General features: G+C 42.1%; 4 protein-coding genes across 26 annotated transcripts; 3 read left to right on the forward strand and 1 right to left on the reverse strand.

Moving 5' to 3' along the window:
* The first annotated feature begins 2158 nt into the window (after positions 1-2158).
* Positions 2159-48422, forward strand: Miga1 (mitoguardin 1). The gene is made up of 17 exons (XM_050149485.1): positions 2159-2223; positions 3662-3777; positions 3863-3972; positions 6796-6973; positions 9484-9620; positions 11346-11472; positions 13436-13569; positions 14484-14607; positions 30117-30217; positions 34799-34917; positions 35311-35383; positions 36504-36590; positions 38327-38425; positions 40216-40350; positions 40795-40848; positions 43377-43493; positions 44995-48422. The coding sequence occupies exons 3-17, from the start codon at positions 3874-3876 to the stop codon at positions 45211-45213; spliced, it is 1803 nt and encodes a 600-aa protein (XP_050005442.1). The 5' UTR covers positions 2159-2223; positions 3662-3777; positions 3863-3873; the 3' UTR covers positions 45214-48422.
* A 6586-nt stretch (positions 48423-55008) lies between these two features.
* On the forward strand, positions 55009-85169 carry Nexn (nexilin F-actin binding protein). Of its 4 annotated transcripts, XM_050149524.1 has the most exons (13): positions 55009-55254; positions 66026-66098; positions 68428-68506; positions 68596-68744; positions 71865-71906; positions 73250-73441; positions 73522-73692; positions 75433-75627; positions 77989-78186; positions 79350-79571; positions 82019-82204; positions 82438-82795; positions 82887-85169. In XM_050149524.1, exons 1-13 carry the CDS (start codon positions 55097-55099, stop codon positions 82898-82900), a joined length of 2037 nt encoding a protein of 678 aa, XP_050005481.1. In that variant the 5' UTR covers positions 55009-55096; the 3' UTR covers positions 82901-85169. The 4 variants fall into 4 exon arrangements, with proteins under 4 accessions (XP_050005481.1, XP_050005482.1, XP_050005483.1 ...); XM_050149525.1 differs by lacking the exon at positions 71865-71906 and having other exon boundaries at positions 55019-55254; XM_050149526.1 differs by lacking the exon at positions 68428-68506 and having other exon boundaries at positions 55198-55254.
* Positions 83978-115815, reverse strand: Fubp1 (far upstream element binding protein 1). Of its 20 annotated transcripts, XR_007593141.1 has the most exons (23): positions 115582-115815; positions 111506-111596; positions 110819-110881; positions 109709-109747; positions 108967-109006; positions 108503-108555; positions 108348-108419; positions 108114-108171; positions 106821-106983; positions 106621-106719; positions 106412-106513; positions 105902-106004; positions 105697-105797; positions 102134-102275; positions 101467-101627; positions 98329-98480; positions 97960-98039; positions 95199-95336; positions 93445-93519; positions 88926-89071; positions 87251-87350; positions 86376-86422; positions 83978-85495 (listed from the first exon to the last, which is right to left on the reverse strand). XR_007593141.1 is itself a non-coding variant. In XM_050149542.1 (22 exons), the coding sequence occupies exons 1-22, from the start codon at positions 115687-115689 to the stop codon at positions 85465-85467; spliced, it is 2052 nt and encodes a 683-aa protein (XP_050005499.1). In that variant the 5' UTR covers positions 115690-115815; the 3' UTR covers positions 83978-85464. The 20 variants fall into 20 exon arrangements, 14 of the variants coding, with proteins under 14 accessions (XP_050005499.1, XP_050005489.1, XP_050005488.1 ...); XR_007593140.1 differs by having other exon boundaries at positions 83978-86422; XR_007593138.1 differs by having other exon boundaries at positions 83978-86422; positions 87251-88685.
* Positions 115816-131815: 16000 nt separating this feature from the next.
* On the forward strand, positions 131816-142736 carry Dnajb4 (DnaJ heat shock protein family (Hsp40) member B4). Its single transcript, XM_050149544.1, has 3 exons — positions 131816-133033; positions 139393-139961; positions 141443-142736. Exons 1-3 carry the CDS (start codon positions 132823-132825, stop codon positions 141674-141676), a joined length of 1014 nt encoding a protein of 337 aa, XP_050005501.1. The 5' UTR covers positions 131816-132822; the 3' UTR covers positions 141677-142736.
* The last annotated feature ends 482 nt before the right edge of the window (positions 142737-143218 follow it).

Below are 143218 nucleotides of genomic sequence, written 5' to 3' on the forward strand. Positions count from 1 at the left end.
CAGTCCCATAAAAGCCTTGAAATGCTTTAAAGCCAGAGTTCACGCTGGCAGCATAGCACCAGGAAGCCGCGCTTTAAAATGACGCAGCTTTTTTTCTCTGCTGCTGTTGCTGAATCAGGAATCTCTCTACAGCATGTCACCAACAAAACAGCAAAAATCTGTGTTAAACTCTGTTTCCCTTATTTTTAAGCCTTCTCAGGTTTTTAAGTGGATTTAGCCCCACGTTGGGCGCCATCTGTTGAAATAGGAGCGGCAGGGCTGCGTCCCCGGCACCCGGCCGCCCGCATGGCTAGTTTATACCCAGAAATAATTACACGGAAACTGTATTCTTTCAAACACTGCCTGGCCCGGCTAGGTCCAGTTTCTTATTGGCTAGCTCTTACATATTGTTCTAACCCATTTCTAATATTCTGTGTAGCCCATGAGCTGGCTTACCAGAGAGGATCTTAACCTGCGTCTGTCTGGAGTGGGAGCATCATGGCGACTCCTCCTAAGCTTCTTTCTCCCAGAATTCTCTTCTGTCTACTCCGCCTACCTAATTTTCTGTCCTATGAGGGCTGAGGCAGTTTCTTTATTATTAACCAATGAAATCAACAGATAAGATACAAGACCCACCTCCATCAAATGGAGCAGCAGAAAAAAAAAATAACGACATCTTGAAATTTGTGGGCAAATGGATGGACCTAGAAAACATATATTGAGTGAGGTAACCCAGACCCAGAAAAACAAATATCATATGTACTCACTCATAAATGGCTTTTAGACATAAATCAAAGAAAACCCAGCTTACAATTCACAATCCCAGAGAACCTAGACAACAATGAGGACCCTAAAAGAGACATACATGAATCTAATCTACATGGGAAGTAAAAAAAGACAAGTTCTCTTGAGTAAATTGGGAGCATGGGGACCATGAGAGAGGGTAGAAAGGGCAGAGGAGAAGAAGGGAGAGGAGTGGAAAAATATATATTAATAAAAACAATAAAAAGCCATGCAGACATGTACTTACATAAATAATATGTAGTTTTAAAAACCAATAAGAAGAGATGTGCCCCCAGCAAAATCTCATCTACAGAAATTCTTGCTTTGAATTGTTTCAGCATTTTAGTACATTCCATCAAGCTCCAGGTTAACCATCACCTTGCTCAGTAGCCAAGGCCCTCTTTGGGGTTATGTGGGGGGGGGGGGTTCGGAGTGCTGTGGGAACAGGCCAGCCACTCATCAGCTGTTCAGACAGGTGTGACTGCTGCTCTGAAGAGAGACAATTTATTTTACATGTTTGTATGTGTATGACCTGTGTGCAGGCGCCCACCGAAGCCGGAAGAGAGTATCCTATCCCCGTGGAACTGGAGTTACGGACAGTTTCACAACTGCACAAAAGAGACAAGAGCTTCAGCAGCCCTAATGTTTGATTTTTAATCCTCAATCTAATTAATTCTTAAGTTCATTGCTATTCTTAGGTTACCTAATTTGGTGGAGATTTTAAAAAATATTTTTTTTTCCAACAGGTTATCTCTGTGTAGCCCTGGCTGTCCTGGAACTCGCTTTGTAGAAGACCAGACCGGCCTCGAACCCAGAGATCCGCTTGCCCCTGCCTCCCGAGTGCTGGGATTAAAGGTGCGCGCCACCACTGGCCAGCAGCCGTAGAGGATTTAAGCTAATAATAAATGCATCATTTATATAGGTCCATTTGTCATGCCTGTAACCTCACTCACTCGAGGCCTCAGGGTCTGTGACAGAGGTGCGTGGTTGATTTGGGGAGGGTTTATATCCATTGAATAGCCTCGTTTATGCTCAGCACAAACTACCACGGACCTACAGTCCCAGCCCAGAAATTCTTAATTTGGAATCTACGATGGGCTTCTGGGGCTCAAAAAGGTGTGCATGTGTGCCTAGTATATTTTCTTTAATCCTGAGAGGCCATGACCGTTTTTACAGAGAAAAGCTTCATAGTTTCGACCAGACTGGCCAAATGGTCCTATGCTCCTAAAAGGTTCCCAGCCTCCATGCTCCCTATTGACAGGTGTCCAAAGGTTTGCAATTCCGCGGAGAGCCCACTGCCCTGAACAAATATGGCGGGAGCGGCCTCGCACGTAGCCCCTCACGCAGCCCGCCCGTGCCCTCCACTTTCCTTACCTTAGCGGCCTGACCCCGGAAGGACTCCGCCTCCCACAGCCCGAGGCTGCTCCGTGCGGGCTGCGGCTTGGGGCTGACGAGACGCAGGTGCGGGCGAGCGGGGGACTGGCGGGGGGCGAGCGCACTCGTTGGAGAAGCGGGGTGAAGGTCTGGGTGCGGAGATGATGGGGTGGGGAGTTCGGGGTGCGGAGAGAGCTGGGCAAGTGCGGGGCGTGGAGATCGGGATGGAGAGATCCGGGTGCGGAGAAAGCAGGGCAAGTGCGGGGCGCGGAAGTCCGGGGTAGGGAGAGAGCAAGGCAAGTGCGGGGTGAGGAGATCCGGGGTGCAGAGAGCGCTGGTCTCTGGACCTTGAGCTGCCTGGGTGATAGATGACGCCTTTCTTGGGGGGGGGGCTCCTGCAGAGAAGCCATGGCCCACTGACTAAAATCGCCGATCGCCTACTCTACCTGGAACGCCCCCAGATATTTTGTTTTATTATGTTTATTATTATTCAGACCGCGCCCCACCCTGTTGCCCACCAGACTGGTCTGGAACTCACTGTAAAAAAAAAAAAAAAAAAAAAAAAAAAAAAACCACCAGGCTCCATCTGGTGGAAATCCTCTTGCCTCAGCCTCCGAAGTGTTGGGATTACAGGTGTGACCACTAGCCGTCTGTGTTAAACAGACCTCACAGGCTGCTCTTGTTATTAGGTTATTGTCAGTAACGATTTTTACCGCATTGAAAACATCTCCTCAGATGACCTGGGAAGTGGGGTGCACACGTGTAAGTAATCTCAGCACTTGGGAGGTGGAGGCTGGAAGATCAGAGATCCAAGGTCCATTTTCCCTACTTACTGAATTCCTGGCCTTTAGGGGACCCTGCCCCCCACTCCCGGGGGTGGTGGTGGAGAGAGAGACAGAGATAGACACAGACTATTCCTCCTCAGACTTAAGTTGTGTAGATTTCATGCTTCACGTCAACCTGTGGGTCATGACCACACTGTAGTGTGGCGTTGGCCTAAGGCCATCAGGAAATACAGTGTTTACATTACCATTCATATCAGTAGAAAAATTACAGTTTTGGAGTAGCAATGAAAACAGTTTTATGGTTGGAGGTCTCCACAGTGTGAGGAGCTGTGCTAACGGGGTCACAGCACTGGGAAGGGTGAGGACGCCTGCTCTATCTAGAACATGCAAATCTCCCCACGCCCTCTCCTCTCCCTGTAACTGTTTTAGGTTAATATACAGAGCAAAGGCTTTTTGGCTCAGGGACTCTCCATACGTATATATGTAGCGTGTTCTCATTCATTCTGCTCACTGGTAGAAACGGTGGTTTTCTAAGGAAAAGGTTTGTCTTGAATGTGAGGATTAAATCTACTGCGTTTTCATCAACTGTTAGCCTTTTGCTCAAGGCTAAGTATAAACACAGCATGTGCTCTCCTTTGCTGTTTTGGTAACTGATAAAGGCAGTTTTAGCTCCATTGCAATATCATGCATGCATAATTGCAAAACTGACAGAGTTTAAATGTTTTTATTATATTTATTAGGTGCTCTGTGGGCACCAAAGAACAACCTGCAGGAGTCGGCTCTCTAATTTTACCATGTAGACCACTCAAACTCAAGATCTGCCTGCCTGCCTCTCCCTCCCAAGAACTGGACAAAGGTATGAACAACGCCACACCTGGAAAGAATTTAACTTTGCAAAGCCCCTGTGGCTGACTAATGTCTGTTTCGTTGACCCTGATCAGGCAGAGGAGTCATGTCCGAAGAAACAGTCAGAGAATCACAGTTCTCCTTGAAGACAGCCGCACTGAGAGTGTTCGACCTCCCTGCGTCTTGGTACTATTCTCTCTCCCAGGTAAACACTGAAGTGGGCTGCATTTGAACAGCACGTTTATATTGCTTCGTGGAATTTGTTTGAGGCATTTGTTTCCCTTGAGGCTGTTCGGTGGTACTGAGGACTTGAACCCAGAGTTTGCTGAGCAGGCAGACCACCACTGAGCGACCCTCCTAGCCCCGGAGGATGTCACACAGCATAGTAAAATGCTAAAGCAGTTAATGCTGACTTTAAACATTTTTTTGTGTATATGTATATGTGCTTATACATATTTCACAATATATATTGTATGTATAAATATTTTATATTTTATGCAAATATAAATATTTCATTAAAGTAGATTATATATGCTGTATTAGTTTAAAAAGTTTTCCTTTCTTAGCCGGGCCGTGGTGATGCACGCCTTTAATCCCACTTGGGAGGCAGAGGCAAGCAGATCTCTGAGTTTGAGTCCAGCCTGGTCTACAAGAGCTAGTTCCAGGACAGTCAGGACTGTTACACAGAGGAAACCCTATCTCAAACAAACAAACAAACAAAAAAAAACAAAAAAAAAATTCCTTTCTTATCCAGGTGTGGTGACATACCTTTAACCCCATTATTCTTTTTTTAAAAATGACTCGTGTGTTTTACTGAGCATATCTTCAAGATTTATCCACTTTGAGACAGATAATGGAATTTCCTCTTAATATGGAATCACTGTTCCATTGTATGGATACACAAATCTTTGCTTGTCTTTTCCTCTATCTGTGAACCAGTTGGGTTAGCCATCTTGAATAATGCTTCTATGATCCTGGATGTCTAAGTAGTCTCTGAAAGTCTGCTTTTAACCATCACGGTGCCACACACCTGTGGTCTCAGTGCTCCAGAGGTAAAGGCAGGAATTTAAGGACAGCCTGGACTATAAAGGGATTCCTGTTTTTTAAAAAAATAAGCTAGAGAAATGGGGCTGGGGAGATGTCTCTTTGATCCCCAGAATTCACATTAAAAATCAGGCAAACAGAAAAGCCAGGCAATGTAGGGACCCACTGTTGTCTAGTTTTGGGGAGGCCCTGGTGCTGAGTGCCAGCCCATCGTCCAGATGAGTGAGCGCCAGGGTCAGCATGGACAGTGGTTTGTGAAGACCCTGACGGCACCATACTGCCCCCTTTGTTCCCATGGGCACCCAAACACAAGGGAGGGAAGACGGGCCAGACCCCGATTTCAGTTCTTTTCAGAAGTAGAACTTCTGAATCAGGTTTTTATTCTTTTCATTTTGTGAGGAGCTGCCGTGCTGGTTTACATCCCTGCAGCCCTGCTAATGATGTGAGCTTGTTTCCCTGTGGTCGCCATCCTGCAGGTCTTTCCCTTGTTCTGGGGTAGTATTCTGTTCTTTAGGATCTTTCATTCTAATTTTAAAATATTTTTATTTTATGTGTACGGGTGTTTTGCCTGTGTATATGTCTGGGCATTGTGTATATGCCATGGTCCATAAAGACCAGGGCATTGGCGCCAAGTTGTGTAGAACCCAGACAGTAGGATTCTAAAAATATTTTTTATTTAACTTATGAGCAAAATCACTTATTCCTGTGGTGTTTAGAAATAAGTTAACTTGCCGGGTGGTGGTGGCGCATGCCTTTAATCCCAGCACTCGGGAGGCAGAGGCAGGCGGATCTCTGTGAGTTCGAGACTAGCCTGGTCTACAAGAGCTAGTTCCAGGACAGGCTCCAAAACCACAGAGAAACCCTGTCTCGGAAAAAAAAAAAAAAAAAGAAATAAGTTAACTTCTGTTTGCTTAAAATTCCAGATATGTTTTTTAAAAATGAGCTCTGCTTTAAAGTCTGATGTAATCATTTCTATACTTAAAAATCTTGCTAATTGTTCATATAGAAGATTAAGGCAGTGATGGTGCACGCCTTTGATCCCAGTACTTGAGAGACAGAGACAGGCTGATCTCTGAGTTCGAGGCCAGCCTGGTCTACAGATTGAGTTCCAGGACAGCCAGAGCTACACAGAAAAGCCCTCTCCCCCACAAAAAGAAGACTCAGTTGCATAGATTAATCATCACTTTGTCAAGAAATGTTCACAGGGTTGAATTATTCTACATATCTGCTGACTTTGACATGATAATGTGCATTTCAAACTTAGTAACTTCAGAGCAGTGAGTAACAGTATTAAAACAGACAGGCTGTCCCTGAAAGAGAGATAAATGGACTCTTCATAATGTTTATAGACAATCTAATTTTAGGGTTTTTGTGTTTTTGGGGTGGGGGTTCAAGCCATGGTTTCACTGTGCAGCCCTGACTGTTTTGGAACTAGCTCTGTCAACCAGGCTGGCCTCGAACTCAGAGATCCGCCTGTCTCTGCCTCCCTAGTGCTGGGATTAAAGGCTAGTTGTTTTTTTTTTTTTTTAACAAAATCTCAAACATTCTATTTTGCCAATAAAAACTCGGGAGCCAGATGCTGGGGTGAAAGCCTGCTGGCTCAGCGAGGCAGAGAAAAGCACCCCCTGACCTTCCTCCTATGCCATCTCAAGTCTCCAACTGAAAGTTCCTCTCTTCTACTTCCTGTGCCTCTCTATCCATCCTTCTGACTCCCTCTCTCTATGGTTTTTCTTAGTAATCTTATGTTCACTTCCTGTCAACTGGTTGCTTGCTTTTCCTCTTGACCTATGGTTGACTTTATTTAATCCTGTTTACGAAATTCAAGCAGAAAGCTCTTGGATTAAAGGTGTGTGCTAGGGCTGAGTCACACCACAACTAGAAACAGGTTTTTCCAGTAAATAACGCAATCTAAGGGCTCACAGATATCCTGCAAAAGCTAATTTTAGTGAAAAACTATGAGTTTTTTTTTTCCAATCTTTTCCAGATCAAATTTTCACCAGTAGCTAAAAAGTTGTTTGTGGTGACTGCTGTGAGCGCTATATCTGTAATCTTTTTTGCCCATCACTTTAAAAGAAGACGTGGAAAAAAGAAAGGAAAGGTACTGCCATGGGAGCCAGAGCACCTCATACTTGAACAGACTAAACGAGCAGCTTCAGACAAAGGTTTGTGGAAATTTCCAGATTAAATCTGTGGAGCAGGAGGCACTGTGTATCACAGTGGTCTGTAGGATAAGAAGGCACAAAGGAGCAAAGAGAGATGTGGTAAAGCCACATAGGGTCGTGCTTCGCCAAAGTCGTGACTGGCAATTCTTTGTTACACATCTGTACATTTACATATAAGAATACTGACTTAAAATTTGATATGGTCACAGGGTGATGGAGGCGCCTTGCCTTTAATCCTAGCTTTTGGGAGGCAGAGGCAAGCGGATCTCTGAGTTCAAGGCCAGCCTGGTCTACAGAGTGAGTTCTAGGACAGCAAGAGGTGGTGCCACACAAAGAATCCCTGTCTTGAAAAACAAAACTGAATAAAACAAAAACTACATGTCAATAAATCATATAGTAAAATAAAGTTTGAGAGGCAGGAGAGGTGGTGGCTCATCTGTAGGGCTTGGGAGCCCGTCTCGCAGAGGAACTGAGTTCCGTCCTCACCATCCACATCTGGCAGCCTCGGAAGTTTGACAGCACTGGCCTCTGAGCGCCTCGCTCGCGTGCACACATCCACATGCAGATACATGCACACTAACTTAAAATGATAAACAGTTTTTAAAAACTGTAAAACTATGATACTACTTTCATAACCTGCCTTCAAAGTATTTGATAACGTGTGAGACTATCATTTTAAGTCAGTAATGTATGCTGTCATTTGTAAAACAGTAATTATTGCATTTGTATAAATATACTACTATAATTGATCTCTGTTACCTTTATGGTATTTGTGATTTAATTTATAGGTTTTGCTTAACAGAGTCTTATGTAGCCTCAGCTGGCCTTGACTTCACTATGTTGTAGTCAGACTTTACTGTCCCACCAGCCATTCCCCAAATAACCACAAAGAGACTTGATAATTGTAAATGCTCCCATAGCTTAGGCTGTTTTTAGCTAGCTTTATAACTTAAATTAACCCATTTCCGTTAATTTGTGTGCTGCCCCGGGCTTGTTTACCTCCTCTGTGTCCTTCCCATCCGGCTTGCTCTGGGTCTCATGGTGCCTCCTCTTGACTCCTCAGACCCCGCCCTTCTTCCCAGCATTCTCTCTGCCCAGAAAATCCTGCCTAGCTATTCGCCTGTCAGCTGTTTGTTAACCAATCAGAGTAATGCATATTCACAGTGAGCAAAAGGATTGTTCCACAGCACTGTGTACTGAGGCTGGCTTTGAACTTCAGATCCTCATGGCTGTAAGTCCTCGGTGCTGGGATTCTCTAGGTGTGCAGCACCTTGCCCAGCTTGTTCTGCATGCTTTTCTCTATTTCCTTATTATCAGAAGTTGTAGAAGAGTTGCAGACCTTTAAAGGATTTGTATTTTTGGGTTTTTTTTTTTTTTGGTTTTTTTGTTTGTTTGTTTTTTTCAAGACAGGGTTTCTCTGTGGTTTTGGAGCCTGTCCTGGAACTAGCTCTTGTAGACCAGGCTGGTCTCGAACTCACAGAGATCCTCCTGCCTCTGCCTCCCAAGTGCTGGGATTAAAGGCATGCGCCACCACCACCTGGCTTTGTATTGTTTTTTATAAGAGATATGGTACACACTGCTGAATTGTAGCAATGAGAATAGTTCCCTGGGGCAGACAAGATGGCTCAGCGGGTAAGGGCGCTGCTGTGGGCCCGGCAGCCTGCGATTGATCCTCAGGACCCGCGCGGTGGAAAGAAGACAGTTCTCAAAAGTTGTCCTCTAACCCCCACGTGCTCATGTAGCACACGGGCCCACATACACACAACATGAACAAGAACGTAATGATAATAATCCCTTGACCAGGAGAGATTTCTCAGCATGTTACTGTTTCATGTAATTTATGGCTTCTTGCTTTATTCTTTAGCACATATGATGGGTCACCATTTTTTATTTACTGAGATTTTATTAGGCAAGCACTGTATTCAGCATTTTATTGAATTTTTATAAGCAGTCCTATGAATGACAACTACAGTTGCATGTTGTTCTCATTTATGTACTTAAAACACTTACATACGAAGAGGGTGCCAAGGTCACATAACATATGTGTACTGGGATTTGAAATCAGAATAGTCTGAGCTGTCATGCCGAGAGAAACTAGACCGGTATGTCCTCCGCAGACGAGTGTGCAAGCATGTGGCGGGTGTCAGGCATGCACAAAACCTAACACGTTTAAAGAGAAGCTGGAATTCAGGGCAAGAGTGCTTACATTTTATACTGACAGTTTGTGAGGCTGTTGCCAATATTTCTACACCAATTACATAATGCTATTCAAAACTGTCCTGAACAGTTGAATGTTTTACTCTGTTATTAAATCTGGCATAGTATGTATAATACATAAACATTAGAAATGTATGTTTTAAAAACATTGAATATTTAGTAATTTATGTGCTTGAGTAAAATGTGTTTTTAAAAAAATCAGGTGCTTTCTGAACAGATATAACTTAAAATTTTTCTTGAAAGTTATTGTTGGAATTGCTGATGCTTTTGGTCTTGGTGTGTTTGTTTACCAGGTTCAAGTTGTTCCAGCAGTAGACAGAATTTGACCTTGTCACTAAGTTCTACCAAGGACAAAGGATCTCAGTCCTGTAACTACGCTAATGGAGGACTTTTCAGCAAATACTCAGATTCTGCCCAGAGCTTAGCCTCTGTAAGAAAAACATACTTTCTTCTTCTTATGTTTGTTTACATGTTTCTTATCAGCCTAAGTATCACGTATCTGCTGCTCTCAGGAGACAATCTGGTCAAGTCTGTTTCCTTTGCTGCTGGCGTCCAGCTTCACTGAATGAGTGATACGGTCCACTTGGTCCTTTGAGAATAGATTGGATGTGCAGGCATCCTTTGTGCTGGACAAGATGTGATGGCTCATGCCTGTAACTCCAGCGCTTGAGTAAGAGGGTCTTCTTGTGTTTCTGAGTGCTCCCTGTACTTTTGGGCTAAGTCATTCTGCTGCCTCAGCCTCCTGAGTAGCTGGACTGCTGCATCAGAGAGTGTCACTATGCCTAGGAAAAAATGCTAAAGTTTGAAGACCTGTGACAGAGCAGGAACACCTACACCTAGACTAGAGACCTGCAGACTTGCATTCTGAGAGCTGGACAGCAGGGCACAGATGACACTCCTGGCTGTGTCTTCCTCAGCCGTGGGCGTTTCTCAAGTGAGTGTTAAAGCGGCCTCTCTTAGCAGAAGTAGCTCCAGGGACTTCACTCATCTCTGCACTTGCTCAGCCGGCCAATCGTTCTGCCACAAGGGCTGTGAGCCAGGGCTCTGCCTTCAGACCTTCAGACAGCAGGCAACGAAAACTTAGATCAGGGCCATGACCCTGACACAGAAGACAGGAGGGATTTAGGTCTACAAAACCTGAGAAGTGGCGTCAGGAGAGCTGAGAAGAGGGGCTCAGAAGTGAAGAGGGTGTCCTGCTTCTGCAGAGGACCCCTGAGAAACTCACAACCACCTGTAACTCCAGCTCTAGAGGACCTGACACACCCTCCTGACTTCCTTGGGCATATAACCCCACACAGGCACACGTGCATATACATAATATTAAAATAAAAAATGTTAAAAAATGAAGTGTAAAGGTGTGGCAAGAGATGCTTTAGAAATAATGGAGCAGAAGGCTCGGTGGACTTGGAGGAGGAACTGTCACTGTGGGCAGGATGCTGAACTCATCCTGTGAGCTTGTGATGTCAGCAGAGAAGCAGGCGGAGTCACCAAAGGCACATAGAGATTTGCGATTTGCATTTCGATTTCTTTGCGGAGAACAGAGCTAAAATTAGGGAGTGGTCATTTGCATGCAGTGAGTGGCCTGGTTGGCACAGTAGGTTTTCCTAGAGAAGGAAGGGGCGTGAGCAGTAACCATGCCCATTTACATATGACTCAGCAATGTCTGAGCTCCCAAAAGAGTCTGTAAGTGCTAACACAGTAAAGGGATGTCAGTACTGATTTATGTTCAAGATATTAAATATTGTTCTGTTTGTATATTTTTAACAGCAGGGTCAGAGTAGTTAAGAGTCACATGAGTACTAAATTTGAATATAATCAGAATTATTTCTTCAGGTGGAACTTACCTAAACCATAATTATAAAACATATGTAAATAATTTGTAAATACTATAGCAGGCTTGGCATGTACCTCAGGGTAATGTTTACCTAGCATGCCTGTCATTCTGGGTTCCTCCTTAGCCCTGTATAAAAACCAGGTGTAATGGCTCACACTTGTAATTCCAGCATTTGGGAGGTATAGGCAGAAGGATGAAACGTTCAAAGTCATTGTTGGCTATATAGGAGACCATGTGTGTGTGTGTGTGTGTGTGTGTGCGCGCGCGCTTGCTCACATGCAGGTGTGCATGATGATCCACTTCCCTTGGCCTTCATTTCAGGTCCAGAGTGTCAACTCCTGCCATAGCTGTGCTTGTGGGAACTCTAACTCCTGGGACAAAGCAGATGAGGATGACATCAAGCTTGTCAATATTCCGGTGACCACCCCAGAGAACTTGTATTTGATGGGTGGGTACAGAACTCCAGAGCTCTGGGTACTGACTTCAGCTTCCATTTGAAGGTGGGGGCTGGAGAGGCTCTTGGTGGCAAAGAACAAGCATGGCCCTTTAGTGTCCTGGGTGTTATCCCCAGGATTGATGGGGGAAACAAAACCAAAGACAGCGATTTCCTCTAAGAGAATCAACTGTAATTTTATGACCCATGTCTGTTGAATTCATGCTATATAATACCACCAGCTGTAATAGTTTATTGAGAGTAATATAATAAATTACCATAAACACAGAGACTTAAAAAAAAAACAATTCACAGGGTTTTGAAGCCAGAAGTCCAAAATCATTACTGAGGTGAAATCAAGGTGTCAATTCAGCCACATTTCCTTTTTCCTTTTAGTTGAAATTTTATCTACCAATTCCAGTTCCCACTCTCTCCCCTCCTTCTGCTCCCCACCCCAATCCATTCCTCAGAGAGGGTAAGGCTTCCCATAGGGAGACAACATAGTCCAGCGCATCGCTACGAGGCAGGACCAAGGCCCTCCCCACTATATCTAGGCTAAGCAAGGTATCCCTCTTCCAAAAACCCAGTTTAAGCAGTAGGGATAAATCCTGGTCTCACTGCCAGTGACCCCACAGACTGTCCCAGCCATACAACTGTCACCCACATTCAGAGGGCCTGGTTTGGTCCTGTGCTGGTTACCCCTGTCACCTTTCTCTAGGAGACCTGTGAGAGAATCTCGTGGCTCCCAGCATTCCTTGGGGTTGTGATGACATCGCTCTTCTGTATTACTCCCCACCTCACGCTCTCGTTGGTGTGTCCCATCTGCCCAAACCTCTCCGTTACACTTGTGATTTGATGTACCAGGTATTCTAAAGCAGCCTCTTGAGGACACCCTGATCTTAGCCACATCTCCAAAGACCCTTCTTTATGAGAGAACCCAGGTCCCAGAAGCGAAGACCTAATGTGTTGGGGTGCCTTTATTCAGCCTCATTTGCTAACCTATTCTAATCTTTGGACTCTTGGCTAGTGGTGGCATCAGAACCTGATTAAGTCTCTTTTGTCTACATATCATTGTGTCCTGTATCCAGAAAAACCATCAAGTAGGAGGAAAATCTATTTAATCTATTCACAAGCATGAATGACTTGGAAGCTGACTGAGTGTTGGGGACCAGCTGCTCCTGATGTGGACCGGGTCCTTCAGAATGCTTCTCTTCTCATACCAAACTGTGTTCCCTTCCATAGAGGTTCATGCTAGATAGCAGATGTGCCCAAAAATCCTCACATGGTTTGGCCTTCAAGCAGGGAAGAGAATGACTGGGCAGAAAAGGGTTCAGTTCTGAATGTTTTCCCACTCTTGGGACAGCCAGGCTGCATCTGCTCCCCTGTTATTATCATAGCTACTTCTGGCAAGAAGTGAACCCAGGCCATGGGGCCATTACTTGAATCTCCTGTTTGTTACATCTTGTTACTGTCTGATACAGGGTCTCAATATGTACCTATGGCTGTCCTGGAACTCAGTCTGTTGATCACGCTGGCCTAGAACTCAGATCCACCAGCCTCTACCTCCCAAGTCCTGGGCTTAAAGGCATGTCCCACTACAGCATCCTAGTTCATTATGAATTAATTCTGGCTCACAAAAGTTCTCACGACATGGCCAGGGTAACTGGATTCTTCTATCAGCGTGTAAGGTCAATAGCCCTTTGTACAGTTCCCAGCCGAGTCCTTTCTCTCTGGAACCTCATGAGACTGCGTCCACTGGCTGCATATCTGTCTGCATTCTGGTCTTCCACACTTCCTCCAGAATGGACCAGTAAGCTCCGCCTACAGCATTTGAGGGCATCTGTAGCCTGCAGCTGTACACAAATTCCTCCCGCGATAGCTCCTGTAGGTGGCTTTCCTCCCAGTTTCTGGTTTTGATGTTACACGTTAAGGAAACATGGTTTTCCCCATTTACAATCACTCCGCTCTTAATTCTTAGGTATGGAATTGTTTGAAGAGGCGTTGCGACGATGGGAACAAGCGCTGACCTTCCGCAGTAGGCAGGCCGAGGAGGAGGCCTGCGGCTCTGTTAAGCTGGGAGCCGGAGATGCCATCGCTGAAGAAAGCGTGGACGTAAGGACGTTCTGCTTCCGGTTATGGAAGGAAGGGCTTCTTTCCCGGCAGTTAATACTAGTTGTTTGCTTTCCCACATTGGGACTATATGGGAGACTTTGGGGGTTGTTTTGTTTTGATTTGAAAGAGGGGCTCCCTATGTAGTTCCTGCCGGCTTAGGACTCTTAGTAGACCAGGCTGATCAGAAACACCCAGCTTGTCTGCCACTGCTTCCCCAGGCCTGGGGTCATGCCCGGCTCGAGGGGCTTCTCGCTGGGCATTTTCTATCCAAGCTTTTAAGCACTTTTGGTTTTTTAAAAATTGTTTTATTATTTTATATGGATAAGTTTTTTCCTGCATGTATGAATGTGTACCATGAGTGTGGCAGCTGCCTGCAGAGGTCAGAGGAGGGTGTTGCAGTCTTCTGGGACTAGAGTAGCAAACAGTGGTGAGCTGCCATGCAGGTGCTGGAAGCAAAGCCAGGCAGGGCGGGTCCTGTGCAGGAGCACCATGTGCTCTTCATGCTGAGCCCACTCTCCAGCTCAGGATGGGCAGAAGCAGCAGACGCAATTCATTTCTATTGTTTTGTAATACAGAGGTTGAACTGAGTCCTTATTGATCATTTCAAAATTGAAATGGATTGTAGAATTAGAAGCCTGGGACAAGGGGCCCTAAATCTAACTGAGCAAATCCTATAGGCAATTCTTCTATATGCTCAAGCCTGAAAACACTTAGTCTATTTAAATGATCAGTCAGGACCCAGTTCTTCCTCTCTATTACAAAAGCAATGGGCCTGTCTGAAATTTTATGATTAGGTACCAGCACAAGTGATCCCTGCGCCAACTCTGTCTACACGCAAGTTTCTCGTTAGAAGGCAGGTTTCTGTGTCCAAATTGTTCACATTGAGTGTTTCTGTTATTCTTCTGTCTTCATAGGATATAATTAGTACGGAATTCATCCACAAACTTGAAGCTCTGCTGCAAAGGGCCTATCGTCTCCAGGAGGAGTTTGAAGCTACCCTTGGAGGGTCTGATCCTAACTCCCTTGCAAACGATACAGGTAAGGTAGAGATTTTTGTGGTTTTCTGAAGCCTGTGGGTTTTTTCTTTTATATATTGAAATCATTTGCTGAAGTGTCTTTTGTATTGAGCATTAAGAGAGAAATACCTTGTGAAATATCCAAGAAGAAAAAATGTCCGCTGTAGCCCTAGCTGGCCAGAACTCATATACCAGGCTGGTCTGGAGCTCAGAAGTGCTGAGAGTAAGAGGTTTTGTGAATGGAATTTAGAAGAAAGGAATGATTTAACATTGTTTCTTTCTGTAAATTCCTCTTAAGCTTGAAATAAGGGAATGAAGAGGGGGTTGGAGCAGCAGAGATGGCCTAGTAATTGGGCTTTGTTGTTGTTGTTTATGCTTTTGTGCGGGACATAGCTCTGGCCGTCCTAGAACTCACTTTGTAGACCAGGCTGGCCAGGCATTCAGAGAGATCAGCCTGCCTCTGTTCTGGGGGGAAATTTTTTGAATAATTTAGGTTATGGTCTGATTGTATCTTATCTGTAATCCTAACTACTTTGGTACGCTGAGGCAGGGGGATTGTTTGAGCGTATGGTAACCACCTTGATGCTGATTATCTTGTGCTGTGGTCTTTGCTGAGCACTTCATATTGAGCACACTTTCTTCTCGGAGTCAACCATTCGCAGGGAAAATCGTGTTATTACTCATAACAAGGATCCTCCGCACCCAGGAGGCTAAGGCAGGACCATGACATCAAGGCCAGCTGGCCACTGCTGGTTTCCAGCAAGGCACTGGGATACATAGTAGTAAGAGCCCATCTTTTCTTTTTCTGTTTTTGTTTTTTGTTTTTTTTTGAGACAGAATTTCTCTGTGTAATAACCTTGACTGTCCTGACTTTGTAGACCAGGCTAGCCTCAAACTCACAGAGATTTACCTGCCCCTGCCTCTCTAATGCTGAGATTAAAAGCGTGTGCTACCACTGCCCGGCTGACTATAAGAGCCTGTCTTATAATGAACTGAAATAGAAGGACACTAATAAATCCCAGTGTAGAATCATCCTTGTTTTCAGGTGAGAAAAGGAGGGCATGAAGTGCAAGAGTTCATAGGTCAATATTCCACATCGCCTGATCGCTGATGAGGCCAAGCAACACCTCTACAGCCTTATAATGGCTCTGAACTATGTGGGCAGAGAGTCTGCAAAGGTCCACCAGAGTGTGAAGCTTGCAGACCACGTACTGCAGAGGCAAGAAGACTCAGTTTTGTAGGTGATAGTATTTTGTGGGTGTCTTACTTTCTTTTTTCTCTTTTCCAATGCTGGGGATGCAACACAGCACTTGTACACCCTCAATGCTCACCACTGGCTTAGATGCCTGCGGGCAGGGAATCAGTACACTCAATGCTCAACCACTGGCCTATGTGCCTGCGGGCAGGAGGTCAGTTCTGGGTGTCTCCCTTCATTACTTTCCACTGGATTTTTTTAAGACAGTCTCTTGTGAACTTGGCACTCACCAGTTGGCTATGTGGATTTGCCTGAGAGCTCTAAGGGGTCTGCTGAGCCTTCTTTCCAGCCCCCCATATGTCTGACTCTTACGCACTAACATCTTACGCTTGATGGGAACAGCAGGTGTTTGTTCTGCCCTTCTTGTTACAAGCTGTTAGTTACAAACATGAAATGAAGGTTTGAATTAGTTCTCTACTTGCAATGCAGAGACTTGCTGTTGAAGGTGCCCTTGAAATCGCTAGAGGGCAGCATATCTTGTCTCCAGTTTAGAGACCAATGACTCATAAATGCCATTCTGTGCTGCTTCCTGAACTGTGGGTTCATTTTAAGCCAACACTTCTGGCACCTTTTGCATGCATCTGCCACTGTAACTCAGAGTGAAAAAGACCTTGACAGTTATTTTCAGAACACTTGAAATAATAGTGAAAATCTACACGAGTGTGAAAGTTCTTCTACCTAAGCATCTAGATCTTTAGGATGTGTTTATTCAGTTTCTGTCTGTCAGATTATTAACAATGGTGACTTTGTAATTGTAAAATTTTTTTCAGATAGGGTTTCCCTATGTATCCAGTGATGGCTTTGAACTCATTGTTTCGCTCAGGCTGGCTTCCAATTCAAAATCCTCCTGTCTTTCAAATGCTTCAGTTACAGGTGTGTGCCACAATGACTGGCTAGCTGTTATAGTTTTCTGTCCTAGAGGTGGAGGACTAGCTTCTATTCTTCGTAAGCAGCCCTGGACCACACCCCATTTCCCTATCAACACACTAATTTTAAGAAATGGAAAGTGGCCGGTTAGTAGCGGCACACGTCTTTAATCTTAGCACTTGGGAGGCAGTGCCGGATGGATCTCTTGTGAGTCTGAGGCCAGCGTGGTCACAGACGAAGTTCTAGGAGAGCCATGGCAATTACACAAAGAAAAAAAGGAAAGAAAAGAAGAGAGAGAGAGAGAGAGAGAGAGAGAGAGAGAGAGAGAGAGAAAGAAAATATTCCAGCCGCCTCCTTATAATTTGAAGCCCTCCTGTAGATCTGAAACAACATGTGAAATGGAAGCGGTTGGACATAGCATGATACACGTGAAGACCAGGCCTTGAGAGGAATAGCCCTTAATGGTGCGTATACCACAGAAACCCATGCCGCTATGCAGGTCTCTCTCACTGCCGAGACTGCCTGTTTCCTAGCTCAGAAACGCTCGCTCTTTCTTTTCCCCTTTCTGATGCTGGCTAAGGTCTTAAATCTTCTCTCTGTGTGGTGCTCTGGACCTCTCACCACCTCCCTCTCCCTCTCTGTTTCTGCCTCTCTCGAGATTCCTTCTCCTAATACAGCCACTCCCAGACTTCCATTGCAAAGCCTGCCTAGTTTTTCGACTTCCAGCCCAGAAATCGTGCCTGTTTCCCTTGTTCCATCTCCCCGCTGCTGGGCGTCGCCAAGCTCTCCAGCTTGCCTGCCTTGTTTTTCTGACAAAACTCCAGCAAAATTGTCCATCTTGTTCCTGTTTAAGAAAATGTATTGACTCCTGCTTTATTGACTGATTCCTCTCCCCTTGAATGTTAATTTTTTAAACCCCTTTTCTCATAAGCTGGGTTGCACAGTGTGGCTCCTATAACGTCAACGTCCTCCTGGGGAGGAGGTTGGAAGACAGAGAAGTTCCTACCAGCCTTACCCGTGCAGCTGTTGGACCCCTGGCTCACCATCTTGGTGACACCCATGTAGCCTTGCTATTAAGACCCCCACTTACAGTCTGGCCTAGGAGAGTGGGGTCAGGTTCTGCAGGGCAGTGATGAGCTTGCAGGTCCAGCTCTTGCTGCAAGGCCCAGACACAGCAAGAGCTGGGCAGTGACTCCTTTCATTACATTCTGTCGCTAGCTGCCTAGTGAGGACTCAGTGACTCATTTGTTACATTGTGTCCCTGGCTGCTTAGTGAGGATCCGGTCCTCAGTGTCCACCAGTGGACACTTTTCACAGGGAGAAGCAACTTAGAACACAAGCAGAGAGAGAGTGCTTTGTTTCGGTAGGGCGGACTTCAGTTTGTATCCCAGTGCTCACGTAGAAGGCAGCTGGATTGGTATGCGCTGTAATCTCGAGTGGGGGAGAGAAACAGAACCCTGAAACTCACTGGCTAGCTTTCCTCGCTGAATCTGTGAGCTTCCGGTTCAGTGAGAGACCCTGACTCGAAAATAAGAAGCTTCCCAACAGAGTATACTTAGACCCCGCCCTCTAAGGCTCAGGGATCTTTACAGCGAGAGAGCAGGGATGTAAGAGCTGTAAGAGGGGAGATAGGAAATGCTATTGTCGGGGCCTGACACAGCCATTGCAAATACGATCTTACAGCAGCTGTGGTTGCCTGTACAGGACCTACAAGAGACTGGGCCACTCAACTGCCAATTATAGATGGAAGGGACTCATGGTACCCTCTCCCTCCCAGATAAACTGTTGGCTTCCATTGTGTAACAAATGGTAAGTCCACACGGCTCCAACACATGCCCACTTAGACGATCCTGGTTAAAATCCATGGATCAAAAAAACGAAAAGGGAGGTAGGGCATGGAAAGGGACCTGTAGGGGGAGGGGGATAAGAGGAAGCAGAATGCACTATATATGTGCATGAAATTGTCAAAGAACAAATTTAATGGATAGTAATAAAAAAAGGTAGAGGGTGGTTTACAAAGATACCTGCCTTCAACTTCTGGCCTCCCTATCTAAGCTTCTACACATGTGTGCACACCTGCAAACACACATGCTTAGGGACACACAAGTGCTTGCCAAAGAAATACAGTAGGATTGTTAGATGTATTTCTACCCATCTTTAATCATGTGATAAGAAAATGGCTTGCCAAGGATAATGGCACTGGGTTTTGATCCTACTGCATGTACTGGCTTTGTGGGAGCCTAGCCTGTTTGGTAGCTCACCTTCCTAGACCTGGATGGAGGGGGGAAGACTTTGGACTTCCCACAGGGCAGGGAACCCTGACTGCTCTTCAGACTGGAGAGGGAGGAGGAGGGGAATGGGAAGAGGGGGAGGGAAAAGGGAGGAGGGGAGGAGGCGGAAATTTTTAATAAAAAGAAAAGAAAATGGCTTGCATTAGGAAGTAAGGGGAGGTGCTTTTCTCAGTGGCTGATGTCACATCCCTTAAGTGTAGGATAGACTCAGGTCTCTGAGTCTTATCAAAATGCATATCTCTATCTCCTTTGCATCCATGCATGGTAGCCCGGAAAGAGTAAAAGTTGGGGGCCAGTCTGGACCACTTAGGGAGACTGTGTCAAAAGAAACAACCAAATAAGCCCCGTGCTGTTTTCACACAACAGAGTCCTGAGATTGAGCTAGACCTGTGGTTGAGACTGTGACCCTGGCATTTCAGAGTGTGGCAGGTGATTCTTCACTAAGTAGATGGATTTCACATGCGCTTGGAGCAGTAGCTGAGATGGTGGCATTGGGATTTTCTGGTCTGTACTAGACATGGTGGCACAGTGATGCAGCGGCCAGGATGCAGGGGGAGGGTGGTCCCTCTGAGATTGAGACCAACCTGGTTGGGCTACATAGTGAACCTGTCTCCAAAAAAACAAGGCAATTGTTGATTGCCAGGATGGTTCGGAGAATTTGGGTGCCTACTGCTAAGCTGGACACGTGCTGACAATCCCTGGAACCCACACACGTTGTAGAGAACAGAACCCCCTCAAGTTGTCCTCTGACCCCACATGCACAGCCCATAAATAAATAGAAGAAAAGTAAAGGAATACATTTGCAAGTACTTATTGAACTGTTGACCATGCACCTTTTGTGTATTTTTTAATTCAAGTGAAATAAGACCAGGCCAGGCATCCAGTTGTGCTTAGCTGGATTGACCAGGGAAGTCTTCCTCATATGAGACAGTTGGAGCGCCGTGCAGTGTATTTTTAACATTGGAAGCTCCCTGCAGACCATGCCCTTAGCTTCCCGGCCCGCCTGTTCTTTCGTATCTTGTAACTGAAGCTTGCCTGTTTTAGAGCCTCAGATAAAGAACTTGAAAGTAAACAGATGTGCTTTGGGACGTGAGTTAATTCTTGGCTTCTCTGCTGCTATTCCCACACTCGCAGACCCCTTTCCAGACTCACATTCCACAGACAGCAGCGGTCCACTTAGCTATGCGTTTCGTAATAACTAAATAATCTTGTAAATTTTGAAACACATGGTATAAATGAATGGTAAATTCAGAAATACTATTTTATTCTCTCTATATGTATATATGATAAAAGTATATCTTAAAACAAGTAGAAATTTTTATTATCTTCACTATTGTGTTAACCTTTCTTATCATTTGATAGAAACTACTTTCTGGGTGGTCACAGGATGACCTCACTTTAGACAGGATCCTCCGTTAGTGCCGTGTGTCTGAGTTTGCACCACACATCTGTCACTCTGGTATGGGTCAGCTCGAGCTTGCACACTGGGTTCTGTGTGTTTTTAGGAGCAAGTTGTTTGTTTCAGGAGCCAGTTATATTTAGGGAGCAATATGAATCCTAGACTTCAGTTGTATCCTCATCTCTAAATGTTCAGGCAGGGAATCCCGTCCAGTATTCAGGAACTGGTACTGTTCTTCTGCCATTCCTGTGCTGCTGGGGATCCAGTGCAGTGCCTCGTGTGCTGGACAAGTACTAACCCTGAGACACCCCGGTGCGGCGTAGTCTTGGCTGGCTTTCTTGGTCCTCTGTGTAGGCCCAAATTGATGGATTAATACCAGTTTAAAAATAAACATGATTTACAACATACGGAGCTTGCTAATAGTTTGTGGACATAATTTGATTGATAGGGCATATATGAATTAAGTTCTAGCTTATTAATCTATAGTTTTAAAATTAATTAGTCTATATCTTATATGCTTTCTTTAAATAACAGTATTATTGCAGCATCAGTATTAGAAGCAACCCTAGAGCCAATGTTAGCTGTTTTTTTTTTTTTTTTTTCTTTTTTTTAGTTTTTTTGGCTGATGCAAAGGATTTTGAGATTCTTTTACATTGATGTGTAGGAACAAATTTAGACCTTAAAAACAAACCAGGAATTTTATACTGTTCAAAAGCGGTGCTGTAAAATATGCATACTTTTGCTATTAGGCCTCCACAGGATCTATTTTTAAAGCAGAATAAACTAAGGATCTTAAGTCTGGAATACGCATTTAGAAAAACATTTTTGCTTTGGTGCTTTTGTTGTTGTTTAGGCTTGTTTGTCTTGTTGGTTGGCTGGTTTTGGATGGATGCCTCGCTACATAGCATAGACTGGCCTTAAAGTCAGGATCTGAGCTGGCCCAGTGGCCCAGTGGGTAACGGCACAAAACCTGAGCACTTGGGACCCCTGGAGCTCACTTGGTGGAGAATGGAAACCGAATCCCATAAATTGTTCTCTGGCTTCTACACACATGCCATGTATGTCTCTACATATGCATACGAACATACATGCACAATAGATACATGTGAAAAACGTGTTTTCTGCATGCTGGCATTACAGAAATGTACCAGCACACATAGCCCAAACATGTCATTTCTTTGTGGATAGCAAGAATGGTGTAATGGAAAGGTTGTCAGAGGGGGAACCCGAAGCTTACTACAGTGTTAGTTGACTCATCTGGTGTTTAAGAAGCAGCACAGACAGCGCGGTGCTGGGGAATAGGCTTGGTCAAGGGCTGTGGAAACAGCGAAGAAAGAGCTTGGGAGTGTCTGCGGGGCACTGAAGAGAAGGCTGTGTGGAAGGAGTCGCTCCAGGACACACAGCAGGAAGACAGCCGAGAAAAGGGCTAGCAGAGAGTACCAGAGAGTTCAGCTGCAGAAGAGACCTTGTTTGAGGACGCAGTGTGCACACGAGGCTAGACCTAGGAGACAGGACCAGGGAAGTCATGTGGAACTTGTTTCTTAGGCAAAAATGAGCCACTGAAAATAACCGAGATGTCAAGTCCAATATATATGCTTGAAGGAGATTGTGGAAGGGCGGCTGGTGTGACTTCAGTATCTTTATCCTCTCTTGTAGCTCCTTTTTTGTTGAAGTGCGTGTGTCTCCTTGGGTTTTGTTGTTATTTTGAGTTGATGAGAGTTCTTCTAAGGGAAAATAAAAATGTCCTTTTTTCTAGTTTAGTGCTGAGTACACAAATTTCTCCGGCAGAGAGAAGAACAGCACTGTCCTATGGGGTCTCCTGTCCAGGAGAGAGGTATTACTATTTGGTAAGTTCCCAGATAGAACATCCAGAAACACTGAATGAGTTTGACTATAACCAGAAATACCTCTGACTCTCCTCTCACCAAATGTCCCAAATGTCGTCCTCTCTCCCTCCAGAATGCCCTGACAGGAGGAGAGCCTCTCTGAGGCTGTATTTTTAGGGTGTGATCCGAGCAGCAGCCTTAGTTATGCAGTCAGATCTCTAAATAAGCACAGTGCAAATGGCACAGCACTGGCGAAGTGTGGTTCGTCGTTTCCCTCCTGTGTGAAGCTCATAATTTCAATTTCAGAGGGCATAATAAAACCGCAAAAGGAAACTGACCTGGTGTCATTGCTACATGTCGGGACAACTAAAGAGAGAACCAGTGCAGTGGGGTTGTAGTTGCTGTAGGCTCCAGAAACGAAGGGGTGCCTGAGGCATGCTCTCTTTCCTAATCCGAATCATGTCTCCATAGCTTCGATTTGCCTGTCATACAGGGGTTTTGTAGAACTAGGAAAAGGCCAAAAGTCACCTTTCTCCAGGGAAAGTTGGCCTAGTACTTGGACTAGTTTTCTGTCCCTACTTGTCCCTTTGGCCAGGGCCTTCATGCAGCATACAGACCAGTTGTACCCTGTTGGCCTGTTCACGTCTATAGACAACTTGGAACTCAAACTCTTATTTTCTTTTTTTGGTTTTTGAAGACAGGGTTTCTCTGTGTCACCTGGCTGTCCTGGGACTCATTCTATAGACCAGGCTGGTCTCTGCCTCCCTAGTGCTGCCACTGCCCAGCCTTAATTAAAATGTGGGTGCCCCCCCTCTTCTCCCCGTGTCACCCAGGGTGTGTTGTCAGCTGTATTTCCCAGTTAGGATCACAGTTGTTCTGCTCTGCCATCGTCGTGTTTGAGTGTTTTAATAAACAGGGAAAGCCAGACACAACTGTTAGGGCAAGCAAGCTGTTCTTGCTCGGTGCCATAGAGGCAAGCTGCTTGTGTGCGCGTGCCACCATCTCACGTGGGAGTCAGAACTCTTGGGAACCCAGCAGTCTTCGGGGCCGGTGGATCAGAGTGCTGCCCACAGCAGAACAGAGGCCCACGGAAGTACCGTTCAGAAACTGTGTTTGACTTGTAAATTCAACTTTGTTCTTTCTTCCATGCTGTGTATTTCAGCATCTGAAAACCGGGGTGGAGGATGGTTTACAATATGGGCAGCAGATTTTCATATAAAAGAGGAGGTGTGTAGGGGCACATGCTTCTAATCCCAGGCACAGGCTATTCTAGGCTACATAGTGAGCTCTCTGCCAGCCAGGGCTGCATAGTGAGATCCTGTCTCAAAACAGCAACAAACTCTTGAACACACAAAAACCTTCCCACAGAAGAGCCACAGTAGTTTTCTGGATGGCTGGTAATTTGAACAACTTAAGACAACAAAATACTTGTTGGCAGCAGGAACGTGTCCATTTTCAATGAAACCGGAGAAAGGACAAGGTTCCAAGTTATAGTTAAGCTGGTCAAACGCCTCGGGAGACTAACCAGCAACAGTCAAGTGGGAATGAGTGAGCCACGGGTGCGCGCCCTCCTCTCTGTGGGGTCAGGAAAAAAGAGAGACATCTCTGGAATCTCCACAGTGTCTGCAGAGGCTAAAATAGACCCAGGGCCTTCTCAGTGACAGGAATAGAATGTGCCTAGAGACAGCGGAACCAAGACAGAGAAGCCCACTTGGCTTGATCTAAAGAAATAAAGCAAGGGCTGGGGCCAGGGTCAAGGCTGAGATGGCTTCTGGTTTTCTTCCCTCTCCCTCCTTTAAAACAAAAAACCAAAACTTTAAAAGCAAATCCTTCTTTGGAAAAAACTTAAGTAATATATCAATTATGAGGTTGTGAAAGAAGGAGGAAGGCTTGAATCCAGTCAGATTTTTGGCCTACGGCATAAGTGAGCTAAAATTAAACACCGCCGTGCCGTAGCTCTCCCAAAGAAGAGCATTGCTAATGTCTCAGCGTGAGTCTGTTTCACGTGCTAGGTGACAAAATCAGGCAGAAAACATTTTAAGATCTACTTATTTTCTTTTAAAGATTACCAATCAACTAACCAAAGAGTTGCTCCATTGAGAGCCGGTGTGGCCACTGCTAATTTGTTAACTGCCATTAGCTTGTCATTTATCCTGTGTGGGAAGCTTTAAGAATGTCTAAGAATTCATTTATTAAAGGGCATAAGCTGTATATTTCAGGTTTATAAATTAATTTCTCACACTTAATTTAGGTCTCGATACTAGAAACATTAGAAATTTAATAGGACTCTAAAAATATGTTAAAATCTTACTGCAGACAAAATGACCCAAATGAAATCAATGTTCGGCCCTTTAGCCATGGTTCTCATGTCTTGGGAAACTGCTAGTTTATAGCAAATAAGAAATGTTAGTTTGCATGAGCCTCACTTAAGTGGCTTTAATATCCTCGGGGCTCTCAAGAACTGCATCCCTTGCTAAAGCTGCTTCTTCCAGCCTGCAGATTGGTTTATTCTTCTGTGGTATATGTTTAAGCAGTGGTTGCTGAGAAGCAAAATTTACTAAATGGTACACATTTCTGAGTTGCTAATTTTGGATGTTTAGAGACCTGGCATTGAATTCCTGTGATAGCTAGCGGTAGATTTCGTTCCTATTTTTACAGAGCTCACTGAGAAACAGAGGTGAGGCTCTCAAGGGTACACAGCTGATAAGCAATAGGGTAGGGCCCTAACTTTAATGTTAGCTCTCTGCCTTTCAACTCGTGGTTTTAACTCTTTCAACACTGCCTGATATGTCAGACGATTTGGGAGGATGTCTATGCCTATAATCATGCATTTATATAAAACACCTGGTATAAAACTGCTAGGTCACACGGGATGCAGTTTTAAACTTTTGTAAGATTTTTTTTATTCTATGTACCTGAGTGTTTTCCCTGCATACATGTGTGTGTACCACATGTGTGCAGTGCCCTCAGACCAGAAAACAGTTTTGGATCCCATGCTTGAGTGTTTTATGTCAACTTGACAGAAGCTAGAGTCATCTGAGAGGGAACTTCCATTAGGAATAAGTCTCTTATAAGACTGGGTTGTGGCAGCTGTTGGGCATTTTCTTAATTAGTGATTGACGGGGGTGGGCCCAGCATATTGTGGGTGGAACCCTCCCTGGAGTATGGTCCTGGGTTCTATAAAAACAAAAAAAAAAAACAAAAAAAAACAAAAAACAGGCTGAACAAGCCATGAGGAGCAAGCAAACCAGTAAGCAGCACCCTCCATGGCCTCAGGTTCTTAACCTGCTGAGTTCCTGTCCTGACCTCCTTTAGTGATGAACTAAGATGTGGAAGTGTGAGCCACACAAACCCTTCCTCCCCAAGTTACTTTGGTGGTGGTGCACACCTTTAATCCCAGCACTTGAGAGGCAAAGGTAGGCAGATTTCTGTGAGTTCAAGACCAGCCTGGTCTACAGAGCAAGTCCCAGGCCAGCCAGGTCTACAGAGAGAAGCCCTGTCTCAGAAATCAAAAATAAGTAAATAAAGTTAATAAAAACCCTAACTAAGACATTCACTATAGGAAACCCAGTGAGCAGTTTCTGAAATGCTAAAGATGAAAGCTTCAGTCTTCACATTCTTGCACTCTCCCTGTGTTTGGTAGTACAGTCAAGGATTGAGATGCTTTCCAAAGAATGTTGTACATTTTAATTGGGTGTGTAAAAACAGTGAGTTTGGGGTGTTGCCCAGGCTTTCTTCTTTATACATTTTATTGGTTCATTCGAGAAACACATGTGTTGTTTCTCTTCAGCATCATTAAGCTGCCTTTCAGGAATTACAACAATCACTGAAATAAGAGACACAGTCTGTTGTTTTCTGGCACGTAGATATAACACATTAGCGATGTACTCAGAGTCACCAATAATTTGCTGGTATTGCATTAAGCAAAGAAATCAAAGCTCTTCCCCATGGTGTTATTGAACCAAGAGCAGCCCAGATTTGAATTCTCTACTTGACTGTCCATGTGCCTTCCATCCACTGCCTGCTGTATGAGTCTGAATCTGTTCCTGCCTGAAGGCTATGTGAATCAGTCTCCGTGTATGTGTGTCTGTCTCTGCAAAGAGCTTTGCTCTGCCTTTCTTGAGCAGCTCAGGGACACATTACAGAAATCTTGGAGTTTCACAAGGGGTTAAGTCACTGACTCCAGCTGACCCCATCTGGATATCATGGATAGCCATTTAAAAGGCTGCCCTCAGTCTGTTTGCTGCTCCCAGCGGATGCTTATTATCGTAGCACACGTACCCTGCTCTCAGTCGGGGCCCGGATGACACCTAACTAAGACGACAGCTGAGCATTATCTCAGGCTGTACAAGGGGAATTTACGGTAATCCAGGGCAGTGAGGTTGAATGTTACATTGTTTTGTAAAAGCGGATACATGGTAATCCAGGGCAGTGAGGTTGATCATTACATTGTTCTGTAAAAGCGGATACATGGTAATCCAGGGCAGTGAGGTTGATTGTTAGACTGTTCTCTTAAAAGCAGGCTAAACCAATGGGCTGGGTACACAATAGGACAACAGTCTTAAGTGACCTTAAGGTGCGTTGCAAACTCTGGCTGTGAGGTCCAGCAAGAGTTCCAGACTGTTAGGATATGAGATGTGTTCTCTGTGTTTTGAGACAGGGTTTCTCCATGTAGCTTTGGAGCCTGTCCTGGAACTCACCCTGTAGACCATCATCTACATGTGACATCGCACAGCAAGGTTGGACTCAGTGAGTCACTCTCGTCCCTCTGGAATTGAGTCAACTTTGTTAGATTTTCTTTCTTTATAAATAGAGTGCAACCATAATTGATCTCGATGACATTGATTGGCTAGTTACTGTCAGCTGAAGCTACACAGGCTGGACAGTTCCTGTGTAATGTGTGCAAAAGAAAGGGGCTCTAGATGGCTGCGGTGTACTGAGACAGTGACAACAGGCGCGCGGAGCCTAGTTAACAGGCTGTGAATGTAACCTGCTTTAACGCTGCTGGGGCATCGTGAAGTTGTGCTTCCTTACACCAGCAGCTTACACACTGACAATAGAAAGTAATTAAGAAAATAAAGCTTCAAAACTCGGACTCTTAAACATCTCATGTGTATGTGTGTGCATGCATATGTTTGTTTGCGTGCATGCATGTGTATATGTGTGTGTATGTACATTTGTACGTGTGTGCATTTTTAAGTGTCTTATATGTACTGAAATGAAAATATGGGAATTTCCCCCATAATTGAGTGTCCAAAGGTACCATTTGCCAGCTATGAAGCTGTTTATAAAATTGTGAAACTGGACTGGAGAGATGGCTCAGCAGTTAAACTGCTTCTGGCTCTCACAGAGGACTTAGGTGTGGTTCCTAGTGCACACTTCCTGGCTTACAGCACCAGTAGCTGCGGTTCCAGGACTGACACCATCTTCTAACCTGTGGGCATCTGCACATATGTAGTTCACATAAATCTACTCAGCACACATAGAGGTAGATAGTAGTAAGACACTTGGTTCATTTTCTGGTTTGGTAGAATACTATAAATTTCTCAGGTTTTGTTGTTCCCTTTGGTTTGGGTGGTTGGTTGGTTGGTTTGTTTGTTTTGTTTGTTGGCTATGCAAGGTAGAGAATCCAGGGCTCTAGTCCGTGTCAAAGCTACACAAGTATTTTACCACTGAGTTGTATTTCCAGACTATTATTATTTAAATAGAATAATTTAATCTTGGTTTTATTTATTTATTTTTGAGATGGGGTATGGCTATATTGCCCATATGAACTTTGAACTGCTAGGCAAAACTAGCCTCCTGGCTCCTAGGTATAACCAGGATTCTACCAGTGTGCTGGCATGGTAGAATTTTAAGACAAGAAGCTAAGTGTGTTCAGAGGATTAACACAATTGAAACAATTATACCTTAGACTTTAGAAGGTAAGTAGTTGAAATGTAAAAGCTGTCCCAGCAGACGATCGGTGTGCAGCGTGTGGGCGCCCCCACCCTACCGAGGCCTCAGCGCTGTGCGTCAACCCTCTTGTCCTCCACAGGACTGAAAATACCGTCAGTTGCACAACTTTTGAATTTAAACTAAATTAATAGGGGTTTGGATTTTTACTCCCCAATAGATAGAGTCACAAAAGGTTCTTCTGATACATAGGGGTTCTCAAGAAAATTTTAAAGATTTCTGGCAAAGTTAATGACATTTATTTAGGGAAGTTAGTAGAATGGAAATTTGAATAAATGAAAGCAAGGAAATTCCTGATTTCTTATTAACGGGGATAAAGCATTTGACAAGGTTAACAGATTGGGAATCTTTTTTCTTCTTTGCTCTTTATACCCATGACACATTTCCAAGTACGTTAGTTACTTGCTACCGTCTGATCACCTAGATAAGTGGGTTTTAACCTGAAAATGAATTGTCATCGAATGGATTCCCGTCAGCCGTGTGGCGGCTTCACACCCACCTCAGGGTGTTGTGCATTGCCAAGAGATGCCCGGCCTAGTGTGGCCAGATTTCCAATTATTTCCAAAAAGTTGAGCTTTACCACCATTGGAAGAGCCACTGAGGCTCCCGTCACTCAGGAGGCAAAGGCAGGTGGATCTCTGTGAGTTCAAGGCCAGCCTGGTCTAACAGAGTGGATTCCAGGACAGCCTGGACTACACAGAGAAACCCTGTCTCGAAAAACAAAACAAAGCAAAAGCCACTGAGGCAGTTGGTCACATTTGATTTTTAAATAAAAAGAAAAAGCACGAGAGACTGTTGCCTGAGCTTTGTTGGCTGCTCCGTTTGTAAAGTCAGCCTTGGAGTTTGAGGAGACACGGATAACGAGCAGCTTACTCTCAGTGGTTAGCCAGAAATGTTGTGTTAATAATTCAGTCACGCCTTAAGAATGCAAGTGTGGTGGCCTTTTCTGTGTTTTGAGCCAGTTTAGCTGTGTGGCTGCCTGCTCTGAACTTGTGAGTCTCCCGTCTCAGCTTCTTCAGCTGACCCTACTGCTGTGTGCCTGCATAGTGAACGCCTTTAATCCTGGCTCAAGAGGCAGCGGCAGGTGGATCTCTGCACATGGAGACTGCCTGTTCCTTTCCCGGCTGCTCAGACCCAACATAACCACACAGAAACCGTATTAATTAAAACGCTGCTTGGCCTATTAGCTTAGGCACGTTTCTAGCTCGCTCTTATATCTTAAATTAACCCATCTCTATTAATCTGTGCATCACCGTGTGGTTGTGGCCCACCGATAAGGTTCCGTCTGGCATCTGTCTCCTGTGGTGGCTACATGGTGTCTCCCTGACTCTGCCTTCTTTCTCCCTGCATTCAGTTTAGTTTTCCTGCCTAGCTCTATTCTGCCCTGCCATAGGCCTAAGCAGCTTCTTTATTCAATGGTAATAAAACATATTCAAGCATACAGAGGGCAATCCCACATTATATCTTTGTGAGTAGAAATCCAGCCTTGTCTACACAGTGAATTGTAGGACAGCCTAGGCTACATAGTGAGACCCTGTCTCAAAATTTTTTCAATTGATTTTAATGAACCTTAAATATTTCAAATTTAGACAAGACACTTGCAATTAAATTGTTTTAAACTAGTTTTGGTGTTTACATACTTTATCAAGTATAGTAAAATAATTTAACTGAGTTATTTTTTTAAGCTTAAAGCTCTTTTAATTGAAAAAAAGATAAGTTTAATCTCTTTAAATTAAATAAAAGTGCAACTTTTTATAGCACGTGTCCCATGGCACGGCAGTACATGAAGTGCCCTGCGGATTTTGTCAGGCTACAGCTTGCTGTAGTTTGTTCCTCTTTTCACTGGGCCCTAACTGTCTGAATAAAGACGGGAGGTAGAAAGTGAACACGGCAGAGACAGAGTAATGACCTCATACCTTCTACCTTTTCACTTTTAAGATAAAGATACAGACGTGAGCACCAAGGAGAATGTGGATGACTTTGGCCTGCAAGATGCCCTGAGCAGTGAATCCGCAGATCTCTTTGCTTCAGCAGCAGAGGTGAGAGAAGTCGTGTTTATGGTGAGGTAGTTGGCCATTGCATGACACAGTTGCCGTGTGTGTTGTGTGTGTGTGTGTGCGCGCGCGTGTGTGTGCACGTGTTGCTCTCAAATATGTCTCTGCATTACGTTTGTGCCTGATGCCCACAGGGCCAAGAGAGGCCTTTAGGTGCCCTGGAACTGAAGTCATAGATGGTTTTTGGCTACCATACGGGTGCTGGGAGTTGAACCAGGCCCGCAAGAGCAGCCAGTGCTCATACCCATCAAGTCATCTCTCTAGCCTGGTGTCGTGTTTTTCTTCACTTTTGTTTGAGACAGGGTTTTGCTCTATACCCCATTCTGGCCTCAAACTCACAGTTCTTCTTCACCCTTCTGAGACTGGAATTAAGTATGTAACCTAGCAACATTGTCTTTCTAGAGCCTGGAGAGATTACTCAGCAGTTAAAATCACTGACTGCTCTCCCTGAAGACTCAGATTCTATTCCGGCATTCACATGGGCCTAATTCAGGATCTGTACTGGCCTGCCCTTGGAGTCCTGACAGGATACATCCTCAGCTGCAGCCACTAGGAGCACCTCCTGTGCACATGCACTACGTTCCCTTTATAAAAGGGCCCTGCCCACCTCCCGTCTCTCCCTCTTTATCTCTCTGACTGACTCCCTCCCTCCCTCCCTCCCTCCCTCCCTCTCTCTCCTGCTACTCTGTCCCCAGAGGCTGGTCTCTCCTCTCCCCTCCCCCATCTTCCCATTCACTACTTCACCAGAGCTCTGTCGCATGGCGACTTTCTCCCACTGGTTTGTTTTTTTGTGTTTTTTTTTTTTTATTACAACACCCACGTCCTTGGAAAATTTGAGGCCAGCCTGGGATAGTAAAATATTTTAGCACTGCTTCTAAGGTATAACTCAGAATGAGTGTTACAAGATAAATTCTTTTGTAAGTAATATAGCTGAATGTGAACGTATGCACCTTTAATCCCAGGATTCTGGGAGGCAGGCGAATTTCTGAATTTGATGCCAGCCTGGTCTACAGATGGAATTCCAGGACAGCCACAGCTACATAGTGAGATCCTGCTTCAGGGGAAGAAAAGATGAAAGAAGGGAAGAAGGGATCAGAATCCACAGTGTGTGATAACTTGATAGCCCCGGACTTGTGTCATGAGACAAGTGCCTGGATTAGCACCTGCAAGCTCAGAATCTGGATATTAGATGCAGAAGAACTCCTGGGGCTTGCTGGGGAGCCAGTCTTGCTAAATCAGCAATTCTAGGTTTAGTGAAATATCCCATTTTTAAAAATAGAGGGAAATGGTCACGGTGTACACCAAACATTAACCTTAAGCCTGCACATGCACACACAGCGAAAAGCCTACGTTCTGGAATATTATGTCTGGGCTCAAATTTAAGGGTTTGCTTCTAGGACTTAAAGCACAGTTCCTGTTACTGTGAATCTCAGCTCTTTTGCCTGTATGTAACAATAGTAGTCTTACCCAAGTTACGATCTGATGGAAGGAATAGATAGGGTCATTTACTGTAGCACAATTAATAAAAACCCAGAGACAGATATTGGAGTTCAACCTGGCTCTTAACCTCTAAGTCTAAAATGGCGATTCTGCGTCCAGAAATCTCAGCATGAGACTGTGTAAGAGCTGTCTCCTCCCACCTTATTCCTCTCTAGGGCTGGGATTAAAGGTGTGTGTCACCTCTGCCTGGTCTAGAAGGCTGACCACTGGGGCTGTTTTACTCTCTGATCTTCAGGCAAGCTTTATTTATGAAAATACAAATGAATCTCACTGCAATTTAAAGCATGCAACACTGCTCAGTTGCATGTGAAATGCAGAAGCTTCGGCCTACACAGGAGCTTCTAGGGTTTGCGTGCAGCGTCCAGGGCTGGTGCTGTGGCTCCTGTTTCCCACTTGCACAAGGCCCAAGATTTGAGCCTAAGCAGGAGGAAGAAGACTGAAAAACTCCCCCAGAAAACAAGGAAACTATTTTGGCATAAATTGTCAAAAACAAAACTTCCAGAGCTCTGAGAAAACTTGGCAAGTCCAGATAGCAAACTCTGGAGAGGAGCAGTGAGCTGCGCTGTTCCTCACTGGTCAGTTCTCTCTGCAGAAGTCTGCAAAGCCAGGGCTTGTAGTTGCTGTGCCGTCCTCTTGGCCTCTACAAGAGAGAACTTAATGGGGCTGGGGCTGGCACTTCGCTCAAGGACAGTCAGAATCTGACCTATGTGGCAGCTTCCAAGAGCAGGATTCTCAGTATTTGTCTCTTTGTTTTTGTTTAGTTTCGTTTGGTTTTGGTGTTATGAGACAGGTCTTACTGTATAGTCCTGGCTATCCTGGAACTCCTTAAATAGACCAGGCTAGCCTTGAATTCACAGAGATCCTCAAAGACACCAAAATCTTATAAAGATGGTAAAGCAAGAAAAAAATGTTTACAGAGTGCATATCTAATAAAAAGACTTGCATGTCTACTATATAAAGAACTCTTACAATTAAATACGAAATGGGTAAGTAGCCTAATGGAAAAGTGGGCAAATTAAGTAGAAAACTGAGTAGACATTTCTCCAAAGAGAATATACAAATGGCCAATAAGGTGAAAACCTGCTTAATATTATTGGTCATTTTGTAATGCGATGGTTCTCGTCTGCTATAGTTGTTATGAAAGGGTGTGTGTACATTGCTGGCAGAGCTGGAACCTGGAGAGCCACTTTGCAAAACCGTCTGGCAGTTCCTCAAGCAGAAAAACACATAGGTACCATCTGACCCTTCTGTTTTTATGTGCCAGGAAGTTGAAAACATAGATGTGTTTGAACTTGTATACAAATATTCATAGCAGCCTGTTCATAATCCCCCAGAAGTGGGAAAACCCGTACATCACTGAGGAACGGATAAGCAAATGTAGTATGTCCGTTCACCAGAGTTTCATCTTCTTAAAGATTTGTCTACATGTTTTTATTTTATTTCATGTCCACGTGTGAGTAGCCTGCATGTGTGTATGTGTGTGTGTATGTATGCATGTATGTATACACATGTACCACATGCTGCTTTGTACACATGGCAGTCAGAAGAGAGCAGTGAACCCCTTGAACTCGAAGGTGGTTGTGAGTTGCCTGGCAGAGGAACTGCAAACCAAACCCAGGTCCTCTATGAGAACAGCAAGCACTCTTGACCACTGAGCCATCTCTCCAGCTCCCATGGTCTGTAAAAATGAGTGAGCTGCTGATGTATGATACCTCACAGGACAACCTTGAAAGCACACTAAATGAGTCAGCCAGACACACAAGGCCTCATACTGGCCAATTTCATTTATATTTCATTTTCTCAGTAGGACACCCTGGTTTCCAAGTAATGTCTTCCAGAAACAAGGAGAGGAGGACGGGGACACTGCTAATGGAGATGAGGCCACTTGGTAGAGAGACAAATATGTTCTTGGAAGTGCTGTGGCTGCATAACTCTGTGTTCCAAAACCGGCGAGTTGTATACCTTAACTGGCTGGATGCTATGGCACATGAGATTAATTAACCAGTAATACTGCTGTTAAAAGTTTAGAGCTGGGGCTATAACCGAGGAGGTAGAGTGTTTGCTTATTGTGCAGAGACCCTAGGTTCTCTCCCCATAGTGCCATAAAAAATACAGCGTCCCAGGAAGCAGATGACTTGGGATTTCTGTGTAGCTGGCTACCTGGTAGTATTTGCAGTTGATTTTTAATGAAGTGTCAACTGGAATTTTATTTATAGAGTTATTAGATTCTATTCAGAGTTGGAAAGCGTTATCTTTCAGTTACATAAAAGCTGACCAAAGTCACATAGAAGACAGAATTCCTTACAGCAAGTTACAGGTCACAGGTTAGATTCGTGTCTGTGTTTCCTTCGGTTCTGTCGCATGGATTTAAAGTGTTCTTTGGATGATAAAAACCCTCTTCCTTGACAGTTATTCTGCTTTTCTGCTCACCTTGTAGATTTAAGTAATTGCATTCGAAATGCTAAGCTTGTTAAGGTCTACTCATTTGAGTGGAGACAAGATTGTATCCTGTGACTCTGGCTAGTCTGGAGCTGGCTGCCTAGCAAGGCCAGCCTCCCGGGTGCTGGGATTAAAGGTGTGAACCACCAGGCCCTTTTTAACGACTGAAGTTTTGCAAAGGATTTTATTTGTGTGTGTGTAGATGGTGTATCTGTGAGTAGGGACGTGCGTGTGAGCGCAAGTGTCCGTGGAAGCCAGAGCTGCCAACTCTCCTGGAGCCGGAATTGCAGGAGGCTATGAGTGTCCAGCGTGGGTGCTGGGAACCGAGCATGCTGCAGGTAATGCCTCAGCCAGCTCTGCAGCCCAGCTCTGCAGCCCAGCGCCTGAGATGGTGCTGTTTGGTTTCTCTGCTGAGACAGGATCTCGCCCATATTAGTCATGTTAGTCCAGGCTCACCTTGAATTTTAACAACTGAAATTTGAAGTACAGTAATGTTTGGTTGTAGTTACATAAAATGTTAGTGATTTATGTGGCTTAGTCACATTTAGCTTATTTTGGCAATATGGAAATTCTAGGTTTTTAAGATAGTTCTTATTCCTTCGGTAACTCGTTTTTCTGCATCCTTAGCTGACGGAGCACAGAGAAGTGCGGCACACCTACAGCCTGGATTCCTTCTGCCGCTGCCCTTTCTACGAAGAAGCCATGCATTTAGTTGAAGAAGGAAAAATTTACTCCAGAGTACTGAGGTATTATTCCAGTTTAGCTTATGGTTAATAGTTTATTTTAGTGGCTATATTTTTAAAGTGCTCTTTTTTTTTTTCTTCAAGACAAGGTTTCATTGTGTAGCTTTGGAATCTGTAGACCAGGCTGGCTTTGAACTCACAGAGATCCACCTGCCTCTGCCTCCCAAATTCTGGGATTCAAGGCATGTGCCACCACTGCCCAGCACTGTTGCTCTTTTTTATGTGACAGTTATTAAATTATGCCTATGGATATGGGAAAAATGTATTTTTGGTCCACGGTGTGTTGGTATGTGGAGGACGTGTGCTTCACGTTACGGTCCTGTGGTGAAGCCCTGCACAAGCCCAGATTTATAGAAGATGAAACCTAACAGTTCCTCTCTCCTCATCATCCTGCAGAACTGAGATGCTGGAGTGCCTAGGCGATAGCGACTTCCTGGCAAAACTCCACTGTATCCGGCAGGCTTTCCAGGTATCTCTTACAGCAGTGAGTGATGTGTGTCCCCCTGTGTACAGGACAGCTCTCCTCGCTATTCCGACTGGCTGCTCGTGGCAGATAGCCCGCCAGCTGTTTCTTCCCCATCCTTACTGCTTGTCTCCAGGTCCACCACACTTTGTCTGGACGGAACACCATCATGGTCTAAGTGTATGAAAACAGCTGCTTAAAATGGCTCTGTGTTCTTATCGAGCAGTGTACAATTAGGTTTCTAAAATTTGAATCAATGATTAAAAGTACTGATTTCCTATAGAAAAGTGAGGTTGTTAATAATAAAACCTGAATTGCTGGCACACACCTTTAATTCCAACACTCTTTGTGAGTTCAAGGCCAGCCAGAGTGTCAATAAGCAAAAACAAAATTTACCTTAGTTTTGTTTTTAAATTTCAGGATTTGTTGGGCAGTGGTAACACACACCTTTAATTCCAGCACTTGGGAGGTAGAGGCAGGTGGATCTCTCTCTGTGAGTGCAATACCAGCCTGGTCTACAGAGTGAGTTCCAGGACAGCTATAGCTGTTACGTAGAGAAACCCTGCCTCAGAAAACAAACAAACAAAACCTATTTTTTTTCCTTAATGACTAATTTTTATTAGTTTGTGTGTGTAGGTACACATGAGTGCAGGTGTCCATGGAGGCCAGAAGAGGCTATCAGATGGCACGGGGCTGGAATTAGAGGTGGTTTTAAGCTGCCCAGCATGGGTGCTAGGAACCAAACTTCTATCCCCTGCAAGAACAATGTATGCTCTTAACCCCTAAGCCATCCGCCCAGCTCCTCACCCTAGATATTTAGTTGTCTAAAACAGAATTAAAATTCAAATTTACCCGCCTTTGACCTTTTCTTATTACTGGGTGTAAGAGCTCTCTTTGTCTTTGAACTTGGAATTCTTCCATTTCTGGTGCTGACCTAGCACTGTGCAGTCAAGAACTGTCTCAGGTCCCTTGTGTGTCCATGGACCGTCCCGGGTCTCTCGTGTGCCCACAGACTGTCTCAGGTCCCTCGTGTGTCCACGGACAGTCCCAGGTCAACTGTCTCGGGTCCCTCGTGCGTCCCTGGTCACTCGAATCCATCCTCACCATGGGGGCTGGTATTTTCCAGGTGATTCTCTCGGAAGCAGCCAACAGGATATTCCTGGCTGAGAGCGGAAGGAAGATTTTGTCAGCTTTAATTGTGAAAGCACGGAAGGTAAATTTATTCTCTACACAAGTTTTGTTTTTACCAGGTGTGTCTAAGACTGAATAATAAAATACAAGGGGCTAGTGAGCCCCAGAATCCACATGATCAAGGCCAGCTCTAGCAGTTAGTTCTCTCTCATGAAGGGTGGCATATGGCACCTGTCTACCAAATGAAGACATTTTTAAGATTAAAATACATTAAAATTTTGATAGTGGAAGAAATCTTTATAAGTAATTGGAAAGGTCCACCAAACACTATTGATTTCCCTTTTTTGAGACAGAGGTACTGTTTTCCTCTGGTTGGCCTGGAACTCACTTTGTGGATCAAGCTAGACTCAAATATGTGCTGATTCTCCTGCCTCTGCCTCCTCTCCTCGGTGCTGGAATTCTAGATTTGCGCTACCCCGCCTTGCTTAAAGAGTATAACTTCCACGTGAGTTATTTTTTGTGGGCAAAGCTCGTGTCCTCCGACCAGGGTGTTTCTAATAAGTTCCAGTTGCCGGTGGCATCTGGAGGCCTCTGGTGAGTGGAGCTGTCAGTGAAGCTGCTACCATTACAGCTGTTGCAGCCCCTCCTCCAGTCTCGTCAGTGCAGACCCAGCTGCCTGGCACTGATCTTCACGGGCTGAGTGGAGCAGAGCCATTGATAAGAGGCCAAAGGAACCACATTACTTTGTGCAGGCTTGTCCAGATTAAAACAAACAAAAACAAACAGGCCCTGCCTGCAGCCCTTTGCCTACCTGGGATTCGGCTCCAGTCCCCTTCACTCCCAGCTCCCTCGTCTGTATTGCAGAGCTGCATTCACTTTACCCAACTTGAGAAACTGTTGTGACTGAGTAAGTGCCATCTGGGAAAGGAACTTACAGTGCACAGTTCTAGTGACTCTCGGGGACTCTGTGTCCTTGCAGGTCACAGGGTAAATCCTGGGTTGCTTTCTTGGCCTTACTTTTTTTTTTTTTTAATTTTTTTTCATTTATCTTACATACCAACCACAGTTTTCTCTCCCTCCGCTCTTCCCTTCCCCTCCCCTACTTCCCCTCTGTGGCACCCCCCCCCCCATCCACTCCTCTATCTCCATTCAGAAAGGGGCAGGCCTCCCATGGGAGTCAACACAGCATGGCACACCAAGTTGAGGCAGGACCAAGCTCCTCCCCCTGCATCAAGGTTGGTTGGCCTTCCTAGTGTAGGCAAGCCCTGGGATTTGAACCAGCTCCTCCAGGAGGAGCCAGGCTACACAGGAAGAACCCCAGCCTTCTGCCGGAATCCTGTTTTCATCTTAAAGCCCGAGCAGCAGTTTGCTATGAGGCCTTACTAACATTCTCATTCTTGGCTTCTGTAAACTAGAGTAGCAGGTGGTAAGTGGAGGGCGGGAGTGTAGACTACGTGGTTAGCCTGCCATGTAATGGGGCTGAGTTCAAACCCTGCACTACAGAGACCAGGTATAGGGGACACATCTGCAATCCCAGCACCGTATAGACCAGGTATAGGGGACACATCTGTAATCCCAGCCCTTGGAAGGAAGGTGGATAAAAGGGTCAGGATTTCGAGGTCATCTTCCACTATACAGCTCATTTGAGACTAGCCTGGGATACTTGAAATACTTTTGTAAAAAAGGTAAATAATATTTGAAAATGTTTTTTAGAATAATTAAGATCCAACTAACTTTCTTTAAATGTAATTTATTTATTTTGTAGTCTTAAGTCTTGTTATAAAGCTAAGTTGAGCCTGCAATATATTTTCTTTGCAGAATCCAAAGAAATTTGAAGATGTTTTTGATGAGATGATCTATTTTTTAGAGCAGACTGACCACTGGGATAGTACTGAGATGGAACTTGCTGCCAGAGGGGTAAATTCAAATTTCATACAATCATTATTCCTGCTATCTACATATATTTACCTGATTAAGGAATTGTTTCTTTGTCTTTTTTAAGTGATGGGAAATCTAACTGTGTGGTGATAAAATACCATTGTACCTACTGTGTGGTGATAGGGCACTATTGTACCTACTGTGTGGTGGTAGGTCACTATTGTACCTACTGTGTGGTGGTAGGTCACTATTGTACGTACTGTGTGGTGGTGGGCATCATTGTACCTACTGTGTGGTGGTAGTTCACTATTGTATCTACTGTGTGGTGGTAGGGTGCCATTTTAGCCAATTGTGTGTGTGTGGTGGCAGACACTGGCCTACTTCTGACCTTCATAAACAGTAGAAACCATAGTCTTCATAAATCAGTTGGTTGGAAAGAATGACTCTTAAAAGCCTTTTTCTTCATTCACATTGTCCATCTAACAATCAAGTGGCAGACTTCATTCCTCATACAAGACACAGTGACAGTGTCCCATGCAAGAGCAGTTTAAGGTGAGCAAGAGACAGGGCAGCTCAGCAGAGCCAGGGACGTAGACACATGGGACTGGAGAGACAAATGTGGCGGAAAAGTCAGAGGCAGGTTCTTACTGTCAGAAGGTAGAAGCCTAGGACTTAAACCGCAGCTATACATGTGAATTCCTAGATTGTAGCCTATGCATGGTGGTAGAACTTGATGCAAATATAAAGTCTGAGTACACAAACACTTCCAGCTCTGGTTATGTCAGGGTCTAGGAGCAGCAACAGCACAAAAATATTATTCCAGCTCACAGTTCTTGGTTTCTAACCAGCACCGTGAAAGCACAGTAGGAAAATGGCCGTTCTAGCTCTGGGCAGGGCGAGTCCATACTGAACCTGGACCGGCTTGCTGTGGTCATTTAGAGGTGAATTTACAGGGAGCGGAGAGACACTGTAGCAGAGGGGACAGTAGGTGCAGACGGAGAGAGCTCCTTCTCCAGTGCTCCCTCATTCTATGAACTTAATCAGCAGAGCCCTGAGCCTCACCCTCCATCCTTCCTCCGCTGCCCACTTGTCATTGTCTCTGAACGCAGTAAAGTTTTTCTGTATTCCCGTGGCCTTTATTTGGCCTGACCTACTTGGTGTCTTGTACCCTGTGATCCCTGCCCACTGCATCCCTCCCTGGCATTACTCCGCTCCTCCTTGCTCCTCCTACACTTCTGCTAAAGTTATCGTCTTCTTGTTTTGAGACAAGGTCTCATTGTAACCCAGCACTGAACTCTGTGTGATGATCTTGAGTTTCTTATCCTCCTGCCTCTACCTCCCAGGCACCAAGATTCCAGTCCCAGGCCACTCATTCTAACTTGTCAAGATCAACCTTAAAATATGTGGTCTGATCATCTCCCATCCCCACCAGCTCCATCCTCCGGTGAGAATAAATTAAAAGTCCTGCACACAGGGATGAGTCCTCACAGGGTCTTTACTTAGGGGTAGACTCACAGATCAGAGCAGTCCCCTGTGTGAGCAAGGAACTGGAACCGAATCCACAGCCAAGGGGCCAGACACACTTTTACATCTGTGTGTGTGTGTGTGTGTGTGTGTGTGTGTGTGTATCACATGTGACCATGCCCAAAGTGGACCAGTATGGTATAGGCTATTGGCTGAAGGAGTCCCCACAGCAAAGGAGATGTGGCTTTGTACTTACCTTCTGCTTGAGGAGAAACAATCCAAACCACTGAAAATCCTGGCATCACAAAGCTCCGACTTCTCTCAGCTCTCTCTAACACCCATTTCTATCTTGCAATTTAATACAGGTGAAAAATATAAATTTTTATGATGTGGTTCTGGATTTTATTTTAATGGATTCCTTTGAAGATTTAGAAAACCCACCAACATCCATACAGAACGTAGTGAACAATCGCTGGCTCAACTCCTCCTTCAAAGAAACCGTAAGTGATGTTTACTTTCCTCGCCATTCAAGCTTGATGGGAAATGGCCAGGGACATTTTATTAAAGAGTTACCTGGAGGTCAGGAGAGGCGACTGCACTCAGGAAGCAGAAGTAGGTGGGTCTCTGTGAGTTCCAGACCAGTCAGAACTACACAGACAGACCCTGTCTCAGAGAGAGAGAGAAGTTGAGCTCATTTTTGTAATTGCTAAGCTCCTTGGTTCTAGAGTTCAGGCTTTGTATTTAATTTTTAAATTTCATGAAAATGAGGTATCTCCCCTGATGCTTGTAAACAATACAAGGAAGCCAGAGTATCCCTTACTTCTGCTCCTTGGAATTTTTAGATCAAGAAACTTTGAATTCCAATAAAAATCACTGTTTTTAAATGGAAACATTGGTAGCAGCTATAACTTTAAACCTTGCTTTTCTCCTCTGTACATACTTAGGCTGTGGCTTCAAGTTGCTGGTCGGTGCTGAAACAGAAAAGGCAGCAAATGAAGGTAAACTGGCCATGCCCTAGATTCCTGCCTGGTTCCCTTTCTGTTGCTGTGAAAATGGCTGAGACTGGGTGACTGATAGGGACCACACAGGGGCGGCACCTGCAGAGCAGGCAGGCCTGTGTGCCAAGAGGGCCGTCAAGGGCAGGCGTGCTTCATACCTCTGCGCTCACAGTGGCTTGTCCACCAGAGTGGTGCTTACTCGGTTGGAGCACTGGTAAACCTGGGGCACCATCTGTGGTGAACGTGTCTTCCCATGTATCTTTAGTCCATCCTACCCACAGAGCACTGCTCTCTGCACGGCTGTGGTGAGGTGGATGAAGTCTGAAGTGAGACTGCCTGGGTGAGACTAACTCTCTGTGACCTTGGTTAGTTGCTTAATCTCTCTGCCTTAATGTCTTCATCTTTGAGAAAGAAGATAATGCCAATATTTACTGAAGACGATGTTTAAAAGATCTGGTGCACAGTGCTAAGGGCTAACCTGTCCAGCTATTGCTCTGTCATTACCCAGTGGCCTGTGCTGTCTCTCCTCCACCCACATTCTCAGGCTAACAGTTTGTAACACTGAGCCTGGAGGGCCGACCTTAGCGGTTTCTGTAGTGTGCTCCTCCCGGTTTCCCCAGGAGGTGTTGCCAGAAGTCATTCTGGGAACTCCATGTGAGTAATTCTAGTTTAAAATCATTCCAGAAAACTATACTGTTTGTCTTTCTGTGGCAGTTGTATGAGCTTGTGTGGATGTTTGTGATGAGTGGATGGATAATAATGTATATGTGTGTGGGGGTGTGCTTCTTCACATGTGTGGGTGCAGGGGTGTACACAGGACACCTATAGATGCTAACGAACAGCATCTGGGGATCAGTCTACACCTTTCTCCTCTTCTGAGACAGTGTCTTTCTGCTGTTGTGTGAGCCAGGCTCGCTGAAGATTCTCCTATGCCTTCTTCCCTCTCCCAGCAGGGACATACTGGCATCACAGATCCTTGTGCCCTGTGTCTGACTTTTATGCAGGTTCTAAAGATCTGAAGTTAGGTTGTCAGTCTTGCATAACAAGATCTTTACACTGAGCCGAAACAAATAAAACCCACCTCAACGGAAAGCTTCACGATTGAAAAGATCAGGGAGAGAACATCAACACAAGAGAGAGGAACAGGACCAAAGTCAGCTTGGGGCGGAAAGGGTTTCTTTGGTGTACACTTCCAGGTCACAGTCCATCACTGAGGGAATTCAGGGCAGGAACTGAAGCCCATATTACAGTGCACCATCCAGGAAATGCAAGGCAGGAACCTGGAGGCAGGTGCCGAGGAAGAAGCTGTGAAGGAACGCTGTTCTCTGGCTCGTTCTTCGTGCCTCACTCAGGGTGCTTTCTTATATCATCCAGGACCTCTTGTCCAGAGCTGGCACCACCTGTAGTGACCCCCCCCCCAACCCACAACAGTCATTAACCAAGAAAGCGCCCTTCAGACTTGTCTACAGGCAGTCTGACAGAGGAGACCCTCAGACACCTAAGGACATAGCTTTAAAACCTACACTGCACTAAACTGGAAAATCTATTACCAGCGAGCATAGAGACCTTCCTCTGATGCAAACATATGTGCCAGGATTTCATAAGTCAGTCATATGACCAAGTTTAGTCGTATTGACCTTCTTAACTAAAGGTTGGAGTTCAGTAAGAACAGTTCAGTGCTTTGTGTGTGTGTTTATCTACTAAAGACCTGGTCTCCTAAGGCACAGGCTGGTCAGGATTCAGTTGCCAGCAATGACCTTGAATTCTTGGTCCTTTTGCTGCCACTTCCCTGGGCTGTGTTCCCCCACACCTGGTTTATAGGGTGCTGGGTTTCACAGCCACAGTTTTGTGCGGCCGGGCAAGCACTCTACCTCCTGAGCTACATCCCAGGCCCTAATGCTTAATCATTTGGTGCTCAATTGCTTAAAACCCATTTTAGAGGGAGTTTGTTTAGGTCACTACAGCTGAGTAAGACTTTCATATCATGAAAATAACAGTGAGCACAGTGCCCCTAAAAATTACATGGAAGAGCACGATACCACATGACACTTGCTTTAGGAAAGAGAAGTTAAATACAAACCCCAGGTGCTCCGTGGTGGTTTGACTGAGATTGGCCCCTAGAGGCTCATATTTTGCATGCTTAGTCCTTGTTGATGAACTGTTTGGGAAGGATAGGAGGCATGGCCTTGTTGGAAGAGGTGTTCCAGAATTTTAAAAAAATCTGAAATTTTTCTGGCCCGAACCCCTGGTAAGGAACACTCAAAATGTATTTTTATGAGGCGAATTTGCCTTTTAGAAAGTGTTTCTCATCTGAAACTGCAGGCTAGAGTATGAGCCCCATACAAAACCCTCTGACTCATAGGCACCATTAAGTGTATTAATTTTCCCAATAGGCTGGCTCGTTGTGGAACCTTGGTCTGCTCCCACAGACTGCTGCCCGCACAATGGCTACCGGTTTGTGTTTCATTAATAGAGAAAGTAAACTTAAGAATCTAAAAATAACTGGATTCCCTTTTGCTTCCCAACAGATCTCAGATGGATTTTTTGCCCATTTTTATGCCATTTGTGAGCATGTAAGCCCTGTGTTAGCCTGGGGTTTCTTGGGCCCTAGGAATTCTCTGTATGACTTGTGTTGCTTCTTTAAGGTATGTTCAGCCATTGAATCAAAGTTGTTTGCTTTTGTTTACCATATATGAAGTTATAAAAATCACCTAGCCTCAGTATTAAATTGCCAGTATTAAATTGGTTTCATTTTTAATACGAATGTTAATGTAATGGACCAGTGCCTTAGAGAGCGGACACCCCGCTCTGGATTCCATGTGTCCCCTGACTGTGTCCACCTTTCCTGTTAGGGTCTTGAACAGCGTTGCCATGTTACAGCGGTGCCTGTGTGATGTTGTGGTGCAGAACTAAGTTCTGCACAAGTGGTAGGAATGTTGAAATCCAAGTTATAAGAAATCACATGGGAATTTCAAGTGTGTCCTCATTTCAGAAGTTGGTATTTGCCAAAATATTTGTTAGAGCTCACTGCAAAATGTTCCAGCTGACAAAATGCCAGGGAAACCTCTGCTGGGCTGTGTTGCGGTGGCTGAGGCTCCAGAGACAAACAATTAGATAAGCATGAACTTGAGAGCTTGCACACCTCGTGGTGCTGGGAATTGTTTCTGAGTTTTTGTTTGCTTTAGTAATACAGTGTTTGTATAATGATTTAGGAAGTATTTATCTTACTGGTTTGGAAGTCATGACTTTGTTTCTAGTCTACTTAGCCTTCCAGCTGTGAAGGGTGTGTTGCAGTGGGAAGAGTGGAGTTGGTTAGATGGTCTTGAGTCCTCCAACTCCCGCCTCCTTCCTAGCTCTCGATGGGGCACTAGGATGCTGCTGGCCTGTGACCCACAGTGACTCTGTGATAGCCCCTAGTAGTCTTGGCACACGGTTCCTCTAGGAGTAATAGTTGATGTCGCTGGGTTTTCTCTTTGCAGTTCACTCTCCCATTAGGTTAGGATTTAGCAGTCTACAGCTCACGTTAAATGCGCTTCTGTGTGAGTTAATTCACTGAAATGAAACTCTCCAAGGCCTGCCACTGACTGTAGACATGAAACTATTATTTTTCATTTATGTCTTTTTTTAACAGAAAAATATACATTTAAAAGTATTGTGATTATTGAGAGTGGTTCCTTTTTCTATACCTGCGTGGCCCAGGCTTAGAGGTGGCCGAGAGGAAAGGCTGGAAAACAGCCCCTCACAGTTACCCAGTGCTTTGGGTGCATCTCATGGTCCCTCTTTTGCTCACTGTGCCAGCTCTGTGTAGTAAACAGGACGTGACGGTGCACGTTTTTAATCCCAGCACTTGGGAGGCAGAGGCAGGCGGATCTCTGAGTTTGGGGCCAGCCTGGTCTACAAACTTCCAGGATAGCCAGAGAAGCCGTGACTTTGGGGCGGGGGGGGGGGAGAAAAAGACAAACAAATGAAAAACAGGACAAGTAGTATTTGCCCAAATTTTGCAGACATAGAAAACAACAATCAAAAAGATCAAATAATTTGTTCAGTGTTCTTTGCCCATGAGGTGTCTGTTTCAGTATTAGCAATTCATGGATGTAACAAATTGTGGTTTAATAAATACCAATTTCTTGTATATTCATTTTTCAGAATCAAGTTCTTTTCTTTCTCAAAGACATCTTTGACTTTGAGAAGGTGCGCTATTCGAGCATAGACGCCTTGGCGGAGGACCTGATGCACTTGCTCATCCGCCGCACAGAACTGCTAGTTGCCTGTCTGGGCGCGGATGCGCTGAGGCATGCCACCGCTTGTACTAGTGGACACTGCCATGCTGTGCCCACCCCGCTGTTAGAAGCCAAAGTACAGTGAGTACAGAAGAGGTGTGAGCACGGTCCGGTTGTGAGGTGTGCCTCAGGATCCACAGTTGATGCTGCGGACTCAGGGAGGGAGAAAGAAAGTCTCAAAGACTGGGTGTTGCACTGGACTTCTGCAGAGATTCTGTCATCGAGCCCACGTGTGATATGTCCCGGGCGACTCATAATCTTTAGGTAATAATTTGAGTTGTGAAACATTGCATAAGTTGTGGCTGTTGCTTGAACTGCAGCCAATACATAGGGGTTCACTAATTGTCTCCACATTGTCGTTCTCAAAGTATGCCTCAATGCTTTGCACCCTGAAAATCCACTAGCCCAAGACCACTGTGGTTCACGTGTGCAGGAGTTTATGACTTCTAGTGTCAACATATCTAACTTTGCCTGAAGCGTGTTCTTAACTATCAAGTTACTTCTTAGTTTAGTCAAATGTAGGCAGTAGTGGTGTTTGGCTGTGCTGTTTGCCTTATTGCTTGTATATTTGCTTTGTATTTGAGTCAAGGGAATTGTAACCCCTGGGGATTGGTGTACAGAACTAAAATGGAGGAGGCCAGCAGTCCACAGAATGCAGCTTGTGGAGGACCGACCGCCTTCGTGTCCAGAGGACACACTGTTGTCCGCTGAGTTGTAATGCACCCAAGGACTTTTAGCTTTTTATAAATTGGAACAATTTCCCTTAGGTGAATATTAAATTTAAAATTATAACCTATTTACAAAGAAAAAAATGAATAATTATCCTCTTTTAAATGAAACTATGAACTTAAGGTGTTAAACCTGGTAGAATCAAATAACTTCTTTCTCTGTCCACAAAGCAAACTTAATTCCCCACAGAGAGCGGAGCACACTGGAAGAGTGCCAACTTATGCCCACGTTTTAAAAATACTAGTTCTCTGAGCTTGTGTTTTAAAGGCCTTTTCCTCTCAGAAATTGAACACAAATATTTTCAATGATATGGGAATATATTTTGTGTCCTTAAGAGAAACATATGAACAAGTGGCAAAGCAGATTATACATGTTCAGACCTCATGAGTTTTGCTGTAAGATCAGGTCCACTTGCTCATTGGATCAGTTTGTTGGCTTGAAGTCCTAGAGTGGGCTGCGTTCGTTTTCAGAGTGAGTTATACAGAAAGATCTGAAATGCGTTCTTTAAAAATGCATTTTTAGATTAAAGTGCCTAGATTAAGGTTAATGATAAGAAAAGATAAAAAATAAGTATAACTTTTTTAAGCCTTTATATATCCATCATAGTTATGTGCAGTAATCATAACTTGTAAAGTTTGACTTGTGCCATTTGCGTGTCTAGGCTTTCAGCGCCTTGCCACCTTCTGCATCACTTTTTACTCCCCTAATTCCCTGTTTGTGATGCTCACCAATGACGAGTACCAAATGCATTCTGCCCTGCTTCCCTTTGTACTTACTTTAGCTGTATCTACCTTCTGAGATGTCAGCAGATGTGAGTGACCCCGTGCACATGCCTACACATTCCGGTTGCCGCATAAGCAAGACAGTTATGGATTGTATTAGTTAACTCACTGGAGAGCTAGATGTTTTGTGCTGAGGTTTTATAAATAGAACTGTAAGGGACCTTTGTTTCGGGGGGAAATACTGTTGGAAGACTTGTCCTCTGTAGCAACAGCGCTGCTACAATGTGAGATCATTGTGGGCGGATGGCCTTTCCAAAAAGCGTTTGATTTCTTCCTGCTTTTAATTTCAATTAAAAACAATAAATGCCCATCTTCAAGAGGGGCTTGGTTTGGCTGGGAGGCGGCAGTGCATGCCTTTAACCCCAGCACTCAGGAGGTAGAGGCAGGTGGTCTTTGTGAGTTTGAGGCCAGCCAGGACTACACAGAGAAACCCTGACTCAAAAACTGAAAAGAAAGGGTTGGTTTGTCCAACTGCAGTACTTAAAGTTGATTAGTTTCTGGTGAGCTCATTACCAGGTACACTCACCAGACACTTCCTTTGTGGCCTTTGACAAAAGAGATGATAATGACCTCGCAAGATTTGCTGGTAATAAAAATAGGAGAAAACTCTTTGGGGGGATAATGGTGGGGGGGGGTTAACTTTTTAAAGGAAAATGTCTTTTTAAACAGAACATCTCTGACTTAACTATTGAAAATACTTGAGATATATACACACCAGTTTTCATTTGCCTTAAAATTAAACAGAGTAGTGATGCTTTACAAAATAAAAATAAAAGACCAGACTAAGCTAGAGCTGGGGGGGGCAGTTAATAGGACTCATGGCATTAACTGAAGGCCACCTGCCGTTCCTCCACATGCTACGTAAGAGGACGGAGTGAATCCCAAGAAAAACCTTCCAGAAAGAAAGAGGAAACATTCAGTTGATTTATTTTCCTTTGTTTCTCTCTGTTCTTGTTCAGCTAAAAGGGTCGTCATTCCTTGCTGGAGGTTAAAAATATGTTCAAGAAAGTTTTCTGTTCTGTTAAAGTCGGCTCCAAAGACCTGTATCTGTCTCCTGGAGGAATACTTATCGTTTGTATCTGTTCACTGTGATCATTGACTTGTGGAGTTAACTGGGTATAAAAATGTATTTACAATGTCTCCTTGCTTTAAGATGAGTGATTTCTACTTCAGTCCCTGCAGTTGGCCTAGGAACGAGAGAGCAAAGCAAGGCTGAGGAAGTGGCGGTGAGCCCCCTGTGGCCTGTCACCATCAGAACTGTAAGTTATGTCAGAACTCGTTTTTGCCTTCAGTGTGAACATGGACTCAGAAATTAACTGGACTATAATTTCAAACTGACTGTAAGGATTAGGCTAAGTTGAAATCTGTGAATTTTTTAACCAAATATGTATGTGAGACATAGAGTTTATATAACCTGTGGTAAATGGACATGTGATCCCTGGCTGATGTCAGCACATCTGATTCTTCAGTGTAGGAACTGGACTCATTCGTCTGTGTAAGAGTAAACCACCGCGGGAGAAGCCAGCAGCACTGGTCCCGTGCAGGCGCTAGGATGAACATGTCAGTTCTGGCCAAATAAAAACGTGACGGTGTCTTAGTGATGTACTAGCTGCCTTAGGTAACGTTTGATACAACTGTGAGGCCACGGTGGCCTCGGTAGGCTGCCCTTGGACATAGTCCACATCTGGAGGCTGAAACAGGACTCTGGGAGCACTGAAGTCAAGTATAACATATTACCAAATGTCTGTATGTGCTAACATGGAAATAAAGTAGTATTGCTATGGATAAAGTCCCAGCATCATGTTTTACTTAAAACATTTCAATGAACAAAGCCATCAAGAGTGTAAGCTCCCGGGCTGGTATGACTGCACCATCCCTCACCGTCAGTGAGTCTGTTTCCAGGGCAGGAGACCAAACCCAGGTCTCAGCATCTTAGGCAAGCGCTCCACCAGGAGCTCCTCACCCTGCTCCTGGATTGTTAAGGTTCTTCGGTGTGCCTAAGGGAGTCTTATGTAGCACAAGCTGGCTTTAAACCCCGGATTCTCTTGCCTCTACCTCCCAAGCACCGGGATTCCTGTTCTGTTTAACTTGTGAAGTATATGAACTGAAATATATTATTTGGTGACCAGGTCACACAAGAGTACACGGAGGTGCATGGTGAGGGCCAGTTCTGCGCTGGCTCTGAGGGCTCACTTGGTTCCTCGTGTGATCATCTGGCTTAGCCTTTGTCAGCTCGTGTGTCCTCTTGGTTCTCCTGGCTAAACTTAAGGTCTTGGCACTTGAAAAATCTTACAGAATTCTTTTTTGTTTTGTTGTGTTGTTTTCCTTTGTTATTGTTTTTGTTTTGAGACAGGGTTTCCCTGTGTAGCAGTGGCTGTCTTGGAACTCCCAGAGATCTGCCTGCCTCTGACTCCCGAGTGCTGGGATTAAAGGTGCACACATCTCGCAGACCTGTGACGTGTGTTGAAGCCCCTCCACGGGCCTCGCCATGTCTGTCATTACTCCAGGTTACATCTCTAGCTGTGATCTTGGTGGCTGCTCATTCGTCTGCCTCTGCCCAGCCCTTCCCTTTGTGGGCCTCCCCTTCACGAACTTTTGTCTCTGTGCTGTCTTCCCTGTGGCTCGGACTCAACTTTTGACATCTTTTTTTTTTTTTCTGCAGTGTTTTCTTCATAGTTCCTGTTGTCTTTAATATTTTTTAACTCCTTTATGGAATCTTTGGGGGTTTCACATCATGTGCCCCAATTCTGTTCACCTCCCTGCCCCCCCATAGCCCCTTTCATCCCTGTTGCATCCCCCCCATGAAAGAAAACAAAGTAAGCAAACAAAAGCAAGAATTAAAAAAAAAAACCCTCCCCAATAAACCAAACAGAATAAAAACCACACTAGAAACAGAAAAATCTCTGATGCTCCTCCCCTGCCTCTCTATCGCCTCTTCATCCCGGGGCCTTGGAGGCTTCCGTGGGTCATGCAGTATACCCCTTTGTCCCACCAGCTTGACTGGCAGCTGCCATTTCTTGCCCTTTGTTCCCTTGCTCTTCTCTGCGGTCTCTGATCCTGCTGTACACATTTTGGGGCTATTCAGGTTCTTTGGCTTTTCCGTACATCAAAACAGTAAAAAGCCTGCAGTAACCATCATTCGGGCAAAGAAGCGCTGGATTCCAGGACAGCAAAGAGAAAGAGCCCGCCTTCCTGATGGCGCTTTTCATCCTTTACTTAAAAGCCGCAGCAGAGTAACTGCGCCATCAAACATCACCTCAGCATCCCGCTTCTAACTGCCCTCATGTCACCGGAAGCCTCCACAGGCACATTTATATATAGGAAGTTTCAGAGCTTGGTAATTTGCTGTTTGAAACAACACGGTGATACTTGAACACAGAGCCGCTTTGCCATGCGCAGCGCTGGGGAAGAGCGGGTCCTACAGCCTTGCCGATGCTGCTAAACCTTCTTAAGATGATGGAGCCTAAAAAGGCGCAGCCCTTACATGGCAGGAGCAGGTGACAAAGCGTTCATCTTCCCTCTGCCGCTTCATTATTTTTGATACAGGGTCTTATGTGTTGACCAAGGCCTGTTGCAAATTCCTGGGTTCAGGTGATGTTCAGCTCCCAGAGCCTCAGCTTGCCTCCCAGTAGGCACTTGTCACAGCTGTGTGAGGAGTGTCACACAGTTTAACACCAACTCACAGTCGCTGCTTTGAGGGTTGGTGGACCCCAATGGATGTCCGGCCTGCTGCTTCTGAATCAAGGTCTAAGGTTGCAGGAAACCAAAGGCTCAACTGGGGATAACGGATGTGCATTTGCCTGCCGTGCTCCTCAGAGGTTCGTGTGCTGGAAGCTTCTCACGTGGCACTGTTGAAGTGATTGATGGACCCTTCAGGTGGTGATGGGCCTCATGGAAATCAGTGAGGTTGTGCGGCCCCGCCCTCTGGGCGGCCAGGCCCCACCCTCCGGGGGTCAGGCCCCGCCCTCCGGGGGGTCAGGCTCCGCCCTCCGGGGGTCAGGCCCCGCCCTCTGGGCGGTCAGTGCTGCTGATAGGCTTGGTCAGCGTGGGTTACTTCCCTGAGAGCTCTAAAGGAACATACAGGACTACCTGTTCTGCAAGCCACCCTGTGGTACAGCAGGGGGTCCTCACATCCATGCCAGTGTCAACCAAGTTCCCAGAGTTATGAGCCAAATAAATTTAAAAATGTTACCCCGTATCAGGTGTCTGTGATAGCAACACAAAATAGTCCGAAGGCTGGGGGATCGGCTGACTCGGCCCTGCTGTCAGGAGGCCTGTCCATTGCTGACTGTCCGCAGGGGACATCATTCCTTATGGACTGAGCTCTCAGCAGTTTCCTGGGTGTTTTAGAACACAGAAGTGGCTACTTCTCTAGTGTAATTCAAGGAAAGAACGGTGAAAGGCAGTATTTGTGTGATAGGCAGTGTTTGGGACAGGGTGTACGCATGCTCGCGCAAGCACGGACCAGCCCACGGCGCATGTGTGGAAGTCAGGACAGCGTCGGCTGCCGTCCTCACCTTCCACTTTGAGGCAGAACCGGTTTCCTTATTCACAGGTTAGCTGGCTCGTACCTTCCAGTGCTTCTCTTCGTCCTGCCCTAGGTGTGCACTGGGATAACAGACCCATGCCCTACTGAGTTTGGCTCCTTACAACTTCCGGGGATCCCAGCCCCAGTGGTCGGGCGAGTGTGGCAAGCACTTTGCCCACTGGCATCTCCCAGCCTTGGCAGTGCCTAGACTCTGCTGGGCGCCAACCCTGACCCAGTGTGGGAGAACGCTGCGCAGTCCAATTACCAGGAGGCAGGATCATTCAGGATCCTCATGCTGGCTGAACAACTGAGCCCGAGAGATGGCTTGTCTGGTAAAAAAAAGCACTTGCCATTCAGGTCTGACAAACCGAGTTTGTTCCCTAGAACCTTCTACTCCTGAACGTAGAGCCTCTACTCCTGAACGTTGTCCTTTGACCTGCACACACACGCACGCGCACTCAGGGTCTCTCACTTGCTAAGCATGTGCCCCACCAATGTATATCCTACACCCTACAAGTCCCTAACTTTTTCCTTTTTGACAGGGTATCACTATGTAGCCCAGGCTAGCCTAGAACTCATTATGTAGACCAGGCTATAGGTGTCTGACTGCACATGCCCCATGCCCAGCATGCCTTGCTTGTTGTCATGGTCTGCTTTTGAAACTCAGTTTTAATTGTAACTTTTCCCCTTCCCTTCCTGCCCGCCCCCCCCCCCCGCAAACCCTCCCATACACCCCTTCCCCTCCCTTCAGAGTCATGGTCCTCCTTTCTCACCACTTGTTAGTGCACGCATATGTGTATTTGTATATTCATATATATGCTCATAAATACAACCTGCTCAGTCCATATAAGGTTACCTGTATGTGTGCTTTCAGGGTTGTTTGGCACTAGACAGTCAATTACATCCCTTACTTTAAAGAGAGAAAGCCTTTAGCAGTACAAGGGCAGTGGCTGGAGCCGCTCTAGCTTGATGTCTGTACCCAGGATTTTACGTTTGTATTCTCCAGGCTTGATGGTTAAGTCACATAAGCTATTTGCCATTACCAATTCATTTCAAAGCTTCAGCTGTGTTTCTATATCTATTGTTGTGTGTCTAAGTTGGACAGAGGCTAAAGGTATAGCTCAACGTTAGAGCACCCAGTACACTTAAGGTTTGAACCCCAGTACCCTAGACTATAACTGATACAGAGTGAGAACAGACCCAGTTGATGTGTGCTAAATATAACAGGAGTCCATATACATATTTGCAAATCTTGGGTGTGGTAGTCTGAATGTAATTGGCCCCATCAGCTCATAGGGAGTGGCACTATTAGGAGGTGTGGCTTTGTTGGAGTAGCTGTGTCCTTGTTGGAGGAATGTGTCACTCATATATGCTCAAGCCATGCGCAGTGTCTCAGACCACTTCCTCTGAAACTGTAAGCCACCCAGTTAAATGTAGAAGACTACAGAGGGTGGAGATCAGGGTAGGTTAAGTTTTGACATCTAAATTTGACATTACTAGAAACCCAGTGTCTGAGTTAGGGTCTCTATGACTGTGCAGAGACACCATGCCCTCTCTTCCTATCTGGAATCAGTCTGTTCAGAGGCCCACCAGTTCAACCTGAGACACACCTCAAGTTTCCAGTCACCAAACTCCAGTGTCTTCCTCCTGATTCTCTGGACCCCTGCATCTGTCTCCTGCTTCCTCCCTCACCCCATTTGTCTATTTGCAACTCTGGAGCCCAAACAAATACGTTGCAAGCAGGTCACAGCAGCCACCACTGCCATCACTTTGTCTCTGGCCCACTGGTGGCCACCTATCTTAGAGTAAAATCAAACCTGTCCCATGCCCACAAAAGCGCCTGTGTAGTCTGGCCCTGCCCACCTCCGCTCCTGTTATTTCACCCTTCGGGTCCTGAGCTTCCCCCACACAAGCCTCCTTGTTTTTCCTAGCACTTACTAGGTAGGATCCCTCTGTGAGCTAACTCTCCCCAGATAGTCACATCTGCCTCCTGTGGTGATGTCATCCTCTCCATCCATATAAACTGTGTATGGGTGCTGGGTCCTATTCGGTGAGAGGAGGTAGTGGGCCTTTTAGGCCTTTCGGGGAGGAGCTGCTAGGACTGAGGAGCGGTCTCAGAGAAGTGATTGCCTTGCCAGCCTGAGGGCCCATGATCAATCCTCAGTGGGGACACATAAGGCTGTCGGGCCTAGGGATAGAACACAGGGCAGTCCTGGCACTGGATGCTCAGCCAGTCAAACGTAACTAGTGAGTTCCAGGCCAGTGAGACCCTGTCTCAAAAGGAAGTGGATGGTCGTCCTAAGCAGACAACTCCTGAGAGGGGTTCTCTGGCCTCTTTGTGCGCACACATACCAACACATACATGCATGCATGCCACACACATGCAAAAAATAAATGGTTGGGGTCTAGAGAGGTCGTTACCAGTCCTTCACTACACTTTCCTGTCTCCATGTGTGGTCTCTCCCACAAATTCTGTGCCAATAACCTCATCTGATTATGCAAAAATTTCCATTCTCTCCATAAAACACAGAATCCTGCTGGGCCACGGGGTAGTTTTATTTGTCAGCAGAACACTGTAGAACAGTGCTTCCCAACGTGTGGGTCAGGACGACTTTGGGGGTCGAATGACCCTTCCACAGGGGTTGCCTAAGACCATCAAAAGAAAGATATTTACATTATGATTCATTAACAGTAGCAAAATTAGTTATGAAGTAGCAACAAAAATAATTTTATGGCTGAAGGTCACCATATCTTCCTCTGAGATTGTTGGGTAGAAATACAAAATCTCATCCTTTAAATCTCAGAATAAAGATACAATTACAGTTTAAGTGCCCAGCGAGTCAAAGACACCAGCAGCATCTACAAGAGACTTGGGGAGTTGTGGGGGGGGGGGGACTTCCTGCAGGATGCAACATTCAAATGGAGGGCCAAAGGGTGTGCCCAAGCGAGGTGAAGAGTCAAGGAAAGGTCTAAGGGCAGCTTAAGTGAGCAGAGGGCAGGGAGAGCCCCACGAACTGAAGACACGGGGCTAGTGAAAGGAGGCGCAGGGGCGAGCAGGCTCCTCCTGGCGGCCTCCGGCGTTTTCCCTCCAGCTGAGCGGTGAGGGACGCAGAGCACACAGCTAAACAGAAGGCAGAATCACCTGTTCTTTGGTCTGCACAGTGGCGGAACCAGAAGTGGTTACCTTTGTCCCTAGGTTACCTACCTCGCCGCCTCATTTTTCTATTCGTTATGGATTTCCAAGAGAAGGCCTTTTGAAGCCCAGGCGGTCCTCAAACTCTCTCTATAGTGCCGGCTAGGTTTTGAACGCCCTATCTTGCCTTCACCTCCTGGCTAACTTGTTTCTGTTAATATTGTTTTTCTTTAGTGTAGTGCTGGAGGGGGTTGAACCTGGGGCCTTTATTTGTGTGACACAAACATCTTGTTGGTTTGTTGTTTTAATGCATTGAAGACCCGAGGGCCTCTACTTAACCAAATAGGCCTCCGCTGGGCTAGTCTTTCACAATCAAACGTGGTTTCCCTGCGCAGTGCTGCGCTCACACACCCCTGCTTTTGGGTGCTGAGGAGGCGCAGAGGTGGTTTGGTTTCAGCCAAGGAAAGGTGAGCGGTTGCGTGGACTCACATCCCGCTACCTAAGCGCCCTTTTCACTTAGCGCTTCCGAGTTAAAGAGGAGCAACAAATACAGTGTTGGCCCCCTGCCGCCCCATTCAGTAGAAAGCGGGAAGGAAGCTGTTCCAAGTGAGTTTTTATGGGGTACTGGGGCAGGGACGCGCCGGCGGGTTGCCAGGAGGCAGCCCGGAGTGGCAGCCACCGCCCCTCTCCTTTCTGGGTGACTCTCCACCCCTCTCCAAGAGCTGCGGAGGCGGTGGGGGTTGGGGACTGGCCTGGCGTCCCGGAACAGCTGCAGCGGGCGCTGGGCCCGTCTGGAATGCGGGAGCCGGCTGCGCACCAGGACTTTTATGGAAACTTGCTGCTGGCGCGCGGCGGCCAGAGGGCTCGAGGCGGCTGGAGCGGCGTGGGGAGCGCGCAGACCCGGACGCGCAGCGCGGAGCTTGAGGAGCGGCGCGGCGCCCCGGCGACAAGCGGGTAGGAGGGCTGGGTGGGGTGAACACGGAGGGGCTCCGGGCCCGCGGGGAGCACTGCGCTCTGCCCCGCCGGCCTCGGCTGCGGGTTGGTCCCTTGCCAGGCCTTGGGTCTTCTGTTTTATCGGAATCTGGACGGCTGAGTTTGGGGGAGAGTGTTCCGGGGAGCCGAGTGTGTGTCCACTCCTCCGCCCGGGACCCTCAGGGTCCGAGCGGGTGAGTTCTCGGTGGCCCAGCACGTGCCCGCCGCAGTCTCCTCCAGCAGTGGCTGTGGTTTTGAAGAAATTGCTCATAGGTTCCTGTGAAAACTGGGAAACGAGGGATTTATAGTCTACCATCCCGGGTCTCCAAATTGCTTCCCATCGCCAAGACTGGGATTATGCTTGGAGGTTGAGTTGCTACCTCTAGAAATCGGAGTGGAAACACCGTGTGAATAAACTGTGAGATGTTCAAATGCAATGTGTGCACATATGTAATATACATGCAAACATACATACATACATACATACACACATGTGCATGAGAGAGAGAGATAGGATCAAGTTGAGAGATTAGGTGATTGCCCAGTGGTTTTGAGACATGAATTTTATTTTTAAGGCCACAAAGTGGGGAAGGAATTGAGCGTAGATAATGTGGTAAAAATAGCATAAGGTCCGCCCTCACAAAGTGGCTGCCCTTGGAAAAAGACAGGCAAGCAGAGAAAAGACGCCACTGACCCGCTCTCTGAGAATAGTGACGGAGTGTCATTCATCAGTCAGATTTTGTTAATGAGTTTATACTACAGGAGCCCATTGGGCAAGCAACAGCAGGAATACGTCTCCATGAAACGAACTCACATTTTCAGACCGGCTTGGTCATACGAAATTGAGCGAACTATATAATTTTTCCCCCAATATTATTCTTTTATAGGTTAAACTGCTCTCTGATTTTTTTTTGTTTGTTTTGGGGTGTTTGTATGGGAAAGTCCATAATTACCTGAAGTCTTTTGTTTTGTTTGGCAGTGGGCTGTAGTATAAACGGACTGTTTGATGTAGTTGGTCCCTGCTAGGCAAGTGCTCTTGCCACTGAGTTGTTTTAGACAGGATCTTACTAGGTTGTCCAAGCTAGCCGTGGACTCACTCTGTAGTGCAGGCGGGACGGCGATTCCCGTCTCAGCCTGCACTTGTTGGACTTACAGGCCTGTACCCTCAGGCCCAGCTTAGTATTTTGTCGCTTGCCTGATGCTTCTGAGGAATCATTAAGAGAAATGAGTGCAATTTTGAATTTTACCTGCAACGGTTGACTTAGCCCAATGCAAAAACTGCAACAAAATCCAGTTTTCCGTCTAGCAGCGTGTGATGCGATCTGGCTTTAATAGGTTTAATAGATTTGCAGTGATGCTGAGGGAGGAGCAATTTTTTTCTGCTTTCCTTAAAATGGGATCTGTGCTATTTTAGAACTCTTGACATGTAAGGCTGATGATTGTCAAAATGTATGTCATCTTGAGAAGACTATATTTAGCGTCAGCCAAGGAATGCATTATCTGGGTTTTGAACAGCGCTTTGTCCTGGAATTTCACTTGAAGCATTTAGGTTAGAGCTTCGTTTGTGAACGGCACGGCAGCTATGCGCATACATTTGGGAGAGATTAACTGGGGGTTTCGTTGGCTTAGAAAGAAGTGCCCGAAATGATGGGCTCCATTTGTGGGGAGAAAGCTCCATTGTTTAAAACGATATCAGTTATAGGTGTCTAGGAGAACGGAGACGGGGCGACTGTGAAGGAGCGGGACCCGTGGCACACATCCACGCGTGTTTATAGACGTCTCTTGGTGTCTTTGCATTATGCAGCCGCACACGAAGCTCCTTGGTCTCCTACCGACAGCTGCATGCTTCTGCTCTCACTGGACCACTCTGGTCCACATAACTTGTGCAGTTACTTTCCTGTTCTCTGGTTTTATTAGTTACATAGTACATACATTTGAAATTGCGGCTTTTTAAATTTAAATATCCACTGTCTAGTGTGGCTTATTTTATGATAGCGTGCTTTTTATGTTTTATGAGTGTATTGACTCCATGCATGTGTGTGCACCGTGTGGATGCAGTTCTCAGAGGCCAGGAGAGGGTCTACTAACCCCCCCCCTCCCCACTGATATCTATGCAAAGAGCAGCAGGAGCTCTGACTGCCTCTCAACAGCTCCTGGTGGTGTCCATTTTGGTCATGGTGCTCTCCACTCTCCTGGGGATGGAAATCAGTGCCTTGCATATCCCTGGGGCGTACCTGCTGCTGTCTTGGCAGTGTGCTTCCTACACACACACACACACACACACACACACACACACACACACACACACACACACACACACGGTTTAAAACAATGAGGAAAGCTGGGCGTGGTGGTACAGGTCGTCAATCCCAGCATTCAAGAGGCAGAGGCAGGTGGATCTCTTGAGTTTAAGGCCAGCCTCTCTATAAAGTTCCAGGATAGAGAGACATTGCCTCAAAAAGAAAAGAAGAAAAAGAAAAACATCCTCTTAGGTAGTGTTAGGAAGCAAGGAGAGGAAGTTAACACTCAGGGACAACTGTGTTAGTGTGTCTCCCAGAACAGGAGATGGCCATGGATTGCTAGCTGAAACAAATCAAATGACTTTAGAAAGTGTGGAAGAGATTCCAGTAAAGAAGTCCTTTCTCGGACCTCCAGTCCTCGTTCCATTTATGTTTAGCGGTGTTTGCCGTGGCCTCTAGAGCTTGCTGATCATCTCAGCTTGGCTGACTTGACACAGCCTGGAGTCTGCGGCGGGAGAGGAGAACGCAGATTAGATTAACCTGTGGGAATGTCTATGGGTGATCACCTGACCACTGCGCAGGAGGCCCCTCAGTGGTTGGCAGCACCATCCCCTTGGCCCACTGTCCTGGGGGCCCTGGACTGTGTGTGAAAGCTGGGCAAGCAGAGGCCTCAGTTGTTCCTGCCCTGGGGACTGGTGACCTGGACAGGTAAGCTGGACAAATAACCCTTCCATCCCTGAGTCGTTTTCAGCCAGGGTGGTTTCTCACCGTAACAGGAGGAAACGAACTCGGCCAGGAAAAGGAATGACTTATTATTCTATCCCACTGCCCCACTGACTTCTCAGCCAGAATTCCAGATCTTCCCATCCAAACATGGTCCTCGTGAGGGCTGTCTTCCATTTTCGATAGGGGAAGGAAGCCCAGCGGTTACAACCCCTGAGTCTCCTGAAGTCTGTTTCCTATCCCGGGTTTCTGATGTTGCTGTCTTGTTCTCTTAGGTGGGTGATCATCTCGGGGCGCCCTTGTTTAGGCTGATTCCTGTTACCTCTCCCATCTTGGCCCCATCCTGTGTCCTGAGCGGTGTGACTATCACTGACACAGCATTGAGGAGCACACAGATTTGATTACCAGGGCTCCCGAGTGGTAAAAACACTTTGAAAAGAATCACAACCACGGAAAGGCAGGAGGTTATAGTTATTACAGAAGAATGCCAGAGTAGGCTGCAGCTTAGTGTCTCTTTTGAGGGGCTGCAGCTTAGTGTTCCTTTTGGGGGGTTGCTTTGGACATCTATTTTGCAATATGCTCCAACTCACATCAGCTGTCAACCTGGTCTGGGTCATGGGGAAGAGTTTCAGCTGAGTTTTTTCACGTTGTTCTGTGGCCGTGTCTGTGCGAGATTGTGTTAACCGACTAGGACCCAGGTGCTCTGGCCCGTACAAAGACACTCCTGTGGGCAAGTGGGGGCACCTGAGAGGAGGCCGCCACAGTGTTCCTTCTCAGTTTCTCCCTGGCCTGCTTGAGCTCCGGCTCTGGTTTTCTTTAGTGACAGTGACCTGGAAGTGTAAGCTAAGGCAGATCTGTTCCTGCCTGCACTCTTTCTGACCGGTGTTCATGGCACAACAGGACAGCAGGATGGTGAGGTCTGGCTCCCCCCTCGTGAGCTGTGATGAAGCGTAGGACAGGATTATGGTGTGCTTTCATCTTACTCCTCCTTCTGCCGAGATAGGGTCGTAGCTACGTGGTCCTAACTGGCCTTGAACTTGTGGTTCCTGCCTCAGGCTTCTGAGTGCTGAGCGAGGTGCGCGCCATCCCTCCGGTTTGTAATTTTCTCATCACTACGATATGGTTAGATATCGGTTTCTTCCTTTATATATTGAGCCAGGGTCCTGCTCTGTAGCCAAGGCTAGCCTGAAGCTCCTAACAGTTATTTGCCTTGGCTTCCCAGTTACAGACTTGCTCTCCCCATGGCTGGCTAAATGTTTTTGTACAAGTTAAAAATGATAAAGATTTAGGCTTAAATTTTGTGAAGTTCAAAACAGTTTCATTGTTTCTTTCAAAGAGTTAGGTTTTAACACTTTTCTGTATATATAGATTTGTCTGTATATATAGTATGTATTGTTAAGTTTCTCATTTAAAACTTCCTTGAAAGTTGAGACAAACCCCTGCCTGACAGTAGACACTTGTGACCCTGTCAGCACCAGGAGGATGAAGGAGGATTGAAAGTTAGCCAGGCCAGGCCTAATCTACAAAGTGAGACCAGGCCTCTAAAGTAACAAATGAATAAACAAGGAAATGATTGGGAGACCAGCCTGGCTGACTTAGCAAACCGGTGCAGTCCTGCAGCAAAGGAAAGTGGGGGCCCGAGACAAAGTCTGGGCAGTTTCACTCTCCTGAGATTATTAGCAAGGTCATCACAGTACCTGATGGGCAGGCAGCTATGATTTCAAATTCCTTTTGTGCATTATTTGCTGTTCTTGCAATGCTGTGGTTGTGTGTCTAAAATGTGAAGGGAAATAAAACAGAAAGCAGAGGTTACACACAGGTCTGGAGAGTCTAGAATAAAAGTTGTTATAGGTGGGGTAGGGGTGAAGCTCGGTGGTGGAGGGCATATATGTGGCGCCCTGACGTCACACAGCCTAAGGAACAGTGGTCTGGAGCTGGGTAGATGGGTCAGTCGGTGAAGCACGAGCTGTGTTTAAATCCCCAGAGCCCATGTAAAGCCCGTGCCCTCACATCAGCGCTCCAGCCTTCCTCCAGGGAGGTGGGGAGGAGCGGAAACAAGCCAGCCATTGGAGCTCCCAGCCAGGTAGTAGGGCACCTGCGGCAGGCAGTGAGAGAGCCCGTCTCATCAAGGTAGCAAGTGAGGGCTGCCCCTGACACACGCATGCATGCTGTGGTGCACACAAGGCTGAATTCAAACATACACAAATATACAGACACGAAGAAAGGTACATAAAAAGTGTCCCAGCTCGTGTCCTGACTAGCTCTTTGTGTGTGAGAATATATCTGTGTGGGTGGAAGTGCCAGCAAAGGCCAGAAGGGGGAGTCCTCTCCGGGAACTGGAGTTACAGACATTGTGAGCTGCCATATGGCCCTGGGAACTGAACCTGCGTCCTCTGGAAGAGCAGCTGAACCATTTCTCCAGCTCCTCCTCTTGGTAGTTCTAAGGGGCCTGCCTGGCAGTACATTTAGAACTTCATAGGGTGGCACGGTTATGCTACTGCTGCCCCCGTGTGGAAGCCAGAGGCATTGCATCTGCCTGTTTGGACAAAAGTCACTAACACTCAGGTCAGAAAACCTCATGTGCTCCTAGATATATAAAGTCCTTGGGAGTTCAGTTACTGGGCATAGGAAGTAATCTCAACCAATTTTCATTTATCATTCTAAATACCCAGAGTAGATCTCAGTCTCAGTTTTTACTTCCTGGAGTGAGAATTGACTTGATGTAATGCTCTGTTCGGTGATTCTCAAAAGGTGTTCTCAGAACCCTGTACCATGGGGTCAGCAACATCACCACTTTCCATCTGTTCTCTTTATGGACTTCAGTCAAGACAACATCCCATAGTAATTCGCACGTGGAAGTAGATGTTAGGATGTGTTTCTCTCTTGTTAAGCCAGATTCTGAGTTTTCAAAACTATAAAACAATATTGTTCTCCATGTTATCTTTATTTGGGGACATAGCTACTTTCTTGTGTTTTATGGTGATAATAATGTTTGTAATTTTATTTAAGTGAACTAGTAAGTATATATTTTATCACCCTATCTGTAGATAAATTTATATAAATAAAACTTATCCAGCATCTTCAAAAACAGGGCTTTACTTGATTGAGCCCTGTGCCCCGGATGTTCAAACCCCTTCTTCATGCAGGCTGCACTTTGATGTCTTTATAGTATCAGTGCATTTTCTGATCTTGGAACAGAAACCGGCTGGAGCACTGGCTCAGCAGATGGAGATGCTCACTGCCTTGCCTGGAGCCATGAGCTCTGTGTCTGAGATCTGCCTGGTAGGAGGAGTGAACTGATTCCTCAAAGATGTGTTCTGTGGCGCATGCCCACATCCGTATGCACATAAGTGGGTGGGAGCCTTAGATGTTTTATAGTGCAGGGCATCCTGTGCAGACTTCGCGTGCTGTGAGAACACAGTTTATTCTCTTTGTCATTGTATAATGGACTGACCCTAACAGACTGTAGATAGACGCTCAGCAAACATTTCTGAATTTACATGTTTATTAGTTTTATGATTTATTTGATTTCAAGTGTATGAACGTTTCACCTGCATGTATGTCTGTGCACCGTGTACACGCCTGGTGTCTGCAGGAGACTGACGAGGTGTTGGATCCTCTGGAACCAGAGTTAACAGATGGTTCAAGGCAGCTTGTGTGGGTGCTGGGAACTAAACCCAGGTCTTTTGCAGGAGCAGACAGTGCTGAGCCATGTCTCCAGCACCCATGTTTATCTATTTTATCTAGCTTTTAAAAATCATTGTCTTGATAAAACAACAACCAAAAAACCCCATCATTATTAGTAGGAGTGGGGCCTGCTGCAGTGTGGGGGCGTCGGTCAGATGACAACTTTCTGCTGTCAATTCTCTTTCCACCTATGTTGGGTCCAGGACTAGAACTCAAGTGGCCTTTACCCACTCGTGAGCCTCCACTTTAGCTAATTTCCTCATTTCTTGGCTCTGTCATATTCATCAGCTTTAAAATTATAAAAGAAAAAGGGAGCTACTTATTATACAGCACACATGTCACGTGACTTGTTTCCATCACTTAGTGCACAGCACATCCCTTGTTTCCATCCTTCTTCCTAACAGGAAAGCTTTCCTAACAAACTTGTGCTTGTTTTCTTCTAAACCCTTGTATTTGTGCTGGGTATGGTGGCAGAGTCTCTAATCCTAGCACTCAGAAGGCAGAGACAGGTGGAATTCCCATGAGTTCAAGACCAGCCTGGTCTACATAGTTCCAGCACAGCCAGGGCTATGTGGAAGACCCTGCATTTTGTCTTTTTTAAAGGACCCTTTCATTGCTTACTTTATAACAACAAATGAGCCTTCCCCACTGCTTTGAGTGGTTAGTCTCCTCCCTGGCTGGGACATGATTGGATAGGAGGGTATGCTGCACACATGGTGTGAGTGTGTGGCTGCTAACGGGGAAGATGGAAAGTGTGTATAAAGTAGAGGTGCCTGTAGGACATGCTTGCTGAAAGATGTGCTACTCAGGATACGTGAAACAGACGGCATCATTTGAGACAAGCTGTGCCTGGTGGGATGGACCTGGGTGTGCATCTGTGAGGATTCACATCAGAGGTTCCAAATATAAAGGTAAAAAAGACAGATTAGGCTTATAATGTAGAGCATGTTTAACAATATATTTAAGACTTGTCAGCCATACCTAGAAAATTAAGCAAACTCAAATATCTTATATGTAAGGAGGGGGAACCATGTTTAGGGGTAGCATACAGAATCTCAATTTTATTATTTAGTTTGGGAAAGTACTTCATTTGTAAAGAAATGACTTTTAAAAGGTCTTGGAGGTAGGTAGCAGTTACTGAATATACTTGTCAGGATGGAGGAAGTCAATAAGAAAAACCTGGAGTCTGAGGTAATCTGCAGGAGGCTTAATCAGCTGAGGACTCTTGATTCTGCCCCACGGGGCACTCTGCTGCCACTCCCCTTCCCTAAGACCAGAGCTAAGGAGCACAGAGAAGAAGGCCTGGCTGCATGAGGCCAGAAGAACCAGTGCAAGGCATCACTGTGGGGTTTCTGGATTCTGTGACCAAGAATGAATACTTGAAGTTGCTAATCTGGTATTCAAATTCGTTCAGCGTCTTACAGAACCTGCGCTAGGACAGGAGCCCTTGAGCAGTGGAAGAGTCTGTTCTCACTGCATCTTGACCCATTGAGAAGGAGTTGGCAACTTGAAAACAGTTGCCGCGATTCTGGAGGGAAGTAAACTGTGAAAATGGATACTATTGACTTATAGGACATGTATAAATACTGTAGGTATTGCTGGCAAGCATGGTTGTGTTGAAGTAAGAAGTTACTTTGAAAACACATTCCCTCTTGTGACCATTGGCCCTGCTGTACAGAGCAAAGAAGGTGGAACGAGGCAGATGTCACATTAACGAGAGGTGAACATTGCACCAAAGCTGTATGTGATTAATGCATGGTGCTGGGAGTCTGAGAATAGGGCCCAAAGACTGCCTTAAAAATACCGTACAGATAGTTTACGGTGAGGATGGAAGCTGCGGGCTATAGAGATCCTCAGCCAGCAAAGCATTTGCTGCACAGATGTGAAGGCCTGGATTTGGATTGCTAGCACCCGCATAAAAAGATGGGTGCAGAGCACACAACACCCACAGTCCCAGCAGACAGGCTGGTGGCTCCCTGGAGGTCACTGGCTGGTCAGCACTGCAGAATCAAAGTGAGCTCAGAGTTCACTAAGAGACTGTCTCTACCTCTCAACACAGACATGCATGCATGTCATACACAGGTGTGTGCACACACAAGCACTCACACTTACATGTGCCCCCAGCTCCTACCAAGGGACTAGAAACTGAATTAGAAAGAGAATCCTTCAGACTTGTCAGTTGATGCATGCATGTTGTAAAGGTTTCCAGGATGAGATTTATTTTAGTTAGAACTGCAAGGTGGATCCAGAAAGCAAGTGATCTGTAACCTAGGCAGGGAGCATAAAGTGTGCCAGGTACGGAAGTAAGGGCAGGGCAGAACCTAAGTGCAGTGTGCAGGTCACTAGGTATGCAACTGAGTATCCTGCCTTCCAAGGCTGACAGAGCTGGGCTGGAGCCTTATGAAATCGTCCAGGTAAAAAGCAGACTACTTACAAACCTGGTTCCAAAGCATTTGTTAAGAACAGGAGGGTGGGGACAGTGCCTGCCTGTCTACTCAGGGTTCCCTTCCTCAGCGTCTCCCAGAAAAAAGCCAGCATAGGGTAGATCCTTAGCAAGTACCAGTGTAGTGCATGAAACCCTAATTTCTTTCTTTCTTTTTTTTTTTTTTTTTTTTGGTTTTTCGAGACAGTTTCTCTGTAGCTTTTGGAGCCTGTCCTGGAACTAGCTCTGTAGACCAGGCTGGTCTCAAACACACAGAGATCCGCCTGCCTCTACCTCCCGAGTGCTGGGATTAAAGGTGTGTGCCACCATCGCCCAGCGAAACCCTAAATTTCTATGCTATTGTTGAAATAATGATGACTGTGTTATGGGTATAGTGGCCATGCCTATAACCCCAGCATTCACAGGGTAGACTGGAGGGGATCAAAAGTTCCAGGCCACACAAAACAAACCAACAAACAAATCCTTTTGTGAATAAGGAAAGACTACCGACATCTCACTAGAGAAGATATGCCCGTGGGATGTGGGCATACGAAAATGTATCACATGTTATCAGAGAAGTGCAAGTTAAGATGAGCTTGTATCCAGTGCGACAGCAACCACAGCCCGGAACACTGGCATCGGAGGACACGGGGAGAGCAACCCAAACTCCCCCGCGTTGTTGGTAGAGTGCAGCAGCTTGCACCATTTCCAAAGTCAGTTCGTCACCTGGCTCCACTAAGTGCATTCTTACCACACCAGCCAGCAATCAAGACTCGGTATTTATTCTGTCCGCGTAAAAACCTGTGCATAGATGTTTAATATCAGTTTCATTTACAATTACCAAAACAGCATAACCAAAATGTTTTTCATTGGGTAAATGGACAAATATACAATGGGCAAATATTCAATATTCAGAGGGATTAAAGGTGTACGCCACCAGCAGCTTGAAAGGTTCAGTTTTAAAGGCTGTGTTATAATCAAAGCGTGTTCATCCTTAAGAGTCAAATTACAGGAAACAAAAGGATGGATTTAAAGGAAGTGTGGTCATGTAATTCCTGTGCTCTTGTGGGCTCAGCAAGCTCCTCTGGGCTGTACACTTCCTTGGGCCTTCTAAAGGCTCTTTTATGTACCACAAATCTTAAAGAGCTGAAGATTATCACAACTAGTTACTTATTTGAACTTCTGAAGGGAAATTTATAACTTAAAAATTATATCTTTCTATATAAGTATATAAATTATATATTTAAAAATGTATATTAATGAAATATACAGCATATAAAAGGGAAGGTTATTACAATTCTTAATATTAACTTGGTTTTTGTTTGTTTGAGACAAAGTCTCACTTTGTAACCTTGGCTGACCTGGAGCTCTTTATGTAGACCAGGCTGGCCTTAAACTCCAAGAAATCTGCCTGTCTCCGCTTCCCAAGTACTGGGATTAAAGGTGCTGGGGCTGGAGAGATAGCTGAGCAGTTAAGAGTGCTGACTGCTCTTCCAGAGGACCTGGGTTCAATTCCCAGCACCCACATGGCAGCTCACAACTGTCTATAACTCCAAAATCTGATACCCTCACATAGACACACATACAGGCAAAACACAAAAGCACATAAAATAAAAATAAAAAAATTAAAAATAAAAATGTGTTTGCTGCAACACCCAGAAATGTTATTATTATTTTACAGATACAAAAATATACGAAGCTTCAGCCTCAAACTACATAGAGCAAACATGAATGACATTTCGCAAAAGGCAGAGGTAAGTAAATCTCAAAAGCTCTCCTGTCTTGTGTGTGTGTGTGTGTGTGTGTGTGTGTGTGTGTGCGCGCGCGCGCATAGGAGCGGAGCGGGGAGGCAGGAAGAGACTTGGAAAGGTAGGAAGAGATGAGCAATACAGAGTTGGAGGATTGTGGGAAGGGTCATACTTCGGTGATTGTAATTGGTAACATTAGGATGTACAATGAGAGAAGGTTCTGTCTGCAGTGTTGGTTCAGTACCTTTAATCTGGGTTCTGGGAAACATGCATACCGAACTTCTGGAAGGCAGTGAAGAGCTAGGGTCTTAGGAAGAATTTTAAATACATTGGTCTTAGTAATGACTCCTTCAATGTGGCTTTACTGAAACTGGGACCATTGGCGGTGATAATTCGCTCTGAAAAGAAGGGCTCAGCATCTTCTAGCAACAATGAAGGTCCTCTTAACTTCCACCCTTTTTCTGGCTTAGTCACTGAGAATTGAGAGGCCCCAGATGCTGACACTCGTAAGTGACGAGCTAAGGAACTTGAATGGACCAGTGACGGTAGATCGGGCACAGATCAGCAAGCTGCTTGTCCCTGTTGTTAGGAGAATTTAGCATTCTGACACTCAATTTTTTTAACCTCTTTTAGAAACTAACTTCTGAAAAAGATGAGAAGAGTCTACAGCCTTAGTTTCCGATGAGGGGAACCATTGATTGCTCTAGCCTCCTGTCAGATTTCCTCTTTCAGGTTTCTCTTTGAGCCTCTTCTCAGTGGTGGGCCACCCTGCACATTTTAATGAGCTTTTAGGAAGTCATTTTTAGGCAGCACAGCAGGAAGCTGACTCACCTCTTGCGGGGTTAGGCTGGCCTTCAGCTTTGCCTAGCCTGTCTAATATAACAGCAATAATGCTTTTTTTTGTAATATGGGCTTTTCCTTGAAAGCCCAATCTTATGCTTTGTTCTCAAATTCATATCCTTTACTGCGATTGATCTTGTTAATTGAGGATTGTGATGACAATCCTCAATCCAGGTCTTTAGGAATAGGGTCGGAAAATAGAATACAAAGCAGTTTTTAATTAGAGTTCCTTATTTGATTTTTATATTGTACTGGCCTCAGTAGAATGCTACCTTTAATTGGGGTTTCGTTTCTGAAGAAGTGGTGATTTAGCAAAATTTCTGCTCTCGTATTTCGTGTAACTTAAGGAAATTAACTAAAGTTTTAGAGACCATCTAATCACGCTGTAGTGATCCAAATAAGCATTTGAAACTTGCTTCTATTTGTTTTGATGAGTATTTTGATGTGTCTTATTCTTATCCTTGCCTAATTTCTTCTTTTTAAACTTCCTTCTCTTTGCTTTCTTCTAACGAAGATTCTGCTTTCTTCATCTAAACCTGTCCCCAAATCCTATGTGCCAAAACTTGGCAAGGGCGATGTAAAGGATAAGTTTGAAGCCATGCAGAAGGCCAGGGAAGAGAGAAATCAAAGGCGATCTAGAGACGAAAAGCAAAGAAGACAAGAACAATATGTTAGAGAGAGAGAATGGAACAGGAGAAAGCAGGAGGTCATCTGATTTTATTTTATTCTCGTGAAAATGTTACTTTTCTTTATTTTAATAAATTATTGACACTAACATTTTATATAAATTATAACAAAAATGCCTATATTTGTAATCTAATTTAAACTGTGTGTGATCCCCCTTCTCCCCTCTCTGCAGTCCCCACTGTGATCCTCCTCCTCCCCTCTCTGCAGTCCCCACTGTGTGATCCCCCTCCTCCCCTCTCTGCAGTCCCCACTGTGTGATCCCCTTCCCCTCTCTGCAGTCCCCACTGTGATCCCCTTCCCCTCTCTGCAGTCCCCACTGTGTGATCCCCCTCCTCCCCTCTCTGCAGTCCCCACTGTGTGATCCCCCTCCTCCCCTCTCTGCAGTCCCCACTGTGTGATCAGCTCCTTCCCTCTGCTGCTTCTCTCCACTGCTTTCATTGCCTGTCATTAACCATGGTCTAAAATAGTAAACTGAAGTTTCCAGAAAAGTAAACAAAAGCTTTAAATAAATTTCATTACAATATGTTTTAATAATTATTTTCTTTTATAATTACTTGTTATTTTCTTACTGTACCTAATGTAAAAGTTAAAGTTCATCACAACTATAAGATCTATAAAAATTATTTTCCTTATTTTAATATATAATTTTCCTATAAGAAAAAACAGCATGCAGTCTCAGAATTACCTGTGGTTTCAGTGATCCAGTGGATATCCTAGTGGGTTCTCCTGCAGCGGGGGTGGGGCTACTCAAATATAATCTAGTCTGATGTTGGGCCATATGTTCATGGTAATTTATTTAACCACCCAGATTAAAGAAATGCTTGCTTCTGATGATGAGGAAGAGATTTCTGCTAAAGTAGAAAAGGCTTATGTCCCAAAGTTAACAGGTAAGAACTTTGAGGGATAAATGTAAAAAGGCTTGCAAAAGAAAGAAACCTGGCAAAATAGACAATTTTTTTTTTGTGTGTATTCTTAGGGACGGTTAAAGGTAAATTTGATGAAATGGAAAGACACAGACAGGAAGAGCAAAGGAAGAGAACGGAAGAGGAGAGAAAGCGCAGACTTGAACAGGACCTGCTGGAGAAGAGGAAAATGCAGCGTGAATTAGCAAGAAGAGCTGAGCAGGTAGATGCTACAGTGCCGCTTGTTTCTGAACCCAACAGAACAAATGAGAACTAATCAGGATGCTGCCTCGTTAAAATATTTAATATAAGCTTATTAAGAGTGGCTAGCCTAAAAATATTATCTTAAGGGATGCCCAGTACTATGTGCAGAATGTGCCTGTTTAGGATGGTGATGTGGCTTTTGTTAGAAATGATCTTACCAACTGTTTCTACATTCCTTAAACTGACTATCGTCCTAACTTTTCTTGGTATCTTTGAGAATTTTATAATGATATAAGACATTTTTACACATAAACTATTCATAATCACAGAGCACAATATAGCCTTTTAATAGCAATATTTAAATTTTCTATCATTTATAAAACAGATTTTTATAAAAGATTATGTCTATTCTATATGTAAGAGTGTTTTACTTGCACGTGTGTCTGTACACCTTGTGCATGCAAGTGCCTGCAGAGGTCAGAAGAGGGCATCAGATCCCCAGACATAGACAGTTCTGCACCATTATCATGTATGTGCTAGGATCCAAACCCAGATCGTCCAGAAGAGCAGAGGAGCCCTTAACCACTGAGCTGCCTCTCTAGCCCCTTAAAGCAATATTCTAAGGGCCTTAAAACCATATGCTCTGCTCCTTTCAGCTTCTGCCACTTGTCAGAGAGAAAAGTGATAATGAAAATAAAGCATTATTATATACTTGCATTCCTAAGAATCCATTAACTTCAGTTTTGCAAATAAGCTCTTCTTTAACACAAACAACTACCCATTTGGTGGCAAATGGTGACACATGTCTATATGCCAGATTAAATGTTAGGAGCAATGAGAATTTTCCTATACTTTTTCTTAGTGAAACGCTATAAAGAAATAGAATTATAAAATGAGAGCTGTTGAATTAATTATCACCATACATAATTACTACAAATAAATAAGTATGTATGTATATATATGATTTAGGAATGTAGTTATATTAAAACTATAAAGTAAACGAGTAAAAGTCTATAAAGAGTGGCTTCTTGCACTGTATACTGTGTATGTATGTAGAATTAGTCTTCTATACTTTCAAAGCACTGCTATTTTCTAGGGTTACTGACCCATTTTAAACCCAAGAATGGAAGAGTAAGCAGTTGTTTCTCAAAAAAACAAAAAAACCTGTGAGTGAGCGTGACTATAGTAAAGACTGATGCTCAGAAGGTAATTGAAATAAATACGATCATGAAGAAAGCAGTGTCTTCACACCAAACATGAGCTGTGCGGAGGGCGCCACAGAGCCCTGGCTAATGATGCTTTAGCCCTATTAAATTAAGGATACAACAGCAGTGAGTGTAGTAATGTCTTCTTAGAAACCTGTAAAGTTTAATTTTAAAACATAAGACATTTCCCACTCAAATTTACTATGACTCAGTGCAGTGCAGTATGACGTTATTTGTTTATAGTTTACTTCTACAAACCAGTATGCAAGAGGAGTTCCTAAGCCAGAAACGGCTAAAGTGATCACCAAGATCTTATCACTTCTAAGATTGCAGCATCTTACAAAGAATTAAAAAGGAATGTACCTCGTGTATTAGGTACTAAAATAAAAAAAAAAAAGTGTGGGAAAATCCTGAGGGTGTATTATCTAGTTAACTCTGAAGATAGCCTGATGGACAAAATTTAAGAGTCCACCATTTAGGGACAGATATTGGTGGGAAATAGGATCTTGAAGAGAGGCAAGAAAAGAAATATAGGGATGAAATAAGTTTGCTTCCTATGAAGAAAAAACAAGAAGAAAAAGAAAGTTGAGAAACAGTTCTTTGTTAACTTTGAAAGTCAACACTTAACTGAATTCTGAACATTTGTTCCTCTTAACTATACTAGTAGTGTAGCCCTGAACAAAATTCATCATTTTTCATTTTGTTGGAGAACTCCATGGTTCTCTCTTTTGTTGTTCTTTAATGGTTTAAAGTGAGCAAAGATAAAGACACTGACAACAGAACTCTAAGCAAACAAGATGTAGAAGCCCTGTAAGTGTCTGTCCACTTTAGCAGAGATCAGACAGACCCAGGGGAGCTCTAGGAATAGAATTGGGGCTCATGAATTGTTTCTCTTTCCTGTATTCTCGGTGTCTGACTTCTCACATTTTGTGGATTTTTTTATTGAGGAATTAATTTGATTGCTCATTGGAAAACAACTCATTTATAATTATTTTATTAGAGAACCATTAAAATTTTACTGTGTATGATACATGATTGAAAAAAATCTATTCCATTTATATAGCAAGTCAGTTTAATGAGTAATTATGTAATAAAACAAATTATTCTCAAAAATTAAATTTTGTAGTATAAAATTATTCTGATAAAACTATTCATTATTAAAATGTAAGGTACTTTAAGTTTTGTCTTTTGAGATCTGGTCTGTCTAGGTAGCCCTGGCTGTCCCGGAATTTGATACCGTAGATGAGGCTGACTTCAAACTCACAGAGATCATCCTGGCTAAATTTTCTCTCTAAGTTCTTTTTTTTGTTTTGTTTTGTTTTTTTTTTTTTGTTTTTCAAGATAGTTTATCTGTGTGGTCCTGACTGTCCTGGAACTCGCTCTGTAGACCCCCTGCCTGGGCTTCGTGACACTTCAGACTTGTCTAAAGTTCAAACACTGCATTGCTAACACCATCTGTTTCCTTTCTCTCAGCAGTCTGCTAAGCTCCAGCTCATCAAGCTAACCTCATGATATTTCTTCAGAGAAATGTGCTCCAACTTTAGACGATGGCCTTTTCCCAGTTCTGTGTGGCTGAAATATGAGAAAATATTATAAGTACCAGCGTTAGCCTCCCTTCTAATCTAGCTAATATTTCTACCATACTTTATTATCGTGTCACTTACATTTTTGCCAGATATATCTTGATAAAAAAAATAGGGTCACAGTCATCTGATTGTGATCAGTGTTCCTGCTGCTACGGGAGGGACAGAGGATGGGGCGTTTCTGTGTGTCAGTTTAGACTGCTGCTACATTAAAAATTGTTCCCCATAAGCTCACAGTCAAACGTTGAAATTTTACCAGAAGATGCAGCTAAATTACTTTTCAGTTGTATGTTTGAAATCACCAAGCAGAAACTCACTGTAATGTAACGATATGAAATTCTCATTCAATAGATTGAGGACATAAACAATACGGGAACCGAATCCGCATCAGAGGTAACAGACGCTTCCTTTAATGAACCATTCACTGAAAATTATCTGATTCACAAATTATCTTGCAATCCAAGAAGGCCATGCAGAGGCCTTTATTTCACTATTGATTATAAATCTCACAATGACAGAAGTCAAGAATGTTCTGTGAAGGCAAGAGCATGCCTGGGCCCTTTCAAACACTGCCATGTGTTTAAAGAAAAGTATGCTTCTGCCTGCACAGTGGGTCATGAAGACAGGGCCCGGGAGGCTGTTAGGGACACACTGCCAAGACCACATGGTTCCTGAACTAACCTCGCTGGCTGTTGGAAGCTGGCATTGTAAAAGGGCAGTTTCCTCTTCATCATCTGTCTTCTTTCCTCAGAGTTCCTAAGAGCTCGAGTTCTGGCTTTCACACACCATTGTGGAGGGTAGTGTGTATCACTGTGAAGGAATGGTCCAATAACCTTAAAAATATAACCCAGTCAACTAGCAAGGTTAAAATCCAACCAACCAATTTGATGGTGTGCCTAAAATTATGTTTACAAAATTGGAAACATTTTATTTTAGGAGCGTGTGTTACAATTTATAATTTTTATTTTTGAAAAAAGTAGATGTAATGATAAATTTGTAGTAAAATCAATTGTAAGAGAATGCATTTCGGCTAGGTGTAGTGGTGCATGGCTAATTCCAGCACTCGGGGCAGAGGCAGACAGATCTCTGAGTTAGAGTCCAGCCTGGCCTACGTAGCAAGTTCAGGACAGCCAGGGCTACATAGAGAGACCTGTCACAAAACAAACAATTTGTTTGAAAATTTAATAGGATAAATGCTTTACAGCATTATCTATACTATGTTAGTATATCACTTGGGTGAACAGTCAATCGCTTTTCTCATTAAATACTACTTTATTATATTAAGTACTGAAAAATTTGGAAGGAGGAGCAGATTATGGAGAAAGCTAAGTTGGATGTTAAGCCAAACTATCCACCATCAAATTGGTTTCAGGTATGCTCACATGCACATCACCTTTTGTGTAACTGATGTACAGATTGTCTAAAATCAGGCAGTGGTACTACAGTCGTTACTTAACTAGATAGGGTATATTAATCCTATCTTCCAAAATGCAGAGTGCTTCTTGAGACTGCCATAGGTGGATCTCAGGAAGCTTCAGTAGCATGCACAATGAGTTCAGAGAAAGATGTATTTAGGAGTAACTAGTTTTAAAAACTAAAAGGTTTTTTTTTTTTTTTTTTTTTTTTGTCCTTCATAGCCTTGACAGCAATGTAATTCACCACTTATGGAGGTGAAGTACCCTACCACGTACATTCTTACTAAGAGTATGGATGCTAATTGTCTTTCTTACAAATAGGAAGGAGATGACTCACTGCTTATAACAGTGGTGCCTGCCAAATCGAACAAAACATCTGGAAAAATACAGAATCCTGAGGACCTGGACAAAGAGCAAGGGAGTGAGAGGCTTAATCATGAAGACGACAAACGAATAAGATATGAAGAAGAGGGTCGATCTCTCAAGGAAGCAAAGTGTCTGTCATTAGTCATGGTAAGAAGGTTTTTTATGAGAACAAATCCAAAGTTTAGTTAACAGCAATTGTCCTTTGGGTAACAAGTTTGTTTTCATAGGATGATGAAACTGAGGCCAAAAAAGGATCCCATTTTCCTGGAAAACTGAAATTAACTTTTGAGGAACTGGAGCGGCAGAGACAAGAAAATCGCAAGAAGCAAGCAGAGGAGGAAGCGAGACGGCGCTTAGAAGAAGAGAGGCGCGCCTTTGAGGAAGCAAGGAGGCACATGGCAAGTTATCTGTGCTGGCTTTGCCTTCCATCAGGAAGCCTCGCACGAGGCTGACTGCAGGTCCAAGCAGGCTCTCTCTGGTGGGGAAGCCTCATTTCATTGTGTGTGTGTGTGTGTGTTTTTTAAAGTATTTATTTATTTATTTATTTATTTATTTATTTATTTATTTATTATGTATTACAGTATTCTGTCTGTCTGTATGCCTGCAGGCCAGAAGAGGGCACCAGACCCCATTACAGATGGTTGTGAGTACCATGTGGTTGCTGGGAATTGAACTCAGGACCTTTGGAAGAGCAGGCAATGCTCTTAACCACTGAGCCATCTCTCCAGCCCCTTCATTGTGTTTTCCTAGCACTATGAACTGGACTCAGAGCCTAGTGCATGCTAAACAAGTGCTTTGCCACTGCCTCTATTCAAATCCCAAAAGGCATGGCTTTAAAACCATATACATCTTTATATACAATATACATACATATAATTCATCTGTATTTTCTTTGAGCTTTCACTTTGGGGCATCTTATCCAGTATGCTTTAAATTTTTATTTTTAATACTGTATACTCTATTAATATATAGGTATTACTCAATGCATTTGGCTTCCCTTTGTGTGTGAGTTAAGAAGTATATTTAATGGTATGGCTGTAGGATATATTTAAGTCAAATAATGAATTTCATTTGAGGAGTACAGGTCTATAATTCCAGCTGCTTGGGAGGATGAGGAAGAGCACACATCCAAGGTTAGCCTGGACTACTGAGTTAGTCCGAGTTAAAGCCAATCTATGCATTTCAATATAACTGGTAATCAGCTTAATATTTAATTTCAATTAATGTTTAAATGAGCAAGTAATTGTGGCATGAATTTTATATATAATAATACCAGATGACAGTCTTTTATCTGATTAGTGTTAGGAAAATCGCTGTAGTTCAAAGGAAGGAAATTCTTTTTTTTTTAATCTTTTTGAGTCAGGGTTTCACTGTAATTCTGGTTGTCCTTGAGCTCACTGTGTAGACTAGACTGGCCTTGAACTCACAGAGTTCTGTGAGAACTGGGATTAAAGTGTCTCCGTGTGTATGTACCTGAGCTCTAAGTACAAACTGTTTAGTTTATGAGAATTATCTCAGTTGAGCCCTTTAAAATTTGTTATGCAGTCACCTTTATTCAAAAGCTTGAGGGGCTGGAGAGATGGCTCAGCGGTTAAGAGCATTGCCTGCTCTTCCAAAGGTCCTGAGTTCAATTCCCAGCAACGACATGGTGGCTCACGACCATTTGTAATGAGGTCTGGTACCCTCTTCTGGCCTGCAGGCATACACACAGACAGAACATTGTATACATAATAAATAAATATTAAAAAAAAAAGCTTGAGAAATTTTATTTAATCTAGAGTACATTTTTACTTGTAACTTCTCCACATTTGATTATTTTATCATATAGGACATTAAAAAGGAAGAGGATTTGGCCAGGCATGGTAGCACTTGGGAGGAAGAGGCAGGTGGATCTCTCTGTGTTTAAGGCTAGCTAGGTTTGCATAGTGAGTTCCAGGGCAGCCAAGGCTATTTAGAGAGATCCTGACTCAAAAATCAAAAATACAAATAAAAGCTAAATAAAAAGTAAGAGGTTTTGGAGTAAGTATTCTGGGAGCAAGGAAATACTCGGTCAAGCTGCTAAGCACATGCCCTTCCCTGGCAATGCTTTCCTGTCCCAGTGAGTCTCAACTTTTAGTAATGCATAGTTTCTTTATTAGGTAAATGAGGAGGATGAGGATGAAAACCAAGATACGGCAAAAGTATTTACAGAGTACCGCCCTGGAAAACTCAAGCTCAGTTTTGAAGAAATAGAAAGGCAAAGGAGAGAAGGTGAGAAAAGAAAAGCAGAAGAGGAGGCCCGGAGAAGAATAGAGGAAGAGAGGAAGGCATTTGCTGAAGCAAGGAGAAGCATGGTAAGACAAAGTTACCTCAACAGTTTGTGTGTGCATCGTGTGTGCACTTGTGCAAGCTGTGGAGAGCCAGACAACCACCTTGGATGCCATCCTCAGGAATGGCTGCAGTCTGAGGATTCCTGTCTCTGCCTTCTCAGTGCTGGGGTTATAGGTGTGCACCTAGTTTGCTTGTGTTCTGGGGACTTGAACCCAGGTCCTCAAGCTTGAAAGATGAGGACTTTACTGACTGAGCTATCAAGCCTAGCTAGGGATTCAGTTTTTGAGGCTGTAAATGAATTGATTAGACTCTGAGGAACATCCTGTCTGTCATCTCTGAAATCTGTAGCAAGCATATGAATGGCAAATAGGTTTTAAACACCAGTCCCTTGTCAGTATTTTCTTTGGCCGTGTCAAAAGGGTTCTGATTACCAATGCATAAAGGGTTGGGCACTATCTCCCTCTCTCAAAGATCCATTTTCTAGACCAGATCTGAGTCAAGAAAAGTCAGGGAATTTTCCCATACAGTCCCTCCTCCCATTCCTCTCTCTGCTGCCCCTCTCTCCTTTATTTTTTGCCATTTTAATCCCACTCAGTCTACTTAGATGGCCAAAATAATTTAGTCACAATTCTCTAACTCTTCAAAACACCCATCATTCTTTCTTAAACAACGATACCTAATTTGTCACAAAGGTAAACTTTCCATGCCATGCTAATGTTTATAACATGGCTATCTGATCCACCAGTTTTCTTGTACACTCAAATCAGAAACTTGGGAGCCTGAAATTACGTGCCTTCAACCTTTCACTCATGCCCAAGTGGCTATAAACTCCCATTTATTCAACGCCCTGACTTACTCTCCCATCTTCACCACCGTAGTCCATAGCACTGTTGCTATTCCTTGCCCGTGAGTCCAGGAGAGGATTGTTTCACTCCGTGTCCATGTCTGCAGGCAGACCACGGTTCAGATTAGAGATAGAAGTCTTCACTTCCAGGAAAACAGAATTACATGACTTTTCATGGTAAGATATATCTGACAACAATTTACAAGCAAAGTTTCTAGTTCAGTTTGGAGATTGCTTGTCCTCAGGATGTGATAGTATGATGAAACTGTTTTGGGGACCAGGAAGATAGCTCAGCTGAGTAAAGATATTACTAAGCCTGATGATCTAAGTTCAGTCTTAGACACTTGCATGATAAGAGAGAAAATTTTTTTCTGAGACCTAAATGCCTCCCCCCCCCCCCCAATAAATAGACAGAGGAACATTTTAAAAAGTTTCAAGGGCTGGAGAGATGGCTCAGTGGTTAAGAGCATTACCTGCTCTTCCAAAGGTCCCGAGTTCAATTCCCAGCAACCACATGGTGGCTCACAACCATCTGTAAAGAGGTCCGGTGCCCTCTTCTGGCCTTCAGGCATACACACAGACAGAATATTGTATACATAATAAATAAATATTAAAAAAAAAGTTTCAAACCTTACTGTTGAGAGCCGGCTATGATGTTAGACAGAGTGCTACCTATTTCCAAGCTTTGTTTAATCCTGTGACAACCATAAAAAAGTCATCATGGTGGAGGCTCAGAGTAGTAAGTGGTTTGCCCAAGGTCACAAATTAGTTACTCATAGAAATTTACAAAATAGTGAAAAGCAAAGCAGTCTGTTAATCATTCCCATTTCTAAATAATTTATTGTAGTGTATCAAATACTAGGTTCCACCTTAATACTTTCCTACAGGTTTCATATAATTTATAACCTTTCTAGAAATATGCTGAAGCCTGACTTCTGGCTTTGTTAGCTGGCCTTTCTGTTGATTTTGGACTACTTTTCAGCCAATGCCTCAGGTCCTCACGTGTAAACCAAGGGTGATTACCCTCAGCTACTTTATAAGGTTACAGGGTTAGCTAAATCTATGCATCTGTTAGTGGACTGGCAGTTCTAAGAGTATAACTATTATTACTTTAAAACATCTTGGCAACAAAACTTCACAATAAAATTATGAATTAAGGCTTTTTGTTTTTGTGCTAAAAGCTCATGATGATCCAGATGTAACTACGACTTAACTGAAATGTCCTATTCAGTGACCAGATTTGGAGATTCACTTCAATTAAAATGTTCTCAGTGTCATTAAAATATATTATTGCATGAATATTTTTGTTCATTTGAATAGAGACTAGATACAGATGGTTACCATCCTCCACACCACAGATACCCCAATCTTACATTTTTCATAATATCCCCTTGTTCATTGATTTGAGTTGTAAAAGTTTATGATTTCTGAATTTTTAGATCAACATAAAACACTTATTCAAGAAGTATCAGTTTCTACAATATCATTTTTTAGTATGCACAATTCTGGAAAAAATGATAAAAATATTTATTTTAAATAGGTATTAGATGATGATTCCCCAGAGATATATAAAGCAGTTTCCCAAGAATCTCTGATGCCTGGAAAACTGGAAATTAATTTTGAAGAATTATTAAAACAAAAAATGGAAGAAGAAAGACGACGAACAGAGGAGGAACGGAGGCATAAACTGGAAATGGAAAAACAGGGATTTGAACAACTGAGACAGGAAATGGGAGAGGTAAGGTGGAAGAATATTCACTTAAGAGATCTGAGTGCATTCCTTATATTGCTCTATTGTGACCTTTATGTTATTAATCACATAAGGATATCTGACATACTTTTATGATATATATTCTTAATATAGGTGTGTGTGTCCAACCTGGTAGAGTGTAGCTAGGAATATGGCCTGACACAAAACTGAAAGCTATTGGTATCTTTTTAGTTATTTGTTGTAACTAAAGTCTTTTTCCTGTGCGAACCTTGTAGGTAACAGTATCTCGATGCAATGTCAAAAAGATAGTAAACATGTTCTTCTAAAGGACTGAGATCCAATTCCCAGAACCCACATGGTGGCTCACAATCATCCATTAACTCCAGTTCAAGGGCATCTGATGCCCTATTCTGACCTACACAGGGTATGCATGTAGCACACACAAACATCATATAGGCAAAGCACTTATACATGTAAAAAAAGATCTAAAAAGTTGTAATCAATATTGTATTTAATTGTGGGTCCAAAGCACAGTAGTATTGATACTAGCAACTTAATATGCCAAAGAGAAGTTTTTGTTTTGTTTTGCTTTGAGAGAGTCTATGTGTAGCCTTGACTGTCCTAAAACTAGCTCTGTAGACTAGGGTGGGCTCCAGCTTAGAGATTCACCTGCCTCTGCCTCCCAAGTGCTGGGAGTCCATGTAGCTGTCAGAGAAGTTGGAGTTATACAGGGCTTCCTTCATGTGGAAGGTTGGAAGTTGTTTTTTGTTTTGTTTGAGATGGGGTTTCTCTGTAGCTTTGGAGCCGATCCTGGAACTGGAAGTTCTTAATAAGTAAATGTTTTTACTTAAAACTTACTTGATGTGTTTTGGTGTTCTTGCCTGCACGTATGTTACAAGCAGTGCCAGCGGGCCTGAAAAGTATCAGATCCCCTGGAGCTGGAGTTAAAGATTGTAAACCTCCATGTGGGTGCTAGGTACTGAACCCAGTGCTCTTAACCTCTAAATCATCTCTCCAAACCCAGAAATAAAACTCTTAAAACAGTACACATAGGATACCATTTGACCAATGGCTTCCAGGAATCTGCCTGTTTGTCTTGGAACATACTCCCCTGCCCCACATTCACGCGCAGATGGGAAGGAGATCCACTGTAATTCACTGATAATCAACATAATCTTACTCTCTTGAAGGAGGAAGAAGAAAATGAAACTTTTGGATTGAGTAGAGAATATGAAGAATTAATCAAATTAAAAAGAAGTGGTTCTATTCAAGCTAAAAATCTAAAAAGCAAGTTTGAAAAAATTGGACAGTTGTCTGAAAAAGAAATACAGAAAAAGATAGAAGAAGAGCGAGCAAAGAGGAGAGCAATTGACCTTGAAATTAAAGAGCGAGAAGCCGAAAACTTCCACGAGGTACATTATTATTGTATTTGTTATAACCTTAATCTTAAAATAAGTTAGTATTTGCAGTTACTTATTGGCATATCTCTAACAATCTGAAAATAGCAAAAGACCATTTAGCTCATCATATAGCACTGAGTCCAAAAGGATGAGGGAAGAATGGATAGAGTGCAAAATGAGGAAAAAGTGGAATGGTAGCAAACTAAATTTAGAAGCAAAGCAGGATAAGTGACAGTTGGTCTGGGGACACACAAATGAGCCAATGGTATGACAATCTATTGTGCTGGATGTTAGCTGCTGCTGTGAAGCTACATTGGACATAGTGTGCTTAAGAGGTTTGTAGGGCTGAGGCATTTCAGCGTGATGTAACAGTGGCAGCTTTCCCTGGCCCCCTTTGGGGTTTCTGTAGAAAATTCTTCCACAATGCTTTGTGATCTAAGCCAGAAATGGCTCAATCTTAACATTTTAGAGTGCTGATGGCTTTGCTCCCTAGCCAGCATGTATCCCGTCTCTCTGTACCATTCCAGACTCCATGCTTTTTAACCAAGCAGGCTGTATCTTCAATACCTGCCTTTGTTTCTGAAATGCTTTCTGCCGGAAATGTTTCCTCTTACTGTCCTGTGAAAATAACTTTCAGCCTTTAGGGTCAAAGGCTATCTTCTCATTTGTAAAGTATTCTCATAAAAAATGTTGTGGTAAGAGGAACATTCTAGAATGAGGGACAGTGGAAGTCAACAAGATTGTACTAATTTATTTGAGGGACTCTAAAACAGGTTTCAAGGACTTTATAATGGTATGACTGAACTGAACAGGTTATAAAGTTGTCAAAGTACTTTGTGGCTAGTTATGAAAGGACTTCACCTTACAAGAACTGTAATCAGCAAAAATGATAATAGAAATTCTAAATAGTTCTACCAAAGAATTCTAGCATCACAATGAAGTGGAAAACAGTCATAAAGGCAGGACCAAAGGTTAGGTAACAGAAAAACCCTTGGAGTCCTGATTCTTCAGTGTCCACCTCCTGACACTGGGATTATAGACATGTACCATGCTTGGCAAGACCTTTTTTTTTTCTTTAAACAAAATGGGGTAAGTTCTCTTCTAGATGGTTGCTGAGGACCTTACTATTGTGGCATCATCACCAGGGAAACCAGCTGGTGCTAGATTTATCAAGTCTGGTGAGGTATTAAATTGTGTTAAGCAAGGTAAAGACAGTCTGACGCTGATTCTGAATTTAGTGAGATGCAGGTGTATGTTGTAAAATTATTGGTAACAGTGGGAAAGTAGTAAAATAGTAGTCTTGTGATAATTGGAGAACACTAGCATTTACTAGCCAAGTGGTACGAAACAAAAAAATTAGAATCTTTAAACATAGGTAAAATTCAAGATGGGTATGAAGAGACAGGATGAGTCAAGGGTAGTCTAGACTCCAGGCCTTGTTTTAAACAAAACCCCAGTCTACCAAGAAGTTGTTCTTTTGTTAAAGATACCCATTATAAAATCTGTAAAAATAGAACCAGTATGTTTGATGCTTTTCTGCTTCTGGCACAGGTGTCAGATTAGGTTGTCCTCAATCTGAAGAATGTGTAATTCTCTTCTATCCCTTGGATAAAGGCCCTTAATGACCTTTACTTCCAGTGATAGACTTCCTCTCCAACCTCCAACTGTCTCCTGTTGAGAGCTATCTATGTTTGTAAGAGAGTGGTGCTGCACCTCTCATCCTAAGGCAAACTTAGGCTTTTAATGTTGAACGTGGTGAGTTCCAGGCCAGCTAGACATCTTGTCTTGGGGTGGGAACTACAAATTATGCCTTCCAACTTCCAGAAGATTCCAGACTTCTTTGAAGGCACCCATACAACCTTCGATTTAAGAATCCAATATACACTCATAGTACTTTATACCCCCTATTTGGTTAACCAATTAAAAGGTTATACAGTGTCTGAATTTGTGTCTTCAGTATCCCAAGCTGGCAACAAACTTCTCACTTCCACCAAGCGTTGGACCACCAAATGCAGGTATGGAGATAAGAGTCACGTTTGAGGACTCATGAATGCTAGACCCGCAATCTGCCAATGGAGCTACATTCTCATCCTCTGACTTGGTTTTCTAATGTCCTGCTGTATTCCAGGAGAACACTATGCTGCTTTAATATCCTGGCACCAATACTGTCAGTGCCCTATGACTTTAGGTTTCCTTCCCATAACACCACTCTAGTTTTCCAAAGGTTCTAAAAAAGAGAACATCGATGTTTAGCTGCTTGACATTCCTTTCAGTTAGTCAACTGATTTTCTAAATGCAGTTTTGAAGAAGCAATAAACTTGTACGTTTTCTCACTTTTCCTGAAAATCTAAATAGCTACAGTATCACAAAAAGCAAACCAAGTGTTAAATATTTTGTGCTTGTAAATTACCAAGTCACTAATGCATTCATTTGGCAAGCAATTTTCATTCTTTTTTAAGGACGACGATGTTGATGTAAAGCCTGCAAAAAAGAGTGAATCTCCCTTTACTCATAAAGTGAATATGAAAGCCAGATTTGAACAAATGGCTAAAGCAAGAGAAGAAGAAGAACAAAGGAGAATTGAAGAACAGAAGTTACTACGAATGCAGTTTGAACAGAAAGAAATTGATGCAGCATTACAGAAGGTATGCACCTACATATCAGAGGGAGTTCTTAACCCATTTACAAGCAATTAAGGCATTGTCCTCATAGCTTTCAAGCCATTTGAATGGTTTTACAATCAACGAAACCCAGGGTACCATGCATGCTAGCCAATGCTCTAACACTGAGCTATATATACCCCAAACTTTTCTTTACCTCCAAAATTCTATTACTAAAAACAAATGACAACTTAATAAATGCACTTATTTTAATACAGAGACGAGAAGATGAGGAAGAAGAAGAAGGGAGCATCATTAATGGTTCTACCACTGAAGATGAGGAGCAAACCAGATCAGGAGCTCCATGGTTCAAAAAGCCTCTAAGAAACACCTCAGTTGTTGACAGTGAGCCAGTCAGATTTACTGTTAAAGTGACAGGAGAGCCCAGGCCAGAAATCACATGGTGGTTTGAAGGAGAGATGCTACAGGATGGAGAGGACTATCAGTACATTGAAAGAGGCGAAACTTACTGCCTCTATTTGCCAGAAACTTTCCCGGAAGATGGAGGAGAATATATGTGTAAAGCAGTCAACAATAAAGGCTCTGCAGCAAGTACCTGCATTCTTACCATTGAAAGTAAGAATTGACTTTTAATCCTTTATTTTATTAAGGAAATAAATGGGAAAAATACCATTCTTCTCTCTCTCTCTCTCTTTTTTTTTTTTAGTGGATGACTACTAAGCTTCCTTCTCTCCTTGGAACTCTCTCTCTCCAACTCTCTTGCTACATCTCTGTGGAGGGGCTAAAGGAGACCAGAGGTGGCACCAACTTGACCTAATACCTTTTCCCCACATCTTCCAACTAGCTGATCCAAAGAATGCCTTTTCCAATGCACATCGGGTTACCATGTTATGCCCAGTCAAAATGTAGTTGACAGGGAAGGGAAATGTACTCCTGTATGAACCTAAAGCAAATGCTTTGTATCTTCCATATTTATAGCCATTATGTTTAAAGTTTGCATGAATAAATGGAGTTTTTACATCTAAAGTTAGCCAGAGAGGACAGTCTGCTGCGGACGCCAGTCTTTCTGAAGATACACTGACAAAGGAGGACTGCTGGAAAGAAAAACCCAAGCAGGAATTTTTTTTCTAAACTACTAAATCAAATTTGATAGAAACCAACGTTTAAGCAGTGTTCCAAGTGTGATAGATATTAACATGTGTGTCTCAAATGTATAATGACCATACTGAAGTTTATGCTGTGACCTGAATGAATAAATGATACTATAATGAGAAAATATTAGTACTCTTTGCAGGAACAAATGTGGCTTTTTTTTTTTTTTTTTTAACAGTTGAAGATTTCAAGATTTAAGAGGATTAGATTCAGGGAAAAGTGATTTTAAAATTCTAGCTTTATGAGTTCAAGGTCAGCCTGGTCTGGTCTACATAGTGAGTTCCAGGACAGTCAAGACTACATAGAGAGACTGTCTCTAAATAACAACAAAGAAGTCTGTAAATAATTATAACTTATGTTCTATTATTTGGTTGTTTTATATTTATATTCAATTTCTTGGAAAACAATTTTATTTTACATTATGAAACCATAATAAAGTTACCTGTGCATCAAAAGGCCTTTCCCCCCCTTATTTTAAAAGCTATGCAATGGGCTATCCGCTCTTTTAAAGTTTAAACAACTTATCATTAGAATTAAAAGGCAAAACCACCACCAGTATTTTTCTCACAGTAAAATTTTAATGACAGAAATAAAGGAGAAAAATTTTAACTCAGTATACATATCAAAGACACAAAAGCACTCTGGTAAGTCATCACTGTACATTTATTGTTTTAAATTAAGAAAACCATAAAGAATACAAAATCACAATAATCCAATGCCCTTTACATACAATGTCAATAAAGCAAAACTCTAAACCAGTTTGTAAAGTATTCAATTTACCTCCAGTCCAAGCTGCATCTCCCTAAGACACTGTTCCCATCACAGTAGCCATTTTAAGCCAATCTTCTTTTAACACACGGGTAGTTTCTGTAGAGAACACTTTTCTCAGGACGAAAATGCATCGAGCATGCATAAGAAAATATATATATATTTGCAAATACATTAAGAGTTTCTTTAGGGTATCATTCAAGAAACTAAAGCCCTGGCATTTGCTTTTTTAAAGCCATCATTTAAAAAAAATTTCTCAATTCGATTGACTGATTAAACAAAAAGCAGGGTCATTTTCGGTCAAATTATCTAAGTATTATGAAAATGCATTTTAACGCCAGGCAGAATTTGCAAAAAATAAATAAATAAAATAAAAACAAAAAAAGAAAAAAAGACATCTCCAGTGATCAGTTAATTCTACATCAACATTCTATACAACATGTTAACCATTTTTAGGAAGAACTGGTTGTATTGGCAAAGCATTCAAAAGTGAATGAAAACTTAGGGAAGCACTTGCTATTCTAAACTGACTTTAATGAATTAACTACCAAGATATTTAATACTTTATAATTAGTATCAAATTACTAGTTTTAATATTAAAATGATTCTCATTACTAAAAAACAAGTATACATTTCTGAAACAAACATCAAAGCAATGAACACTAAGTTATCACTCCACTAACATGTATGTCATTAAAAAAATCTGTAAACTTGTTTAAATGAGTTTAATTTCAAGCTAAATCATTCAATTTTCTACCTTAAAAATCTGCTGAATTCAAATCAACTGGCACCTTTTCTGCTTTCAAGTTTACTTACAAGTAAGTTTGGTGCTATTTAAAATGCTTTAAACCAGTGAAGGTTTAATGGTAATGAATTGAAACTTCTCACAAGACAGAAACAATCCCCAATATCTATAAGCATTCATCCAGATTTCCAAACGCCAACTACAGCTAACCAAAACTTCACAGGCTCTAAAGAGATACCGATCCAACCTCTCTCAATCTCTCTCTTTCTCCCTCTTCCTCTCTCTCTCTCTCTCTCTCTCTCTCTCTCTCTCTCTCTCTCTCTCTCTCTCACACACACACACACACACAGTGGGTGTAACAACTATATAATTTTAACAGTTCATGGAACATTTAAGTGAATAGCACTTTAAAATGAAAAGTGATCAAGATTAAGAGCAGGTACATCATACCCTATACCATATTATGTATGGGAATACATTTCATATTTCTCAATTATGATTTGCCAATTTTACCTTCTACATTGAGCCCTTCTATGGTCCATGCTCATCGGCTCACCAATGGCATACACTCAAAGGATTCCTCTTTATGGGTAACTATCTCAGGACCTGATATTATGAGCTATGATTTGGTGCTTGCAGCATCTTCAGCACTGTGTGTGAAAATGAAGGCAGTATTTTTGAATATTTTTCTTTGTTGTAAAGATAAGCAGGAGTTTTTAAAAGGATCAGCACATTTAGAAACTGAATTAAAAACAAAACTGATACGGTGCTGTTTTAAGACACTCATCTTAAGTCAAAATATGTACTAGTTAAACATCATTCCTAAGAACACAAACATTGTAAACTGGCAAAAAAATAAATGCAGCGTCAGTTATTAAAATATAAACCAGAAAGTTGGTTATGCAGACTATGAAAGTTATTTGACACAGTTAACATTTCACTGATGCACATGCCTTTTTTCAAAACTTACTGCCAGTATTCCTTAGTCTTCCTTGTCAGCATATACAAGTCATGGAAACAGAACTGTCTAGGAAACTGACCCAAAATGTTCTTACTGAATCACTATACTTTAAAGCAGTAATAATAAAGGAGGAAAAAAAAAAAAACAAAACTAAAACCACAGGCTTGGAGGGTAAAGAAAATGTCCTGTCAGTTATACAAACAGGCTGTGAAGGCTGTTGAAATTTCTGACCAAAAGATTTTCTAAGTCTTAACTATTTAACTGTTCTTACTGTCACACTTCTATAACTTGGGGAAAATGGGTACAAAAAGATCTGGGTGTTTTCCAGTTATAACAGCAATCTACTCATTTTACTTTTAATGAAAAAATTAAAATAAAAACCATTACCCAAAATTATAAACAGTTGCTTCAACAAATTAACAGACTTTCCACTAGAATGGTAGCATAAATAACAAAATACATTTGGGGAAGCAGCAGCAGATTGCTTTTGAGTACACAACCACAAAACCTCACAGGGACAACATTAATGTACTGATATATTTATATATATGTCCTTAGGTTGTGCTTACCTGTTGCTTTTTGCAGCAGAACCTAAGGTGGAAGGTCTGGGAAGGCACTGTGAAGTATAAATAATTGCACTGTTTGCAATTAATAAGGATTTTAAATTTTAAACGAATCAAAATCAACAGCCTCCAATTTGTGAATGATACTGAATTCAACTATTTCCTTCAGTTTAATTACTAAATGCACCACTTTCCTACGTCATCCATCTATGCAACAACATCATGCAATACTGAAACTGTTCATGTCAATACCCTACACTTAATAGTTAACTCCTTAACTAGTAAACTTCAAACTAGACTATGTATCCATATCTAAATAAGGGTAAGGGAAGTCACTCAAAGTTACATAAAACAATCAAAAACATTTCAAAACATCCACAATGAGCTGTACTGTTTTCTGCCCTATTACCTCAACATTTCTGTCCTCATACCTCTTCCTTTAAAGCATATGCAAAACACATGGTGCTCACCACAGATAAAACATATTTATGAAAAGATGCTAAGTGCTACATTGCTTATAATTTGCAATCTGAAAAACACTGTCTTACACATTTCAAGTTTTTCATCATTAAAGATGCATATCTTACAATGAAAAATCGGTATTTTAGGAGCACCGATAGATAGTACTATTCAACTTTGATAATGATCAATCTTCTTTAGCTATTAGCTAAAGCATATCAAAAATACTTACCCATTAAGCTCACTTAAAAAAAATACAAAACTATGTATTATTCTATGTTAAAAGGCAGTTTATGTTTTCCTATGATATCAGCACTGTATTCCAACATAATATTCACACAAAATATAGCAATTGCATTATGTGGAACATTGACAAAGAGACACTGTTGCAGTTCATCAATTTGTCATTCTGATGTACTTACAGTGCAATGCTCCTTGAAGGAACACAATCAAGGATGATACACAGCACAGTCCTCCTCACCCCTACAGAGCTAGTCCTATACTGGCTGGATCAAACCTGCACTTCAACAGACAATGGCAAGACAGACTGTATTTGCATGTAGTCTAATATATTAATATGCAAAGAGCCAACAAATATGCAGAATAAAACAATGGTTTTCAACAATATCAGAACTTCAGCATGAATGTTAAGAGTAATAAAATGATTCAAGTACACAAAAAATTAATTTGATTCAATGACTGGACTTGTGCAATTACAAGACAAGGCTTATCTATAATGCAAAATGAAAAAAGCTGGAACGTTTTCATACCCCAGATGTTTCAATGGCAGATGCAATGTAGCTATATTTTTGCATACTATTTACTTTTCTACCCTAAATTTAGAAAGAAACACACTATTATATACATTGAAATAGTTGCTTTACATGGAAAACAAAAAGCTTCTTATAAACTACTCAAATCACTGTCTGAAAACTGTTCAAAATTAGTTATGCTGAAACAGTCTTGGAAATAAGTGAAAAACAGAAAGGTTAACTGTTGTAGCAGCAGTACAGGTCTCATATATAAACAGTGCTCACATATAAAAGGAAATTTCACTGTTAATGCAATGGAAGTATACTAAAGATCATTGTATATACATGCAGTTTTAAAATCAAATAGAAGGAAAAAAATGAAGATATCAGGATTACTTGTGCTGAAATAGCCAAATACAACAGAAAAGATCCTCCAATCTACCACTATACTGCAAGGGGAAAAACATCATGCCAGTGTTTAAAAACTCAGTAATTCATGGGGAAAGCTTATATAGTTGTGTATATGTATCTTAATTTATCACTGCTAAGAAATTATGAATCCTTTACCCACATATCCAACTTACCGACACAGGAGGTTTCATATCATTTATTGTAAAGCACAAAACAGGCATTTTAAAAGTGAAAGTATACATTGAAAAAGTACATTTATATCACAAAGCATTGACCACATAATAGTTGCAAATACATTTGCTGGAATGTGTACATCTACACTAAAGACTAAAAACAAACCAGTTTTCATTTCTACACAGAAATATTAACCTCCTATCAGTAGTGATAGATATTTTGTACATTTTCAAAATAAAAAAAGGGGGGGAAAACACTACTTTAAACCAAAAACAAAATTAAGATCTTCATCAAGTCGTCTGCATCCATATATTTAACAAAGGTTTTTTTCCCCCACACAATGAAGCAAATACTGTATTGTCCACTTCTTATTATTGGCCCTGTGCAGAAGAGATACATAAGAGATACACAAAAAGTTAAAGAAAATCCTTTAAATGGAGCTAATTCAGGAGTGAATCCTTTAAGAAAGAAAAACTGGTTAATATAAATGATGGTGGCTTCTTGCATGATTTGCAAATCCCTGGGGGAAGAAAATTATTTTTAAAATCAAAGGCATTATAAAAATAGCACGCAGATGCCAGAAAGCATTATTTAAAAACCAAATCCCCAAACACATTACAATTTCCTAGTTATACTTTATCAACCAAAATGTAAAACACATTCCCAAACATACAAACATGCAAAAAATATGGTTGGAGGAAAAAAAAAAAAAAACCCAAAACCAAACCAAAAACACACAAACAAAGCAAGTGTATTATACCTGAGGTGCTGGAGGATGCTGCGGCATTCCTTGGGGACTTGTCTGGGCATAGTATGCTGCTTGTTGTCTATAGTATTCAGCCCAGGCTGCACTATAATCTGGCTGCCCACCTGGTGGGGCCCCAGTAGGAGCAGGAACTGCTTGACCTTCAGGGAAAGAGAGGAACTTTATTGCTCCAACCATATATAATTAAAAATCTCATAGAATCTCTTGGCTAGTAAAAATAATACCTTGCTTCTTGTAATATTCCTCCCAAGCCTGTGAATAATCTTGTGTCTGCCCTTGTTGACCTAAAGAAAACCCCCTGGATTTTAACATAAATTTCCACCCACTGTTCGCACAGCTTTATAATGACAGGCATAGAGGTTCTTGTTTATCTTGAGTCAGGTTTCACTTAGGCAGCACAGGCTGGCTCAGAACTTGTAATCCTCTTGCCAACTTCCCAAGTGCTGGGATTATATATGTGTCTCATTGACCCTTCAGTTACTGTTTATTTTATTATGCCTTAAAGAGAGAGGAAGGGAGAATGAGAAAAAAAAAGGTGCAGCACGCATAAAGAAACAAAAAAAATGCTCTTTTCATCTTAACCACAGATTTTAGTCTTTTAGTTCATCGCGCTATCAACAATGACGAAATGAAACTCGCACAGCCTTAAACAAAGGCAAAGATTCAGACATTTTGACAGGCAAGAAGAAACTTTTGTCCTTGTCGTCCCCCGCCCCCACTGGATTTGAGGCAGGGTTCCTCATGTCCTTGCTGTCCTCAAACTCAGAGATTTGCCTACCTCTGCCTTCCCAGTGCTGGGACTAAAGGTTTGTGCCGCAGTCACCATGGAGGTTCTGTTCGGTCTTGTTTGTTTGTTTGACATTGAGACAGGATTTCAAGATCCAGTTTGGCTGGCCTAGAGTTCTTGCTATGTAGACCTGGCTGTCTTCATCTTCAGAGAGGTACCTGCCTCTGCCTCCTGAGGATTAATGGCACGCGCCACCACACCTGGCTCACTATTCTTTTATCCATTTTGGCCATCTGTTATACTGGTCTTAAACTATAATAGAGAACTACTGATATTTATATTTAAAATCAATATTTTATAAAAAAAATTTATAAAACACACACATGCCATAACACAAAAGACCTACTATGTTCATATCAGAGTACAGTTTTGCTAAAAATAATTTGGCAGCTGATAAAAAGGACAAGATCAATGAATCAAATGAAACTCAGCTTCCACGAGTAGTTTTGTTGCTTCTGAGCAGAGTGACCATTTTGAGTTATCAAATGAGAAATACAGTCATCAAATCATAGGAATACTGGACAGATTCTGTAAGCAAAAACAAGTTAACTGCAGAGACAGTCTCTTGGTAGGGACATTATTACAATAGTTAGGAACATAGAGTATAATATATTTAAAATAAACTAGCCTGCAACTTACTTTGTAATGGCTCAGGCATAAAATATAAACTGAGTACATTTAGCTGAACACATCAGCCAAACCTATGACTCATGTACAACTTCCCCACCCTTTTGAAATTGCCAAGGCAAAAAACTAAAAAAAGAACACTTGTAGTATGTATGAACATGGAGCTCTGAGGAGACAAAAGGGACACCTTTATATTTTACAGTTTCAGAAAGCATCCTGTCACACACCGTAAAATGTGTTCACAGAATAAAGGTCAGCCACGTGAACTGAGATCTATGACTTAACCTTACAATGTGATGGGTGGGGGCTTGTTTGGGCAATGTAAAAACATTTTTTATTACTACAAAAATTCCCTAGTTCTACTTTTGCTTCCATAAGTAACTTTTTGGTTTAACATTTGGACCTTATAAGGAGATAGATGCAATTCAAAACAATATTTAGAAAACTCCAACAGGGTATAAAAAATAACACAATATCCTTTATAAAACTGTACGTGAGAGCAAATCTGGCTATGCACAATGACATAAGATACTTATGGACGGACATGTAAAGCACTCTTCAGACTCACAGTCTCTATGAAAACCCCAAATCTGCAAACAACTCTGACCACTAATGACTTAATTCGCTCTAGATCTCACCCACCCATGTCCTTATCCTTTCTAACACTGGAGTCTGGTCTACATCTTAGCAGGACACTACCCAATATTTCCACAGAGCTCAATAGAAAGCATCATCACTTCTACAACAGTATTAAGAGTCGTCCTTAAAAAAAAAATTTAAAAAAAAGAGTTGTCCTTATTAAACACATCACAGTGTTCAATTATGTCTTGATAGACCTGCATTTGTTCCACAGTTATGTCTTCCGGGCTTTAAGGTATTAGATGCCTTCAGAGCACCAAATTAGTACTTAACGTAAGGGCTATAAAAAATTGTGCTGTGTATGTTTTATGTGTGTTTGGGCACGGAAGCCGTGTATGTGTATGTAGATACCAGAAATTTGTAGTATATGCCTTCCTTATTACTAGGTTATCAGTGTTTTTACCCAAGATGACTTCACCTACTCTCCTCTAAACAGGAATTACCTTACCTTTATCTGATGCCTAATTCTTTACTGATTACAGAAGTTTTTATTAAACCTGCAACCTCAGCCGGGCAGTGGCGGCGCATGCCTTTAATCCCAGCACTTGGGAGGCAGAGGTAGGTGGATCTCTGCGAGTTCGAGGCCAGCCTGGTCTACAAGAGCTAGTTCCAGGACAACCTCTAAAAAGCTGCAGAGAAACCCTGTCCCTGTCTCAAAAAAAAAAAAAAAAAAAAAAAACCCAAAAAACAAACAAACAAAAAACCAACACCCAAACCTGCAACCTCTACCACTCTGTATTTTGCTCTTCGTAATGACTCTAAACACCTTTTCCTTCATCTATAAGAATCTTCGGCAGTGGTGGCGCACGCCTTAAATCCCAGCACTTGAGGAGGCAGAGGCAGACATATCTTTTTGAGTTTGAGGCCAGCCTGGTACAAGGCAAGTTCCCAGACAGCCTTAACTGTTGTTATACGGAGAAATCCTGTCTTGAAACTCCGACAGAGAGAGAGAAAGAGAGAGGGAGGGAGGGAGAAAATATCTTTGGTGTTTTCGAAGCAGTTCACAATGACTATAATTATGAAACCTGGTCAGCCTATTTGGGAAAGTAAGAAAAATAAATGCCTTTGGAGATAATCCACACACCTATACACACGATGAACCCAGAGCCCATCTATGCTAGCCAAACACGGTACTACCTAAACTAGACCAAGAGCCTTCAAACTTTTTTTCTCCTCTATTTTCTTCTCTCTTCCATTTCAAATACACTGGTCAGCAAGTTCCTGGAAAACAGCTCTCCAACTGGGGTTACCAGGACATGCACTGGCCGTGTTTGGCATTTTAAGATGCAATGGGGATTTGAACCCAGATATTCACAGAATGGTGTGCTGGAAAGTGCTAGAAAGCAGAAAACTAAAATCAAAGTGAGTTAAAATGTCTATATTCAACAAAAGCTACAATTAACTAAACAAAACTGATATGATGTCATGTAAACAAATAACAGGCTATAACTCATTCTACCACAATCACCTATATCAGTTAGCAGGCCTTGGTCCCCAACAAATCAACACACATGGTGAAATTACACATGGAGTTAATGCTTTTTGGCCTCTTCATACTCAATTCCTTATCTTAAAAAAAGTACCGTTATTTCAGCAGAGTTAGGGTGGCTATATGCCTTGACCACTTGCTATCACAGAATGATTAATACATTTCAATTCTTTCTCTAAAGTGCCCCAGTTGAGATAACAAATTATGTAGTCATGCTAATCACACAGAACACGGTTTCATGGTTAGAAAGTTTCTAGTACAAATGCTTATTAACGGTCATAACCTGCCTGAGAACAGTGAGGTTAAAAAAGTAAGCTAGCACACCTGTGAAGTCTCAGGAGTGTGACGCACATCACTTCTCTACACAGCTGTGCAATAGGAAACCTCTGTAATCTGGAAGCAGCTTTGTAGAAAGCTGTATCTACGGCTGGAAGTACTTTTACACAGCCACCATGGCTATGTGAGGCATACATTCAACAGTTGTCAAACACAAGCTTTTTTTTTTTTTAAAAAAAGTCATAATTTTTCCTTTTCAATGCATGTAAATGTTTAAAATTAAAGCAATCTGTCATTATGTCTTAATTTTCTGCTTATTTGACAGCAATATTGAAGATGACACAATCGCTTTGCTTGGATCTCTAAAATTTAACCTTATTCTAGTTAGAACATCACACAAAAGTATAGCAATAATTAAAGTATGTATTAGTTTCTAGTAAGGAAATTTCTTTTAATCACTAGCTTGCTGACAAATGCATTTTCTTGCTACATAAGCACAAATTTAAGAATTTCTTAATATGCTGCAAGTTCTATGATTTTAGAATGACACCCTTGATATTCTTAAATTCAACATTATAAAAATATCGATCATTTATCTAAAATATTAAAAATAAATTTCTAAGCAAAATCCAGCATTTTAATACATATTTACTAAGTTCTTTGATTTAATTAATGAAATTAAATATACAGCATACCCATTTTCTTGTAGTACTCTTCCCAAGCCTTTGTATAATCAACCTGTCCAGCTGGAGCTGGATTCTGCTGATCTCCTTGTTAAAAAACAAAACAACAAATAAAACAAAACAACAAACAAGATTTAAGTTTCGAAGGCGATTCTGCACCATGAACGTGGAGTTCACACTACCTATCCTGGAGCTGTAAGTACACTAGTGGGGGACACGCGACAGTAGGCACGAAAGGATGCAGAGAAACCGCTAACAAGGGCTACTAAGAAAATGCACATGAAAGAAACAGGACATGAGGTTTCTGGCCATTTTTAAGTACAAAAGTTAAAAAGCTGATAAGAGTTTTGAAGCACTAGAATGTCAATGTTTTAAAAAAATAAGCAGATAATCATGCTATTTTTATTAGCTATGTATTAGCTTGCATGTATACAAACATACTTAAAAAACTTCTAGATCGTTTTATTTCTGTATGATTGTTTTGCCCACACATGCTTATTTGCGCACTGAACGTGTCTGGTTCTCTCAAAGGTCTGAAGAGGGCACTGGATCCCTTGAAATTAGTTACAGTGTGAGTCACCACATGGGTGCTGGGAATCGAACCTGGGTCTTCTGCAGGAACAAGTACTATTAAGCGCCAGCCCCAAAACATACTTTCTAGTTCTATTTTAGAAAGGGTTACGATCAGTGACATTTAAATACCAATGAGTATACTCGGTCTGGTTTCAAAATTCTACCCTTGAAAAAAAAGAATGAATCATTGATTGGAGCTCAGAAGACAAAGTATCTTACTGTGTTAGGTACTAAGGAAGCACCTGAAGAATGTCAGAAGGACACCAGAGCCACCTTGAAGATAATCCCAACCACCCAAATCTAGGACAATATAATGAAAGCAGTTAAAATAAAAGGAAAGCTATTCCTTGCAATAAAACAGCAGTATACAATGATAGCAACCAACAGTTAACAGTTATAGCAACAGTAGTTTACTAAGGCAAGCTACTAATAGAGACTAAGGCTGAGGGAGAAGTGTGATGAACAGACTAGTGATACAATTCCAGTAAAATGTACCAAAAAATACTAAGTAATTTCTTATAGTAAGTGGTGGTACCATAATACAAAAACATGGCAGATCAGGGTTAGTACTCTAAGGGACTTAAGCTGACAGCTACCTAACAATTGAGTTATACTCTTCTTAGAGACATAAAAGGAAAGACCAAGAAACTGCTCCAGCCTGATTAGACACAACAGACCTAATAAATATGTTGTATGATACTAGATTATCTTGATAGAAACACTGGGACAACTGGCGAATCTAAGCAAGGGCTGTGCACAGGAGTGGTGTATCAATGCTGAGTAAGGACTCTTAAAAGACCACGACGGTTATTCAATTTGGAATAAGCACACAGTATGTATAAGGATAATATGACTTCATGTCTCCAGGTACAGCTTTCAGTAGTGCTTTTCATAATTAACAGACATCTATATCCGGGTAATGGAGTAAAGGGGGAACAGAACAAAGACTAAAGTTTATTACTACTTCAAAGTGGTTTAGTATGCTTACCCACAGTCACAATGACTCTTCAAACCTTAGGCCCAGGGATCTAACCTAGTGATGATGGTATTAGCACAGTATGCACAAGGTCCAGGGTTCAATTCCCAGGATTGAAAGTAAAATAAATGAAGTTTTGGTATGACACACTAGTAAACATATATAAAATCGAAACACAAGCTTTGGCTTTAAAATAGAAAATAAAAATTTTAATTACCGTAGTTACCTTGACCGTTCGTTTGGGTTGTAGTTGGTGCACCTGCAGGAGCTGCAGGCGGGGGCTGTGCCTGCTGTTGGTAATAGTGGGCATAATAAGCAGCCCAAGCTGCTGAATTTGGATCCGTTCCTGCCTTAGCTAGAATTTAAACAGAAAGAAAAATTCCAAGGTTTATATGTAAACTCCACAATTAATGTTTATCTTTCTGGGGATTCCTGACAAACTGAAAAATTGACAACAGCAAATAAAACTTTCAATTTTTTTTCTTTTTAGTATCATTGTTAACACTTAGCTTTTAGTTCAGAAACTTGGGCCTCAGGTAAAGTAATTTCCTAGGTTACAAAACTAGTGAATGATGGAACCAGAATATGAAGGACTGAACTTTTGGCTTCAAATGGTTTGCCTCGGCCTAATCCTGTATCTTTGCCCCCCCACCCCGGTGCCCAAAATAAGTTCACCAACAGTTCTGTAGAGAAGACATCTACGAGCTAATTTGTACCAAAAAAAACAGTATTTCACCATTGTCAAAACCTTGAAATTATTCTACAACCATTAGGATATCCCAAGCATAGTATATCACTTAATATTACCCACAAAAACATTTCTGAAAAAAACGTCCCATGTGACTCAGGCAGATGCCCAATGCCTCTACTTCTCCAGTGCTGGAATTACATGTGTGTGGCCTCCACTGTCAATGTCTTCCATGATTCAACCTCCTAGCTTATCCTTTTGTATAAGTGTGTGTGGGAGCATGTTTGCTCCTGTGTGCACAGGTGCATAGAGGGCAATGACTGACTTTGGACGTTCTCAAACTGAAGTTATTTTGCCTCTAATTATGTATTATGCGTGCATCTACACAAATGTGCAGGTCTCTTGGAAAAGGAAAGGTCAGGGCTCCTCCGCAGCACTGCAGGCACGTCAGGTGGTAAGGATGGACCTTAGGTCCTCATGCTTGTCCTTTCCATCAGCCCCATTTCTCTCTTTTGGTCTTCCCAACACTCAAAGTCGAAAAAAACGCTGGACTTCTCACCAGTCACCACGGCCTAGCATCCCCTGCACCAAGCTTTCTTTACCTAAACAAGTGTTTTCCTTGTAACTAGAATGTACTGAGAATCACTATTCTTTAACACAGTATCAGTCCAATTATCCACTTAAGATGAAGAAAACAGTCTTAGGTAAAAAACTCAAATCAACCAGTTATAGAAATATAACTAACTTATCTGATTTTAAGCCTACACAGGTGGCTATGAGGCACCGTGTGAGTGCTGAGAATCAAACCCAGGTTCTCTTGAAAAGTGGCTAGTGCTTTTAACCACTGAGCCGTTAAAGAATTTCTTAACCACAGTAGCTATCCCAAACACTACTCCTAGAGCAGTCCTATGCAATGTAGGTTACTCATATAAAGTCTTTCATTTAATCATGCCACTTCTAAACGCTTGTTAGAATGAAGGAAACTCCTAATTTTTAAGGCAATTGTACTTGATGCTTCTTCCACACCCTAAAAGTCTATTACTGTTTACACTGGGAATGTACCTTAATAGGCTTTTTAGCACCTCTTTCACACTCAGATGCCATAATCCAAATTGTGTTTCTTTTTTTTTTTTTGAAACAGTTTTCTTGTGTAGCCCTGGCTGTCTTCAAACTCATGAGATCTGCCTGCCTCGGCCTCCTGGGACTAAAGACATGTGCTATCATCACCTGGCTCAAGCAGTTTCATTCATTTAAAAAATTTTTTTTAACTGTTTAGAGAATTATTTGTATGTGTGCCTCCAGGCCAGAAGAGGGCGCCAAATCCCATTACAGATGGTTTTGAACCACCATGTGGTTTCTGGAAACTGAACTCCATGACCTCTGGAAGGAAGAGCAGACAGAGTAACTGCTGAGCCATCACTCCAGCTCTCAAGTTGTTTCTTAAATGAACAGAAATTGTGGAGTTATTTGGTGACTGAGCAAAGTTCCTAGGATAATTTAATATTATCAGGCCACATTAAAATATTAAAATTTAAAATGTTTAACAAACCCAGCAAAGCAATTATATTTAACACAATTGCTTTGGTTTTTTGGAAAAAAAAAAAAACTATGTAGAAAGTAATCTACAACTAAGAACATATTCTTTGAAATTTCTCCACTGAATTCTAAACTATAGAGGCTGGAATGTGTGTGTGTGTGTGTGTGTGTGTGTGTGTGTGTGTGAGTATTGGGGGCCGGGGAAGAGGCGGACGGACGACCAAATTATAAGTGGACGGTTTTGCTTGTGATGGTGGGGAAACAAAACCATTTTGTGGGAATGTAAATGAGAACAGGATGATAAAGAAAACTCAGATTAGAAGAAAAAAATGAATGTATTTTAGAGTTTTGGTATGCAATGGGGACTTAATTTTTACTAATATTTTAAGGTATCTTATCAGCAATAAAATAATTTATATTCATCCTCTGAGAACTTGGTACTGTTAGATACACTTTATAAATAGGAACTACTACAAAGTCACAACATATGAAACAGCTAAAGCTTGAGACACTGTACTTTTTATAGCAATTGATTTCAGCTAATTAAGTTAATTTTAAGCCAAACTGAGCTATATTACACTGTAAGAGACGCTGAGTACCACATTGAGCTTTATAGGCTGAGACCTTGGCTCAAAAATGCAGAGACAAAAAAAAATTCTATCAGTCTTACACTGCAGGGAGACTGCCCAACACTGCTGAAAAACAGCAAAAATGTCATATACAAAGTAGAATCATAGATAATCTTATCCTCTACCTGGGTCAGGAGGAGCCTGTTGCTGCCAATGTGGATATGCATTTCCCCATCCCTGGGGAGCATATGGGGCTGGAGGACCACTGAAAAGACAAACACAAATACCATTCACCAAAAGTCAGAATCTCTATTAAAAGAAATAAAAATTTGTTTTATGTGTATGTTCTGCCTGTGTATGTGATGTGCAACCAACCACATACAACTGGTGTCAGATACCCTGGAACCAGAGTTATGTTTGGTTGTAAACCACCGTGTGCTGCTGGGAACTGAATCCAGGTCCCTCTGTAAGAGTATTACGTGCTTTTAACTGCTGAGCCATCTCAGCCTAGGATCTTTAGGAAAAACCCAGAACCAACCAAATTTAGTACTTACTGAGGAGCTGGACCAGGTGGTCCTGGATTGTAAGGTGCAGGGTTGTATGGTCCCATTGGAGTTCCAGGCCCTGGAGGCCCAGGAGGCCCATGAGGACCTGGAACCCCATGGGGCCCATGGGGTACAGGTGGCCCTAAAGGATTTACTGGGCCCTGCAAAAAAAAAGAAAAACCAAACAATAACAAAAAAGGCACACAAAACATATAAAATACACTCAAGTGTAATGGCTAAGCAATTCTACTCAAGTAACAAGTTTAAATTTACCTTCCTCTCCTGAAGCTGCAAAAAATCTCAGATCATAAAATGTGAAATTCATTAAAATGAACACTAGCAATTCCATTTAGCTTTTTACTCCTTTTCAAACAATGCTATTTCTCATCTTTAAAAAAATCAGACCACCTAGTTCTTTTACTTTCCTAATATCAGACAACCATCCTGACAATATATTTCCCAAACTGCATATTGTCTAGGGAACACTTTTTAATTCTCAATCTAGTATCCCAAACAACTTTATGTCACAGGAATCCCATTTAAACCAATAATTTCATCTACCGTCCCTCATGTTGTGCCCGTCATAACTTTCTAAATAGCACATAAAGTTCCTCCACAGTTGATACAACACAACACATCACGGTTATTCTATATAACCTCAACAGAACACTTTTTACCATTCCTCCCTTATCTGGAAGTAAGATCTCATTATGTAGACCAGGCTGACTCATAAGATTGGTCTGCCTCTACCTTCCAAGTGTTGGGAGGATTAAAGACATGTGCTATTATACTTTGCTTTATTTTTTTTTTGATAGGCCACCCTGCAAAACCTACAAGAATCATTAGATTTAGATGTCATAAAACATTTCTTTTTTACAACTGACAACTAATATTAATACTTTTGAACAAAATGCTTACAATCCTTAAAAATTTTAAGGGCTAGAGAGAAAGCTCAGAAGTTAAGAGCAGTGGCTATTCTTCCAGATGTCCTGAGTTCAATTCCCAGCAACCACGTGGTGGTTCACAACCATCTATGAGATCTGGTGCCCTTTTTTAGTATGCAGCTAGAATACTGTATGCATAACAATCAATCTTAAAGAGCACCACATCCACTGGACAGTGGCAACACATACCTTTAATCCCAGCAACTTGGGAGGCAGTTCTGTGAGTTCCAAGCTAGCCTGGTCTACATAATGAGTTCCAAGCCAGCTGTTACACAGAGAAACTCTGTCTCAAAACATCAACAGTAACAAGAGATGTTACTCTTGTAACTTGAGTTATAGGCTTTCTGGGAACTCAGTTTGGGTCTTCTAGAATTGTTACTGTTGTGCCATCTCTACAGTCCCAGAAAATGCTTCTCCCATCAAAATTACTTCCTTTGAGTATGAACATGCAAATGCCATACTGTGAATGTGGGGACAACTTTCGGTAGCTGGTCCTCTCCTGCCACCATGAGGACTCCATGTAACGCTCCAGTCATCAGTTCTGGTGGCACATTAAGACAACTCAGCAGCCTGGCAAAATACCTAAACTGAATTTGGCTATCAACTTCCTCACTACTAATGTTTACTAGGACATTTATGCTGTAGTAAGCACTAAACCAAACTATTAATATTGTTTCTCAATATGACCCAACAGAAACCCTGATCTAGGTCTATTAGGCTAAGGAAAAAAAAAAAATCAGCTGCACACAGTGGTTTATGCTTACTCCACCACTGAGAGGAAAAGGCAGGCAGACCTTTGCATTTAAGGCCAGCCTAGTCTACACTATCTCAAAAACAAAGCCAGAAAATGAAAATGTGGTTACCCATCTTTCTACTCTTTGGTGTCAATTTTTGGCATTGCTTGACTTGCAAATATCTTTAGTTTAAGAACAATAACAAAGTGTATATTCAAATTTAAGACATTTTTCAAACTTCCTTTGTTGTTTAAAAAAAAACACACACACACACACAATGAAGTGAACCCCTATCTGCCTCATTATAAAGCCAAGTGGTCAAGTCTCTGTTGCACTACCAGAAAACTTTCTATCTAGCCCTGTCCTGAAACTCACTGTAGACCAGGTTGGCCGTGAACTCAGAAATCTACCTGCAACAGCCCCCCAAGTGCTGGGATTCAAGGCGTGTGCCACCAACGCCAGGTGGAATATCTCTGTTAAAATAGAAACTGTTCTACTCTACTTTCATTTTATTTCTGTGTAAGGTGCAGTACACTGAGTGTGCTGTCTCCATGTGACTTGTTAGTGTGGGTGCAGATGCACAGGTGCTTGTGGAAGCCAGGATCAACACCGACTCCTCCACTGTCTTTCACTGAGTGGTCTCTCTAAGCAAACATGTGATGTGTGAATCCCCTCTGTGTGCTGTCATTCCCATTAATGAATAAAGAAACTGCCTTGGCCTGTTGATAGGGCAGAACTCAGGGAGGCAGGGAAGACAGAACTGAATGCTGGGAGGAGGAAAGAGTCAGAGAGAAGCCATGGATCCTCTGCCTGTGAGAGATGCCAGTTAGAATCTTGTCAGTAAGCCACAGCCATGTGGCGATACAAAGATTAATGGAGATGGATTAAATTAAGAGTTAGTCAATAAGAAGTTAGAGCTAATGGGCCAAGCAATGATTTAATTACTACAATTTCTGTGTGTTTATTTTAGGGCTAAGCTAGCTAGGGCAGCCGGGAACCAACAAGTAGTCCCCCCCCTCCTACAAACATGGATTTTGCTGGGCTAGGTGGCCAAGGAGCTCCAGAAGAATCAAACTAGTATATGTTTCAAACCTCTGATGATTGGTAGCCAGTCCAACAGTCAGAAATTATAAATTACTTCAGCAGAATGGGAGATAAATACCTTAACTCACTACTTTGATGCAGCAGGGATGGGTAGTGTGGGCCTTGATAAACATTGAACTCCTGTAACTAGTTAGGCTACCCAACTGCTGCCTGATCTAATATTATCTCTGATCTATGGACACTCAACTGTGAAGTGGCACGGTTAACAAGAATACTTGTAATTCTGGACATCTTTCCTATATTGTTACATGATCGTGTGCTGTACCACAAAAGCTGTAATTTCAGATGACAAATTACATTTTCCCATGGTACAGTTGAATTAAGTACCAGGAACTACATTATAAACAAGTTTAAAGGGCACTCACCCCAATCTTCTCTTCTATGAGTTGCCGAGCGTAGTCTATTTGCTGTGGAGTGCCACGAATTGTAAATAACTTCATATTAGGATCTGCGTTAGGAGGAGAATTTCTCTGAAGCTCTATTCTCGCACCAGACTGCTGGCTTATGCTTTTTATGGTTTCGCCTCCTAAAAAAAGAAAAAAAATTAGCTCAAAGAATGTAAGAAATGCTGTAATTTAAAAAACACCTATTTAATAAAGTTTGATAGTATTCCATTGGACAATAATTTGTTATGATTTTCTACTTATTCTGGTCTTCTATCTACAACTCATACCAAATACAGTAAGTCTATTCAAACATATAAATCCTAACATGGGTAAAAACAGTAAAACTTCAATAAAGAGATTTTGTAAGAAACAAATTAACCTAAATACAATCCCAAAAAACAAAACAAAACCAGTCACCCCTAATTCAATTAGGATCAAGTTTTATTTCTTCAACGGATAACTGACCCCTTTCCCTAGAAGCCAATGAAACAAATCCCATTTTTAACAGTGTTGTTTTAGTTGCCATGTAAAATCCCTTTCCTACTAAAATACTTCCAAAAACAAACAAAAAAATCAATACCATTTGTGTACAATAAAGTGTCCAGAAAAATCAGTTATGTTTAACAAAGAATTTAAAATACATTGCCTTTTCCAATTATCAATCCAGTTTTCCCAGTTGGCACAATGAAATTAAATTCCTGTAGTCCACCAGGTGGTCCCATATTCCAGTTGCCTTGACCTCTACCTCGTCCTCGCCCACCAGGTCCAGGTCCACCAGGATTACCAGCCTGAAAGGAGGAAAAAAAAATGAAGAAATGCTTTAAAAAAATTAATAGTTTTATTTCCAAACTTTCCTATTTCTCAACAATGAAATTAAGAGATGATTTAAATATTACTTGAGAAAAATATTCAATTAATCAATAACTTCCTTTTTCTTTTGAGACAGGATTTCTGTGTAGCTCTGCCTGTCTTCACAGAACTGTGACAAGCGTTAAAGAAGCCCTTCCCGGACCTCTCCATGTCTGCTATCAGACCCTGTGGGGTTTGGGGTTACACGAACACTTGTCTCTGACACAGCTTTTGACACCCTACTTTTTTTTTTTTTTTTTGGTTTTTCGAGACAGGGTTTCTCTGTGGCTTTGGATGGCGCCCAGACGTGTGGCTAACTGAATCCACAAAAAGCCTGAGAAAGCTTGGGAAAGGGTAAAGCATGTTTTCTTGGTAGCAGCAGTTTCTCGGGTCTCTTCTGCTTGTTAGAAGCAAGCAAGCACTCTCATCTAAGAGAGGCTTCCTGACTCAGCTTCAGCTGCAAAACCCTGCAGCTCATTAAGAGGTCCTGCCACAAAATACTTAAATGGTGTTGACGAAAAGCTGAATGCATGCTTTTCGATTTTCAGCCGTAGCAGGAAAAAAGCTGTGCCATTTAAAAATGCCGGCTTTCTGGGCCATCCTGCCAGGGCATGCTCTGACTGTTTGAGGCAGGAGGGCCGGCTACAGAGAGAGGACTTGAGTGTTGTCTGTTGTAGCTCGCTTGCTGGCAGGGACCTTGAAATGCGTAGAGTTGTGGCAGTAACTGGTACCTCAGCCTTGAGGCCTCAGCCTTGAGGCCGGAAAGCTAAGGAATGGACTGGATCTACCTGGCAAAGCCACGGCTTTAATCCTACTCATATTGCTCAGTAATTTACAGACTCATGTGGTCAGAAAAACAGAGAGATATACAGTAAAGAGATTCAAAGATAAAGAAAATGTTTAAATGATTTACAGTGTGTTAGAAATATATGCAAGTTAAAAGTTAAAAGTTCTTAAAAAAAAAAGTAAGAAAAAGAGAAGTTGTGTGTGGTAGTACACGCCTTTAATCCCAACACTTGGGAGGCAGAGGGAAATTGACCTCTGTGACTTCAAGGTGTGGTAGCACAGGCCTTCAATCCTAGTGCCTAGAAGGCAGAGACAAACAGATCTCTGTGAGTTCAAGGTGTAGTAGCAAACGCCTTTAATCCCAAATGCCTGCGAGGCAGAGACAGGCGGATCTCTGAGAGTTCAAGGAGAGCCTGGTCTACAGAGTTATTCCAGGACAAAGATACTGAGAATATACAATAAAATTAAAAATAAACGAAATAGAGGTTAAAATAAAACGTACAAAGATGGAAAATACACAGAGAATCTTGATACTGTATACTATTATGCTCTCTTTGAATTGTTTGAATGCTGAGGAAGGAGCAACAGATGCTAAAAGATATTTGTTTATAAATGCTGCTGAACTAATCCAACGTAGAGATTTTGATGCCTTGACTTTGAAATTTGGATCTAAGGACATGATACTTTGGAAAGGAGTTTCTTTTTTTGTTTTCACAGAGGATGAGACCCTGTTCATTTCTTCTATTCCGATATGGTATGATGGACCACGCCCTCCTGAACGGTTGTTGTGAATACCTTCAGAAAATTGCTTCGCTCAACTGCCAACTGAGATGAAACTAGCACACAGGTTATATCATGAACGACCTAATTAACGACGCCCCCATTCAGCAGGAAGCAGTTTGGAGAGAAAAATCTGCGCCCATATTCCCAAATATGGTTTATAAACGTTCTTTTACATTTAAAGGGGGATATGATATAGATATGAATAATTTGCATTAGTATAGATTTTGCTTTATTGATAGAGATTTAAGGTCAATTTTGAATGTATATAGGTTGTTAATGAATAATCATTAATAGTAGTTAAGCTTGTAGTTATGTTAGTTAAGATTTGCTAGATGTGCATAGATATATTTTAGATAGGCATTCTTCATATCTTTCAAAGGCTAGAGAATATGACATTTTACATGTTTTAATAACTTAGGACTTTTCATGACAATGAGACACTCTGCTCCTGGCAGCACCAATCTACTTCAAGAGGAAGATGGGCATCGAAGAGGATCATTATGGAGTTTGATAGCCATTTGGGCAAGAAACTGCTCTTGCCTGGACTATTGCATAAACTGGACACAGAGAACCAGCAGAGAGAGGACTGCTGAACTTGCCTAAAGGTGAGATGATCTTTCGGGGTTCCTGATTCATGAAAGAGTCTGCAAGACATTCTTCAGGACAAGCAGATAGTGACTGCCTTTGAAAGTTCCTGCTTTGTGGAAATGTCTGCTGGAAACTATGGGCCTCTAGGCTGAAGATGGATGCCCCAACGGTACTGAGGAACTTTGGGTGACTGTCCAGGCAGTGAGATGTCTCTGTCATTTCTAGAGTTTGAGAGTTTGCTTATTTCTTATTTGTTTAGGTAATATTGTATCTTTCTGGACTGTTTGATGGAGTTAAGAATAGTTAGCTATAGTTATAGTTTTTCTTAGTTATGATATAGATTATTGTAATTTTTACTTGATAACTGTTTTGTGATATGTAATTTTGCTATGTTAAGTTAAAGCCTTCTTTTTTTTGTTTAAACAGAAAAAGGGGAAGTGATGTGGGAGTGTCATATATCAATCTGTTGATTTCATTGGTTAAGTTATAATAAACCAACTGCTTGGCCTCAGCTTGGAACATAGATGGGAGGAGTAAACAGAATAGAATTCTGGGCGGAAGAGGAAGTGAGGTCAGACTCTGCTCTGCTTCCGGGGAGAGAGCCGACAGCTCGGGAGCACAGACGCCATGCTCAGCTCTCCCGGGTAGACGCGATAGCTCTGCTCTCTGAGGCACACGCGATGAAGATGGATGGAGGCTAGACTCTTCCCGGTAAGCGCACCTTGGGGTGCTTACACACATTATTAGAAATGGGCTAGTCCAGGTGCGAGAATTAGCCTGTAAGGGCTAGAGTTCATGGGCCAAGCAGTTCTTTAAATGAATACAGTTTGTGTGTTGTTATTTCGGGCATGAGCTAGCCAAGCGGCTGGGGTGTTGGGGACGCAGCCCCGCCGCTCCTTATTTCAACATTTGGAGCCTGTCCTGGCACTAGCTCTGTAGACCAGGCTGGTCTTGAACTCACAGAGATCCGCCTGCCTCTGCCTCCCAAGTGCTGGGATTAAAGGCGTGCGCCACCATCGCCCGGCTCACACTACTTTTTCTGCAGTGTTTCTGCAGCAGTTCTTCTGCCCTTAAGATTTTTATCTTAAAACAATGTAAATGGTTAGTCATTTTAATACATCAACAGATCCTAATATAATATGGAGGGGTATGATTAAAAACTTCCAATGAAAGCAAACTGAAAATGTTAATTTCCTATCAAACCTGAACACTTCGTAGAAGGTCTGTGATAATCTCTGCAGCATGCTGACATCTATCTGGAGGTCCTGTTATCTGTGCTATCCTATCAGGTGTTGTTCCATCATCTACAAAAAAAAAAAAAAAAAAAACAAGGAATTGTGATAAAACAATTATGAGTGTCGGGATTAATAGCTATCAATTCTTAGAACACCAAATATACCTTACTTACCTGGCTTAAACTGAATTCGAACACCAGCATCATTTTGTATTTTTTTAATCATTTCTCCATTTCTTCCTATTACGATGCCAACAGCAAATCTTGGAATTGGGACCTTAAGTAAGTAAAAGATGAAGTATGTTAAAAAATATAATTTCTCGGGGCTGGAGAGATGGCTCAGAGGTTAAGAGCATTGCCTGCTCTTCCAAAGGTCCTGAGTTCAATTCCCAGCAACCACATGGTGGCTCACAACCATCTGTAGAGGGGTCTGGTGCCCTCTTCTGGCCTGCAGGCATACACACAGACAGAATATTGTATACATAATAAATATTTCAAAAATATATATATAATTTCTCAAAAATTCATCTTCACCAAATCATAAAAATATAGTAAATGATCATGTCAAACAGTAACAAGAAAGAAAATGAGAAAAGGGACGTATAAAAAGAATTCAACTCCCAAACAAAACACGAAAGCATTTTGTGGATAGGACCCAATTCCGGATCCAGCATGTTTACTTACGTCTATCCCTTCATTTCCTCCTATTCTTGAGCCATACTCATTCCGCACTTCTCTGAAACCACCTTGATCACGAATTAATTCTAAGACCATCTCCTTGGCTTGCTAAAATAGAGAGTTATCTAATTTAGAAAAATTCTCAAAACAGTTTAATGCTTATTATCTATCACCCCTCCCCTGCCATTTTATATAAGTGACAAAGTGAGGCTTACCTGAACTTTGTATGGGTCACCCGTAATCCTAAGAGGTTTATCAGCACCAGTATTTTGAGGCCCATCTTGAATCATAACCATTTTAACACCAGCTCGTTCCTATTATAATCATGAAAATAATGCAAGTTAACAACAACAAAAAAATAGTAACTGGCTTTTAAAAGACTGAATAATAATAATAATTATTATCATAACAGTACCTGAAGCTGTTTAATAGTCTCTCCCCCCTTTCCAATAACGAGTCCTGCCTTGCTGGCTGGAATCATGATTTCCTGAACTGCATTTCCAGGTCCATCACCATGATGAAAGCCAGGTGCTGGTCTTCCCTTTTCAACAATCTGGTCCAGTAATCTTTTTGCTGATCTGTAAACAAATTAATATAAAAATGTGTAGCATAACCAACCTTACCCAAAAATGAAACATAACAGAGTCAATCAATTTGATTCTAATCATTGGTGTCATACAGCAGTTGAATTTGGATACACATATGCATGGTGAGAGGCAGGAAGAAAAAGCAAAGCCAAAGGGAATGTGAAAAGGGGCAGTAAAAAAGCGACCATGAACCAAATAAATACAGTAATTTAGTCATAAGAAAGATGTCTTGAAGTAGGAAGAAATGGTCTTAGGCAAATGAACACAACAGAAGGCTGTGTTTCAGTGTAGGACGAGGTAGTAACTTCTCACAACTTTTAAGTTTTCAGTAAATGAGCTTAAGTTGGCGTGGTTGCTTGATTTCATGAGCCCAATAAAATACTCTTTTCTAAGTTGCCCTCCTTGGTGTTTTGCCACAGCAACAGGAAGTAATAAGACACTGAGTGGGGCAGGGATGGTGGACACCTTTGGGAGGTGAGTTTGAGGTCAGTCTGACCTACAAAGGGACAGCCAGGGCTACACAGTGAAACCTTGTCTAGAAAAAACAAAACAAAACCAACCACCAAACAACAACAAAACAAACGACAATGAGTGTTAAAGATTTCGGTAGTTTTAGATGACATCATCAACTTATTTATATGTAAGTCAAATCAAGTTTTAGTAATTTTGTGTCTATGAATACAACTCATGTGTTTAGGCCAAATTACAACCATCAGTACCATTCTTGGCATAGTATCATCTTTTGAAATAGGGTCTTCTCAATGGCTTTAAAGCCATGAAACAGTGTAGGCTGGCTGACTACAAAGCCCCCAAAGTCTGCATGTTTCCAACACCACAAGACTGCTCATATTACCATGCCAAGTTTTTTGGTTTTCGCTCTTAGGCACAAACTCAGTTCTTCCTACTTGGAAAGCAAGAACCTGGATGTGTTACCTCCCTGGTCCCTGTTTTTAACAATTTTCTGTCTTAGATGATGATCCCTATTATTCAAGAAAGGTAGGCTATATATAAACTTTAAAGTGAAGTTTTGAAGGCACTAGTAGAAGACACTGATGAGGAAGGAATGAAAACACAAAGTCTTCACATTGCTATCTAAGCAGACTTAACATTTTTAAACTTACTGGACAGATTCAGGTGTTCCGGTTAGCATACAAGACCTTTCTGGAAGGCCACCACTATCTATAATTAAATAGAAAGAAAAGCTTAGGTTAAAAATAGACAAAAAGTAGCATCATCATCTTCAGAAACTTAAAAAATACTCATATTTTCTAGCTACTCTCAAAAAACTTCGAGGGCTAGAAAAAAGGGGCCGGAGACAGAAGAACAAAATGCATACACAAAAAGAAGAACGTTACCAGGAGCTATCTGTATTTTGCATCCAGATTCCTGCTGTATGCGTGAAATCTGTTCTCCTCCTCTGCCAATTACTAGTTAAGGATAAAAAAGGGAAAGTTATTATTTAAATTTTTAAAGCATATTTATATTTTGGAAACTAAAAAATGTTACTTACTAAATCCAACCATTCCATCTGGAACTTTGTATTCTTCTGTCATTACAGATCTGCTAAGAAATAACAAAAACTAGTATTTTCTCCAAAGGGAGATGTGTGCTTGGACATGAAAGGTAGTTTTATAAATCCAACCAAGGTCTCCTAAAAGCTCAGACTCCTGTTCTTAAATTGGCAGCATGTGTAAGTGAGCAAGACAGCTAACTGAGTATGTAAAAGAGTTCAGCGTGAATGTCATTTTACCATTTACTTTACTTTCTTTCTTCTAAAATGTGTCAATTTCAACTATTTTCCAAATTACCAATTTCTTACATAAAAAGAACAAGATTCTATATCATCTTCCCAATAGGACAGAAACAAACCACACATACAAAATTGTATATCGATACTTTCAATATAAACTAACTTGGTTGGTTATATACACAATTCAATTAAGACTTGCAAATTACTTAAGGTTTTGACTATACCTTTGCTGCTGATGCATCGGAGGTAACTGTGCTCCAAAAGCTTAAGGAAAAAAACAAACAAACAAAACTTCAGAGTTTAAGTTTACTCAACACAAGCACACCAAGTATTCTATATTCTTTCCTTGATGCATATACTGAAGAGAATAAGAGATTCAGACTATTCAAATCATCACTGATGGCTGCAAGAAAGCCAAGAAAGGGCAAATATACTAGCAATGGCACACTTTTTTTTCAAGTGGCACATGCCTAAAAACTGGAGTTGTTAAATATACACATCAAACATCAAACAATGTTTACACATAACATGGTCACAATTAAAATAGAATTATTACCTAAAAAAAAAAAAGCATACATCTGTAAAAAAAATTCTGAGTAGACATTCTTAATACCTACCTATCCTCTTTGGCGTGGAAAGGCATACCTTTAATCCCAGCACTGGGAAGACAGAAGTAGATGAATCTCTGTGAGGCCAAGGCCAATCAGGGTTATAGAGTGAGCCTGGCTCAAAAACAAAATTCTCCAAACCAAAATCCTCAACCTATCCAAAAGTGTAACAGTTCCCAGCACCCACACAATGGATTGCAACTACATGCAGCTCCACTCTCAGGGAATTCCCATGCTATCTTCTGGTTTCCCGAGTGCACACAAGTCCACACAGATGCACATATACATATATAATTTTATATATAAATATATAAACAATTTAAAAAGTCGTAACAAAAATTCAGCTTGAAATACTTACAGTCATTTTGGGGAGCAACTTTCTTTGCATCTGGTTGATCTGCAAAATTAAATGTCGTTTATTTTTGTCAATTAAAAACAAAGCTGTCCCCCAAGCAAGAATGCCAATGTTTATCAAAATACCTGATATAAAGGTTTATCACTTGAACCAACCAAAATTGCCACAATTCAACCTAGACTCAAAACTCTAAAAACAACAAAAATCAAAACAAACAAACAAAAAAAACAAATAAAACAACCACACTCACAAAACCTAAATTCTTTCATTCTCTTCCTGTTTAAGCAATGCACAGACACTTTAAATAGTTTAGTGTAGACCGCCTTGGCAGGTCACTCAGTCTAGGGTTGTAACCCGCCTGGCAGATCAGTAATTCCAGGGTCCCGGAGAGCGGGAGAGAGGAAGAAGGCCATGCTAGGTTTGTCAGAGCCTCCGTTTATTTGAGTCATGGTTACAGCTTACATAGCCCCTTGGTCAGGAAGTCACAAGTTGACACTCCTAGTTCTCTAGATAATCGAGTGTGGAGCTATCTGTTAATAGCTCTCTATTAACAGATAATTGGGTGTGGGATAGGCTCTGCCAATTTTGGGGGGAAATGGCTCCTGACAGTATGGAATGATACAAAACAAAGTATTTAAATGCTGGTGAATACCATATGCTAAAAGCTAATGATGCTTCTTCTATGGTAAGAACTGACAACTAGGTAAGCTATATAAAAATCTGACATATCAGCTATATAAAAAATTGACATAGCAAAAGACAAGGGTAGTTGACAGTGACCACAAAGCTTTAATAAAAAGGAAAGCTCATATTACAAGACAGTTTCAATCTAAACTGTTTTATTCCCAAATGAAACACTTCACTACATGAGTTTATCAAAAAAAAACACCTCAAAGCAACTACGTGACCGCCTTTCTCAAACAAAACACACACATTAGAATAGACAGTCTATAGTTCAAAGCACTACTATTGTCATTTTCCCCACTTCAAGGCTTTTGTGTAGCAAAAATTCAGACACATAAACCAAGAGACAGTTGTGTCCACTTAAGAATCCACTGGCTTGTTTATTTCGCGTTTACATACTGAACACAGGTAATAAATAAAAATTCCTGCCTTTAAAAGGAGAGGGCATTCCCTCCCAGTGTGTTGTACTGCTCGGATTTGTCCAAGAGCCATCTACACATAAAATAAAAAGAATACATTACACACAACATCTGAAGCATCATTAGCTCATTTTTCTTGCACTTTAAAAACCTCACTTGCAAATACTTAAAAGGAAACCAAGTATTCCCACTCAGGGTTACAATTACATTTCTATATGCTCAATTAGAATTATCAAAATTCACACACACAGAACTAAAACAAAAAAAGCATACACTTCTAATTGCAGAAGTGTCAATGTTTTTTTAAAAATAAGAAGCACTATAAATCCACTATAAAAGCCTTTGAAGTGAATTTCGAAGTAAATGAATAAGCAGCATACCGAATAATTGGGAAAACCAGGAAAGTGTTTCCTAAGCAATTTATATTTTTGGGTTTTTTTTCAGTATTAACGAGAAACCTGTGCAAACTAAGCATACTCCTAAAACAGGAAAAAAAAAATGAACTGTTTACTATCCCAATAATACTTTCTCCTAGGCTCACATTATACCTACCTTTTTTCTAGGTCTGTCTTTCCCCCCTTTCTGAGATCAATACACAGTATTATGTCAACAAATTATTTCAATAAATAAGAGTGAAAACCCCTCATCATTTGCATACTGTGCAAGATAGCTATAATGATTCCTGGCTTTAACTTACCTCCATCTTCTAGGGGTCTCTTTTGTCCCCCATAACCATAGTCATTTGAATTCAATGATGTACCAGCATCACCCCCAATTTTTGCTGCAATCTTAAAAAAAAATCAGAAAGGTTACAATACTAACATACATTTACTACTCTAAATTTCCTATACTAAATTTTCTACAACAATACACTATTGTTAGGATTAATTAAAAACTATCCTTAGTAGTTTAGGGAGCTAACAAGGAACAGTATGGGATTAAGCTCTATTAAAAAAAAAAAAACAGTTGGGCGCCGGGGTTGCATGCCTTTAATTACTTCAGGCAGAGGCAGGCTGATCTGAGTTCAAGGCTAGCACGGACTACTATAAAGCAGAATCCAGGCCAGCCACTGCTGCACAGAGAAACCCTGTCTCGAAAAAAAAAGGAAAAACAAACAAATATATGACTGACATTTCTAAGACACTGATGTGGAACTAACCTAACTGTTTATTATAAGCAGAAGATTGGGGGAGGCTAAGAGTATATTCAAGGCCTTACACCAAATATGGATCTGTTAAGTCATATCCCTATGTCAACTATGTCTCCCAGGGTTATTAGACTTTCCTCTTCATCTACACCCATACCAGCACACACAAAGTCTAAGAAAAGGCCTACAACTTAAGTCTTCAGTGGTGATCAACTTTACTAACCACCTGTCATTTCCCCATTAAAAGCCTATTTCATCTGTGGGTACCTAACCTTCTTTCCTGAAAGTTTTCCTAATCACACCTGGGAACACATCTTTTCTACCCTTTGATCTCAAAATGCAGCATTTACAAACTGCGCATTGGGGATCTAAGTGCACTGTGTGGGGCTGATAAAGGCAGTAGGTAGTAAGTGCCAGAGCAGATGGCATACTGAACTAGAGGAAAGTGGTTTAGACGGTGACCACTCTCTACAGTTAGCTTTTATAAACACTTCTGAGGTTACTCGAACTCCAAGAAACATGCACAAGAAAGTATACTTCTTTACCTAAGCAAATATATTACCTAAGCAAAGAAAGTATATTTCTTCATATTCCATCCAGCCATAGCTACAGAGAGACCTCAATTTCCTTACTATGGGATATCTATTGATAGTTCTACAACTGTCCAAAAGAAAATCAAAGTTGGTGCTTGATTCATTCATTCAAGATAAAGCAAAACCTTAAAAAATTGAAAACTGTTGACAAAGACTAGAACACCACAAAGCAGATAACTCTCCAAAATTAATCTTAGAAAATCATTTTTTTGGTAACCACAAACAAACAAACAAAATCCCTGAAGATCAATCAATTCCCAATACAGCAATATAGTCTCACTCTGTTGCCCAGGCTGGCCTTTCTTTCCCCTTTCTCACATGTTGGAATTATGAGCTCTATCGATAATTTTATTAAGCATATATTGTGTATGGGTAATGTCTGATTTTAATTCACATGTACAATCCAAGCTTCCCACTTGGATTTTTGCCCTACTTTTTCTTTCTTCAAACAAGTCAGCACTTAGCACCATTCTCACTGCCGTTACACATTTTGGAGTTCAAAATAATAATTCCCAAAAGATAATGACCTGAAAACAGTGTATTTCCTAAATGCCGATCCACACTTTCCTTAGCAGTTCAAGGGTGGAGGTGCTAATCTACTTCTAGTGTGCTGTCTAGAGTCGTGTCTTTGTCAAATGTTCTCAGACATTCTGAGCTTCGATTGCCACATCTTCACAAATGGGAAACTTCTACACACCTTACAGGATGGCTGTGGAGATTACATGTTCAGCGCAGATCCTAACATACAGCATACCCTCACCAATTCATCACAATATGTAATTCAATTCTAAAGCAGAGTACACAGCAACACTTGAAAATTGTTTTGGTCTAGGTAGATGTCTTTAATCCTAGCATTTGGGGGTCAGAGGCAGGTGGATCTCTGTGAGTTCAAGGTCAGCCTGGTCTGTAGGGTGAGTTCCTAGGTTAGCCAGGGCTACACAGAGAAAAAAAAAAGTGTTTTGGAAAATTAGCAATGCTTTATCTATCCTCAAAGACACAGATGCACTATACTTAAGCAAAGTGTGGGCCTGCAATTCCAGCACTCAGAAAGCTGAGGCCGACTCAAGTCCTGGAGGATAACAAGATAGCAAGGATACCTCTTCATCTCTAGGAGTTAACTTTCAGATCACACAATTTAAAATTGGGCGTGGATGACATACACCTTTAATCCCAAAGGTAGAGGTGGGTCTGATGTACACAGTGAGTGCCAGGACAGCCAGAGCTGTGGAGTGGGACAACACACTAAGGATATCTGCTGAATTAATTGAACACACCACGTACCTTATACAGGGCAAGGTCCTAAGGGATCACTATATACTTAGAAAGTTCAGGTGAAAGGACACTGTAATCACAATCGAGGCTTGCTGGCAAACAAAGCTTATTCACTTTGAATCTAGCTAGTGTTCCTCATTTTCTCACCTTTTCCTCCTCATATTCAATTCTAATGCTCCAGCTTACTCTTGGACTGTCAGTCCAGAAACCCTCCCTTTGTACAGGCTGCTGCTGCTTTTCTGTGCTGGCCAAAGGCTACCCCACCACCACCACCACCAGTGCACTGCATGAATGTCACCATCCACTATCTTGCACAGTGCATAATTGTCGTGCTTATTGTCTTATTAATTAAAGCATTAGCTATTCTGTTCAATGATATTTGATTCCTGGATTATCTCACACCTTCCTTAGAAAAGGAATTACACATTAAACATTAAGATGTTTCAAAGCTGAGGGGGTGGAGCACACCTGCAAGCACCAAGGAGGATTAGGTAGGACACCTTAAATCCCAGGCCAGCCTCTCCTTTTACAAACCCTGGTATCAAAAAAATTTCCTCAAGGGGCCCAGATAAAGAGACTCATATCTAAGGCTGTCCACTCTCATGCGACTCAAGAAAGCTACGTGGTGGGAGAATCAACTCCCACGTTATCCTCTACACAAACCACGACAGTCACTGAGCCCTCTCCACAAATAAATAAAACGATTTTTCTTTAGTATCCGTGTACTAGATAGTTAAATACGCTAGATGAATAACAGACTAGTAAATCTTCCAACACGTGATTTGCCACATCATGGTAGAGTGATAAACTTTGACTCAGTAATCTTTCAGTCCTGAGGGGGGTAAATTAGGAGGGAAGTAAACTAATATAGTCAAAACCGACTTTTGCAATATTTGTTCAACACTACTATAAAATGTCTAACAACTACGATAGAGTGCCATAAAAAGATGTTTTATTAGCTTACACCCAAATTCCGTAACGTCTTTTTGAGACAAGGTCTCTTTGTTGTCCTGGCTGGCCTCAAACTCAAGAGATCTCCCTGCCTCTGCCTCTGGAGTGCAGGGACTAAAGACGACGTGCCCACCAAGACAACGCTACATTTTTAAACCACAAAGAAATCAGAGGGCTACCTGAAGACACCAAAGTCCAGAGTTGGAAAAAAAAGATTTTCAAGTACAAGCACTTTTGTCTTTCAACCCGCTAAGTGGTGCCTTCGGGGCAGCAATACGTCCCAACGGAACACAAAGAGGATGGAGGTCTCGCCTCGGGAGAGGCAGATCCAAACCCAAAGCTCGCGGAAACCGGCCTGAGGCCATTTTTAGCTGGAGGGAAAGGCCGGAGGGCTGACCGCCCCGGGGAAGGGCGCTCGGGGAGCCTCCCCGGGCCAGGAGAACGTTACCTTCCGGGGAGGGAGGGCTCGGCGGGGCCGTAAGCACCGCTAGGCGGGCAAGCCCGTCCTGCCCTAGCCGTGACCCGGCCTCCCAGAACCTTCTTCCCCGCCGCTGTGGACAGCGACAAGCGCTTTACCGAACGGAAGCCGACCTGAGGAAGCCGGGCCACGCTGCGGAAGTGGAAGCCCCGTGGCCACGTTTGGGGAGCGCGCGTGGGAAGGGAGGCTCAGCCCGGACCTGAGCCGAGGTCGGCCTCGAGTGCCTGGGACCCCGGGACACATGGCCGTCTCCGGCTTAGCCCGGGAAGCCGGCGGGGACGGGGCCTAGCCCGCCGGAGGCTCTCGGGGAAGCCGCCGCGCTGCACGCTTACCTGCCGGGCTCTCTGCAGGGCATCTTTGAAAGCGTCGTTAACGCCTCCTCCGCCGCCGCCGCCGGCTGAGCCAGACGAGGGCGGAGGCACCGTTGAGTAGTCGGCCATGCCCACGCTACAGCCGCCGCTGCCGCTTCCTCGCGGAGGCTCCCCTCTCGGCTAACCGCTAAGAAAGGAAGAAAATGGCGGCCGTAGAGGCTCTATCACATTCTTGTGCGACCATCGTGCCGTAAAGGGGCGGGGACTAGGCGGCGGAAATCTCGCGATGTTTCAGAGCTAGCGAGGCTAGGGGCGGGCGTGGAGACAGGCCGCCTGGTAGAGACTATCGCGAGTCTTAGTCAAATCTCGCGAGAGTAGCGTTGACCGGGGCGCCCCTTCCCGGCGCGTCACCGCCTTTTTGTTTCCTCGCGGTGGCGGGGAGTCGGTCGTTGCGGTGGCGTCTGCTCCTGCTCTGGGCGCCTCGCCTCGTCTCTCCGCGTCCTCGGAGCGCGTGTCCTTCCCTGTTTCCGTAGTGAGGCGCTTGACGCCGCCGGGCGTGGATGTCACGCAACAGTGTCCCGCGAGCCCCCGAGGGCCGCGCGCATGTCCGCGGCGACGCTGCAGAACCGTCTGCGGCCCCGGCGGGAGCCCAGCATCCTTCGGGGTGCTGAGCTGCCGCCGCCTGCGACTGCCAGGCTGTCGGGGGTCACACGTGGGCATGATCAGACCGCCCGCCGGGCCCTTAGTTCCCGATCGATTGCTACCTATCGAGTGTCTATGTAAAAATAATGTGGGTGAGCGGATGGTGAAACTATGACCGCCCTTTGTCCTTTAAAAACGTGAGTGTTGTGACGTTCCATGTTAGACCCCGCAGCGTTGTGTGTCATTCGGCCAATCTCGTGGCCATACACGAGTGAACGAACGGTCTTGTTCTTCACCCAAATTGGCTTTGAGTTTACCCCACCCCCTGCGGGCCCGCAGATAAATGTAGTTTTCTGGATTAGATGGTTTTTATTAGGCGGTTTCTAATATTTGCTTTATGTGCCAATAATTACACATCTCCCCAGACCGTTCCTGAGCGTGCCTAATGTAATGCAAACAATTACTGGGGTGAGGGAGGGTTCTTAAGTCCTGTTCTGTTTCAACTTCCGTGTGCCACAATGACCCCCGTCCACAACTTGCTAAGAAAGAACAGCATTTTGTATGTTATCCCCCCCCCCCCCCCCCGGTCTCAGTCTAAGAACACTTTCTTATCAGGAGTCTTAGAATGCGGGAAATATATGTTACCGGCTTCCTGATAACTGGAAGCTAATGCGCCCTCGAGTTCAAGACCCATAGATCAGTTAACAAGTCATGTGCTTGCAGATAAAACCAGCGGTTTTCTTTTACCCAGCTCTGTCTCGGCCATTTTATAGCTCAGCTCACCCTTTTTTACATGTGTTGAATTATCTCAGAATGTGGATTTGGAAAAACAGTAACGGTATTGGGCTACAGATTTAATCATACCAGGGTATAAAACCTCGAAGAGTTCCTAAAAAATACTCAGTCGCATTTTTTATTTCATTAACTAGATTTACAACAATTAAATGTTCTAATCAAAACAATTCAGAGTATTATTACTCCCTTCTAGCATTATTTAATTTTTTTGTAAATACCAAAAGAACCTCCATTTCTAATTTCAAAAAAACATTATATATACTGGAAATATGAATATCCTAGAATGGAATACGTTGGAATCAGTGTAGACTAATTTGTTTGTTTTGTTTTTTGAGGCAGGGTTTCTCTGTGTAACTTTGGAATCTGTCCTGGCTCTTGCTCTGTACACCAGGCTGTCCTGGAATTCATAGATCTGCCTGCCTCTGCCCCCCAGGTGCTGGGATTAAAGGCGTGCACCACCACCGCCCTGCAGACTAGGTACTATTGAGATCTTGAACCTGATAATTGTTTGCTGTGTGGTTTGCGTGCTATAGTATTTAGAGCCTTGTTGGCCTGTACTTGCCTGGAATGCTATCCATATCCCTCCCACGCACCACCAATTGTGATAACTAAAAATATCTTCAGACGTTGAGTTTAACACCTTGAAAAGCTCTGACTGAGAGCTCTTGATTTCCTTGATTCATATCCCTGCCCTTTGTCTGGCCATCAGAAAGACCTTACTGACCATATCACCAATATATGTTCTCAGGTCCATTGATTTTTACCTCTGCTGCTTCCAGCCCTGGCCCAAGTTACCACCACTGTATTCTGGACCAAAAGGGTGACACTTTAGTTTTGGTCCTTCCTGTTTATTTCTGTGATTCAGTAAGGAATTTGTGGGGCTGGAAAAATGGTTCAACTGATAAGATCCCTGGCTGCCCCTCCAGAGGACCAAGGTTTAGTTCCTACCACCCATATGACAATTACCATCATAACTCCAGACCCAGGGGCACCAATGTCCTCTTCTAACCTGAAAGCACCAGGAACACACATGGTACACACACATAAAGACACTAGACCATGTACAATGAAATAATTTTTTAAAAATTGGGAAAATTTGTATAAATGTATATAATATATAAGGATTCAAAAGTAATGTACCCAGTGTTGAAAAATATCATCCAAGAACTATACTCATCTGCCTTTTTGTAGTTCAAGTGCTTTTCTGACTATATTACAATTCATTTATCATTTCTTGATTTCTTGAAAACAGATCTCTTCTGTATAGTTCCAATTACACTATGAACCCTTTCCCTAGAAGTGCTCTGTGTAATTAGTTTCTCTATACATTTCTTCCTCTTCTCTTATGCTCTTCCTGCAGCTGTTTGTTCACTTTGTTAGCCACGAATTTCTGGCCTCAGTCTTTATCTTGCTTCTTCCTCTGCTGAAGTCCTGGAGCCCCTGCCATGCACGCTTGATCTGACTGCGTCCTTCAGGCCTCAGCTCTCTGATGGCTCTTGTCAAGCAGTTCGGCAACCCCTCGCTTATCACCATGTCTTACAGTGTTTGTCTGTGTTGTTTACACTCTTATTTCCCTTAGAGTGTAAACCGGAGAGTAACGCCATCATCTCCATCATTATCATCCCTACCACTAGGCTGACAGTCTAGTTATTTGTTGCGTAAATAAATGTTGGGCCCAAACTATGTGTTAGTTCATTTGTTGATCTTGTGTCTGAGATTTCTCATCTACGCTGTGCTCGTAAATTCCTTGCCACCTTCAGAAGATCACTTCTGAACTCTTCAGGAATCACACAGTTCTATGCCACTGGAAGTTGGACGTATAAAATATGTTAATTCATCTGTATTCTCAGGCTCAGGAAGGGATTCCAGAAATTATAGTACATTTTAAATAGCCGTGTTCAAATGGGCTTGGTAAAATCCACGGTCTGTGTAGATTGGCCCATCAGGTAAGAGCTCTTGCTGCATTAATCTGAAGACAAATTCAGATCTCCAGAACTCACATAAAAAGGTGGGCACTTTTGTTTTTAGTAGAGTTTTTAGTAGAGTTTTATTTCTCTAATGATATTTCTATTTCTTTGTCTAGCTATGGACATTCTGGATTTTGTCTTCTGATTCTCTTTTGCTTTATATTAATAGATCTCATATTGTTTTGAAATGCATTTAAAGAGACATACTTAAGAGGAAAATTAAAGTTTTTTTTACACAGAGCATCTAAAGTTACTGTTTTCCTGTGATTTATGATAGCACTTCTTATGCCATTTTGTCTTGTAATAGCTAAGGATACTTTCCTTCAGAATAGAATGGTAGTTTTTGTTTTCATTTTTATTTTTTCTTTTCAAGACAGGATCTTATGCAGTCCAGGCTGACCTTGAACTTAAGATTGATAGGACTGACACCTAGTAGGTACTCAGTAATTCTTTTATTTATTCAGTCCATAAAAGAGCTGGGCATTATAATGTAATGTAATGTAATGAGTGTGTTAAAGCCTTTTCACATCACAGTACTCTAAATGCATGAAAGATCACAACTGGACATAAACTCTATGAATGTAATCTGTGGTAAAGCATTTGCATGTATGAATAATCTAAATCATGAGAAAATTCATACTGCAGAGAAACCCTATAAATGTATTCAGTGTGATCAAATTTTGTACTTTACATAAGAGTAAAATTTTTATATGCAAAAAAAAAAAGAGCTGGACATTGAGCTGGAGTCTGGGCAGGCAGAGTAGACAGTAAAAATGTCACCTTCATGACGATAGTCTTGGTCCATAGGGTCAGTAAAATCACAAGTCACTTTGTCAAGTCTCCGTTTCTATCAGTCTGGGTAGTAAGAGTCTGTTTCAGTAGACAATGGATTGAAAGATTGGGTTGGGAAAAGCCTAGCAACCGGATAGGTCATTCATCTAGCTAAAACTTCCCTCCTAGTGTAAGTTACAGTATTTAAAATAACTTCATGACTGCTCATTGTTGTCATCTCAATCCTTAGGGTCTGTTTTTAACCCTGAGTACAGAGCTGAGTACTGGCCAAGCACAAGTGGGAACAGGTCAGGCAGCACTGAGCGCATCTGACCCCGCTAGCCCCAAACTCGTTCCATGCGAACAGTCCAGTTCTTTGCTTGAGATCTTGTTTTCTAGAGTATGAACTTCTTGAGGATTGTTTCTGCTTTTGTCAGTTGGGACAAATATAATATAAATTTTGTTATAAACAGAAATGCAGGGGCTGGAGAGATGGCTCAGAGGTTAAGAGCATTGCCTGCTCTTCCAAAGGTCCCGAATTCAATTCCCAGCAACCACATGGTGGCTCACAACCATCTGTAATGAGGTCTGGTCCCCTCTTCTGGCCTGCAAGCATACACACAAACAGAATATTGTATACATAATAAATAAATACATATTAAAAAAAACCATAATGTTTAAAAAAAAAAGAAAGAAACGAAAATGAAAAAAAAAACAAGAAAGAAAACAAATGCAGCGTATAAGTAATGAGCTTGACATTCAACTCCATACACATTGAGCTGGTTGGAAAATTGTGTAGGATGTGTTTAAAATTTCCATTTGTCTCTTTATATCATACACATCTTACTTTACGTCCTATAGTTACCCATTTCTGCTCCTTCATTCAGCAGAGGTTTAGCTGTGTTATGTAAAGGTCTTGTTCTGGTACAGAAAACAGGAAGGAGAAAGAAGGAAGAACAACGAGGGAGTGAGGGAGATCCCTCTGGGAGATTCCAGCCTAGTGGAAAAGGGGTACATTTATATAGTAATAAGTGAGCTGATTTCTGGCAACAAGTATGGATTAGGAGCCTACCCTCATTCAGTGCCACAGCAGCACAACCTCCAGCTGGACTCAAGCAGAATCAGCTGTGTGGAGGGTTTCTGGAGTAAAGGATGGCGCCTTTGCTTTGACGATAACAGATATCATGGCATACCATTTGGGACAGGTAATTTCAATATTGCTGTTGCTTGGAATTTTTAAGCTGGTCTTAGGTCTTTGATGGTGACACATCAGTATACAGTTAAGCCTTATTTCTTGCCAGTTCTGTATTTATGAATCTGCCTTCACAAAATTTATTTTTATCCCCAGATCAATACTCAAAATGATTTAGGGTCATTTGAAGATGCACATATACTGAGTATTATGTGCATCTTATAAAACAGCTCAAGTTATGAACCATTCTTTTAAAAAAGTTATTTACTTAATGTGTGCATGTGCACACACACTGGAGGCTAAATGGGTTCCTTCCCTTTCTTACTCTCTACCTTTTTTTTTTTCTTTTGAGCTGGGACCTCATACTGAACCTGGAGCTTGCTGTTGAAGCTAGGCTAGCTGCAGTGAGCATGCAGGGTCTTCCTCTCTCTGCTCCCATAGCACAGGGATTAGAGACACACACAGCCATGGCAGCCTTTCTGTGAGTGCTGGAGACCTGAGCTCAGGTCCTCATGCTTGCTCAGCACTTGAGCCAACTATCCAACCCAAGGTCTTCTGCGTTCTTGTTTATCTTCACTTAACTTCATTCCAGCATGACTTACACTGCTATTGGCCATGAGCGAATGTCAGTGAGTCAACAATATAAAATATGGATCTTTAAGTAGGAATACATAAAAAAAGAAGATTATGTATTGGGGTGGCTGATGAAAATATGACCAGAGGCTTGCAGGAACCTGTATTTCCCGTAGGGATAATGACACAGAATTTATAACACATGCACTGCCTTTGAGCTCAGTGTACACCCCAGATATTCCTATACGTATTATATGTTCCCTCTGGCAGGTATGCCCAGGCTGAGAGTTTATTATATAAAGTATATGTCAAAAGAATTTTGCAAAATTCAGGTTTTGATTTTTTTTTTTTTGTCTAGTACTTTTTAAAATACTGCCCTGTCCTTCATGAGAAATAATTTGTACATAGTGGGGGTCAGCAAACATTTTCCTGTTAGTGGCCAGTCAGTAAATATTTAGGCATTATCAGCCATCTAGTCCTGGCTTTAAGTGCTCAATTCCACCACTGTCTGGTGAAGGCTATGATAGTAAGTACCTTCTGTATTTACAGTGGGAACCTCTGGGCCAGTGACTGTGCCTTCTGTATGGTCACGACACAGACAATGATCTATCCAGTGGGGTCTCCTAAGTGTTGTCTGGATATGCTGACTTTGTCCAGATAACCAAAAGACTATATATATATATTTTTTTTAACTATATTCATTTCTGTTTGTGTATATTGATAGGTATGTGGGCCGAGGCATGAATGTTGGAGGTCAGAGTGCTGTTTCTGCTCCTCTCCTGTGAGTTCTGGTGATTCAACTCAGGCCATCAGGCTCGGTAGCAAGCACCTTGACCTACTGAGCTAATCTTGTTGGCCAATAAACACTTTACTTAAAAAACATTTACACAATTTCTATTTCAAATCTGCCCTCTTTAGGAATTAAGCAATCAGTTACCCAGTTTTATAGTGGCTCGTGAATTTCTTTAGCATGGGTTTGCTCATTTTTATGAATATCATATTGCTTTTTTTTAATTAATTTATTTTTTTATTAAAGATTTCTGTCTCTTCCCCACCGCCGCCTCCCCTTTCTCTCCCCCTCCCCATATTGCTTATTTTTGGTAGCTGTCAATAAATCTTTGAGTTGTGGTTAAGTCTCCTTAGTAGCATCAGTTTGATTATACCTGTATGGGTGTAATGTGATTTGTAGTAAAACTTGTTACTGTTTAAATTCAAGTGTTTTAAAGCTGTAAATACATAGCAAGCTAAATATCCTGCTGGGCAGCCAGTTGGTCACAGTGTTGGCTATGAGCCCTATGTTCCCATGGGGCAACCCATCTCCACCTGCTTCTTCTAGGGTCATAAACATCCTTTCCTTGTACTACTTGCCTGAGAAGCTACAGCTCTCTCTCTCTCTCTCTCTCTCTCTCTCTCTCTCTCTCTCTCTCTCTCTCTCTTTTTCGAGACAGGGTTTCTCTGGATAGCCTTGGCTTTCATAGAGCTTGCTCTGCAGACCAGGCTGGCTTCGAACTCAGATATTAAAGGTGAGCACCATCACCAACCTGTGAAGCTACAGTTCTTACTTTATGCACAGCCACTTAATTCCTTCTCTGCCTGTTTATGAGGGAAAAAATTCTAGGAATGAGGAAACAAAAAACCACACCAATCTGTTTCCTAGTGTTAATTTACCCCGAGCGTCATGCTAGTATTTCTTTAAGCATGTGAAGGTATCTTGGTTTTGATTTGGTTCTTTGTTTTGTTTTGTTTTGTTTGTAATTTTGTCTTTCCCTTCCCCCCATTTCCCTTTGCCCTGACTGACTGAACCCAGGACTTTGTTCTTGCCAGACAAGTGCTCTACCGCTGAGCTAAATCCCCAACTCCTGAGCATATGTAATCAGCCATTACCACTACCTTAAAGACAGTACTGGCTTTTGTTTCAAATCCCTTTATCCTTTCTTTAAACAAATGGTATGAAACATTTTGAGGGTGGCAGGATACGCCGTAAGTGTGGCTACACACTGATTTCAAAGGGTTAGTCCCCCCAAAATATATAGTGTCTTGTTGGCGGTTGTATGTGGATTGCATGTCACAGTGATCTTTTAACATACCTATTATAAGCATGCCATCAGTGTATCAAGATATAAAATGATCGAGAATCTCAGTTTATTTTGGCTTCCTAAATTGATGTTTAAAATAAGTGTAAAAACAAAACAAAAAAAGTGTGCGTGTGTTTGTGTCTCTGCCAGAGGTAAATATTGAATGCAAAACAAAAATGTGTGTGTGTTGTGTGTGGCAGAGGTAAATGTGGAATGTCTTCCTCTATCACTCTACCTTTCTTTTTAAGACAGTATCTCACTGAACCCAGAGCTAGGAGTTAGCTGTTCCAGCTAGACTGGCAAGCAAGCGCCCAGCATCTGCTGTCTCTGTAGCTCCTCCCACACTCCCCAGCTTACAAGTACAGACACTTGGCTTTGACCGGGTGCTGGGGGTCTGCACAGGACTCTACCCACTGAGGCCCCACCCCCGCTCCAGGAACACTATAATGTAGATCACAAGATGCTAGGTAAGTATACTAGCTCCCTTTTTGTTTTGAAGTTCCTAGTAAACTTTGGGTTACTTCCTATTAAAAGAAAGTAATAAAGAAGGACTAATTGTTACTTGGAAATTATATTAGGAAACATTTAAATGTCCCAGTTTGAAGAAATTCTGTACTCTTCAAAAAAAAATTATTCACATTCAGGAAATTTTTGAAGCAGGGAATATTTCTGATTACTGTTTCCCAATGACTAGTGGATTTTGTTTGTGTTTCTACATAGCCCTGGCTGTTCTGGAACTCACTATGTAGACCAGGCTGGCCTCAAACTCAGATCTGCCTGCCTTCCCATTCTGAGTGCTGGGATTAAAGGTATGCCGCCAGTGCTGACTGCTCGTTATAATATTTAGTAAGCTTAAAGCAGTTTTACTTTCACATCATTTTAAAAGGCTTGTTCTTTAAGTTTTTAAATTTTTACTTTGTATCTCTTTGAAGATAATTAAAATCAGTTTAGATGTATATATTATGCTTTGTATAGGGCAGTGTTTCTCAACCTGTGGGTCATGACCCCTTCAAGAGTTGACCAACCCTTTTACAGGGATTGCCTAAGACCATTGGAAAACAGAGATATTTACATTACAATTTTTAACAGTATCAAAATTATAGTTATGAAATAGCAATAAAAATAATTGTACAGCTGGGGCTTACCACAACATGAGGAACTGTATTATAGGGTTGCAGCATTAGGAAGATTGAGAACCACTCGTATAAGGAAAGTATTATAAAACTGAGCAATAACATAGTATCAAAAATTGAAAATTTTTCGAATTACATAGCTATAGTGATAAGACTGCTGGATATTTTAGACAAGAGAGACAGTAGTCCCTGGAGAAACACTCCTGATACAATTCTATGTCTTGTTGACCTTTATGGTTCAACATCTAAATGCTTTTTGGACAGTTAAAATATTAATAAAATGTTCATTAAAATTACTTTGCTAAGGGCTGGAGAGATGGCTCAGTGGTTAAGAGCACCGGCTGCTCTTCCAAAGGTCCTGAGTTCAATTCCCGGCAACCACATGGTGGCTCACAACCATCTGGAATGAGGTCTGGTGCCCTCTTCTGGCCTGCAGACATACACACAGAATATTGTATACATAATAAATAAATATTTAAAAAAAATTACTTTGCTAAGAAAACCAAAAAATAATTTCACAAGCTTCAAAATAAATTGTCATTTAATATTTGGATGACCAAACAGTTGGAGAGAATTAGCTTTTTTCCTTCCTTTTTCTTTTTTCAGCACTGGGGAAGGAAGCTAGAGCCTTTTCTATGCTATGCAAGCTACTTGAACTGGCACCTAAAAAATACGTTTGTGTACGTGGGGTCTGTGTGCCACCACGTGCTTATGGGTCCTGGGGATTGAAACAGGTTTTTAGGCTCAGCAGCAAGTGCTTATACCTACAAAGCTGACCTTAAAGTGGCCTCTTAAAAATAAGATTTCTGTTTTATCTAATTGTGTGTGTGTGTGTGTGTAGGAGTGTGGTGTGTGCCATGTGTGTGCCCGTTCCTGAAGAGGCCAGAAGAGAATGTCAGATCCCCTGATGCTGTAGTTATAGCTGACTGATGTAGGTAGTGGAAATGGAACTGAGATTTTCTAGAAGATGGAAATCTGTTAACCACAGTGCCACCTCTGCAACCCCGAAGTAGTACCTTTTGAAGAGCATAGACGCACAGTTTTCTAAATAACAATGAAACTTTGAACAGTCTGACCAGTCCTTCTCATTCCTGTACTTTTACCTGGCCAGCCTCCTCCTCTGTAGACTAGCGTTGTGATCTCTTCATCCGGACTTTGTGTTCCTGATCCACGTGTTAAACCCTCTCCCTTCCCTCTCTCTTTCAGAATCTATCAGAAGTTCAAGTCATTGTTCACATTCTCTTCCTACTCCTATTTTTTTTTTTTTTCCAAAAGATTGAGCTCAGGACCTTGCCATGCAAGACAAATTCTACCATGGAGCTGCATCCCTGTTTATTCTGAAGCCGTTTCCATACCAACCAGTCGGCATGGAGGGAGGACAACAGCTAATATCTGCACAGCATTTCACTGCCATGTATTTTCTTGCTCCTGTAAAGGTTTATTTGTAATTGTGTCTGTGAATCTGTGTGTAAGTATGTGATAGTTGACTGCATCTGTGTAGACACAGGGAGCAGACCCCCTGGGTTCTAGTCAGGGATAAGTCACCCAACACTGATGCTGGGAAGTACTGAACTCGGGGCCCTCTGCAAGAGACTAGTTTGTGCTCTTAACCGTGCAGTCAGCTCTCCAGCCCCTGTTTTCTGATTCTTGGGTCCCTCTCATGAGGCAGAAAGTGTGTCATTGTATAAATGAGGGGTCAAGACTTGGCGCCTGACTTTTCTAGACCTCAGACCAGAAATCAGGTGGCAAAGCTAAGCATGCAGAGCCAACTCCTTTCCAAGGTTTTATTTTTTTTGAAGATTTTTATTTTTATTTTGTTGTTTTTCAGACAGGGTTTTTCTGTGTAACAGCCCTGTGTGTCCTGTAATTTGATTTGTAGACCAGGCTGGCCTTGAACTCACAGAGACCTGCCTGCCTCTGCCTCCCAAGTGCTGGGGTTAAAGGTCCATCTTAATTTTTATTTCCATGCAGATGAGTCTTTTGCCTGGATGTCTGTGTGTGCACCACATGTGTGCAGTACACACAGAGGTCAGAAGGTGTTGGATCCCCTGGACCTGGAGTTACAAATGGCTGTGAGCCATCCTGTGGGTGCCAAAAACTGAACCTGGGTCCTCTTGCAAGAGCAGCAAGTGCTCCTAGCCACTGAGCCATCTCTCTAGACCCTCATTTCAAGTCTTTCTTTTATATTGCAGTTGTCTTATTTAGTATTTTTATTTTTTAAAATTTATTTATTATGTATTTAGTGTTCTGGGCACCAGATCTCATTATAGATGGGTATGAGCCATTATGTGGTTGCTGGGAATTGAACTCAGGACCTCCGGAACAGCAGTCAGTTACTTAACCTCTGAGCCATCTCTCCAGCCCAACTGAGCCATTTCTCCAGCCCAACTTGGTATTTTTAAAAAAATATACATGCATGAGCATTTTGCCTCCGTGTATGCGTAGTACTACATGCATGTCTGGTGCCCATGGAAGTCAGGAAAAGGCATTGGATACCCTGAAACTGGAGACATGGATGATTGTGAGCCACATCATGGGTTCTGGAAACTAAACAAGGGTCCTCTGAAAGAGCAAATACTCTTAACCCCCGAGCCACTCTCCAGCCCTGACTGAGTAGTATTTATTTGGTGATTAAATTGTTCACTTGTTTTGCACCACAGCTTTACTGAGCCGAATTGTCAACTGTAGACTTGAAAGCATGTTTGTATTTGTGCAGAGAGTAAAGGCCAAAATGAGAACCAAATACACTTCTTCTTAGCAGAATCACACGTCTTGTTGACATGGGCGATTTTGTCATTGTGTGAATGTCAGCATGTTAACACAAGATGGCTGTGATATTACTAGGCGACAGAATCTTATGTAATTGCTGTCATCTGTGTGGTTCAGTCTGTTGATAGAAGCGTCCCCGCTGCATGACACATGAGCAGCAGAATGAAAGAGGTCAGTAAGCCCTGCTTGTCAGGCTGTTTGTCTTTCTGGACTCTTTACAGAGTGTGGTACCCAGCCCTGCTCCTTCAGTTAAAGACACCAGCCCATCATAGTGCAGGTGTGTGCTGGGCCAAAATGTTCTTTTCATGCTAATATTGGAGGAATGTCTATTTAATTATTGTCAACACAGCAGCTCTGGGCATCATGGCTCTGGCCTGCAATTCCAGCATGCAGGAGGCTGAGGCAGCAGGACCATGAGTTCAGAGCCCACTTGCTCTGAAGGGAAACTCTGTTTCAAAACCCAAATAAAAACATTCAAAGGAATATCATAGCTTGTTGTTAGACCATAGTTATAGAAAAGCTTTATGAAAATTTCTCTCTTGCTTAAATATCAGATGTGCACACACACAGCATAGACATCAGAGGGCATAACAAAGGATTTTCTAAACTGCCGTTATATAATTGCTGTTACCAGAAAGGCTTGGAAGAGTTCCGCTGTGTAGGAGAAGAATGGAATTCAGATAGAAAAGCCTGAAAAGGCACCTTTTGCAGCATGATAGCATGGGGAATGTCTGACTCCTCTGAGGTCAGCCTGGCAGTTATTGGTCTGTGCAGCTTAATGTTTTTGCAAACTGCTATCCAGAGGAAAGGCAGACTTTATCAGTAGACTTCTACTGCTGCAAAGTAGTTTGTACAGCTTAAAATAGTGTAAAATTTATGTATATGTTATAAATTTCATTGTTTTCAAGGGTGTTTTTATTTATTTTTGTTGTTTGTTTTCTTTGAGGGGAGGAGCTAAGACAGAGTCTGTCCACATAGCCTTGGCTGTCCTAGAACTCATAGAGATTTCCCTGCCTCTTCCTCCAGAGGGCTGGGATAGAAGTTGCGCACCACAATGTCCAGCTTTATTTGTAGCTTCTTTATGCTTGCCTTCTAGCCAGAATGGACAACTTTGAAGGATCCTGGGTGACTGAGCTCTGTGAAGTATAGACAAAAATTGAGGCTGGGGAGAGCCTCTGACTCCAGAATCGATCAAACATATTTTGAGAATATTTGCTGAGAAAAGGGATGTGTTTCCTTGATCCCAGCTACTTTGGAGGTTAAGGAGAAAGGAGTTTGATTTGGGTGTTCTTTTGTATTGAGGCAGTGTTTCAGGTAGCCTAAGCTGGTTTCAAAGTTACTATGTAACCAAAGACTGGTCTTGAACTCCTGATTGTCCTGCCTTCCTCTCTTAAGTGCTGAGATTACAGGTGTGTACCACATCTGACTGACTCTGGGACCCTGAGCCCAGACTGGGTAGCACAATGAGACCCCTGCTTATAAATCAATAAATCCACTTAAAGTGTGATAGATACCAGCTGTATGGAGTGTTTAATGATTTTGACTTTTTAGACAGGGTCTCACTATTGTAGCCTTGGCTAGCGTAGAAACTTCAGTGTAGATCAGGCTGGCCTCAAACGCAGAAGTCTGCCTGCCTCATTCCCTGTAGTGTTAGGATCAAAGGCATTTGCCACCACCAGCATGGTTTTTACTATTTTTTATAAGTAAGAGTGTTATGTATGGCATGATTGTTTCCTGAAAGTTTTTGGATTTCATATAATAAAATCATAAAGGTAATCTTCACAGTGTCAACGATATTTAAATACACTGTATATCATGTTTAATCTTCATGGTAACCCAGTAAAGTTGATATTGATATTAACCCAACTGACAGATAAGGAAACAGACATGGAATTTAGATCCCAGGCCACACAGAATCTGAATCCAGGAAGTCCTGACTCCAGAATCTGCTTTAAATGACTGTTTTAAACCATTGTAGATTCTCCTTAGTACCACCTTGTATTTCCCTCCTTCCCTCTCTCCCTCCTTCCCTCCTTCCTTCTGCATAGCAGACAAGCATTTTACCACTCACTGAGATCTACACTATTCTTTCCTTTTCTTTTTTTTAGATTTATTTATTATGTATAGAGTGTTCTACCTGCATGTATGCCTGCTCGCTAGAAGAAAGCATCAGATCTCATTACAGATGGTTATGAGCCATCATGTGGGTGCTGGGAACTGAACTCAGGACCTCTGGAAGAGCAGCCAGTGCTCTCAACCGCTGAGCCATCTCTCCAGCCCCCCTTTTATTTTCTTAAGCTGCATCCCAGGCTAGGCTAAGCTCAGTAGTAGTTGTCTGGCCTTCGCCGGCCAAGTTCTGAGATTATGGTACACTACCATTCCTGACTACTTTGGCAGACTTAATGACTATTGGACATACTTAGATTTGAGGTTAGATACTCAACTATCAGAAGCATTAGGAACTCGAGAGCCTAAGATTGCTTATTCTTGGGTAGGAATTGTAGGGAACTGGAAGTCATGATTTTCTTATACAAATTCACTATAGAGACATCAGGACTGAACATGACCTGTTCAAAAATTAAGTATTTATAGAAAACGTTTTCAACAAGTGTATCAGTAAAATATTAGGTAATTCGTTCTCAAGTATTTGAGATTATTTGAATTAATTCATTGAGATAGGGTTTCTCTCTGTAGCTTAGGCTGGCCTCAAATTTGGTATTGTCCTCCTTCAGCCTTCTGAGTGACCTAATTTGAAATTAATTCCTTCTTCTCCTATATAGAAGTCAGCCCAGTCCTGCAAGACTCTGTACTTTACCATAAACTGAGACTGACTTGTGACTCAGAAGAAAAAGTTGGGGTTTCTTTCGTAGCTCAGACTGGCCTCCAGCTCACCCTGCACCTTAGGCTGGCCTCTGCTGCCTCAGAGTGCTGGGATCGGCATGAACCATCACAACAACTGAAATTTGTTTTTGTTTGGCAGGAATACCAAATTAGAAGAAGATGGAGTCAGTGGAATGATGTGTTACACTTCTAGGTTTGGGGTTTAAATGCTATCTTCAGTGTGAAAATACCTTTTCTCTAATTATTAAAGCATAATATTCCATGCAAGGAAACTTGATTAAAAGACAAAATAGAGTGGCATTTCCCTTCAACATACTGTTGTGCACAACAATCTGGTTGCTGTTAGCATTGCTAAAGTCACCACATTTAAGCTTTTGATAGACTTAGAGAGTAGATTCATGCTCTTGAGTACCGAGATTACTGGAGAGAGACATCCGGCCTCGTTACTTATAATAAAAATGAGAGAATTGCAGCTTCATGGCATCCCACCAGTTAATGAGAAAGTGAAAATCATAAGTGCAAGCTCTGATTTAATAGTTGGACAAAAATATATTAACCTTTTAATTTTACGGGGAGGGGGAAAGAATGTCAGTTACTAATTGTAGTTTCTCTTCCTATTCTCTGCTAGAGCTACACACACACACACACACACACACACACCTGTATTAGCAAATAGATATTTATAATTTACTATGGTGGTGTGTGCATTTTCAAAATAGCAGTCTCATGGTGACTTTTTCTCCCAGATTCTTTGGATTTGAAAAAACGTTTTTTGATACTGATATTTCTTGGTAGATGAAAAAGTGTGAGCTGGCTCACTCAGCTCTGACTGTGGGAGGCCACGTGAGAGATTCCCAGCAGCAAGGTGCTGTGGAAGGTTTCAGACCTAGGAAGTCAGGCTGTGCCGCAAAAGCAAGCCTGCAGAAGTGCTGAGTCATCAGAGCGTTGGCAAGCAGGGGCGGTTCCATTGCCACCAATGTTTTTCAGTCTCTTAGCATGTATGTCCATTTCCTTTTCCTTTTAGCTGTGCCCCCTTCAAGTTTCCAAACACTGAGGGTTTTTAAATACAGTAAGTATTTGGACACTGTCTTAACAATCCATCTTTTCAATATGATAGCAGAAAGGGTGGCTGGAGTCCAGCTCAGTAGTGAAAGTCTTGCCTAGTAACTACACCCAAGGCCTGGAGTTTCAGTGTTCACCTAGAAGTGGGAACATGTTGAGACAAGATTGGAAACCCATATACGAGATAAAAGATGAGTTGTCTACATACAAAAAAAATTCTCATTTATTCAAGATACATTGTAGGAGAAAGCATCACGTGCATATAAATGTAAATATGATTTAAACTTCGTTAGTTAAAAAATTGCAGCAAGTAGCAACAAATTTTTTAAAGAATTAAAAGAAAATATATTAATAATAACAGGGAATGTTAAAAAGGGAGACTTCTTCCCCATGTTTTCAAAAATCTTTGTCATTAAGTATATACTTAAAATGAGGAGAAATGTGTTTTTGATGTAGTTGTTACCTTGCTGCCTCTTGTGAGTAGCATTCGGGTTGATCAGGGTTAGGTTTACTCTGCACCGAGCCTGTTGAAATCTGATCCTTTCTCCTAACCCTTCCCGCAGTAGGGAAACAGTGACCCTCAGAGTGGGATCTGCTTCACTTGTAATGAACACAGACAGTGAGCTTTTACAAATAGTGAATTATTAAATATTATCAAAAACTAGTTAAAATCATTCTCCAGTCACTTATGTTAAAATTCTGCTTTTCAATTTTATTATAGCCTTTTTACCATGTGAAATTTTATTATAGTGACTTCCTCACCTTTTCAGACTGATAGACCCTAGGAATTTTGAAAATGACCCAAATTGTTTGAAGACTTTAAGTGTAAACACCTCATATTTTAGTTCTGTATATCTTACAGCCAGGTAACTTGAGATTGGAATACCTACAGTAAATTCAGGGCTTTTCTATCTCTATAATTACTTTAACGTGGGGTACCTAATCCCACGTGGGATGGCTATAATTATTTCTGTTGCCTTTTTGCCTCTAATGGAGTAACTCCGTCGGCAGTTACCGCATTCTGTGCTGAAATACTGGTTTGCTAAATCCACAGGAAATAAAATGGTAGAGCCAGAGGAAAGGGAATAGTTAATCACGGAGGAGGAGGGACGCAGCCCAGCACTTTGCCTAGAGGCCGCTGGGAAAGTGACGTCCTGTAGCATTTGCTGTTCTAGAAAGTACAGAGACACGTAGTGCAAATGGGAGGGTCTAGAAGGAGGCCGGCTCTGGTGTGGTGTATATTTATCTGTAAGTGAGCTGCTGGGGAAGGGATTAATAGAGACGCTGCCTGCTGCCTCCAGACAGCTGAGCCCAATCGCTGATTGCTTTAACTTTTAAGACACCCAGCTTGCTTCATTCTTTCGGAATCGTCGTATTGCTAAGACTGGGGACACTGTTTTCTTTTACAAAGGAAAATCTAAGTTCATTTCAAGGCATTCGAAATGGGGAAAGACTATTATTCAATTTTGGGAATTGAAAAAGGAGCTACAGATGAAGATATTAAAAAGGCTTACCGAAAACAAGCCCTCAAATTTCATCCGGACAAGAACAAATCCCCTCAAGCAGAGGAGAAATTTAAAGAGGTCGCAGAAGCTTATGAAGTATTGAGTGATCCTAAAAAGAGAGAGATTTATGATCAGTTTGGAGAAGAAGGTAAGCTGCACATTTTTGTTCTTACCTTTTTTCTGTCTCTCAGCTTTCTGATTATCATTAAGTAAGATCGTCAGATATACCTAAAATAAAAAGAAAAATGACTGGTAATAACAAGATCTAATTCTTGGTTATTTGAGTGAGCTATGAATGAAATGCTCATGTTTGTCTTTTGGGTCTTTTTAAAAACAATATTGTATTATATATATTCTACTGTAGACTTAGCATCTTATATTTTAAAAGAAGCCTTAAATTCCTGTACTGAGGAATGAATTGTTTAAGAGTCTTATGCAACCTGTTTTGCTTTCTTAATGGATTTTTTTTGGTTAAAATTAATAGAATCTTCAGTCATTTAAAATCTTAAGATTGGCAGTTCAGTTCTGTGACATTTATATTTTATTCAGAAAAAAAACAAGAAGTTTTTTGCCTTTGTAGAGCAATCTAGTGAGACTGAGCAAGACGGAGCCGTGTCTTAGACGCAGAAGGCACAGGCATTTAGCTTCTAGTTGTTTTTGGCAATCTGCCTAGAGAAGAAAGAATTTCCCTGATGTCATAAAATACCAGGACAAGTTTTTTAGCTTAATTGTAAACAGTAATTGTGTGCCAGGAGAACAAGATCTCATTTTTTTTTTTAAAACCTAAAATGGCCACCTAGTTAGAGCACTGACTGATTTTCTTTTAGTTAACTATTCCTTTCAGAATTTCCCTGTCATGTGAATAGGAAAGCGTGACAGGCAGCTCCCTTTCCCTCAGTCATATTTTTTTCTTGCCTCTGAGAGCAGAACTTAGCTCAGTGCACGGGAGACCTTGATTGTCTCCTTTTACCATTCCGGCCTTAGCTCAGGTCTGTCCAGCATCTCCATGAGCGGCAAAGTAGGACTTCGACACCGTCAGTCAGCAGCAGCACTGCTTTAATTCATAAGGGTATGGGCTTTCAAGTCTTAAAATTGGGACTAACGTTCTCTTTCATTACTTTTCCCCAAATGTCTTCCAAGTCACCGTGGCTATGGAAACAGCTTTGTTTCCCCTTTGTTTATAGCATTTAAACATTGGATTTCCCTAATCAGAAATAAATCCTTCAAACAGCCACGCAGTGACCACTCACTTTGCGTTAAGCAAACTATATTGGCAGTTTGGTGCAGTAGTAGGGAGGCTCTTTTCCTAGTGCTTCCTTTTCTTGGTCAGAGTACCAAGAATTAAGGTTTATTCTGCTGCCGTTGGTAGTGGTGCGGATCTACAGGGTCAGGTTCTTACAAAATGAGTAACTGAAAAAAAGCAAGTAGTGGACAGTTCAGCCTCTCTGCTCAGTATGGTCCCACTGATGCCATGATGGGAATGTCTCAGGAGCGGGCAGGACCTCCAGACATCACCAGGACCCTGGCCTCTCTGGAGAAGGTGGAGAGGTTCTGTGAGTTCCATAAAAGCCCCTTGGTAAAGGCAGGCTATTTGGTTCCTTCTGAGCACATCTCTGTTGTGACTACGCCATGTAGGATTCAGGCTTTATTAAACATGTTTTGATGTTAGAGTTTTCAAGTCACTCAATGGTACACTTAGTTCTTTAAGGCCCCTTTTGGCAGTGCTTTTCTTGAGTGATCCCTCATCACGCTACTTTGTTTTTTTTTTTGGTTTTGGGTTTTTTTTTTTTTTTTTTTTTTTTGATCATTACCAAAGTGACTTAAAATTTGAAAACCTACATCAGCATTGTCTGTATGCCCTGGGTCTTTTTTTCATTCTTGGTGTTCCTAGCCCAGATGAGTGTTGTAAGCAAGGGAAGGAGTGGAGGCAGGACTCTTGTCTTACAGCATGCAGCACATTATTCGGGGATGCTATGTAGTTGTAAGCTGTTTGAAAATACAGCGGAAGGGAAAATTGTTGAGCTTTTAGAGCTCCTCCCTCATAGAAAAGTGGTTCGTTTCTTTACCGTTCAGCAGACGAGCAGACAGTAGTTTAAACCCTCTGGGGTGGGAGGGTAGCTCAGTGTCCTGGCACTTGTCAAGTGTGTGGGACCCCTGCTCTCAATCCTTAGCACCTCCCCACAAACATCTCCTGTGGGGACACTGTGAGGTCTTGAAGGAGCTTTCTTTTTCTTTCTCTTTCTTATTGTCTATACTCATAGTCCTCGGTCTGTAGCCCTCTACAGTAGTAAGATATACTGAATTCTAAGAATGCAAAAATACTGACTTACTACCTAGAGCCTCCTCCCGACCCATTATCATCTTAGAACTAGGAGAGCAGAAATAAGGAACTGTGGGAAGTGTATGAGATAATCTGATTTGTCCATGCTGTGCAATTCTTTTAGCATTTGAAATTTAGGATTTTTTATTGAATAAAGTAGCTCTATTTTAAAGTTACTATGGTCTGTAGTAGTTCTATTCCTAGGAACCTATAAGGGGGGGACATTTGCTCACATAAAGACATGTGCCTGATTGTTCACAGCAGCTCTAGTGAGGGCCCTGCATGCATCACCTGGTTTAGTAAGTAAACACACACACACACACACATATACCAAATGGAGTGTTCTTAATAATTAAAAGTACCCACTTAATGAAATATATCACAGCTCGATGGACCTTGGAAAATATGCTGGGCGAAAGAACCCAGATATAAGAGACTATAAATATTATGTAACTCAGTTTAGGGGAGATGTCTCGAGAAGACAGCTCTATAGAGATAGCTGGGCTAGATTGCTTGGGGCTGGAGGGAGAGGTAGGTGTCAGCTGTAAGAAGCAGAGAACGCTTCAGAATGGCGGCAGTGGTAAAACTGTGTAAGTTCTTTACACTTGAACTGCATACTAGTTAGCTTTGTCATGTAGTCTGCATATTAAATAATAGATCAGGTCTCTCCACACCTGAAACATTTGAAAATAATCATGGAACTACAGAAATTTAAGAATGGATTCTGACATATTCTCTGCCCTAAAGTGTTAGGTTTGGCTAAGCAGACATGAGCAGAAGTTTGTGTTAAACACTTACTCTTTTTCTCTATTGGGCCAGAGAGATGACTCACTGGGTAAAGGTGCTTGTTGGCCTGAGTTCAATCCCTGGGACCTATCCTGAAAGTTGTCCTCTGACCTCTGCATGCATCCCATGGCACACATGTGCCCACAGACCAACCAGCTGACCACAATAAATGCAATTTTAAGATGTAAAAAATAAAGAAGTAAAATTTCCCCTCAAAACACACCTTGGCTCTGGTGTTCTGACTCCCTTTCCTCCTCCTCTGCCTGTTGATTACTGCTTACTCACTAATTTTCTTTGGCTGCTGGAAGTTCTTTTATGTCTTCAAACTTAAGTCTTTGGTATATTAGCCTTCATCTAGTCTACTGTTCTCTTTAATGCAGTTAATCAGCTGCACCTCTTCATTTTCAGTGTTCTGGAGATATGTAAGTTACTCGGTCTTGTGAGCTCAACTGTTGAAAGGCTCTTGTTCTATAACTCTGAAGTCTTGCTACAAGTCAAAAAGTTTTATACATTCTGTCTCCTTGAAGTAAAAATTAGTAAACCCCATCATTTCTCCTTTGCAAATTCAATTCTTTAGTATTTCTTCTTTTCTTAATTTTTTGTCAGATAAGTAATAGAAGTCATTGCTATGAGTAGTGTCCCCAAAATGTATTTGTTTTGCATATTAAATTGGCTACTGGATCTCAGGCTCAGGCAGAAGTGGGATTAGAGTCCATTCCCTGACTAGATGGTCGTTTCAGAAAACGAGAAACTAGAAAGCATTTCAGCGCAGAGGGAATCCAGCTGGATGCTGACTGTTTTTATTGGAGTTGCAGTGTACAGGATTAAGGTTAACTATCTAGCCAGCGATGTGCTTGTTGGAATCAAATGTTTGGCAGTGCAGAAGACAGTAAGAACTTCATGCCATATTACAGCGGCATTTTGGTAGGATTTTCTCATTATTAAAGTAGCTTCATTCTTTATCTGACCTACATAGTTGACCATTCTATGTCTAGAAAAATCCCAAGGCTGCATTTTGTCGGCTGTGATGAGTAAGTCACTTCAGCTGTGTGTAAATTTTCTCACAGACTATAATACTGACTGAATTACCATTTTTGGGAGCAAGGGAAGAGGTTTTAGAGAAAAGCCAAACCTATGATGTAATACTGAAAATGTTATTCTTTTTTTTTTTTTCTGTTATGTGCCCTAAGCATTTAGATTTCGCCTTTTAGAGAGCTAAGGGTAGGCAAGCTCATTCACCCAACTGTTAACTGTTAACTTTGTGAGATCTCTGGGAGGAGGGACACAATGATTGAAGTAACTTAGGTCCTCATTTAGTTGCCTTGTCCTGACTTTGAGTTCTACACTTCCTCTGTCATCTAAGAAAGTCTGTCATTAACTTTTTCACATTTGGAGCTGCAATTGTACTAACAAAAATTATACTGAATGAGCTGCGCTTTAACCACGCCCACCCCAGACTTGCCAGTCCACTTCTACAAGGAAAACCCCAACTACTATTTGGATTTATCACTCATATTCCCTCTCTTCCCCCTAACTCTGTGTGTGTGTCTGTCTGTCTGCCTGTCTGTGTGCGTGTGCCCTTTAACAATACAGTAAGATGAAAATTAAGTCTTTCTGGAACTTCCGATGATTACATCGCATGTTGCATGTGTTATTTTCTTTTGCTTTGTCTTCAGGCTGATCCTCAGAACACCTTCTCTAGTTTCAACTTAGGAGGACTTTAAGAATTGGTTGATTTTCTTCATTCAGTAGACTGGAGTGCCTGTCATTTTCAACCCCATGTGTATGAGCCATGCAAAAATTAGCAACATATTTTCCCTGCCCTTAAATCAATTTGGGATGTAAGAATCTCCCAGTTTAAACTAGTTTTTCATAGTTTTGTAATCTTCCTTTCCTTCCTTACTTTTTGGTTAGGAATTCTTCTAAGGCTTCTCCAGAAACTTCACTTCCAATGATAGAAATCTTTGCCAAGATTGGCCTCCTAAAACATCACTATGTTGTTTTGTGGATTTTAGTTGAATCTTCTTTTGGGATGTGGTAGAAATGCTATGTAATCTTTGTCAGCTACATGTTACTTTGTTGGGCAAAAGGTCACGGTACTGCTATCAGACAGAAATAACTAGCCCAGGTTACATGCTAGAAAGACCTGAGGCTCTTGATTTCAGTCCTGGGTTTATTGCGAGTGGGGCGATGGTGGCACACGCCTTTAATCCCAGCACTTGGGAGGCAGAGGCAGGCGGATCTCTGTGAGTTCGAGACCAGCCTGGTCTACAAGAGCTAGTTCCAGGACAGGCTCCAAAACCACAAAGAAACCCTGTCTCGAAAAAAACAAAAAACAAAAAAAAAAAAAAAGAAGAAATAGATAAATGCTTTGAGTCAGGATGCGATAAGGTAGACCTAAGGACCTAAGGAGTCTTGTTATCTTAGATGATGATAATCTAGTGGACACAAAAACATTTTCCATACTGTCCTCTAATAGAGTTTTTTCCCCCTTGCTCCCAAGAATTAGTCCTATTTAGTTCTTAAACAGTAAAAGATCTGGCTGGAGGCTGGAGAGATTGGTGAGCACTTAATAGTCAAGCTCATTCCCAGCACCCATGTCAGGAGGCTCACAACCCTCTCTAATTCTAACTGCAAGGGATCTGATGCCTCTGGCCTTCATGGGCACATACACTCATGTGTGCATGCTCACATGCAGACACACATGCGTACACATAGTTAAAAATAATAATAAAATCTTAAAAATCAGCAAAAGAAATGAAATAGAGCTACTTAGTATGAATATTATATTACTTATCATTATTGCATCAGTTAGTTATAGTGGCACTTAAGGATTTAAGTTATTTGTTGATTATTAAATTCCTCTTAATACACATCATTAAAACTTTTAAATTTGTAATACTTCAGTATTTTGGAACAGTAGCTTTTGAGGTAAGGGATTCTCAGTTTCCTTTTATTTTTCATATTTATTATGAAACAAGGATTCAAGAAGAAATTTTTTTTTAATTCTTGGTGATTTAATCTTTTCTTAGCACGTACAGGGTTCTGAACTCAGTCAATAAAAACAAACATTAAATAATAAAGGTAGTAAATAAAATTAGCACAATTCAATTAATGGATTAAAAGTAGTTGTACCACAGGAAATAAATAAGGGATAAGAGCTGGACTGATGAATGGGTATACGGATAAGTATTTAAAAGTCAACTAGATACCATATCATTCAAGAAGAAATTGTTAAAGCTAAAAATTTGGAGGACTGATTTGAAAGCTAAACCTCTAACTTAGGGTGGCTCCTCAGAAGCTGTGTAACTATTCCATTTAACTATAATGATGTTTCTGGCTGTAATGGTCACCTGTCTGGCGTTCCACCCTTTTCCTAATCACGCTTATCTCTTCACCAGGGTTGAAAGGAGGAGCAGGAGGTACTGATGGACAAGGAGGAACCTTCAGGTACACCTTTCATGGGGATCCTCATGCCACATTTGCAGCCTTTTTTGGAGGCTCCAACCCCTTTGAAATTTTCTTTGGAAGACGGATGGGTGGAGGTCGAGATTCTGAAGAGATGGAGATAGACGGAGACCCCTTTAGTGCCTTTGGATTCAGCATGAATGGATATCCAAGAGACAGGAATTCTGTGGGACCCTCCCGTCTCAAGCAAGACCCTCCTGTTATTCATGAACTTAGAGTATCTCTTGAAGAAATATATAGTGGCTGCACCAAACGGATGAAGATCTCTCGAAAAAGATTAAACCCTGATGGAAGGAGTTACAGATCTGAGGACAAAATTCTCACCATCGAGATTAAAAAAGGGTGGAAAGAAGGCACCAAAATTACTTTTCCGAGGGAAGGTGACGAAACACCAAACAGTATCCCAGCAGACATTGTTTTTATTATTAAAGATAAAGAACATCCCAAGTTTAAAAGAGATGGATCAAATATAGTTTATACCGCTAAAATCAGTTTACGGGAGGTAAGTTAGTAAGACTGTGATTCTGCTGATAGCTTGTAGGGAACTCTCCTACAGGAGCCGGCTTCCCTCAGTGCTCTGCACGCTGCTTCCCTCCTCCTTCCCCTCCTCTGTTCCCCTCTGTTCTCTAGGAAGTGCTACCACTGCAGCTCTTAGGGATGACATCACAGCTTCTAAATGTAGCTGCTGACGTTGACTATTTAAATGTCAGTTTTAGTGCAAGCTTGATTAACCACTCCATGGCCTGGGGTTGGGTTAGCTCTAGTCTGGTTTTAGGTTGTGGTCTGTGATTTGCATTTGGAAACCCCATCTCTTTCATCCATTTAGACCAGTGGTTCTCAACCTTTCTAATAGATTGCTGCAGTCCTTTAATACAGTTCTTCATGTTGTGGTGACTCCCAACCATAAAGTTATTTTTCTTGATACTTTATAACAATAATTTTGGCACTGTTATAAACCATAAATTAAATACCTGTGTTTTGCAGTGGTCTTCAGAGACCCCTGTGAAAGAGCCTTCTGACTAGTCTCATAAAGGGCCCGCGATCCACAGGTTGAGAACCACTGGTTTATACAGTTCTGAAATGATTAGTTTGGAGTAAGATTTATATAACAAGTATTAAAGTATAATAAATATATAACATGATGTATAATACCACCACTTTACTGCAGCCCTGGAGTCCTTATGTGCACTGCTTCTCAGAGTCAGCTGTACCTCATGAAATGGGGTCATGTCCCTGTTTAAATTCTTTATCCTTACCATGTGTTTCAAACTATCTTAAAAGGCAGAAATGTGACTTCCACCCCCAAATATGTTTTCCTTTCCCTGAGTGTGCTGTCTTTCCTTTGTATAGTTTCTCTGTGACTCAGAGCTACACTCTGTGTTCACTCAGCCTGATGCAGTGCAGACCTTGTTTAGTTTAGGCCCTTGCTAGTCCCAGTCGATAAGGGATGATCCGTGTGTCCTTTCTGTCACGAGACCTCTCCCACACCTTTCTGTTCATGCTCTACTCCATTGACGTCACTAACTCACTCGTGTGTTTCTGAGTTCCTTATGCATTTCTGGTGGTGAAGTCCTGGCTCGTGGTCTCTCAGTGGTTCAACAGGAACTGTAAAGCATCTAATAGACACTGAAGGCCTTCTAGAGAAGCAGGTCTTGCTTCTGCTCAGTTCTAAGATCTTCCTTTTCTTCCATTCAAACTCCTGCATCTTGAATATTGACGGCTTCAAACTGTTTGTTTCCTAAGGCACTGTGAAAGACATCTGTTGCTTCTCCTTTCTTTTCTCCTTTCTATTCTGTCTCTGGTGTCATCTGGTTATGCTTCTCTTGAATGGATTTTCTAGAACAGGGAAAAGATTTTGTAACTGTTGTAATCCTTTTGGAAATTAAAATATCACCTTCATGGTATTATCCTTTACCACCCAGCAAGATCTTGTATTGTCCAGTTTGGAAGTTTATTAACTTCATTTTATTTGGTCCACTTTAGGCACTGTGTGGTTGCTCAATTAATGTGCCAACAATGGATGGAAGAAACATACCTATGTCAATCAGTGATATTGTGAAACCTGGGATGAGGAGAAGAATTATTGGATATGGGCTGCCGTTTCCAAAAAACCCCGACCAGCGTGGTGACCTGTTAATAGAGTTTGATGTGTCCTTCCCAGATGTCATATCATCGTCATCCAAAGAGATCCTTAGGAAGCATCTCCCTGCCTCATAGAATGAGAAGAACCTTGCTACCCATGTTTTGATAAGACACTGAAAATATAAAACGAATGGCAGTGGACTGATGTGCATTCTCTGTAGAGCTGTGTAAACGCCTCCGAGGGTTCATGAAAGTGCATGGATAGAGACGGGTCAAATAGGCAAAGTGGATTTTTACAGCAGAGCTGAAGAAAAAAATCACTCACTGTATTGTATTTCATTTCTCCCAAATCAGAAACTTCTAGTATTTCATTTATAAGTAAAAGTTGGTTTTGTGGTCAGTAGATATACCTCTAGTAAAGTCCTAGATCGCCCGAGTACTTTACTGTGTGTGTCTTTAAGTGATCAATGTGATAGACTTCCCTAGTAGAAATTAAAATTCTTACCTGTACATGTAATATGTGGGGGAGAATAAAAGACAAGGTCACGTGGAAGTGTGACCCAGGCCACCTTCAGAAATGCTCCTTCGGGCTGGTACCAATAGACGAAAGTACTGACGCGCAGTTCTCCACCGTGACCGCGCAGTTCTCCACTGTGACTGCGCGGTTCTCCACCGTGACCGCGCGTGTGCTGTCGCATTTCTTAAGAGTATGGTCTCAGTGCTCTTAGAGCCGCCCTCTTCACGAAAGAAAATGAGCAGCAGTTTATCTCCTGTGGAACTCCCAATAGCCCGAATTACTGATACTTTAGCAACTGACCATTGGTAAATGGCCACCTGTACTTTTATGCAACTTTGACTACATATCTTGAACTAAATACAATGAGCTTATTTTGTTTATTAGTTTATGATAATTTGTTTAGTAACATTTGTTTTTAGAGAAAATACTGCTACCTGGCATTAATTTTCCATTTATAGTCTTCTATCATAATATGCTATATGTACCTTACATAATTTCCCTAAGAACAGTGAGCTACCACTATGTGTTAAACCAAATATGGATAGACTAGACACTACTGCTGCTCACGGGTCATGTTGCTCCTAGTTGTTATGCATATAAATATCTTACTTTTTCATGTATATAGATTGTGTTTCTTAGGTGTTTTAATTTTTTAAATATATTTACATTTAAAAATTATTCTGCCTTCTGTTTTATGTCTATCAAAAGTGATGTTATGAGATAGTTTTTTTGTAAAACAACATTGAGAATGATACATCTTCATACATATATGTTTATGTATGAATATTCATTTATAAATATATATTTATGTATGAATGTTTGGCCCTATAAAATTAGTAGAATGTAAATTGATTTGGAAATTCTTTGTAAGTTATAATAAGCATATAGCTTGCGGTTTTATTGAAACAATTCTCATAAGATAGCATTTATACTAATCTCCCTCCCTCCCTTTTTTTTTTTTTTGGTGTTGATGACTGGATTGGGAGCCTCCTGCACACAAAGTACCTCTGACCTTGGAACTATGCCCCGGCTTCTTCATGCCCTTTTCTAGTGTATGTTAATGGATTTAGTACATTTATGTCTCTTTCCCATGAGAAGCCCATGTCACTCCCCATTCTTCCCTTTCAGCTCTTGAAGCACCCATCTGCTTTTCGTGATAG

Source organism: Alexandromys fortis, unplaced genomic scaffold (assembly GCF_014885135.2).
Source record: "Alexandromys fortis isolate MF-2015 unplaced genomic scaffold, M_Fortis_MF-2015_v1.1 scaffold_68, whole genome shotgun sequence".
Classification (NCBI taxonomy): Eukaryota; Metazoa; Chordata; class Mammalia; order Rodentia; family Cricetidae; genus Alexandromys; species Alexandromys fortis.

Bases quoted from the DNA above. Each gene is read 5' to 3' on its own strand.
- Fubp1 (XM_050149542.1), bottom strand. From the start codon at position 115,689: ATGGCCGACTACTCAACGGTGCCTCCGCCCTCGTCTGGCTCAGCCGGC. The intron at 109,748-110,818 runs GCAGGAATTTTT...TTAATTTTGCAG, and splicing joins AATGCCCTCTCCTTTTAAAG to ATCAACCAGATGCAAAGAAA. The intron at 101,628-102,133 runs GCAATGTATTTT...TTCTTTTTTTAG, and splicing joins TGGATTGATAATTGGAAAAG to GAGGCGAAACCATAAAAAGC.
- Miga1 (XM_050149485.1), top strand. From the start codon at position 3,874: ATGTCCGAAGAAACAGTCAGAGAATCACAGTTCTCCTTGAAGACAGCC. The intron at 13,570-14,483 runs GTAAGGACGTTC...CTGTCTTCATAG, and splicing joins TCGCTGAAGAAAGCGTGGAC to GATATAATTAGTACGGAATT. The intron at 40,351-40,794 runs GTAAGTGATGTT...GTACATACTTAG, and splicing joins ACTCCTCCTTCAAAGAAACC to GCTGTGGCTTCAAGTTGCTG.
- Dnajb4 (XM_050149544.1), top strand. From the start codon at position 132,823: ATGGGGAAAGACTATTATTCAATTTTGGGAATTGAAAAAGGAGCTACA. The intron at 133,034-139,392 runs GTAAGCTGCACA...TCTCTTCACCAG, and splicing joins TGATCAGTTTGGAGAAGAAG to GGTTGAAAGGAGGAGCAGGA. The intron at 139,962-141,442 runs GTAAGTTAGTAA...GGTCCACTTTAG, and splicing joins CTAAAATCAGTTTACGGGAG to GCACTGTGTGGTTGCTCAAT.
- Nexn (XM_050149524.1), top strand. From the start codon at position 55,097: ATGCGGGAGCCGGCTGCGCACCAGGACTTTTATGGAAACTTGCTGCTG. The intron at 68,745-71,864 runs GTAGATGCTACA...CTCATTCAATAG, and splicing joins TAGCAAGAAGAGCTGAGCAG to ATTGAGGACATAAACAATAC. The intron at 82,205-82,437 runs GTATGCACCTAC...ATTTTAATACAG, and splicing joins TTGATGCAGCATTACAGAAG to AGACGAGAAGATGAGGAAGA.